We start from the raw sequence: 138,101 nt of genomic DNA, 5'->3' as shown, positions 1-138,101 counted from the left end.
AAAACCGGCTCCTAAGGGAGATGACGATGGACGAATATGTCCCTTTTCCAAGGACTCCTTTATATATTCTCGCATAGCAGCATGTTCAGGCACAGACAGATTAAATAAACGACCCTTTGGGTATTTACTACCCGGGATTAAATCTATGGCACAATCGCACTCTCGGTGCGGAGGTAGTGAACCAAGCTTGGATTCTTCAAAGACGTCACGATAGTCAGACAGGAACTCAGGAATTTCAGAGGGAATAGATGATGAAATGGAAACCACAGGTACATCCCCATGAGCCCCCTTACATCCCCAGCTCAACACAGACATAGCTCTCCAGTCGAGGACTGGGTTGTGAGATTGCAGCCAAGGCAATCCCAGCACCAAATCATCATGTAGATTATACAGCACCAGAAAGCGAATAATCTCCTGGTGACCCGGATTAATACGCATAGTTACTTGTGTCCAGTATTGTGGTTTATTATTAGCCAATGGGGTGGAGTCAATCCCCTTCAGAGGAATAGGAGTCTCCAAAGGCTCTAAATCATACCCACAGCGTTTGGCAAAGGACCAATCCATAAGACTCAAAGCGGCGCCAGAGTCGATATAGGCGTCCGTAGTAATAGATGACAAAGAGCAAATCAGGGTCACAGACAAAATAAATTTAGACTGTAAAGTGCCAATGGGAACGGATTTATCAAGCTTTTTAGTACGCTTAGAGCATGCTGATATAACATGAGTAGAATCACCACAATAGAAACACAACCCATTTTTCCGTCTAAAATTCTGCCGCTCGCTTCGGGACAGAATTCTATCACACTGCATACTCTCTGGCGATTTCTCAGTGGACACCGCCAGATGGTGCACTGGTTTGCGCTCCCGCAAACGCCTATCGATCTGAATAGCCATTGTCATGGACTCATTCAGACCCGCAGGCACAGGGAACCCCACCATAACATCCTTAATGGCATCAGAGAGACCCTCTCTGAAAGTCGCCGCCAGGGCGCACTCATTCCACTGAGTAAGCACAGACCATTTACGGAATCTTTGGCAGTAAATTTCCGCTTCATCTTGCCCCTGAGATAGGGACATCAAAGTTTTTTCTGCCTGAAGCTCCAAATGAGGTTCGTCATAAAGCAACCCCAAGGCCAGAAAAAACGCATCCACATTGAGCAACGCAGGATCCCCTGGTGTCAATGAAAAAGCCCAGTCTTGAGGGTCGCCCCGGAGCAAGGAAATCACAATCCTGACCTGCTGTGCAGGGTCTCCGGCAGAGCGAGATTTCAGGGACAAAAATAATTTGCAATTATTTCGAAAATTCTGAAACCCAGATCTATTCCCCGAGAAAAATTGCGGCAAAGGAATTCTCGGCTCAGATACAGGTGCATGACAAACAAAATCTTGCAAATTTTGTACCTTCGTGGCGAGATTATTCAAACCTGCAGTTACACTCTGAAGATTACAAACAGGTGGACACAGAGCCATTCAAAGGAGAGAAAAAAAAAAAAAAAAAAAAAAAATTTCAGCAGACTACTTATTTCTCTCCTTTCTCAGCCAAGGATTTTAACCCTTTAGTGGGCCGGTCAAACTGTCATGATCTCAATGGCAAGAGATCATAGCATAAGCATATATAGGAACTAGCTCTTGGAAGATGGAACTGAGCTGACCATGAACTAAACCTAACACACAACTAGCAGTGGCCGGGTAGCATGCCTACGTTGATTCTAGATGCCCAGCACCAGCCGGAGGACTAAATAATGCTAGCAGAGGAAAATATTAGTCCTAGCTCACCTCTAGAGAAATACCCCGAAAGGAGACAGAGGCCCCCCACATGTATTGGCGGTGAATTAAGATGAAATAACAAACGTAGGATGAAAATAGGTTTAGCAAATTTGAGGTCCACTTACTACATAGCAGAAGACAGAAAGGACACTTTCATGGTCAGCTGAAAACCCTATCAAAACACCATCCAGAAATTACTTTAAAACTCTGGCATTAACTCATAACACCAGAGTGGCAATTCCTGTTCACAAGAGCTTTCCAGACACAGTAACGAAACTACAGCTGTGAACTGGAACCAAAATGCAAAAACAAACATGGACAAAAGTCCAACTTATCTAGTAGTTGTCTAGGAGCAGGAACAAGCACAGAGAGGCTTCTGATAACATTGTTGACCGGCAAGCAACTAACAGAGCAGCAAGGTTATATAGCGACTCCCACATCTTGATGGGAACAGGTGAACAGAGAAGATGAAGACACCAGTTCAATTCCACCAGTAGCCACCGGGGGAGCCCAGAATCCAAATTCACAACACATTATACAGTATGGAGCATCATGTGTGGCCATTATACAGTATGGAGCATTATGTGTGGCCATTATACAGTATGGAGCATCATGTGTGGCCATTATACAGTATGGAGCATCATGTGTGGCCATTATACAGTATGGAGCATCATGAGTGGCCATTATACAGTATGGAGCATCATGTGTGGCCATTATATAGTATGGAGCATCATGTGTGGCCATTATATAGTATGGAGCATCATGTGTGGTCATTATACAGTATGGAGCATCATGTGTGGCCATTATACAGTATGGAGCATCATGTGTGGCCATTATACAGTATGGAGCATCATGAGTGGCCATTATACAGTATGGAGCATCATGTGTGGCCATTATATAGTATGGAGCATCATGTGTGGCCATTATACAGTATGGAGCATCATGTGTGGTCATTATACAGTATGGAGCATCATGTGTGGTCATTATACAGTATGGAGCATCATGTGTGGTCATTATACAGTATGGAGCATCATGTGCGGCCATTATACAGTATGGAGCATCATGTGTGGCCATTATACAGTATGGAGCATCATGTGTGGTCATTATACAGTATGGAGCATCATGTGCGGCCATTATACAGTATGGAGCATCATGTGTGGCCATTATACAGTATGGAGCACTGTGTGGCCATATTTTTTTGTTTAGAATTATTCTTTATGAAACAGTGTGATCAGCAGTGCTAAATGGGTGTGGTTGGGACGTGGATATGGGTGTGGCTATTTATGAATGGGTGTGGTCAGAGGCGTGGCCTAAAATTTGCAGCAGCGCGCTTCGCGCGCCGCAAACTTTGTCCCTCTTTCCCATCTTCAAAAGTTGGTAGGTATGTTAAAAGTAGTAGGGGCGCAACAAAATAGTTTCGCCTAGGGCGCCGTAATCTCTCGGGCTGGCCCTAGGTATAAATAATACCATATAGTGCACATATAGTACTACTGTACCAGAGGGAATAATAATACCGCCATATAGTGCACACATACTACTACTGTACCAGAGGGAATGAATAATACCATATAGTGCACACCTGACGCTGCCATATTGCCCATACAGACCCCACTCTCCCTCCCGCCACCTCACAGCGCAGGCTCCGGGCTCCGGCACACACAGGGTTAAGTTCCCCACGTTCATTAACACGCGGGGAGAAAGTGTGAGAACATTGCGCGGAGCGGCGGGAGGACACACCCGGAGCGCGGAGAGGGGGGACTACTGCTCCCAGCATCCACCCACCGCCGAGGAGGAGGACCGGAGCCGCACACCGAGAGCACGAGCGCAGCATCACCTCCTCCGCCAGACACAAGGCAGGAAGGCGGCGGAGGAGCGGGCGGAGGAGACGGACACCAGCCGCACATGTGAGGAGGAGAGGGCGCAGCGTCTGCAGGTGAGAGCGGAGCCCCCCACTGTACAGCGGCCACCGGGACCCCGGAGCTCTGCTCATCCGGGGCCGCCTGCTGCATGGAGAGATGTGTGTGTGTGTGTGTGTGTGTATAGGGGCAGTGATGTGTATATAGGGGCAGTTTATAGCAGTGATGTGTATATAGGGGCAGTTTATAGCAGTGACATGTGTATATAGGGGCAGTTTATAGCAGTGATGTGTATATAGGGGCAGTTTATAGCAGTGATGTGTGTATATAGGGGCAGTTTATAGCAGTGATGTGTGTATATAGGGGCAGTTTATAGCAGTGATGTGTATATAGGGGCAGTTTATAGCAGTGATGTGTATATAGGGGCAGTGACGTGAGTGTGTGTATATATAGGGGCAGTATATAATAGAGATATATGTGTATATAAGGGCAGTATTATAGTAGTTATATTCTTGTACATAGGGAGCAGTATTATAGTAGTTATATTCTTGTACATAGGGGCAGTATTATAGTAGTTATATTCTTGTACATAGGGGGCAGTATTATAGTAGTTATATTCTTGTACATAGGGGGCAGTATTATAGTAGTTATATTCTTGTACATAGGGGCAGTATTATAGTAGTTATATTCTTGTACATAGGGGCAGTATTATAGTAGTTATGTTCTTGTACATAGGGGCAGTATTATAGTAGTTATACTCTTGTACATAGGGGCAGTATTATAGTAGTTATATTCTTGTACATAGGGGCAGTATTATAGTAGTTATATTCTTGTACATAGGAGCAGTATTATAGTAGTTATATTCTTGTACATAGGAGCGGTATTATAGTTGTTATATTCTTGTACATAGGGGCGGTATTATAGTACTTATATTCTTGTACATAGGAGCGGTATTATAGTAGTTATGTTCTTGAACATAGGGGCAGTATTATAGTAGTTATACTCTTGTACATAGGGGCAGTATTATAGTAGTTATATTCTTGTATATAGGAGCAGTATTATAGTAGTTATATTCTTGTACATAGGAGCAGTATTATAGTAGTTATGTTCTTGTACATAGGGGCAGTATTATAGTAGTTATATTCTTGTACATAGGGGCAGTATTATAGTAGTTATACTCTTGTACATAGGGGCAGTATTATAGTAGTTATGTTCTTGTACATAGGGGCAGTATTATAGTAGTTATAGTCTTGTACATAGGAGCAGTATTATAGTAGTTATATTCCTATATATAGGAGGCAGTATTATAGTAGTTATATTCTTGTACATAGGGGCAGTATTATAGTAGTTATATTCTTGTACATAGGAGCAGTATTATAGTAGTTATATTCTTGTACATAGGAGCAGTATTATAGTAGTTATATTCTTGTACATAGGAGCAGTATTATAGTTGTTATATTCTTGTACATAGGGGCGGTATTATAGTACTTATATTCTTGTACATAGGAGCGGTATTATAGTAGTTATGTTCTTGAACATAGGGGCAGTATTATAGTAGTTATACTCTTGTACATAGGGGCAGTATTATAGTAGTTATATTCTTGTACATAGGAGCAGTATTAGGCTACGTTCACATTCGCGTTCTGCGCCGCAGCGTCGGGCGCTGCAGTGTCGCCACATGCGCCATGCACCCCTATATTTAACATGGGGGCGCATGGACATGCGTTGCACTTGCGTTTTGTGATGCATGCGTCACTGTGGTGCATGCCTCGGCGCAGAGGACGCAGCAAGTTGCAGTTTTTTCTGCACCTAAAACCATGCAAAAATGGACGCATGCGTCACAAAACTCTGCGTTGTGCATGCGTTTACATTTGCGTTGTGCGTTGCGTCGCCGACACTGCGGCGCACAACGCAAATGTGATCTTAGCCTTATAGTAGTTATGTTCTTGTACATAGGGGCAGTATTATAGTAGTTATATTCTTGTACATTGGAGCAGTATTATAGTAGTTATATTCCTGTACATAGGAGCAGTATTATAGTAGTTATACTCTTGTACATAGGGGCAGTATTATAGTAGTTATATTCTTGTACATAGGAGCAGTATTATGGTAGTTATATTCTTGTACATAGGAGCAGTATTATAGTAGTTATATTCTTGTACATAGGAGCAGTATTATGGTAGTTATATTCTTGTACATAGGAGCAGTATTATAGTAGTTATATTCTTGTACATAGGGGCAGTATTATAGTAGTTATATTCTTGTACATAGGGGGCAGTATTATAGTAGTTATACTCTTGTACATAGGAGCAGTATTATAGTAGTTATATTCTTGTACATATGAGCAGTATTATAGTAGTTATATTCTTGTACATAGGGGCAGTATTATAGTAGTTATATTCTTGTACATAGGGGCAGTATTATAGTAGTTATATTCTTGTACATAGGGGGCAGTATTATAGTAGTTATGTTCTTGTACATAGGGGCAGTATTATAGTAGTTATGTTCTTGTACATAGGTGGCAGTATTATAGTAGTTATACTCTTGTACATAGGGGCAGTATTATAGTAGTTATATTCTTGTACATAGGAGCAGTATTATGGTAGTTATATTCTTGTACATAGGAGCAGTATTATAGTAGTTATATTCTTGTACATAGGGGCAGTTTTATAGTAGTTATATTCTTGTACATAGGGGCAGTATTATAATAGTTATATTCTTGTACATAGGGGGCAGTATTATAGTAGTTATGTTCTTGTACATAGGGGCAGTATTATAGTAGTTATATTCTTGTACATAGGAGCAGTATTATAGTAGTCATATCCCTGTACATAGGGGCAGTATTATAGTAGTTATATTATTGTACATAGGGGGCAGTATTATAGTAGTTATATTCTTGTACATAGGAGCAGTATTACAGTAGTTATATTCTTGTACATAGGAGCAGTATTATAGTAGTTATATTCTGGTATGTAGGGGCAGTATTATGGGGTTGTGTTCCCGTGCTTCTGATTGGTGATTTACACCGTTACATACCGTATTATTCTTTAGCTTTCTTGTGTTGTATGACGGATCTCCTACATTTCTATCTCGCACGTCTTTGCTCCCCCGGGTTCAGAATGCAGCAGGGATTTATAAGGGGACATGTATTTGCGGCGCCTTCACACTTTTCCGGTATTACTGTCAGCCTTGTTGTGTTTTATGTAGGTCAAACTCTTTGGAATTGTGAGATTGATATTTGCTAATTGGCCGTCAGATCTGGTTGTGTCGGAGCAGCTGTGACGCCGATATTCTCCTCCCCACTGAAATAATGTCGAAGTTTCCTTTCATCCACTATTAACACCGGATCAGATTGTTGCCGGATTATCAGACATTCTGGATTATCTAATAATGCGCATGTCCAATATTCAGAGTTTTGTTGAATGTTTGTTCTTTCTGGTCCTTTTTCGTTGGCACTGTATGACCGTGACACTGCGCAGTGACCTTGTTCTTAAGCCCCATTCACACGTCCGTGTAACACGGTTTGTTCTCGTACCACAATGTACGGACCGGCCGCGGGTCTCCTGACGTGACGGGCCTCATATATGACCCTTGGCCAGCCCTTGCATCGGGGTCCGGATACAGTTTGGGGCGTGAGGCGTTACTCTGTAAAATGCCTTTATTGGCACCATATGTTTAGTAAATAAAACTACCATATTGTGCATATATAATAGTACCATACACTTTGCTCATACAATGCTTTTGAATAGTGCTATACAACTAGTGCAGAAAACTGCCTTAATGTGCCCACATAATAGTAACAAACGCCCAGCCATACAGTGCTATATGCTGAACACATATAACTGCTATAATGTGCCTACATAATATTAACACACTAAGGATATACATATGCCTACGTAACAGTACAGTATAGTGAGCAAATAAAACTGCTATACAGTGCCTACATTGTAGCACCATACTCTGAGCGCATAAAATTGCCTACATGATGTTATCATACACTGCACAAATATAACTACTATTCAGTGTCTGTAAAATAGTACAAAATAGTGAGCAAATAAAACTGCTATACAGTGCCTACATTATGGCACCATATTCTGAGCGCATAAAATTGCCGTACAGTTCCTACATAATGGTATCATACACTACACAAATATAGCTACTATTCAGTGTCTATATAATAGTACAATATAGTGAGCAAATAAAACTGCCATACAGTGCCTTTATAACACTGTGCACATTACGGTAGCATGCAGTAATTGCCATATAATTCTCATGTAGAAGGGCCGTAAAATGATCGGGGTCCAGATTATAATCTATCGCACGGAATCATAATCACGTTCATCCAATATTGAGTCAACACATGAGTCACCCGCTGCCGGGACCTCATTGATTTGGTTTATCTGATGTCACCGATCCGTCATTACATGAGACGAGAGCATGGAGCAGACTAGACGGTACCACATGGGATTAGATACTCGGCTTGGCAAGCTGTATCGTGCAGGAATGGATTAGATGCACAGCTCGCTCAGCAGGCAGTATAACACATAAGATTAGATAGACAGTATCACACACTGACTTAGATGCAGTGACCTCCTGTACGGATATATTTGCTTGCTCGGATACCCAGGGACATAGTGTAATTTTTCTCTGTTTTGTAGATACTTCTCGGAGGTGACAGGCGGCGGTGACGTCAGGATGCTGGTGAAGGAGTACCGAATCTGCATGCCTCTCACCACAGACGAGGTGAGCCCCCCGGAACATGTAATGAGTGGTGACGTAACAGGGCGTCTGCACACATGCCCCCTGTCTCGAATTTGCAGGACTTTCCCAATTTCTGCCACATTAGTGGTGTCCCGACATGTAGCACATCGCGGCACCTCCAGTAAATTCCACGCCTCCCACAGAGGACGACTGTCAGCTCTTGGGATCAGTGGGGGTTCCTGACGTCAGTTATAGAATATAATAGTATACCACCATATCATGCCAAATAATATTACCACAAAGTGATTTACCATACCTCTCTCTGCTCCAGAGGGGTGAGTTCTTGGGATGAGGCCAGAAAGAAGCCCTGGGCAATTGCCTAATTTGCCGCTCCTAAAACTAGCATTGGCTAGTCAGTAAATCATACCGCCATATGGATGTTCTGTAATACAGGCAGCATTTAATACTGATATATTATACTGAGCCTAAAGAATACTGCCATGTACTGAGTGTGCAATGCCACCATGTACTGGACGTCATACCGTCATGGGTGCTTTGTAATACAGGCAGCACTTAATACTGATATATTGTACTGTGCCTAAAGCATGCCGCCATGTACTGGATGCATAATGCCGCCACATACTGGACGCGTAATACCGCCATGTACTGGACGCATAATGTCGCCATGTACTGGACGTCATACGGTCATATGGGTGCTTTGTAATACAGGCAGCACTTAATACTGATATATTGTACTGTGCCTAAAGTATGCCGCCATGTACTGGATGCATAATGCCGCCACATACTGGACGCTTAATACCGTCATATGGATGCTCTGTAATACAGGCAGCGCTTAATACTGATATATTGTACTGTGCCTAAAGGATGCCGCTGTGTACTAAACATGTAATGCCGCCATGTACTGGACGCACAATGCCGCTATACAGTGCTTCTATAACATGGTATAGATTTTGTTTTCAGTGGTCTGACTGCCCTTTTGAAAGTTATATCGGCAGCCATATTGACTGTCGCCCATCTTTTCCAAAAAGGGATCTAACTTACAATTGGACAGACGAGGGTCCGATACCCCCTATATACCCGCAGGACGCCATATTCAGTCGCTGTCTCTGCACCTCAGTTAACCCTTCAGTAGATGTGTGCTCCAGCTGGGATGGAGTTAATTTGTTTTTCATGGGGCGGGGGTAGATAGACACGACTCAAGGTATGACGTGCAGGTTGGCGACAACATGACAGTTCCCGTGTGTTACCGTAGTAACGCTGACAGACCTGCATTGTCTAAGTGGGAATTACCATTAGCAGGTGAATTATTCCGGGAGGAGAGCGGCGGCGGTGGCGGTGTATGGCGGTGTACGGCGGGGGAGGGCAGGGTCGGGGGGACCTATAGCCTTTACATAAAGAAAACCCATAAAATGGCGTTCTAATATGGCGCTCCGAGTCCTCTGACTGCACAGCCGGAAGGTTTCGCCAAATTTCATCATTTTCTAAATTTCGGGTCATTCTGAAAAAGGTGAACCAGGAAGTCAGGATAATAATTTTGGCACTTAAAGGGCAGGAGACCCCCAAACTGAACAAGCGGGGGGCTTGTCGCCACTAAATTAAAGTACATACGGACAACTTGTAGCTTTTACGTTTATTGAAGAGAACAGTGAATGTGATGCTGTTGCCCGTAGCAACCAGGCATGGCCACTTATGTAAAATGAAAGTGAAACTGCCCGGTTGCTATGGGCCCTAAGGCCTGCAGGGAGCAGTTGTCTATAGCAACCAATCAGATTCCGTCTTACATTTTCCCAGGGCCATTTACAAAATGGAAACTGAATTCTAATTGGCTGCTTAGGGCCAGTGCTGTGCCCATTAGATATTATCTGCCATACTTTTTGTGAACAGGCCTCATATTTTGATTTAAGATTTTTTTTCCTCGTTTTTATACCTAGTATTCACATACCATACAATACTGAAGCACCGCACCTATCTGATATACTATATGTATAAATTTCTCTGCTTCCTGTCAGTGAATGAGAAAACGCTTGTTTTCAATCGCCGCCGTGGTCATTTCCAATCCATCACGCACTGTAACGAGCACTGCAGCTGTGCCTCAGCAGCTTCCATTCACTGACAGCAAGAGACCTTCACACTAACTATAATGGTGCTGCTCGCCGATGCGTCCCGTCCTGTGTAATCTTCTCGCCCCGTCGCAGAGTTTCCATCCTCGTCTTATCGCTTCCTAGTAAATCAATGTCCCCCCTCGTAGAGCTCCGCAAACATTTACCCAGAGCCATCGCCATCCTCCAGCTAGGAAACATCACGGACTTCACCTGTTCATTATTTTCCCTTCATTCACTACTACTCTCATTATCCAGACATGGAACTGCCCGATCGGGGTCCAAAGGGACTTCAGAGGGGGCATCGTTCAGAAATCTAAGCTGATTCCCAGTCAGAGAATCCTGAGAGACTGCCAGTTTTCTGCCGTCGCCATACGTGGGATTAGTGTCCCTTTAAGAGTCCCATAATAGCAGTTATGGTCACACAGGGGCTGATATGGCGGCACTTAGTCGCCCCCACTCCCCGGTCGGGGAGGCAGCAGATGGCCATTCATGGTGTCAATTAGTCACTTCTTGATTTTTCTCCTGTCACCACTGTAATAACTAATTAACATTCTCCGGCTAATTGAGAATGTTGGAGGCGCACATTGTTTGCAGCGGACGCCCAAAAGCCGCAGCATATTGACTGCCATCTGGCATCGCTATCGCCTCAGCGGTTCCCCTATTAAGGCTCATTATTCCTCCAGCCCCCGATGAATTGTCCTCGATCGGACCGCGCCTTTTATTCTGTAAGATCGGAGCCGCCATCAGCAGCGGCCTCCAGTATCTCGTCCTGCCAACCGGATGCCCAGGTCCATTCAGTGCTGGATGCGGGGAATTATCAAGAGTGAGGCGGAAATGTACCCACAAGTACCACATGCATGCAGGAATATATATATATATATATATATATATATATATATATATATATATATATATATATATATATATATATATATATATTATACTGCCACATACACAAACTAAAGAATATTCAGCGGATGAAATAAGTATTGAGCACGTCACCAATTTTCTAACTAAATATATTTGTCAAGGAGCTATTGACATGAAATTCTCACTAGATGTCGGTAACGATCCATCCAATCCACACAGGCGAAGAAATCATCCATAGATGTCTATAAGTTAAGTTATGTGTAATAACGAGAAATGACACAGGAAAAAAGCATTGAACACATTAAGAAAGAGAGGTGCAAAAATCCCTGAAAAGTCCTGACACCAGCTGAAATCTATCTGTAATTAAAAAAGAAATCCTGCCACTTTGTGACAAATAATATCAGCTGGTTCAACTGACAACAAGGCGTCTCATCACCAAGATGCTGCACAAGAAACCTCTCATGATGGGTAAAACTAGTGAGCTGTCTCAAGACCTGTGCAACCTTGTTGTTGCAAAACATACTGAAGGCATTGGTAAGAGAAGAATTTCTAAACTACTGTAGGTTCCAGTAAACACTGCTGGGTCTATAATCCGGAAGTGGATTTCACCATAAACCGGTCACGACTAGATGTTTCCCGCAAGATTTCAGGCAGAGGAGTGAAAAAAATTATTAGAAGAATTGTCCCAAAGTCAAGGACCACTTGTGGAGAGCTACAGAAAGACCTGGAATCAGCAGGTACCTTTGTTTCAAAGAAAACTATAAGCAATGAACTCTGCCTCCATGGCCTGTATGCACACTTGCCACGAACCTCCATGGCCTGTATGCACACTTGCCATGCACCTCCATGGCCTGTACTCACACTTGCCACACACCTCCATGGCCTGTACTCATACTTACCATGCACCTCCATGGCCTGTATGCACACTTGCCACGCACCTCCATGGCCTGTATGCACACTTGCCACACACCTCCATGGCCTGTACGCACACTTGCCACGCACCTCCATGGCCTGTATGCACACTTGCCACGCACCTCCATGGCCTGTACGCACACTTGCCACGCACCTCCATGGCCTGTACGCACACTTGCCACGCACCTCCATGGCCTGTACGCACACTTGCCACGCACCTCCATGGCCTGTACGCACACTTGCCACGCACCTCCATGGCCTGTACGCACACTTGCCACGCACCTCCATGGCCTGTACGCACACTTGCCACGCACCTCCATGGCCTGTACGCACACTTGCCACGCACCTCCATGGCCTGTACGCACACTTGCCACGCACCTCCATGGCCTGTACGCACACTTGCCACGCACCTCCATGGCCTGTACGCACACTTGCCACGCACCTCCATGGCCTGTACGCACACTTGCCACGCACCTCCATGGCCTGTACGCACACTTGCCACGCACCTCCATGGCCTGTACGCAGGCTCACCATGCAACCTCTATAGCTTGTAAGCATGCTTACTACGCAAGTCTCCATTGCTTTACATAAAGCATGTTCAAGTGCGTTTACAGCCTGTTTAACAACATTTAGACAAACCTGTTAAATACTGGGAGAATATAGTCTGGTCAGATGAAGCCAAAATTGAACTCTTTGGATGCCATAGTACGCACCATGTTTGGAGGTGAAAAGGCACTACACATCACCCCAAAACACCATACCAACAGTGAGGTAGGTTTGGAGGTGGGAACATCATGGTGTGTGGGCTGTTTTTCAGCATACGGCACTGGCAAACTTCATATAATTGAAGGAAGGATGAATGGACAAATGTACCGAGACATTCTTGGATGAAAATCTGCTGCCATCTACCTGGATGATGAAGATGAAACGAGGGTGGACATTTCAGCAAGAGAATGATCAAAACAGACAGCCAAGGAAACTCTCAGTTGATTTCAAAGAAAGAAAATAAATCTACCAGAATGGACGAGCTGATCACCGATCCTGAATCCAAGAGAAAATGTATGGCAGGAACTAAAGCTCAGAGTTCCTAGAAGGAGCCCATGGGACCCTCAGGATGTGAACAGTGTTTGTGTGGAGGAATGAGCCAAAATCGCACCTGAGCAATGCCTGCTACTAGTTTCTCCATACAGGAGACGTCCTGAAGCTTCATCACCAGCAAAGGCTTTTGTACCAAGTATTAAGTAAATTTCAGTAAGCGTGTCAATACTTTTTCCCAGTGTTATTTCTCAGTGTTACATATAATTTATGGATGATTTCTTCTGCCTGTGTGGATTGGTTGGGTTGTTTCCAACATCTGGTGAGAATGTCATATCAATAGCATCTTCAGATTTACTTAGAAAATTGGTGATGCGTTCATTACTTATTTCACCCACTGTATATGCACAAATACCACAGAAACACATAATCTATAAATACTCCATACAAACACGCATACATGTGTATACACAAATACTAACATTATACACCAAGATATACATCCATGTGTACTGTATATATGACGCACAGGCGCTTTATTACACAGGGTAAGAGGATCTTTGTTTGTGCCCTTGATTTGCTGCCATCTACATTGGTCGTGGTGTTAACGTGTGCACCCGGCGGCGCCCCTGACACTCACGCTACATTGTTACGCGGTGACAGAGACTACCAGGAGCGTCCGGGGTCACGGTGACATGAAGTGAAGGGGGTCTGCTATTTATATTAATGCATCTCCTCCATAGTGCGCCCCCCTATTTCTTCTTGGATGCACTTACACCCCATGTCCATGTGATTGGCGGCACAGTTACTCCCCCCCCACCCTTTATTCTCCATAGGGGATGGAGCTATCGTGATACTACGTATATAATAGACCCCTCCAGTACACACTGTATATACGCTCTTCATACACACACTGTACATATATACTGTATATAATAGACCCCTCCAGTACACACTGTATATACGCTCTTCATACACACTGTACGTATATACTGTGTATAATAGACCCCTCCAGTGCACACTGTATATACGCTCTTCATACACACAATGTACGTATATACTGTATATAATAGACCCCTCCAGTGCACACTGTATATACGCTCTTCATACACACACTGTACGTATATACTGTATATAATAGACCCATCCAGTGCACACTGTATATACGCTCTTCATACACACTGTACGTATATACTGTGTATAATAGACCCCTCCAGTGCACACTGTATATACGCTCTTCATACACACAATGTACGTATATACTGTATATAATAGACCCCTCCAGTGCACACTGTATATACGCTCTTCATACGCACACTGTACGTATATACTGTATATAATAGACCCCTCCAGTGCACACTGTATATACGCTCTTCATACACACACTGTACGTATATACTGTATATAATAGACCCCTCCAGTGCACACTGTATATACGCTCTTCATACGCACACTGTACGTATATACTGTATATAATAGACCCCTCCAGTGCACACTGTATATACGCTCTTCATACACACACTGTACGTATATACTGTAGATAATAGACCCCCCCAGTGCACACTGTATATACGCTCTTCATACACACACTGTACGTATATACTGTATATAATAGACCCCTCCAGTGCACACTGTATATACGCTCTTCATACACACTGTACGTATATACTGTATATAATAGACCCCTCCAGTGCACACTGTATATACGCTCTTCATACACACACTGTACGTATATACTGTATATAATAGACCCCTCCAGTGCACACTGTATATACGCTCTTCATACACACTGTACGTATATACTGTATATAATAGACCCCTCCAGTGCACACTGTATATACGCTCCTCATACACACACTGTACGTATATACTGTATATAATAGACCCCTCCAGTGCACACTGTATATACGCTCTTCATACACACTGTACGTATATACTGTATATAATAGACCCCTCCAGTGCACACTGTATATACGCTCTTCATACACACACTGTACGTATATACTGTAGATAATAGACCCCCCCAGTGCACACTGTATATACGCTCTTCATACACACACTGTACGTATATACTGTATATAATAGACCCCTCCAGTGCACACTGTATATACGCTCTTCATACACACTGTACGTATATACTGTATATAATAGACCCCTCCAGTGCACACTGTATATACGCTCTTCATACACACACTGTACGTATATACTGTAGATAATAGACCCCCCCAGTGCACACTGTATATACGCTCTTCATACACACACTGTACGTATATACTGTATATAATAGACCCCTCCAGTGCACACTGTATATACGCTCTTCATACACACTGTACGTATATACTGTGTATAATAGACCCCTCCAGTGCACACTGTATATACGCTCTTCATACACACTGTACGTATATACTGTATATAATAGACCCCTCCAGTGCACACTGTATATACGCTCTTCATACACACACTGTACGTATATACTGTATATAATAGACCCCTCCAGTGCACTGTATATACGCTCTTCATACACACACACACTGTACGTATATACTGTATATAATAGACCCCTCCAGTGCACACTGTATATACGCTCTTCATACGCACACTGTACGTATATACTGTATATAATAGACCTCTCCAGTGCACACTGTATATACGCTCTTCATACACACTGTACGTATATACTGTATATAATAGACCTCTCCAGTGCACACTGTATATACGCTCTTCATACACACACACACTGTACGTATATACTGTATATAATAGACCCCTCCAGTGCACACTGTATATACGCTCTTCATACACACACTGTACGTATATACTGTATATAATAGACCCCTCCAGTGCACACTGTATATACGCTCTTCATACACACTGTACGTATATACTGTGTATAATAGACCCCTCCAGTGCACACTGTATATACGCTCTTCATACACACTGTACGTATATACTGTATATAATAGACCCCTCCAGTGCACACTGTATATACGCTCTTCATACACACACTGTACGTATATACTGTATATAATAGACCCCTCCAGTGCACTGTATATACGCTCTTCATACACACACACACTGTACGTATATACTGTATATAATAGACCCCTCCAGTGCACACTGTATATACGCTCTTCATACGCACACTGTACGTATATACTGTATATAATAGACCTCTCCAGTGCACACTGTATATACGCTCTTCATACACACTGTACGTATATACTGTATATAATAGACCTCTCCAGTGCACACTGTATATACGCTCTTCATACACACACACACTGTACGTATATACTGTATATAATAGACCCCTCCAGTGCACACTGTATATACGCTCTTCATACACACACTGTACGTATATACTGTATATAATAGACCCCTCCAGTGCACACTGTATATACGCTCTTCATACACACACTGTACGTATATACTGTATATAATAGACCCCTCCAGTGCACACTGTATATACGCTCTTCATACACACTGTACGTATATACTGTAGATAATAGACCCCTCCAGTGCACACTGTATATACGCTCTTCATACACACAATGTACGTATATACTGTATATAATAGACCCCCCCAGTGCACACTGTATATACGCTCTTCATACACACACTGTACGTATATACTGTAGATAATAGACCCCTCCAGTGCACACTGTATATACGCTCTTCATACACACTGTACGTATATACTGTATATAATAGACCCCCCCAGTGCACACTGTATATACGCTCTTCATACGCACACTGTACATATATACTGTATATAATAGACCCCTCCAGTGCACACTGTATATACGCTCTTCATACACACTGTACGTATATACTGTGTATAATAGACCCCTCCAGTGCACACTGTATATACGCTCTTCATACACACTGTACGTATATACTGTATATAATAGACCCCTCCAGTGCACTGTATATACGCTCTTCATACACACTGTACGTATATACTGTATATAATAGACCCCTCCAGTGCACACTGTATATACGCTCTTCATACACACTGTACGTATATACTGTGTATAATAGACCCCTCCAGTGCACACTGTATATACGCTCTTCATACACACTGTACGTATATACTGTATATAATAGACCCCTCCAGTGCACTGTATATACGCTCTTCATACACACTGTACGTATATACTGTATATAATAGACCCCTCCAGTGCACACTGTATATACGCTCTTCATACACACACTGTACGTATATACTGTATATAATAGACCCCTCCAGTGCACACTGTATATACGCTCTTCATACACACACTGTACGTATATACTGTATATAATAGACCCCCCCAGTGCACACTGTATATACGCTCTTCATACACACACTGTACGTATATACTGTATATAATAGACCTCTCCAGTGCACACTGTATATACGCTCTTCATACACACTGTACTTATATACTGTATATAATAGACCCCTCCAGTGCACACTGTATATACGCTCTTCATACACACACTGTACGTATATACTGTAGATAATAGACCCCTCCAGTGCACACTGTATATACGCTCTTCATACACACACTGTACGTATATACTGTATATAATAGACCTCTCCAGTGCACACTGTATATACGCTCTTCATACACACACTGTACGTATATACTGTATATAATAGACCCCTCCAGTGCACACTGTATATACGCTCTTCACACATGCACACATTCTCATACAGACGCTATATAATCGGCCATTGTGGCATCTGGTGAAGCCGTGTGACCCCGGTGCCATGACGGCGGCCATATTGTTTGTCCTCCCGCTCTGCCAGACCAGAATCAATGAAGGAAGGGTTTGATAGAAATCTGCGGCGGTTCCTCGGTGGGACGTGTGCTGTACACTGGGGGGTCCCTGAGTTTTATTTACACTATATACCGGGGGACTACGAGGCGTGTCGGGGGGAGGCCACTGGCACTGAGATGCGGGTGAGGAGCCATCTCTGCCCGCTGTAAATCCGGGCAACTTGCTTTTTAAGTAGGAGGAGAAGTGTGAGGAGAGCGGAGCAGCGAGAAGAACACAGGAGACGCCGGACCAGAACACATCCTGAAGACGATGGAACGTTTATGGGGTTACCACGGCAACCGGGACCGCTGCCGCAGATCGCCCAATCTGGGCTGTGATACAAGCTGTTTAATAGTCAAAATCTCCGTGTTGTCAATGACTACAACCTCCATCAGAGATCAGCTCCAAAGGAGCAGTCATACGGCAGCCTCGAGCCAAGGTACGGGGTATCCAACAGGACAGGCTTAGATACAGCAGCACCGCACACAGTACTACACATGACTAGCTTAGATACACAGGCTTACCAGACCGTATCACCTTGGAGAGGCTAAGATACAATGGTGAAAAGCTGCTTGTCACAGTGGGATTAGATACAGCAGCTCATCAGACAGTGTCACACAGGAGAGGATTAGATACACAGCTCAGCAGACAGTATCACACAGGAGAGGATTAGATACACAGCTCAGCAGTCAGTATCACACAGGAGAGGATTAGATACACGGCTCAGCAGTCAGTATCACACAGGAGAGGATTAGATACACAGCTCAGCAGACGGTATCACACAGGATAGGATTAGATACACGGCTCAGTGTCAGTATCACACAGGAGAGGATTAGATACACGGCTCAGCAGTCAGTATCACACAGGAGAGGATTAGATACACGGCTCAGTGTCAGTATCACACAGGAGAGGATTAGATACACGGCTCAGCAGTCAGTATCACACAGGAGAGGATTAGATACACGGCTCAGTGTCAGTATCACACAGGAGAGGATTAGATACACGGCTCAGCAGTCAGTATCACACAGGAGAGGATTAGATACACAGCTCAGCAGACGGTATCACACAGGATAGGATTAGATACACGGCTCAGTGTCAGTATCACACAGGAGATGATTAGATACACGGCTCAGCAGACAGTATCACACAGGAGAGGATTAGATACACAGCTCAGCAGACAGTATCACACAGGAGAGGATTAGATACACGGCTCAGCAGTCAGTATCACACAGGAGAGGGTTAGATACACGGCTCAGCAGTCAGTATCACACAGGAGAGGATTAGATACACGGCTCAGCAGTCAGTATCACACAGGAGAGGATTAGATACACGGCTCAGCAGATAGTATCACACAGGAGAGGATTAGATACACGGCTCAGCAGTCAGTATCACACAGGAGAGGATTAGATACACGGCTCAGCAGACAGTATCACACAGGATAGGATTAGATACACGGCTCAGCAGTCAGTATCACACAGGAGAGGATTAGATACACAGCTCAGCAGACGGTATCACACAGGATAGGATTAGATACACGGCTCAGTGTCAGTATCACACAGGAGATGATTAGATACACGGCTCAGCAGACAGTATCACACAGGAGAGGATTAGATACACGGCTCAGCAGACAGTATCACACAGGATAGGATTAGATACACGGCTCAGTGTCAGTATCACACAGGAGATGATTAGATACACGGCTCAGTGTCGGTATCACACAGGAGAGGATTAGATACACGGCTCAGTGTCGGTATCACACAGGAGAGGATTAGATACACGGCTCAGTGGTGGCTCCCACTTTCTCGGCCTTATCTTTGCAGCATATAACAGAGGCCTCCATGCCGACTTCCTGTATCTCTTGTTGCTCTGGAAACTGTGGCGTCACGGAATCTTCCATGTTGGTTTTTGGTTGTCGCCCTTTCCCGTCCCCGGGTCACAGACAGCGATGGGGTCTACGTGACGGAGAGGAAATGGCGCAGGAAGTTTACTGTACTGTGATTGTAGAGAGAGAAAGTATCACACACGAGAGGATTAGATACACGGCATTCCGGCATCACACATAATGAAAGGATTAGATACACGGCCAATACTGCATCACACATAATGAGAGGATTAGATACACGGGAGTATGGTACCACACATAATGAGAGGATTAGATACACGGCAGTATGGCATCACACATAATGAGAGGATTAGATACACAGTAGTGTGGTACCACACATAATGAGAGGATTAGATACACGGCAGTATGGTACCACACATGGGAAATCTGCTGGGGTAGCCCCCATAAGCTGCGATGTCGGACATGTTGGTTATTGCTCGGCTTCCCGGGATCTTGGATGGATTCTCCCTCTTGCCTTTATAGTTTTGTCCTTTTTCTCGGGCGTGTCGTGCTGTATCACAGCAGAGCTGTCGTCACACTGGAGTCCGTCAGCAGCTGAGTGACGGTGTGTAAATAATATCGCTTTATTCTCTCCTTATTTTGCGCTTTCCATGGTCCCTGATGAGCGGGGATGGCGACACACCATGATCCTCCCCTTCAGCCAAAATAGTGACGCTCCGCCATCGTAGGCTTCAAAGTAAAACGCCGCGTCTTTGTGAAAATATTTGTTGACAATATAAGAAAAGGTAATCTTTACATTCCTGCTGGAAACCGTCAGCAAGCTGCTGTTGATGGATCTTATTTAGAAATTAATTGTAAAAAGGGGTAACAATAATTCTATAATATCAAAGGTTTGGTGACAGATTAGAAAGACATTGTCGCTTCCTTAATAGCTCCATACCTGTCCATTGGTTGCACTACCTGAAAACTGTTAACGAGTTGCTGTTAATGGATCTCTTTAGAAACTAATTGTAAATTTGGGTAAAAAACAAGTTTATAACATAATCTGTTTTGTACAAGATTAAAAAAATAATCATAGCTGCCTTCTTCCAAAAAAAACAGTGCAACACCTGCCTATTGGTTGTGCTTCGTGGAAACTGTTAACAAGTTGCTGTTGATGGATCTTATTTAGAAATTAATACTAAAGAGGGATAACACTGCATATTGTAATAATTAAAAAAAAAGTGGGTTTTTTTTTACAAGATTTTACAACAAACAAACATGGTTGCTTCTTCCATAAACAGCACTTGAAAACTGTTAATAAGTTGCCGTTGATGGATCCTTTTTTTTTTTTTTTTCTTTTTTAAATGATTGTGAAAAGGGGTAACAATAAGTTTATAATAGAACAGTGTATGTACAGCATTAGGAAAGTATGGCTGCCTTGTTCCAAGCTGCTTGTGATATTTGGAAACTGTTACCAAGTTGCTGTTGACGGATCTTTGTTTTTTAGAAATCGTGTGAGAGTAGGATTATAATGTCCCGGGGGGCAGAAGACCATTGAATGGCGACGTCCACGGTCCAATGAGCCCTTTTGCCATGACGTCGCTGTAGCTGACGGCCGCGGGTTGCAGACTGCCGCTTTCAGGCGTATGATCCGCATCACAGGAAAACCTCTCAGGAAGTCTCCCCTCGAAGCAGGTCACCGCCTGCATCCTGTCACCACAGTCCCGCGAGTCGACCCCGGTGTGACCACCCTGGGCCCAATCTGCACGGCGTCCTTAATAACTCCGCAGGGCTGAGTACACCCTGCAGGGGATGATGGGGCAGCTTATGGCAGCCTGTATTCTGCTTATGAGCCTTAAAGGGGTTAACAATACAGTTGCTCTCCAGAGATGGACTGCTGCCCTCACAGGAGTCTTGGCCTCCCCTCTGTGCTGGCGACATGGTGCAGAATACAGGCTGCCATAAACAGCGCCAATTTTACGCGAGGTTCCTTTAAGAAATTCTCAACTATGTTCTGTATCAGAAGATCCGAAGTGAGGTCTGGAGGGCGTACGGGGCGAGGAGGTGGTGTCGCTACGGCAACAGGGGGTGACGGACGCTTTCTCCAGCGCTAATCGTGTGAGCCGCGTTTTTTTTATGCCATGCCCCCTTACTGGGAGGGAAGGAGGGTCCTTGGCACGGGGCGAGCGGGTCACTATTAACGCAGGCGCGACGTCACTGGATGACGTGGGCACGGGGCTGCTTAACCCCGTGTGTGGACTACGGCTGTGACTTCCCTGCAGGGGTTAATTACTTCAGCTTACAGCCATTCTTCCAGGCTTTCCTCTGTCCTGGTAACTGAAGGGTTAATCAGATCCTCGCGGAATAAACTATTAAACATCCGTCCGCCCCCCCCTGGACGGGACTAATATAGATGACTGCAGCGGTGGCGTGTGCACAACCGGTTACCCAGCCGTACTGTGCCTTTAAGAGCAGTATATAAGTACAGTCCATATGGCGGTAATGCGGTATATAAGTACAGTCTATATGGCGGTAATGCGGTATATAAGTACAGTCTATATGGCAGTAATGCGGTATATAAGTACAGTCTATATGGTGGAAATGCGGTATAGAAGTGCAGTCTATATGGCGGTAATGCGGTATATAAGTACAGTCTATATGGCGGTAATGCGGTATAGAAGTGCAGTCTATATGGCGGTAATGCGGTATATAAGTACAGTCTATATGGCGGTAATGCGGTATATAAGTACAGTCTATATGGTGGAAATGTGGTATAGAAGTGCAGTCTATATGGCGGTAATGCGGTATATAAGTACAGTCTATATGGCGGTAATGCGGTATATAAGTACAGTCTATATGGCGGTAATGCGGTATATAAGTACAGTCTATATGGCAGTAATGCGGTATATAAGTACAGTCTATATGGTGGAAATGCGGTATAGAAGTGCAGTCTATATGGCAGTAATGCAGGTTACATTTCTTAGGCTCAGTGATTGGACACTCCTTGGTGCTCTCAGTGATCGTACTCTCCTTGGTGCGCTCAGTGATCGTACACTCTTTGGTGCGCTCAGTGATCGTACACTCCTTGGTGCGCTCAGTGATCGTACTCTCCTTGGTGCGCTCAGTGATTGTACACTCCTTGGTGCGCTCAGTGTTTGTACACTCCTTGGTGCGCTCAGTGTTTGTACTCTCCTTGGTGCGCTCAGTGATCGGACTCTCCTTGGTGCTCTCAGTGATCGGACACTCCTTGGTGCGCTCAGTGATCGTACTCTCCTTGGTGCGCTCAGTGATCGTACACTCTTTGGTGCGCTCAGTGATCGTACACTCCTTGGTGCGCTCAGTGATCGTACTCTCCTTGGTGCGCTCAGTGTTTGTACACTCCTTGGTGCGCTCAGTGTTTGTACACTCCTTGGTGCGCTCAGTGTTTGTACACTCCTTGGTGCGCTCAGTGATCGGACACTCCTTGGTGCGCTCAGTGATCGGACACTCCTTGGTGCGCTCAGTGATCGTACACTCTTTGGTGCGCTCAGTGATCGGACACTCTTTGGTGCGCTCAGTGATCGTACACTCCTTGGTGCGCTCAGTGATCGTACTCTCCTTGGTGCGCTCAGTGATTGTACACTCCTTGGTGCTCTCAGTGATCGGACACTCCTTGGTGCGCTCAGTGATCGTACTCTCCTTGGTGCGCTCAGTGATCGTACACTCCTTGGTGCGCTCAGTGATCGTACTCTCCTTGGTGCGCTCAGTGATTGTACACTCCTTGGTGCGCTCAGTGTTTGTACACTCCTTGGTGCGCTCAGTGTTTGGACACTCCTTGGTGCGCTCAGTGATCGGACACTCCTTGGTGCGCTCAGTGATTGGACACTCCTTGGTGCGCTCAGTGATCGTACACTCTTTGGTGCGCTCAGTGATCGTACACTCCTTGGTGCGCTCAGTGATCGGACACTCCTTGGTGCGCTCAGTGATCGGACACTCCTTGGTGCGCTCAGTGATCGGACACTCCTTGTGCGCTCAGTGATCGTACTCTCCTTGGTGCTCTCAGTGATCGTACTCTCCTTGGTGCGCTCAGTGATCGTACACTCTTTGGTGCGCTCAGTGATCGTACACTCCTTGGTGCGCTCAGTGATCGTACTCTCCTTGGTGCGCTCAGTGATTGTACACTCCTTGGTGCTCTCAGTGATCGGACACTCCTTGGTGCGCTCAGTGATCGTACTCTCCTTGGTGCGCTCAGTGATCGTACACTCCTTGGTGCGCTCAGTGATCGTACACTCCTTGGTGCGCTCAGTGATCGTACACTCCTTGGTGCGCTCAGTGATCGTACACTCCTTGGTGTGCTCAGTGATCGTACTCTCCTTGGTGCGCTCAGTGATCGTACTCTCCTTGGTGCGCTCACTGATTGTACACTCCTTGGTGCGCTCAGTGATCGTACACTCCTTGGTGCGCTCAGTGATTGGACGCTCCTTGGTGCGCTCAGTGATCGTACACTCCTTGGTGCGCTCAGTGATCGTACACTCCTGGTGCGCTCAGTGATCGTACACTCCTTGGTGCGCTCAGTGATCGGACACTCCTTGGTGCGCTTAGTGATCGTACACTCCTTGGTGCGCTCATTGATCGTACACTCCTTGGTGCGCTCATTGATCGTACACTCCTTGGTGCGCTCATTGATCGTACACTCCTTGGTGCGCTCATTGATCGTACACTCCTTGGTGCGCTCAGTGATCGTACACTCCTTGGTGCGCTCAGTGATCGTACACTCCTTGGTGCGCTCAGTGATCGTACACTCCTTGGTGCGCTCAGTGATTGTACACTCCTTGGTGCGCTCAGTGATCGGACTCTCCTTGGTGCGCTCAGTGATCGGACTCTCCTTGGTGCGCTCAGTGACTGTACACTGCTTGGTGCGCTCAGTGATTGTACATTCCTTGGTGCGCTCAGTGATCGTACACTCCTTGGTGCGCTCAGTGATTGTACACTCCTTGGTGCGCTCAGTGATCGGACTCTCCTTGGTGCTCTCAGTGATCGGACACTCCTTGGTGCGCTCAGTGATTGTACACTCCTGGTGCGCTCAGTGATCGTACTCTCCTTGGTGCTCTCAGTGATCGTACTCTCCTTGGTGCGCTCAGTGATCGTACACTCTTTGGTGCGCTCAGTGATCGTACACTCCTTGGTGCGCTCAGTGATCGTACTCTCCTTGGTGCGCTCAGTGATTGTACACTCCTTGGTGCTCTCAGTGATCGGACACTCCTTGGTGCGCTCAGTGATCGTACTCTCCTTGGTGCGCTCAGTGATCGTACACTCCTTGGTGCGCTCAGTGATCGTACACTCCTTGGTGCGCTCAGTGACTGTACACTCCTTGGTGCGCTCAGTGACTGTACACTCCTTGGTGCGCTCAGTGACTGTACACTCCTTGGTGCGCTCAGTGACTGTACACTCCTTGGTGCGCTCAGTGACTGTACACTCCTTGGTGCGCTCAGTGACTGTACACTCCTTGGTGCGCTCAGTGACTGTACACTCCTTGGTGCGCTCAGTGACTGTACACTCCTTGGTGCGCTCAGTGACTGTACACTCCTTGGTGCGCTCAGTGACTGTACACTCCTTGGTGCGCTCAGTGACTGTACACTCCTTGGTGCGCTCAGTGACTGTACACTCCTTGGTGCGCTCAGTGACTGTACACTCCTTGGTGCGCTCAGTGACTGTACACTCCTTGGTGCGCTCAGTGACTGTACACTCCTTGGTGCGCTCAGTGACTGTACACTCCTTGGTGCGCTCAGTGACTGTACACTCCTTGGTGCGCTCAGTGACTGTACACTCCTTGGTGCGCTCAGTGATCGTACACTCCTTGGTGCGCTCAGTGATCGTACACTCCTTGGTGCGCTCAGTGATCGTACACTCCTTGGTGGGCTCAGTGATCGTACACTCCTTGGTGCGCTCAGTGATCGTACACTCCTTGGTGCGCTCAGTGATCGTACACTCCTTGGTGCGCTCAGTGATCGTACACTCCTTGGTGCGCTCAGTGATCGTACACTCCTTGGTGCGCTCAGTGATCGTACACTCCTTGGTGCGCTCAGTGATCGTACACTCCTTGGTGCGCTCAGTGACTGTACACTCCTTGGTGCGCTCAGTGATCGTACACTCCTTGGTGCGCTCAGTGACTGTACACTGCTTGGTGCGCTCATTGATGGTACTCTCCTTGGTGCGCTCAGTGATCGGACACTCCTTGGTGCGCTCAGTGACTGTACACTGCTTGGTGCGCTCATTGATGGTACTCTCCTTGGTGCGCTCAGTGACTGTACACTCCTTTGTGCGCTCATTGATGGTACACTCCTTGGTGCGCTCAGTGATCGTACACTCCTTGGTGCGCTCAGTGACTGTACACTCCTTGGTGCGCTCAGTGACTGTACACTCCTTGGTGCGCTCAGTGACTGTACACTCCTTGGTGCGCTCAGTGATCGGACACTTCTTGGTGCGCTCAGTGACTGTACACTGCTTGGTGCGCTCATTGATGGTACTCTCCTTGGTGCGCTCAGTGATCGGACACTCCTTGGTGCGCTCAGTGATCGGACACTCCTTGGTGCGCTCAGTGATCGGACACTCCTTGGTGCGCTCAGTGATCGGACACTCCTTGGTGCGCTCAGTGATCGGACACTCCTTGGTGCGCTCAGTGATCGGACACTCCTTGGTGCGCTCAGTGATCGGACACTCCTTGGTGCGCTCAGTGACTGTACACTCCTTTGTGCGCTCATTGATGGTTGTATTCTTGGGATTGTAGATAACTATCAGGTAGATGACCCCATGATCTGTGACATTTTAACCCTCTCCCTCCCTCCCTCTTACAGTACAGGATCGGACAGCTGTACACCATCAGTAAGCACAGCCACCAGGAGAGCGACAGAGGCGAGGGCGTGGAGGTGATGGAGAACCGGGCACACCATGACCCTGTCTACGGTGATGGGCAGTACACAGAGAAGCGGGTGCACCTGTCCAGGTGAGGGGCGTCCTGACTTATCTCCCGCGTTGTTATATCAGAGCATCGCTCAGGCCGCCGTACGGCAAAGTATATTTCAGTCCATGTAGGAGGAGAAGTTACCTACTTCCTGTCACATCAATATCCCAGCCTTCATAGCCATGTGGGTGGAGCCTATGGACTAACTGACCCAAGTATGTGATAACCAATATGTCTGACAGGAAATGTTTGTCAGACAGCTACTTCCTGTGCTGCTGAGCTCGCAGCAGGCGGCTCATGAGCCGTATAAATATTGTCGCGCCGTCAGACGTTGTAATTATGGGAGCGCGGTAACGTCGCAGCGAGGCGACCATCTGAGAAGATGTAATTACTGCCATAACTCCAGAGCTCGGGGTGAAGGCTCCTTGGCAGACGCCGAGGATCATTCGGGCCTCGTCTCCAGCTGGTGATGGAAAGTTCCGGAAACGGTCCTGTAGTGACACCAGTCATCCGGGGGGTATGGAGATGACTCACGAGGAGTCCAGAGCCGCACAATAAAGTGTCATGTGAGGACGGAGCAGATGGGGTCGCGGGGGACGGTGCCGGCCGGGGGGCTGCTGGTATATGATCATGCTCGCCACCGCACTCACAGTATTTTCGGCATTTTCCTGTGGATTGTCAGCGGCGTGGTCACCATGTCCTGCAGGCATCTCAGCATAATGGTGTTCAGCACCTTGGACAGAAACCGCAGCCGCCTCCTGCAATCATCAGAGGACCTGGAGCCCCCTAATGGGGCGCAAATATAGTGGGCGCAGGGGTCGTACCTGGTCCTGACGCCCAAAGGGGTCCAAACAGTCCCTATGGCCCATATGAGACCAGTACTATTAAAGATCCGTGATATCTGGGGGTCCGGTAGATTTTGCTTTAGGGCCCACGAACTTTAGTTTCGGCCTCTAACATAAGGGTTAATGGCCCTTTAAGGGACTGAGAACGTTATGCGCAGCCAAACTATACCGCACTTTGTGTTTCCATAACAACGGCATATTCTGCGCGAGGGGTTAAACTTGGCTTGTTACCGTCTCCTATACCCACCTATGAAATCTCACGATTCCCACGCCCCCCGGTCACGATGCGAGCGGCACGGGGTCAATGATAAACATGGCGGCCGGGGCGTGCGGTGCGCGGGGAATATATATATATGTGATTCTAATCTGTGGTGCCTGCCCCTTTAAATGGACTCTTCGCAGGCGAGAAGCGATGGCCGTACAGTGGCTTTTTTTCCGTTTTTGTGAATTTTTAATGGGTTTGCAGCTGGAAATAGCCGCAGTTATTATAATACGGGGACACTGGGGGGGACGGGTGCCGCGGCCTCAGCGCTCCCGGGGGGCTCAGTCGCTGCCTGGACGATTGATATCCAGGTAGAAGTATCACACCTGCCATCCACCCGGGGAATTGTCACAGGCGGGAGGTGAAGTGTGGGGGAGGGGCGCTGGCAGCATCGGACCACTATTTATAGCATCCGCCATCTCGCGCGGATCTATTTATAGAAACACTAAGTGGGTCCCTGATGACAGGCCGCGTCGTATTGCCGGCCCCCTCCCTCCGCTGCTTCATTCACAACCTTCATCGGGGTCCTAATGAATAAGGAGGGTGGGATTTTATTGCCTGACATTGATTTTTCTCCAGGGCGTCCGGATCACAGAGAGTATAGACGATGATCGATTCTCGCAGTCCCCATTGATGGCGCGGAGGGAGGGGGTCCGCGCTCAGGATTAATTACATTTGATCTGCATGAATGTAATCGATAGATGGCGGGAATGGGGGCGCGCGGGACGTGCGGGGAGTCACACGCTGCACTTTAAATATCCAGCTCTAAATGGACTGATATAAAAATACACACACACATCCATTCATGTGCCCCCAGCCGCCCTATTGTTGCCCCTTCATCCAGAAGAGCATTTTTGTGATCCGGTCTGACACTGATCTTGGGGGGGAGGCCAGGCTCTCAGAAAAGGGTCTTCTAAAAGCTGTTCCCACAAAGCTGAAGCTACCATTGTCCACAATGTCTTGTGCGCCCCCTTGATAACAGCCCCTCATAGCATTATCCTCCTCCACCATCTGTACAGGGGGCACAATGCCGTCAGGGGGTAACGTCCTCCTGGAATCACCAAACCCAGACTCCTCCGTCAGACGCAGATAGAGAAGTGTGATCCGTCACTGCACAGAACACGTCTCCTCCAGAGTCCAGTGGTGGCGGCTTTACACCACTCCATCCGATGCTCGGCATTGTGCTTGGTGATGTACGGCTGCATGCAGCTGCTCGGCATAAAGCTCCTGGTGGGGGCGCTGTCTTTGTGCTGATGTTATACCAGAGGAAGTCTGGACTCTGCAGTTATGGAGTCAGCAGAGAGGTGGTAACTTTTGCCATCTGCTCATCAGCAGTCGGCCCCCCTTTCTGTAACATTATGGGGTCTCCACTTTGTGACTGAGTTGCTGCGGTTCATTCTATTTCTCAATAATATCAGTCACAGGTGATGGAATATTCAGGAGGATGAAATGTCATGGATGGACTTGTTTCCTCGGTGGCTCCTATTACAGGACCGCGCTGGGATCAGGGAGCTCTGCCCCACTGGCCGATCTGTCACATGGTAGTAAAGGCTGACAGTATTTTGGGGGGCCCGAAGTTATACACCAGGGGGAGTGAGGGGCCGGATGTTATACACCGGGGGGGTAGAGGGGACAGATGTCATACACCGAGAGGGGGGAAGGGCCGGAAGTTGTACATCGGGGTTGAGTGGCCAGATGTTACACACCAGGGGGGTAGAGGGGCCGGATGTTATACCCCACGGGGTGGAGGGGCCAGATGTTATACACCAGGGGGTGGAGGGGCCAGATGTTACACACCAGGGGGGTGGAGGGGCCAGATGTTATACCCCAGGGGGTGGAGGGGCCGGATGTTATACCCCAGGGGGTGGAGGGGCCAGATGTTACACACCAGGGGGTGGAGGGGCCGGATGTTATACACCAGGGGGGTAGAGGGGCCAGATGTCATACACCAGGGGGTCGAGGGGCTGGATGTCATACATTGGGAGGGTGGGGGGGTGGAGGGCAGGATGGTATACACTGGGGGTTGAGGGGCCTAATGTCATAATCCGAGGGGGTGGGGGTGGAAGGGCCGGAAGTCATACATCGGGTGTAGGGGACGGATGTCATACACCAGGGGGTGGAGGGCCAGGATGTTATACACCGGGGAGGGTGGAGGGGCCAGATGTTATACATGGGGGGGGGGGGGGGGGTGGAGGGGCAGGATGTTATACATCGGGAGGGGTGGAGGGGCAGGATGTTATACATTGGGGGGTGGAGGGGCAGGATGTTATACATGGGGGGGGTGGAGGGGCAGGATGTTATACATCGGGGGGGTGGAGGGGCAGGATTATACATCGGGGGGTGGAGGGGCAGGATGTTATACATCGGGAGGGGTGGAGGGGCAGGATGTTATACATTGGGGGGGTGGAGGGGCCACATGTTATACATTGGGGGGGTGGAGGGGCAGGATGTTATACATCAGGGGTTGAGGGGGCAGATGTTATACACCGTGGGGGGGATCGAGGGTCCGGATGTTATACACCTGGCAGAGAGGGGTATTTCTGGTGTATAGGTACGGTCACCTGTGGGCATTGTACCTAGATGGGGCATAACGACTCCCCTGCCTCATAAGACACCATAGGGGTGCTCCCAATACAGATTATGGCCCTGTAGCTTAATTTTAGGCTTCTGCCCCATTAAGTGTCCATTGTTATGTGACATTGCCCTGTTGCCTTTATACAGGACAGGTTCGGTCTCTCTTTTTTCCATGACGGATTCTTTTACAGTGGGGCAAAAAAGTATTTAGTCAGTCAGCAATAGTGCAAGTTCCACCACTTAAAAAGGTGAGAGGCGTCTGTAATTTACATCATAGGTAGACCTCAACTATGGGAGACAAACTGAGAAAAAAAAATCCAGAAAATCACATTGTCTGTTTTTTTATCATTTTATTTGCATATTATGGTGGAAAATAAGTATTTGGTCAGAAACAAAATTTCATCTCAATACTTTGTAATATATCCTTTGTTGGCAATGACATTTTCTGTAAGTCTTCACAAGGTTGCCACACACTGTTGTTGGTATGTTGGCCCATTCCTCCATGCAGATCTCCTCTAGAGCAGTGATGTTTTTGGCTTTTCGCTTGGCAACACGGACTTTCAACTCCCTCCAAAGGTTTTCTATAGGGTTGAGATCTGGAGACGGGCTAGGCCACTCCAGGACCTTGAAATACTTCTTACGAAGCCACTCCTTCGTTGCCCTGGCGGTGTGCTTTGGATCATTGTCATGTTGAAAGACCCAGCCACGTTTCAACTTCAATGCCCTTGCTGATGGAAGGAGGTTTGCACTCAAAATCTCACGATACATGGCCCCATTCATTCTTTCATGTACCCGGATCAGTCGTCCTGTCTCCTTTGCAGAGAAACAGCCCCAAAGCATGATGTTTCCACCACCCTGCTTTACAGTAGGTATGGTGTTTGATGGATGCAACTCAGTATTCTTTTTCCTCCAAACACGACAAGTTGTGTTTCTACCAAACAGTTCCAGTTTGGTTTCATCAGACCATAGGACATTCTCCCAAAACTCCTCTGGATCATCCAAATGCTCTCTAGCAAACTTCAGACGGGCCCGGACATGTACTGGCTTAAGCAGTGGGACACGTCTGGCACTGCAGGATCTGAGTCCATGGTGGCGTAGTGTGTTACTTATGGTAGGCCTTGTTACATTGGTCCCAGCTCTCTGCAGTTCATTCACTAGGTCCCCCCGCGTGGTTCTGGGATTTTTGCTCACCGTTCTTGTGATCATTCTGACCCCACGGGGTGGGATTTTGCGTGGAGCCCCAGATCGAGGGAGATTATCAGTGGTCTTGAATGTCTTCCATTTTCTAATTATTGCTCCCACTGTTGATTTCTTCACTCCAAGCTGGTTGGCTATTGCAGATTCAGTCTTCCCAGCCTGGTGCAGGGCTACAATTTTGTTTCTGGTGTCCTTTGACAGCTCTTTGGTCTTCACCATAGTGGAGTTTGGAGTCAGACTGTTTGAGGGTGTGCACAGGTGTCTTTTTATACTGATAACAAGTTTAAACAGGTGCCATTACTACAGGTAATGAGGGGAGGAAAGAGGAGACTCTTAACCCCTTAATGACCACCAATACGTCTTTTAACTGACCTGAGATATAAGAGAATAGCCTCCCCATACAGGGGACAATCCAGCATCTGCCAGCTGTCCACTATAGCTGACAACTTGCTGTATCAGCCATGATCAGTGTTTGCACTATCCAAATCTGTTTAACCCCTTAGATGCTGCTGTCAGTAGTGACTACATCATTATAAATGGTTAACAGAGTGTGGGGGCTTCCTCTTTATCCCAATTGGTGCCCTCAGATCATGATTATGTGGTCCTGATGTTTGCCATGTCATTTCATGACCAAATAGCAGCCTTACAGTCTGACGGCTGTAGTAATCTGTTCACAAGTTAGAGACATTTAGGTGGTAAAAATAGACATTTTCATTTCTGTCATACCACTTTGCATTAATTCCTGTAAAGCACCTGAATGGTTAACAAACTACCTGACTGCAGTTTTCAATATGTCAGGGGGGCTGTTTTTAAAATGGTATCACTTTTGGGGGTTTTCTAATATATAGGACCCCTAAAGTCACTTCAAACATGGATAGGTCCTTAAAAAAAGAAATTGTGTAAATTTCCTTGAAAATATGAAAAATTGCTGCTACATTTTTAAACCTCATAAAATGCTAACAAAACAAAATAACATTTTACAAATGGTGCTGATATAAAGCCGACACGTGGGAAATGTTATCTATTAATGGTTCGCTGTGGTGTGAACATCTGGATTAAAGAGATAATCATTCAAATTTAGAAAAGTGCAAATTTTTTAACATTTTACTAACATTTTTGATACTTTTTATAAATAAACACAAAACATATTGACCTAGATTTACCATTATCATAAAGTATAATGTGTCATGAAAAAACAGTCTCAAAATCACTGGGATTTGTTGAAGCGTTGCAGAGTTATTACCACATAAAGTGACACTGGTCAGATTTCAAAAATTTGGCTCCGTCACTAAGGGGTTAAAGAAGAAGTTACAGGTCTGTGAGAGCCAGAAATCTTGATTGTTTGTTTCTGACCAAATACTTATTTTCCACCATAATATGCAAATAAAATGATAAAAAAACAGACAATGTGATTTTCTTGATTTTTTTTTCTCAGTTTGTCTCCCATAGTTGAGGTCTACCTATGATGTAAATTACAGACGCCTCTCATCTTTTTAAGTGGTGGAACTTGCACTATTGCTGACTGACTAAATACTTTTTTGCCCCACTGTAGCTTCTCCCTAGCAACACACTACACCTAGTCACAGACATTACCGGTATTCAGTTGCTAAGCACTTTTTAACAACCAATCAGATTTCAGTTCTCATATTTCAGAAGCACTTTGGTAAATGAAAGCAGAGCTCTGATTGGTTGTCTTGGTCTCCCGCTTGCGTTGATTGTGGTGTTGTGTCTTCACCGTCTTCACTCCTTTCTTGCAGCAAGTTACCCAGCTGGGCGCGCGCCGTCGTCCCTCGGATGTTCTACGTGTGTGAAAAAGCCTGGAACTACTACCCCTACACAGTGACAGGTACCTCCGCCATCACACCGCATTGGGAACCAATCAGAACTCGGCTTTCATTTCTAAACTGTCATTGCAAAACCTGAAACCTGCTTTTTGATTGGCTGCTACAGATAACATGGCCGCCATTTTGTGTATGTTCTCTGGGGACATGGAATGGTGGTCTCTGGTAGTAATGGTGGTCTCTGGGGAGGGGGTGTTGTACAGAAAATATTGATAACCACCTAACGTTTTTTGTTTGTTTTTTTTTACATATATTTTCCTCTCCAATCAACGAACCGTATTAACCCCTCGTCATCCCGCTCGCCAACAGAGTATACGGTAAGCGTGTGGCGGATATCCGGGTTCCCAGCATGCATTGCTCTCTGGTATTGGGAAAGCACAGGAATTTTTCCTTGCAGCTTCGGCTGTGACTGGAGGACGATTTACCTCTGTTCTCTCTCCCTTTTTCCAGTGCTCGTTCCTTCCGAAATTCTCCATCCACATCGAGACCAGATATTCGGATGACTGCGGCGATAACGACAGTGTACGTGGTTGGGACGGACCCCTCACACCCTTTCCTCGTCCCCCCCAAGCACCGATCTCCGGGAATCATCATCTTCATGTTTTGTTTTTTTTTTGTTCCTTTCAGATCTTTAACGCAGACGTAGCGGACGAGGCGCACGAGGTGACGCACTTGGACGTCGCGTATGATGACATCCCGGAGCGATATTACAAGAGCACCGAGGTGATCCAAACATGCTGGGAATAGTAGTTCTCATACAGTTCCTTAAAGGGACAGGCAGCAATACACTTGTGCTTGGGGATACCTTACATTTTTCATGTTCTTCCCCTTTAAGCACAATCTTAAACATTGAATTTAGTGCCTCCTGGTGGCCATCAGTGGTATTACAGATTTTTTGTGTTTGGGGGTGGGGGTGTTGGTTGTGGTCTTTCCGCCCTTTGTTCACGCTTGTTACCAGTTTATGACACTGCGCCATCGATTGTACAATGTGTTGTATCGGGTATAGGCGCCCCCTTCTCCGGTGCAGCCCCCCGTGTCAGACGCCGCGCTCCCTCCTGCATAATGTGACTGCTCAGAGATAATCTCGCCCAGATCTCCTCCGTCTTCAGCAGCAGAATGTTCTTCTCTTCTGCTTCCATATGTTTCCAAAGAACATTGCCGGGAGCCAGGGAACACGACCAAGATGTCCCCGAACTGCGCGGAGCAAAGCGAGACTCCCCCTCTGTATAACTCATATATATCATCTCCAGTATACGAATCCCGCGTATATATAATCCCCTCTATACGACTCCCCTGTATATATAATCCCCTCTATACGACTCCCCTGTATATATAATCCCCTCTATACGACTCCCCTGTATATATAATCCCCTCTATACGACTCCCCTGTATATATAATCCCCTCTATACGACTCCCCTGTATATATAATCCCCTCTATACGACGCCCGCGTATATATAATCCCCTCTATACAACACCCCCGTATATATAATCCCCTCTATACAACACCCCCGTATATATAATCCCCTCTATACGGCTCCCCCGTATATATAATCTCTATACCACTCCCCCGTATATATAATCCCCTCTATACCACTCCCCCGTATATATAATCCCCTCTATACGACTCCCCTGTATATATAATCCCCTCTATACGACTCCCCTGTATATATAATCCCCTCTATACGACTCCCGCGTATATATAATCCCCTCTATACAACACCCGCGTATATATAATCCCCTCTATACAACACCCCCGTATATATAATCCCCTCTATACAACACCCCCGTATATATAATCCCCTCTATACGGCTCCCCCGTATATATAATCTCCTCTATACCACTCCCCCGTATATATAATCCCCTCTATACCACTCCCCTGTATATATAATCCCCTCTATACGACTCCCCCGTATATATAATCCCCTCTATACGACTCCCCCGTATATATAATCCCCACTATACGACTCCCCCGTATATATAATCCTCTGTATTAGACGCATACTTTACAGCTTCAGGACCCTGGTGCAAAATCTGCAGTAGTGCCGCCATCTGTGTCAGTGCTGGAGTCCTATGTACTTACATCCACGTCACCCCGATGTCACCCTGACCCCAGTCATCTCCTCTTTTGTAGGATCTCAGGCATTTCGTCTCCGGTAAGACGGGGCGCGGGCCTCTGAAGGAGGGATGGAGGTGTCACGCGCAGCCCATTATGTGCTCCTATAAACTCGTCAATGTCAAGTTCGAGGTGTGGGGTCTCCAGACACGAGTGGAGCAGTTTGTGCACAAGGTGCGTGATGGAGAGAAACGTGACCCGGGCGTATGATGTGAGGAGGAGCCAGAAGTGTGCACCATGGTGTATACATATATATACACTGCCTACACAGTATTATAGTAGTTATATTCTTCTACATAGGAGCAGTATTATAGTAGTTATATTCTTGTACATAGGGGCAGTATTATAGTAGTTATATTCTTGTACATAGGAGCAGTATTATAGTAGTTATATTCTTCTACATAGGAGCAGTATTATAGTAGTTATATTCTTGTACATAGGGAGCAGTATTATAGTAGTTATATTCTTGTACATAGGAGCAGTATTATAGTAGTTATATTCATGTACATAGGGGCAGTATTATAGTAGTTATATTCTCGTACATAGGGGCAGTATTATAGTAGTTATATTCTTGTACATAGTTGCAGTATTATAGTAGTTATATTCATGTACATAGGAGCAGTATTATAGTAGTTATATTCTTGTATATAAGGGCAGTATTATAGTAGTTATATTCTTGTATATAAGGGCAGTATTATAGTAGTTATATTCTTGTACATAGGGGCAGTATTATAGTAGTTATATTCTTGTACATAGGAACAGTATTATAGTAGTTATATTCTTGTACATAGGGGCAGTATTATAGTAGTTATATTCCTGTACATAGGAGCAGTATTATAGTAGTTATATTCTTGTACATAGGGGCAGTGTTATAGTAGTTATATTCTTGTACATAGGAGCAGTATTATAGTAGTTATATTCTTGTACATAGGAGCAGTATTATAGTAGTTATATTCTTGTATATAGGGGCAGTATTATAGTAGTTATATTCTTGTACATAGGAGCAGTATTATAGTAGTTATATTCTTGTACATAGGAGCAGTATTATAGTAGTTATATTCTTGTACATAGGAGCAGTATTATAGTAGTTATATTCTTGTATATAGGGGCAGTATTATAGTAGTTATATTCTTGTACATAGGAGCAGTATTATAGTAGTTATATTCTTGTACATAGGAGCAGTATTATAGTAGTTATATTCTTGTATATAGGGGCAGTATTATAGTAGTTATATTCTTGTACATAGGAGCAGTATTATAGTAGTTATATTCTTGTACATAGGAGCAGTATTATAGTAGTTATATTCTTGTATATAGGGGCAGTATTATAGTAGTTATATTCTTGTACATAGGAGCAGTATTATAGTAGTTATATTCTTGTACATACGAGCAGTATTATAGTAGTTATATTCTTGTACATAGGAGCAGTATTATAGTAGTTATATTCTTGTACATAGGGGACAGTATTATAGTAGTTATATTCTTGTACATAGGAGCAGTATTATAGTAGTTATATTCTTGTACATAGGGGCAGTATTATAGTAGTTATATTCTTGTATATAAGGGCAGTATTATAGTAGTTATATTCTTGTATATAGGAGCACTATTATAGTAGATATATTCTTGTACATAGGGGCAGTATTATAGTAGTTATATTCTTGTACATAGGAGGCAGTATTATAGTAGTTATATTCTTGTACATAGGGGCAGTATTATAGTAGTTATATTCTTGTACATAGGAACAGTATTATAGTAGTTATATTCTTGTACATAGGGGCAGTATTATAGTAGTTATATTCTTGTACATAGGGGCAGTATTATAGTAGTTATATTCTTGTACATAGGAGCAGTATTATAGTAGTTATATTCTTGTACATACGAGCAGTATTATAGTAGTTATATTCTTGTACATAGGGGCAGTATTATAGTAGTTATATTCTTGTACATAGGAGCAGTATTATAGTAGTTATATTCTTGTACATACGAGCAGTATTATAGTAGTTATATTCTTGTACATAGGGGCAGTATTATAGTAGTTATATTCTTGTACATAGGAGCAGTATTATAGTAGTTATATTCTTGTATATAGGGGCAGTATTATAGTTGTTATATTCTTGTACATAGGAGCAGTATTATAGTAGTTATATTCTTGTATATAGGGGCAGTATTATAGTTGTTATATTCTTGTACATAGGAGCAGTATTATAGTAGTTATATTCTTGTACATAGGAGCAGTATTATAGTAGTTATATTCTTGTATATAGGGGCAGTATTATAGTTGTTATATTCTTGTACATAGGAGCAGTATTATAGTAGTTATATTCTTGTACATAGGAGCAGTATTATAGTAGTTATATTCTTGTACATAGGAGCAGTATTATAGTAGTTATATTCTTGTACATACGAGCAGTATTATAGTAGTTATATTCTTGTACATAGGGGCAGTATTATAGTAGTTATATTCTTGTACATAGGAGTAGTATTATAGTAGTTATATTCTTGTACATAGGGGGCAGTATTATAGTAGTTATATTCTTGTACACAGGGGCAGTATTATAGTAGTTATATTCTTGTACACAGGGGCAGTATTATAGTAGTTATATTCTTGTACATAGGGGCAGTATTATAGTAGTTATATTCTTGTACATAGGGGGCAGTATTATAGTAGTTATATTCTTGTACATAGGAGCAGTATTATAGTAGTTATATTCTTGTACATAGGAGTAGTATTATAGTAGTTATATTCTTGTACATAGGGGGCAGTATTATAGTAGTTATATTCTTGTACACAGGAGCAGTATTATAGTAGTTATATTCTTGTACACAGGGGCAGTATTATAGTAGTTATATTCTTGTACATAGGGGCAGTATTATAGTAGTTATATTCTTGTACATAGGGGGCAGTATTATAGTAGTTATATTCTTGTACATAGGAGCAGTATTATAGTAGTTATATTCTTGTACATAGGGGCAGGATTATAGTAGTTATATTCTTGTACATAGGGGCAGTATTATAGTAGTTATATTCTTGTACATAGGGGCAGTATTATAGTAGTTATATTCTTGTACATAGGGGCAGTATTATAGTAGTTATATTCTTGTACATAGGGGCAGTATTATAGTAGTTATATTCCTGTACATAGGAGCAGTATTATAGTAGTTATATTATTGTACATAGAAGCAGTATTATAGTAGTTATATTCTTGTATATAGGAGCAGTATTATAGTAGTTATATTCTTGTACATAGGAGCAGTATTATAGTAGCTATATTCTTGTACATAGGGGGCAGTATTATAGTAGCTATATTCTTGTACATAGGGGCAGTATTATAGTAGTTATATTCTTGTACATAGGGGCAGTATTATAGTAGTTATATTCTTGTATATAGGAGCAGTATTATAGTAGTTATATTCTTGTACATAGGGGCAGTGTTATAGTAGTTATATTCTTGTACATAGGAGTAGTATTATACTAGTTATATTCTTGTACATAGGGGCAGTATTATAGTAGTTATATTCCTGTACATAGGGGCAGTAATATAGTAGTTATATTCTTGTACATAGGAGGCAGTATTATAGTAGTTATATTCTTGTACATAGGGGCAGTAATATAGTAGTTATATTCTTGTACATAGGGGCAGTATTATAGTAGTTATATTCTTGTACATAGGGGCAGTAATATAGTAGTTATATTCTTGTACACAGGGGCAGTATTATAGTAGTTATATTCTTGTACATAGGAGCAGTATTATAGTAGTTATATTCTTGTACTTAGGGGCAGTATTATAGTAGTTATATTCTTGTACATAGGGGCAGTATTATAGTAGTTATATTTTTGTACATAGGGGCAGTATTATGTTCTCTCTCGCGGATTTTGATTTTCCCTACTGTCTCATCAGGTGATTCGGGATCTGCTGATTGTGGGGCATCGTCAGGCCTTTGCCTGGGTGGACGAGTGGTACGGTAGGTGATCTTTTTCTTCTCTTGTCAGTTTTGTCTATCACTATTGCGACCGCTTTCTCCCGTCCTCAGTGATTATTTCGGGGGCGCTAGTAATGGCAGCTAATCAGAAGGTAACTTCTTGAAAATACATTAATGTATATGAGATGGAATCTGATCGTTTCCTGTTATTCCCGCTTCTAATATTCTGATTTTCGGACTCTTTTTACACGACCGTCTGATGTATAATTTGTAGCTGTCCTAGAATGACGTGGTGCCGACGCTCACGGTGAAATCTTCCGCTTAGAGCCGATCTGGTTTCCATCTTCTGTAATATTGTTCGGAGGCGATGCAGCGACTGTAAGCTCTTGGGACCGTCCTGTTAATATGTGAACCATGGCTCTTATTTTTGTAACGCGATTTCCATTTCCTCGGGGCGACAGCCGAGAGATTCCCACTAAAATCTGTATGAGAACGATACGGCGAGCGCTCGGCCTAATCTAACATAACCTAATATAAGGATACAGATCACACGAGCGGCACAATATTCACAGCTAAATACAATCCTGGCGCCGACGTCACAGCCAAAATATGGTGAAATGGACCCTGGGGTAACGTTAGGATGGAGCACAAACATTCACGGGGCTCTAGGCCAGTGGCCACATCTGTAGTCTTTGGTTGCTGAACCTTTGATTTGCCGGCGTCCCTGGTGCATCTTCTGATGTTGGGACGGGTTTAGTCATCAGGGGTTTTGCGGGTCCTGTATTCCCTGACTACCGACGGGGTCAGGGTCTTTCTGTTTCCTATTAACCCTCCCTAAAAATAATTGTTTCCTAGGAATGACTATGGCGGAAGTTCGGGAATATGAGAAGGAGACCCAGGCGGCCACAAATGAGAAAATAGGCCCAGTGGCCCCGACCATCACTATCACTCCAGAGAGCCATTGTCCAGCCATTCGCAGCGCCCCGGCCACCCCGATCACCGGCGATCCTCCAGAATTCCTCACCCTGCCCAAGGATAGGCCACGCAAGACCTCGGCGCCAGATACCCTCACCCTTCCAGAACTCAGAGAGCGAGCCAACGGCCCATCCAGCAACCACCTGTCCCCGCCGAGCGCCGACAGCTGAAACCGACGCACCACCTCCATTGCTGCTCCCCCACAATAGGGATCACCCAGGCTCTAGACATGGAAAAAGCCAGAAAAATGATTTTTCCAGATACCTGAAGAAGACAACCCTGTAAGACGGAGAGGACGTAATGGCGATCCTCCTTGGTGTTGGCTTCTCCAAACCTTTTGTGATGGGAACATTAAGCCATGATGAAGTATCTCGTCTGAGTCTAGAGTCAGAAGATGGAGTGTGTGACGAGCGCCATGTTGCGTCCTGTCAGTCCGGATTTGTATAGACTTTTACTCTGCCCCATGGGAACACGGCAGCCAGTCCCAGCCTACATTCCCGGCTCCTGGTACTCCCTACCGCCCCATCTCCTCGGACTCCCTACCGCCCCATCTCCTCGGACTCCCTAAAGCTCCGGCTCCTCGTACTCCCTACCGCCTCAGCTCCTCAGACTCCCTACCGTCTCTGCTCCTCGGACTCCCTACCGTCTCTGCTCCTCGGACTCCCTACCGCCTCGGCTCCTCGTACTCCCTACCTCCCCGGCTCCTCGTACTCCCTACCTCCCTGGCTCCTCGTACTACCTACCGCCCCGTCTCCTCGTACTCCCTACGGCCCCGTCTCCTCGTACTCCCTACGGCCCCGTCTCCTCGTACTCCCTACGGCCCCGTCTCTTCGGACTCCCTATGGCCCCGGCTCCTCGGACTCCCTACCGCCCCGTCTCCTCGGACTCCCTACCGCCCCGTCTCTTCTACTCCCTACCGCCCCGTCTCCTCGTACTCCCTACCGCCTCAGCTCCTGATACTCCCTACCTCCCCGGCTCCTCATACTCCCTACCCCCCACCCCCCCGGCTCCTCGGACTCCCTACTGCCTCGTCTCCTCATACTCCCTACAGCCCCGTCTGCTCGGACTCCCTACCACCCCGGCTCCTCGGACTCCCTACCGACTCAGCTCCTCGGACTCCCTACCGCCCCAGCTCCTCTACTCCCTACCGCCCCGGCTCCTGGTACTCCCTACCGTCCCGACTCCTCGGACTCCCTACCACCCCGGCTCCTCGTACTCCCTACCGCCCCATCTCCTCGTACTCCCTACCGCCCCGTCTCCTCGTACTCCCTACCGCCCCGTCTCCTCGTACTCCCTACCGCCCCGTCTCCTCGTACTGCCTACCGCCCCGTCTCCTCGTACTCCCTACCGCCCCGTCTCCTCGTACTCCCTACCGCCCCGTCTCCTCGTACTCCCTACCGCCTCGTCTCCTCGTACTCCCTACCGCCCCGTCTCCTCGAACTCCCTACCACCCCGGCTCCTCGTACTCCTCTCCCCGCTCTGACATTGGACTAGCGAAATGTATAAATCATCACTGAATGTAATGGCTCCCGGTAGAGGATCCACGGTTCTACCCTCCACCACGGGCCATTCATCAGCTCCGCCATCGATTTCCCTCTGACAATCATTGATCGGCTCCTTGTCTTTATTTTTGTGCTGTAGTGATATAAGCTAGAACTGATCTATGATTGAGCCACATTTTTTTTTATTTTCGCTTTTATTTATTTTATTTTATTTTTTATTTTGTCCTAAGAATGCGACCATAGTCTCTGAAGGTCGGCATGCCGCCATTGTTCTTATTGATGACTTACTTATAAGTTATCGATTGTAAATTACGAAACTGCTCAGTAGGGGCCGAGCTGAGGATTCCGCCGCCTCCCGGGAAGGGGACGGGTCGTAATTTGCCGCACCTTCCTGGAGTCAGTTCTCCACTCTCGTGTAAATAAAGCCTAATTATTACATAATGAAACGTCTGGGCCTTTTTAATAGACTCCGCGTTGTAATTCCTTACCGGTATCAAGGGCTCGGACGTCCGACCCGGAGCTAAACCCAATGCAGCTCTCACTTCTCCCCACTATGTGCTCGTTCACCTGGATCCAGCCTCCTGTCACCGGCAAGAAAAAAGGAATCTGCATAATTTACAACTCGCAGAAGTGAGACGTCTGTGTCATTAACATAGCATCCATGTCAGCGAGCGGGCGGTGATGGCTGCCGGCCAGACGCATGTCAGACGCTTCCTGACAAACATGGGATCCGACCCGGCGTCATCAGTTACCGAGCCCCGAGGAAAATCAGAGGGAACATTCTTCACACTCACAATTATGTTTGTGACAACATCTGTTGTTAACCCAAATAATTATTTAACTTCTATGTCTATAAAGATATCATATATATCACTACTATATACCGCCCCTATGTACAAGAATATAACTACTATAATACTGCCCCTATGTACAAGAATATAACTACTATAATACTGCTCCTATGTACAAGAATATGACTACTATAATACTGCCCCTATGTACAAGAATATGACTACTATAATACTGCCCCTATGTACAAGAATATAACTACTATAATACTGCTCCTATATACAAGAATATAACTACTATAATACCGCCCCTATGTACAAGAATATAACTACTATAATACTGCCCCTATGTACAAGAATATAACTACTATAATACTGCTCCTATGTACAAGAATATGACTACTATAATACTGCCCCTATGTACAGGAATATAACTACTATAATACTGCCCCTATGTACAAGAATATAACTACTATAATACTGCTCCTATATACAAGAATATAACTACTATAATACTGCCCCCTATGTACAAGAATATAACTACTATAATACTGCTCCTATGTACAAGAATATAACTACTATAATACTGCTCCTATATACAAGAATATAACTACTATAATACTGCCCCTATGTACAAGAATATAACTACTATAATACTGCCCCTATGTACAAGAATATAACTACTATAATACTGCCACCTATGTACAAGAATATAACTACTATAATACTGCTCCTATGTACAAGAATATAACTACTATAATACTGCTCCTATCTACAAGAATATAACTACTATAATACTGCTCCCATGTACAAGAATATAACTACTATAATACTGCCCCCTATGTACAAGAATATAACTACTATAATACTGCTCCTATGTACAAGAATATAACTACTATAATACTGCCCCTATGTACAAGAATATAACTACTATAATACTGCCCCTATGTACAAGAATATAACTACTATAATACTGCTCCTATGTACAAGAATATAACTACTATAATACTGCCCCTATGTACAAGATGATAACTACTATAATACTGCTCCTATGTACAAGATGATAACTACTATAATACTGCTCCCTATGTACAAGAATATAACTACTATAATACTGCTCCTATGTACAAGAATATAACTACTATAATACTGCCCCTATGTACAAGAATATAACTACTATAATACTGCCCCTATGTACAAGAATATAACTACTATAATACTGCCCCTATGTACAAGAATATAACTACTATAATACTGCTCCTATGTACAAGAATATAACTACTATAATACTGCCCCTATGTACAAGAATATAACTACTATAATACTGCCCCTATGTACAAGAATATAACTACTATAATACTGCTCCTATGTACAAGAATATAACTACTATAATACTGCCCCTATGTACAAGATGATAACTACTATAATACTGCCCCTATGTACAAGAATATAACTACTATAATACTGCTCCTATGTACAGGAATATAACTACTATAATACTGCTCCTATGTACAGGAATATAACTACTATAATACTGCCCCTATGTACAAGAATATAACTACTATAATACTGCCCCTATGTATAAGAATATAACTACTATAATACTGCCCCCCCATGTACAAGAATATAACTACTATAATACTGCCCCCCCATGTACAAGAATATAACTACTATAATACTGCTCCCTATGTACAAGAATATAATTACTATAATACTGCCCCTATGTGCAAGAATATAACTACTATAATACTGCCCCTATGTACAAGAATATAACTACTATAATACTGCTCCTATATACAAGAATATAACTACTATAATACTGCCCCCTATGTACAAGAATATAACTACTATAATACTGCTCATAGTATCAAAAAAGTTGCTGTGACATAGGCTATGTATGACATGGATGAAAGGTCCTATTTTACATGGCAGCGCTGGTTTATATACCATATAGCGAAATGGAGCGTCTAACCGCTTCTGCGCTTGCTCAAACATATGCATAACCGCAGAAGAATGTTTCCACCAAAAAAATGGCGGATTTCGGCGCTACTGCGCATGCGCCGACTTCAACCAATGGCCTGTAATATAGTATAGGGGATATGATGTAATAGACATGCGCAGTAGATGTCTAAGAACGCCGACAGGCATAATGGTGTCCTCCATTAGAAACAGGATTCATCAGCGGTAAGAACAATGCGGTCTTCACATTTATAATAGCACAATATGCACAGATGCACTTTATTAGGTATATTGCAATATAAGTATGTAATTGAACACGAATGGCATGTATTAAGGATGATTAATACCATATATATATATGCACATACAACGCTGTATCCACTGCTTGAGAAAAGCTCAGTAGAGCTGAAACGTCGCACTGGCACTGATATGTGGGTCTGAATAAACCCTGCATTTTTTGGAAATAATGGAGTGCTGCCTTCTTCTTTTTTTGATACTATGAGAAGTGGACGACCGGTGGACAGGTTGCCTGGAGGCTTTGCACCCGTAGATAAGTAATACTGTTGTGCTGTTCCTTTTTTTATGAACATACTATAATACTGCTCCTATGTACAAGAATATAACTACTATAATACTGCCTCTATGTACAAGAATATAACTACTATAATACTGCTCCCTATGTACAAGAATATAACTACTATAATACTGCTCCTATGTACAAGAATATAACTACTATAATACTGCTCCTATGTACAAGAATATAACTACTATAATACTGCTCCTATGTACAAGAATATAACTACTATAATACTGCTCCTATGTACAAGAATATAACTACTATAATACTGCCCCTATGTACAAGAATATAACTACTATAATACTGCTCCCTATGTACAAGAATATAACTACTATAATACTGCCCCTATGTACAAGAATATAACTACTATAATACTGCCCCTATGTACAAGAATATAACTACTATAATACTGCCCCCTATATACAAGAATATAACTACTATAATACTGCCTCTATGTACAAGAATATAACTACTATAATACTGCTCCTATGTACAAGAACATAACTACTATAATACTGCCCCTATGTACAAGAATATAACTACTATTATACTGCCCCTATGTACAAGAATATAACTACTATAATACTGCCCCTATGTACAAGAATATAACTACTATAATACTGCCCCTATGTACAAGAATATGACTACTATAATACTGCCCCTGTGTACAAGAATATGACTACTATAATACTGCCCCTATGTACAAGAATATGACTACTATAATACTGCTCCTATGTACAAGAATATAACTACTATAATACTGCTCCTACGTACAAGAATATAACTACTATAATACTGCTCCTATGTACAATGTACAAGAATATAACTACTATAATACTGCTCCTATGTACAAGAATATAACTACTATAATACTGCCCCTATGTACAAGAATATAACTACTATAATACTGCTCCTATGTACAAGAATATAACTACTATAATACTGCTCCTATGTACAAGAATATAACTACTATAATACTGCCTCCTATGTACAAGAATATAACTACTATAATACTGCTCCTACGTACAAGAATATAACTACTATAATACTGCTCCTATGTACAAGAATATAACTACTATAATACTGCCTCCTATGTACAAGAATATGACTACTATAATACTGCCCCTATGTACAAGAATATGACTACTATAATACTGCTCCTATGTACAAGAATATAACTACTATAATACTGCTCCTACGTACAAGAATATAACTACTATAATACTGCCTCCTATGTACAAGAATATAACTACTATAATACTGCTCCTACGTACAAGAATATGACTACTATAATACTGCCCCTATGTACAAGAATATGACTACTATAATACTGCTCCTATGTACAAGAATATAACTACTATAATACTGCCCCTATGTACAAGAATATAACTACTATAATACTGCTCCTATGTACAAGAATATAACTACTATAATACTGCTCCTATGTACAAGAATATAACTACTATAATACTGCCTCCTATGTACAAGAATATAACTACTATAATACTGCTCCTACGTACAAGAATATAACTACTATAATACTGCTCCTATGTACAAGAATATAACTACTATAATACTGCCTCCTATGTACAAGAATATGACTACTATAATACTGCCCCTATGTACAAGAATATGACTACTATAATACTGCTCCTATGTACAAGAATATAACTACTATAATACTGCTCCTACGTACAAGAATATAACTACTATAATACTGCTCCTATGTACAATGTACAAGAATATAACTACTATAATACTGCTCCTATGTACAAGAATATAACTACTATAATACTGCCCCTATGTACAAGAATATAACTACTATAATACTGCTCCTATGTACAAGAATATAACTACTATAATACTGCTCCTATGTACAAGAATATAACTACTATAATACTGCCCCTATGTACAAGAATATAACTACTATAATACTGCTCCTATGTACAAGAATATAACTACTATAATACTGCTCCTATGTACAAGAATATAACTACTATAATACTGCCCCTATGTACAAGAATATGACTACTATAATACTGCCCCTATGTACAAGAATATAACTACTATAATACTGCCCCTATGTACAAGAATATAACTACTATAATACTGCCCCTATGTACAAGAATATAACTACTATAATACTGCTCCTATGTACAAGAATATGACTACTATAATACTGCTCCTATGTATAAGAATATAACTACTATAATACTGCTCCTATGTACAAGAATATAACTACTATAATACTGCTCCTATGTACAGGAATATAACTACTATAATACTGCTCCTATGTACAAGAATATAACTACTATAATACTGCTCCTATGTACAAGAATATAACTACTATAATACTGCTCCTATGTACAAGAATATAACTACTATAATACTGCCCCTATGTACAAGAATATGACTACTATAATACTGCCCCCCCTATGTACAAGAATATAACTACTATAATACTGCTCCTATGTACAAGAATATAACTACTATAATACTGCTCCTATGTACAAGAATATGACTACTATAATACTGCTCCTATGTATAAGAATATAACTACTATAATACTGCTCCTATGTACAAGAATATAACTACTATAATACTGCTCCTATGTACAGGAATATAACTACTATAATACTGCTCCTATGTACAAGAATATAACTACTATAATACTGCCCCTATGTACAAGAATATAACTACTATAATACTGCTCCTATGTACAAGAATATAACTACTATAATACTGCTCCTATGTACAAGAATATAACTACTATAATACTGCCCCTATGTACAAGAATATAACTACTATAATACTGCTCCTATGTACAAGAATATAACTACTATAATACTGCTCCTATGTACAAGAATATAACTACTATAATACTGCCCCTATGTACAAGAATATAACTACTATAATACTGCTCCTATGTACAAGAATATAACTACTATAATACTGCTCCTATGTACAAGAATATAACTACTATAATACTGCTCCTATGTACAAGAATATAACTACTATAATACTGCTCCTATGTACAAGAATATAACTACTATAATACTGCTCCTATGTACAAGAATATAACTACTATAATACTGCCCCTATGTACAAGAATATAACTACTATAATACTGCCCCTATGTACAAGAATATAACTACTATAATACTGCTTCTATGTAAGAATATAACTACTATAATACTGCTTCTATGTAAGAATATAACTACTATAATACTGCTTCTATGTAAGAATATAACTACTATAATACTGCTTGACTACTAGTCAGATCCAGCATAGTAAAGTAAGTGACTTAGTCGCCAGAGAGCGGTGTGGACACGGTGCTGATTGCGGTGAATATTCCGGATGTGCCGCCAGTACTGATGTTACTGATGACGTCACCGCTCTCATCTCTGCGCTGATGGAATGAATCCTAGTACCTGACTCCATCTAGTGGTCATTTCTGGAACCTCATGAAATCCAAGACATATTGTGAAGATATTATATTATTATTTATTATTATTATATAATATAATGTTACAGACACGATGTTGTGTAATTTATTGGAACAAATATTAGTGTCCAGGAACATTAGGTTAGGGGTCGTCACTACGGGGAAGGTGGGCCACATGATAGTTCCCTGGGATGGGCACAGACAGTTTGGGGCCATTGTGCCCTTAGTGGGGTCCGGGATGCTGAGCTATGAGGGGCGGTTTGTGTCTCTCCCTAAGTCAGTCCAAGTCCAGCTCTCCCATGCCGGTACCAGAACTAAACCACGTTGCCCCCTTGAACAGCAGGTAGCAGGCGTTGCTGCTCACGGGGGGCTTGTTGGGGTCCGACTGAACCTGCTCCGGCTTCTGGGAAGTGAATGGAAACGGGCCGGAATCCAGAATCCGGGCATCCAGCTCCGCCAGAAACTGCAGGGAATACTTCAGCTCCTGCTCGCTGCAAGGGAAGGAGACGGAGGTTGTCAGGGCATGCTGGGAGTTGTAGTGCTAGCGGCTGCGGGGGAGACGGCAGCACTTACTTGTACATGGTGAACAGTGTGGGGATGTTGTAGTCGCGCAGGAGCAGCAGAGTTGGGAGCCAGCCCTCGGCCAGACCCTGCGAGGCGTGGAATCCTGCCAATAGAGTTAAGAGGGGTAACCGAGTCGTCCACCTTCGGGGAGGATTTTGATTTTTGTTTTTTTACATAAATACATATACTTGGGGATAAAAAAAATGTTGTAATTGGGTTTCATTAAAAAAAAAAATGACGCTATGTGCCTTCTTTAGCAGAATGAGTTAACTGAGAATCCAACAGTGAGCTCTTTAGTAAAGTCTGGGAGGAAAGATTGAAAAAGTGACCTGGCTTGAGAAAGGGCAGTGGTTAGTGGAGGGTATGCCCAAAAACTGTCCCAAAGGGGCCAAAAAGATGAGGTGGTGGAAGGGGTACAGCCTGTACATGACACTATTGTGAGAAGCCAGAGAGTATTTTCTAAACATTTTGGGGTACTGAGGTTTCGCCCTTCTAGGCTGCTTCATGGGCACACAGTGAATTCAGGTTGTATCCATGGCAACCACAGAATTCAGAGTTTATCATTTCAAACTGCTACTAACTGACGTTTGACTGTTAGGTTGCCACGGGCAACAGTAATATTTCTTTGTAACATTTGATGGATGTGTTGTTGCTCATAGCAACCAGTCCAGTACAATCTGATTGGCTCCTGCTGTTTTTTTTTCGGGACCCAATATCCTAAAATGAATGTGGGAGATATCATCCCGCCGGAGACCCCCGAGTGTGAGATTCCTGGTCTCTTATATATAGCGCTGACAGCTCGCTGGTAATCTCTTGGAGATTAGTGGAGATTTTAGATGTGACGGAGCCGCGTCACAATAACTGGGCACTGCCATTACATCACACCAGTCGAGAGGACACATGAGGTCTGGTGTGAAAACTGAGGAACTTGGCTAAGAGATCATTGTGAGGCAGATACAAAGCGACAAATCCCCTGCATATACAGGAACACTAACGCGGTCATACCTGCAACCACCACTAGGGGGGATAGGACTCAATGATCACAATATACAGTGAGCTCCCCTTAGTGGTGGCTGCAGGCAGGTGAAGGTTTGGCTTGTGACCCCACTATAGTCGTGTCCTGGGGAAAAATGGGCTGTGTAGAGACCCTACATGATTGGCAGATCTCTGCCATGAACATAGCTTTGATGGAGAGGGAATGGTTCTCATTATAGAGACCAAGCTAAGGTACAGTATATGTTATGCACATGTGTCTTGGTATTAAGACACTTAGTGCTTCTCTGTCCTATTTACCTGTTTCTGGTCTCCTGTCCACCTGCGGCTTCCAGGACCTTTGCTACCTGTTCCCAGTCTCCTGCCACATGTGGCTTCCAGGACATCTTCTATCCAACTGCGAGGTCCACGACCTTGGCAACCTACTCCCGGTCTCCTGTCTGCCTGCGGCTTCCAGGAAGTCTCCTGTCCACCTGTGGCTTCCAGGACCTCGGCTACCTATTCCCAGTCTCCTGACCATCTATGGATTCCAGGACATTTCCTTTCCACCTGCAGCTTCCAGGACTTGGCTACCTATTCCCAGTCTCCTCTCTGCCTGCGGCTTCCAAGATGTCTCCTGTTCACCTGCGGCTTCCAGGACATCTCCTTTCCACCTGCTGCTTCAAGAACCTTGGCTACCTATTCCCAGTCTCCTGTCCACCTGCAACTTCCAGGACATCTCCTGTCTACCTGCGACTTCCAGGACCTCGGCAACCTGTTCCTGGTCTCCTGTCCACCTGCGGTTTCCAGGATTTCGGCTAACTACTCTCCATCTCCTGCCTGCGTGCAGCTTCCAGGAAGTCTCCTGTCCAACTGCGGCTTCCAGGACCTCAGCTACCTATTCCCAGTCTCCTGTCCCCCTGCGGCTTCTAGGATGTCTCCTGTCCACTTGCGGCTTTCAGGACGTATCCTGTCCACCTGCGGCTTCCAGGACCTCGGCAACCTGTTCCTGGTCTCCTGCTCACATGCGGTTTCCAGGATTTCGGCTAACTACTCTCAAATCTCCTGCCTGCATATTCCAGGACATCTCCTTTCCACCTGCTGCTTCAAAAACCTTGGCTACCTATTCCCATTCTCTTGTCCACCTGCGACTTCCAGGACATCTCCTGTCTACCTGCGACTTCCAGGACCTCGGCAACCTGTTCCTGGTCTCCTGCCCACCTGCGGTTTCCAGGATTTCGGCTAACTACTCTCCATCTCCTGCCTGCGTGCAGCTTCCAGGAAGTCTCCTGTCCAACTGCGGCTTCCAGGACCTCAGCTACATATTCCCAGTCTCCTGTCCCCCTGCGGCTTCTAGGATGTCTCCTGTCCACTTGTGGCTTTCAGGACGTATCCTGTCCACCTGCGGCTTCCAGGACCTTAGCTCCTTATTCCCAGTCTCCTGCCCATCTTTGTGTGAGCAAAGTGACGGGTTCTCTTTAAGCAGCCCCTATGATTTTGTGCTGGATTTCTTTCACATATCTACTCTTGAGCTCTCCTCAGCTGTCCCCGGATGTCTCGTTTATGCAAACCGCAAAGCCATCCAGGATTTTTGTGGCTGCCCGCCCGGATGAGGCTACCGTTCCTGGCAGGCAGAGGCTGGATCAAGAAGCTGTACTTAAGCTTCACAGCTACAGGTCTACAAGGACTGTAAATTCGTAGGATTCTCTACAGTCCGAGCTCAGGCTGGTAACCTGGCACCTCCTTGTGATGTTAGCCCTGCAAGGGTCCCGATGATTCCTGTTTGAACTTATGGCTCACACATATGAGTTCTTCAGAATACCAAGTATGGCAAACGAAAAAAATAGCTTTGTTTGTGAGGGATCGAGTATCGAGGTGGCAGATGGCCAACGCCTGATGTCACACATACCTGGATGGAATCCCACCACCAGATCGGGCCTGGCCGCTCTTGCATTTTCCACCAGTGTTTCCCAGAAGACGTGATATAAGCTCTTGTACCCGCTCACGTACACTTTACCCCGTGGTCCATATGCTGTCAGTGGAGGCCTCATCACTGGACCCTCCACCACTTCTGGCCCAATCATGACGACTTCCAGACCCTGGTTTCTGGGAAACATCTTAGCGAGCTCATCGTAGTCTGTTGCTCTGATATTTAAGGTTTCTATGTGAGAAGCCCCCACTATGTGGACAGTGACCGGCCCACTGTAAGGGTCAATACAGAAGGTATTAATAGCAAAACCTATTGTCACTGGCCTGGTGAAGAAATCTGTGGTCAAGCGTTTGACGGAGTCCCGGAGTTCCCTGGTTTCTGGCTTTGGCTTTCCTGCATTGGACCATAAGATTCCCATATAGCGTCCAGCCATAATGGCGTCCAGTTTTTCCTCCAAATTTTCTTGCATTGCAAACCAGTCATCCCAAGACTTTATATTCGTGAAGCATTTAGTCCAAGGAGAAGTGGGAAAAGGGATGTCACCTGTGGGAAATGTACAGTAGTTGTCAGTGGTATCCAGCATTAAGGCTAGGTTGTCATAAGGACATTGTAGACCGGTGGTTTCCATCCCGAAGACCATGTTATAGCAAAAACCATGTAGACCCGAGGTCTCCAACCTTACAGTAAGACCATGTTATAACGAGGACATTGTAGATCAGAAGTCTCCATACTGAAGACAATTTTGTCACGAGGACATCATAAAGCGGTGGTCTCCATCTTGAAGACTATGCTATAATAAGGGCATTGTAAACTGGTGGTCTCCATCCTAAAAGCTATATTGTAATAAGGGCATTGTAAACTAGTGCTCTCCATCCTGAAGACTATGCTATAATAAGGGCATTGTAAACCGGTGGTCTCCATCCTGAAGACTATGCTATAATAAGGGCATTGTAAACCGGTGGTCTCCATCCTGAAGACTATGCTATAATAAAGGCATTGTAAACCGGTGGTCTCCATCCTGAAGACTATGTTGTAATAAGGGCATTGTAAACCGGTGGTCTCCATCCTGAAGACTATGTTGTAATAAAGGCATTGTAAACCAGTGCTCTCCATCCTGAAGACTATGCTATAACAAGGGCATTGAAAACCGGTGGTCTCCATCCTGAAGACTATGCCATTAAAAGGACATTGTAGATCAACGGTCACCAATCTGTAGCATCTCAGCAAGTGGCCAAATAAAATATACTGAGAGTAGCACTGACCGAAATGCTGGGCAGCCACAAGATGGAGAAAACTAGACTACAAGTTCCCCTTGACAACATAGTCTTCATGCTGGAGACCACTAGTCTACAATGTCCTCATGACAACAAAGTTTTCAGGATGTGGACCATTGGTCTACGATGTCCTAATGACTAGTCTTCTCGTTGTGGACCATTGGTCTACGATGTCCTAATGACTACATAGTCTTCAGGTTGTGACCATTGGTCTACGATGTCCTAATGACTACATAGTCTTCAGGTTGTGGACCATTGGTCTACGACAGTGTTTCCCAAACTCCAGTCCTCCCGGACCCCAACAGGTCATGATTTCAGGATTTCCTTAGTATTGTACAGGTGATGGAAGTATCAGGAATTCTCCAACTTGTGCAGCCTATGGAAATCCTAAAAATATGACCTGTTGAGGGCCGCGAGAACTGGAGTTTGGGAAATACTGGTCTACAATGTCCTAATGACTACATAGTCTTCAGGTTGTGGACCATTGGTCTACAATGTCCTAATCACTACATAGTCTTCAGGCTGGAGACCACTGGTCGATGAGGTCCTTGTGACAACATAGTCTTCAGGCTGGAGACCACTGGTCAATGAGGTCTTTGTGATAACATATTCTTCCGATTGTGGATAACTGACCTCCAACATGCTTGTGACAACATGTAGGACAATAAATCTAGTTCAAAAGTACAAAAAGCACTTTGTTCTGAACTTTCATTCTTTGATTACCTGTAAATATCAGCCACTCCACGAGCCTGTCGATGGCGGCCACCTTCAGCTTCCTGCAGAACTTCTTATGTATCGGCCAGTTTTCCCTCTGACACTCTGAAGAACAGTAGTAAACGTTCTGGCACCTAGGAGGAGGCAAATAATAAGCGGTTTCTGGAAAGTAGATTTTATGGGTTCTTCAGATGCTTCCGAGATATTCCAGGTGGCCAAGATTTTGAGTGTGAAGACTTCTCCATCATGGGATATGTGTGATCAGACGATGGATGTGGATCTGTTTAGATGGTCTTCATGGACCAGTGTGACACCTTGTGTATATGTGCCTAAGGTGGTCATCGCTACTGGAAGTCCTGTTTTTGTGTCAGGGTCTACTGATTAAGGTGTGACTGGAGCTGTTCTGGTGGAGCGGAGATAAAAGTTACCTACCTCTTACAGCGTCTCATGGTTCGTGGATCGGGAAGTCGAGACGGCAGCTTCTTGCACTGCGCACAGAACTTGTAGGTATCTTCCATCTTCTGAAACATCTCGGCATACGTCCGAATGCCAAAGTTTATGGCGAGACTGTTGCCCTCAACAGCAGACCTGGCCAGAGGAAAAAGGAGAGATGACCTCTAACAGCCAGGAGAGGAAATGCTTGCGCTAGACGTGACCATAAAGACGGCGGCGGGTGGGAGACGGAGGACGCATTGGCACCTGTACTCATTCACGCTCTTCATGTTCAGCTTCTGCAGGATGACGTTGGACAGACCCGGGACGTTGCTGTCCATGGCCATGAACCCAATGGAGTCGGTGTAGTAGCTGCTGGCTGCCACAGAGGGCGCCACACTCTTCTTGGAGGATTTCGTCTTAAATGAGACTTTCTTCTGAGACATCTTGACCAAGTGATGGACGACTGTCAGGAAGAAAGAAGAAGCTGACGAATTCCCTACACAGAGCAACTAGACCTAGAGATTATAAGGACACCTTCCTCTTATATGCAGATTATCAGGACAGCTAACTATTATACAGAGATTATAAGGACATCTGACTATTATACAGGGATTATAAGGACACCCACCTCTTATACAGAGATTATAAAGGCACTTACCTCTTATATAGAGATTATAAAGATACCCACCTCTTATACATAGATTATTTTGGCATTCACCTCATATACAGAGATTATAAATGCACCCGCCTCTTATACAGAGATTATAAGGGCACCCACCTCCTATACAGAGATTATAAGGACACCTTCCTCTTATATACAGAGATTATCAGGACAGCTAACTATTATACAGGGATTATAAGGACACCCACCTCTTATACAGAGATTAAAAGGGCACCCACCTCTTATATAGAGACTATAAGGGCACCCACCTCTTATACATAGATTATAAGTGTATCCACCTCTTATGTGCAGACAATACCAGTATCTACCTCCTCCATATTGTTCATACCCCCCCTTCCCCACCTGATCCTAGAGTTGGATTCTTGCGATGTGATTGGCTGCAGCCCCAGACACACGGGCTGTCATTGATCAGCCGACACTCATCACTGTCACTCAGCCGCCACCGGACACGTCTGTCTATAATTAACCGCTTCCCGCACAGTCCAGGAATCCCCAGAGGAGGTGACAGACGGGATCGGAGACTCTAATATAGGGGTCACCCCCGAGAGCGACCTTTATACTTCTGTCTCATTGTCACCTTCATCCCAGCACAACTCACTAATCCTAAAATATACAAGGCGGCCCCCACTGCTAATACACAGTAACCCAGGACGGCACCTGTCAGACAGTCTCCTAATGTGCAGAAATCAGAGCAGGAATCCTCCCAATACACAGATACAGGAACATAGATCTCCTCCTAATACACAGATACAGGAACATAGATCTCCTCCTAATACACAGATACAGGAACATAGATCTCCTAATACACAGATACAGGGACACCGATCTCCTCCTAATACACAGATACAGGGACACCGATCTCCTCCTAATACACAGATACAGGAACATACATCTCCTCCTAATACACAGATACAGGAACATACATCTCCTCCTAATACACAGATACAGGAACATAGATCTCCTCCTAATACACAGATACAGGAACATAGATCTCCTCCTAATACACAGATACAGGAACATAGATCTCCTCCTAATACACAGATACAGGAACATACATCTCCTCCTAATACACAGATACAGGAACATAGATCTCCTCCTAATACACAGATACAGGAACATAGATCTCCTCCTAATACACAGATACAGGAACATAGATCTCCTCCTAATACACAGATACAGGAACATAGATCTCCTCCTAATACACAGATACAGGGACACCGATCTCCTCCTGATACACAGATACAGGGACACTGATCTCCTCCTGATACACAGATACAGGGACACCGATCTCCTCCTAATACACAGATACAGGAACATAGATCTCCTCCTAATACACAGATACAGGAACATAGATCTCCTCCTAATACACAGATACAGGAACATAGATCTCCTCCCAATACACAGATACAGGAACATAGATCTCCTCCCAATACACAGATACAGGGACACCGATCTCCTCCTAATACACAGATACAGGGACACCGATCTCCTCCTAATACACAGATACAGGGACACCGATCTCCTCCTAATACACAGATACAGGGACACCGATCTCCTCCTAATACACAGATACAGGGACACCGATCTCCTCCTAATACACAGATACAGGGACACCGATCTCCTCCTGATACACAGATACAGGGACACCGATCTCCTCCTAATACACAGATACAGGGACACCGATCTCCTCCTAATACACAGATACAGGAACATAGATCTCCTCCTAATACACAGATACAGGGACACAGATCTCCTAATACACAGATACAGGGACACCGATCTCCTCCTAATACACAGATACAGGGACACCGATCTCCTCCTAATACACAGATACAGGAACATAGATCTCCTCCTAATACACAGATACCGGGACACCGAACTCCTCCTAATACACAGATACAGGGACACCGATCTCCTCCTAATACACAGATACAGGGACACCGATCTCCTCCTAATACACAGATACCGGGACACCGATCTCCTCCTAATACACAGATACAGGGACACCGATCTCCTCCTGATACACAGATACAGGAACATAGATCTCCTCCTAATACACAGATACAGGGACACCGATCTCCTCCTAATACACAGATACAGGGATACCGATCTCCTCCTAATACACAGATACAGGGACACCGATCTCCTCCTAATACACAGATACAGGGACACCGATCTCCTCCTAATACACAGATACAGGGACACCGATCTCCTCCTAATACACAGATACAGGGACACCGATCTCCTCCTAATACACAGATACAGGGACACCGATCTCCTCCTAATACACAGATACAGGGACATCGATCTCCTCCTAATACACAGATACAGGGACACCGATCTCCTCCTAATACACAGATACAGGGACACCGATCTCCTCCTAATACACAGATACAGGGACACCGATCTCCTAATACACAGATACAGGGACACCGATCTCCTCCTAATACACAGATACAGGAACATAGATCTCCTCCTAATACACAGATACAGGGACACAGATCTCCTAATACACAGATACAGGGACACCGATCTCCTCCTAATACACAGATACAGGGACACCGATCTCCTCCTAATACACAGATACAGGAACATAGATCTCCTCCTAATACACAGATACCGGGACACCGAACTCCTCCTAATACACAGATACAGGGACACCGATCTCCTCCTAATACACAGATACAGGGACACCGATCTCCTCCTAATACACAGATACCGGGACACCGATCTCCTCCTAATACACAGATACAGGGACACCGATCTCCTCCTGATACACAGATACAGGAACATAGATCTCCTCCTAATACACAGATACAGGGACACCGATCTCCTCCTAATACACAGATACAGGGATACCGATCTCCTCCTAATACACAGATACAGGGACACCGATCTCCTCCTAATACACAGATACAGGGACACCGATCTCCTCCTAATACACAGATACAGGGACACCGATCTCCTCCTAATACACAGATACAGGGACACCGATCTCCTCCTAATACACAGATACAGGGACACCGATCTCCTCCTAATACACAGATACAGGGACATCGATCTCCTCCTAATACACAGATACAGGGACACCGATCTCCTCCTAATACACAGATACAGGGACACCGATCTCCTCCTAATACACAGATACAGGGACACCGATCTCCTAATACACAGATACAGGGACACTGATCTCCTCCTAATACACAGATACAGGGACACCGATCTCCTCCTAATACACAGATACAGGGACACCGATCTCCTAATACACAGATACAGGAACACTGATCTCCTCCTAATACACAGATACAGGGACACCGATCTCCTCCTAATACACAGATACAGGGACACCGATCTCCTAATACACAGATACCGGGACACCGATCTCCTCCTAATACACAGATTCAGGGACACCGATCTCCTCCCAATACACAGATACAGGGACACCGATCTCCTCCTAATACACAGATACAGGGACACCGATCTCCTAATACACAGATACAGGGACACCGATCTCCTCCTAATACACAGATACAGGGACACCGATCTCCTAATACACAGATACAGGGACACCGATCTCCTCCTAATACACAGATACAGGGACACCGATCTCCTCCTAATGCACAGATACAGGGACACCGATCTCCTCCTAATACACAGATACAGGGACACCGATCTCCTCCTAATACACAGATACAGGGACACCGATCTCCTCCTAATACACAGATACAGGGACACCGATCTCCTCCTAATACACAGATACAGGGACACCGATCTCCTCCTAATATACAGGGACACCGATCTCCTCCTAATACACAGATACAGGGACACTGATCTCCTCCTAATACACAGATACAGGGACATCGATCTCCTCCTAATACACAGATACAGGGACACCGATCTCCTCCTAATACACAGATACAGGGACACCGATCTCCTCCTAATACACAGATACAGGGACACCGATCTCCTCCTAATACACAGATACAGGGACACCGATCTCCTAATACACAGATACAGGGACACTGATCTCCTCCTAATACACAGATACAGGGACACCGATCTCCTCCTAATACACAGATACAGGGACACCGATCTCCTCCTAATACACAGATACAGGGACACCGATCTCCTAATACACAGATACCGGGACACCGATCTCCTCCTAATACACAGATTCAGGGACACCGATCTCCTCCCAATACACAGATACAGGGACACCGATCTCCTCCTAATACACAGATACAGGGACACCGATCTCCTAATACACAGATACAGGGACACCGATCTCCTAATACACAGATACAGGGACACCGATCTCCTCCTAATACACAGATACAGGGACACCGATCTCCTCCTAATACACAGATACAGGGACACCGATCTCCTCCTAATACACAGATACAGGGACACCGATCTCCTCCTAATACACAGATACAGGGACACCGATCTCCTCCTAATACACAGATACAGGGACACTGATCTCCTCCTAATACACAAATACAGGGACACCGATCTCCTCCTAATACACAGATACAGGGACACCGATCTCCTCCTAATACACAGATACAGGGACACCGATCTCCTCCTAATACACAGATACAGGGACACCGATCTCCTAATACACAGATACAGGGACACTGATCTCCTCCTAATACACAAATACAGGGACACCGATCTCCTCCTAATACACAGATACAGGGACACCGATCTCCTCCTAATACACAGATACAGGGACACTGATCTCCTCCTAATACACAAATACAGGGACACCGATCTCCTCCTAATACACAGATACAGGGACACCGATCTCCTCCTAATACACAGATACAGGGACACCGATCTCCTCCTAATACACAGATACAGGGACACCGATCTCCTCCTAATACACAGATACAGGGACACCGATCTCCTAATACACAGATACAGGGACACCGATCTCCTAATACACAGATACAGGGACATAGATCTCCTCCTAATACACAGATACAGGGACACCGATCTCCTCCTAATACACAGATACAGGGACACCGATCTCCTCCTAATACACAGATACAGGGACACTGATTACCTCCTTGTACTTAGATCCTGGGACACTGGGGGTCCGCACTAGCCTCTTTATAGTGACACATATGCCATTAGCTTGTTTCTATTGAGAATATTGGGGTCTCAGGTAACAAGCCTCTGACAGCAGTGATAACGGGGTGGGCTGCTCTGCGGACCCCCGTCATCCAGTCCTCGGGTTTCCTGGCGTTTATGTGCGTGTGACATCTCCATTTCATGGGCTAAATATATGTTTACATTCTGGCTCCATATTTAGGATCTGATCACAGACGATGAGGTCACCGGACCCCCACATAGGTGGTCTCTGGCTCTCCACAGTCCTGAATGCCCGGGATGGGGGGCTCCCAGCTGCTGCCCCTTATGTACAAGGGTGCAGGGATCTATAGAATCACTGACTAATCCCGGGGTAACGGCAGGAGCCTCCTAATTCACAGTGTGATAGGATTTCTGCTTTCTGTCAGTGAATGGGAACATTGTCAGCCATTGCCCCTCAGAGGCCGGAGCCCCTCAGACAGAAACAGAGAAAGACTGAGCGAGAGTGACAGAATGAGGGGAAGAAGGAAGGAAAGCGAGAGAAAGAAAGAGAAAGAAGAAAGAGAGAAAGAATGATGGAAAGAATGAAAGAGTCATAGATTAGACTCTGGTGGAGTGACAGAGGCTCATTCACTGCTCTGTACATGGCCGGCACCGAGGAAATACAAGGCTGCACTTATTTACATGGGAATTCTGCCGTTCTTCATTGTACTTTACAGTCCAGGGGCCCAAACTCTGTGATTATACCCACAAGTCTGGGTGATGCTGCTTTATCCCCCTTTTATCTGGTATTATAGACACAGAGAGAGATAGAGAGATAGATAATAGATAGATGATAGAGAGATAGATAGATAATAGATAGAAGATAGATAATAGAGAGATAATAGATAGATAGATAATAAATAGATAATAGATAATAGATAGAAGATAGATAATAGAGAGATAATAGATAATAGATAGATAATAGATAGATAATAGATAGATAGATGATAGATAGATAATAGATGGATCCTCGTTTGTGTCCCGCTCCCGGCTCTCGGGGTTACCTTCTCTCCGGTGGTCTGCTGAGTCTGATAGGGGTCTTGGGCTGGGGGTGCGGAGTCTCCAGTGATCTGCCCATCTCCCCCCATCCCGCACATCAGATCCTTCACAGCTGCCAACATATCTTCTGACCTGTCTCTCTATAAATATGTCATGTCTGCACACAGGTTGATAAATGTTAACCCTTCATTCACCTCCTACTATACCGGAATCCCCAGGACTCAGCGGCTTCACCCCGACATCAGCTCTACAATCCGACAATGTAGGAAATGCGGCATCTCACAATCAGCAGCCGAGAGAACCAGGAACCAGCCGGGTGTATCCAGAGTATCCAATCATCCAGCATCTGAGCACACGCTCATCTACTGTACCACGCTGAGATACCCAGCTCAGACACAGTATCACACAGGATAGGATTAGATACACGGCTCAGCAGTCAGTATCACACAGGAGAAGATTAGATACACAGCTCAGCAGTCAGTATCACACAGGAGAGGATTAGATACACGGCTCAGCAGACAGTATCACACAGGGGAGGATTAGATACACAGCTCAGCAGTCAGTATCACACAGGATAGGATTAGATACACGGCTCAGCAGTCAGTATCACACAGGAGAGGATTAGATACACGGCTCAGCAGTCAGTATCACACAGGAGAGGATTAGATACACAGCTCAGCAGCCAGTATCACACAGGAGAGGATTAGATACACGGCTCAGCAGTCAGTATCACACAGGAGAGGATTAGATACACAGCTCAGCAGTCAGTATCACACAGGAGAGGATTAGATACACGGCTCAGCAGACAGTATCACACAGGGGAGGATTAGATACACGGCTCAGCAGACAGTATCACACAGGAGAGGATTAGATACACGGCTCAGCAGTCAGTATCACACAGGATAGGATTAGATACACGGCTCAGCAGTCAGTATCACACAGGATAATATTAAATACACAACTCAGCAGTCAGTATCACACAGGATAGGATTAGATACACAGCTCAGCAGTCAGTATCACACAGGATAGGATTAGATACACGACTCAGCAGACAGTATCACACAGGAGAGGATTAGATACACAGCTCAGCAGTCAGTATCACACAGGATAGGATTAGATACACGGCTCAGCAGTCAGTATCACACAGGAGAGGATTAGAAACACGGCTCAGCAGTCAGTATCACACAGGAGAGGATTAGATACACGGCTCAGCAGACAGTATCACACAGGAGAGGATTAGATACACGGCTCAGCAGTCAGTATCACACAGGATAGGATTAGATACACGGCTCAGCAGTCAGTATCACACAGGATAAGATTAGATACACAACTCAGCAGTCAGTATCACACAGGATAGGATTAGATACACAGCTCAGCAGTCAGTATCACACAGGATAGGATTAGATACACGACTCAGCAGACAGTATCACACAGGATAGGATTAGATACACAGCTCAGCAGTCAGTATCACACAGGAGAGGATTAGATACACAGCTCAGCAGTCAGTATCACACAGGATAAGATTAGATACACAACTCAGCAGTCAGTATCACACAGGATAGGATTAGATACACGGCTCAGCAGTCAGTATCACACAGGATAGGATTAGATACACGGCTCAGCAGACAGTATCACACAGGGGAGGATTAGATACACAGCTCAGCAGTCAGTATCACACAGGATAGGATTAGATACACGGCTCAGCAGTCAGTATCACACAGGAGAGGATTAGATACACGGCTCAGCAGACAGTATCACACAGGGGAGGATTAGATACACGGCTCAGCAGTCAGTATCACACAGGATAGGATTAGATACACGGCTCAGCAGACAGTATCACACAGCATAGGATTAGATACACGGCTCAGCAGTCAGTATCACACAGGATAGGATTAGATACACGGCTCAGCAGACAGTATCACACAGGATAAGATTAGATACACAGCTCAGCAGTCAGTATCACACAGGATAGGATTAGATACACGGCTCAGCAGTCAGTATCACACAGGATAAGATTAGATACACGGCTCAGCAGTCAGTATCACACAGGATAGGATTAGATACACGGCTCCGCAGTCAGTATCACACAGGATAGGATTAGATACACGGCTCAGCAGACAGTATCACACAGGGGAGGATTAGATACACGGCTCAGCAGTCAGTATCACACAGGATAGGATTAGATACACGGCTCAGCAGACAGTATCACACAGGATAGGATTAGATACACGGCTCAGCAGTCAGTATCACACAGGATAGGATTAGATACACGGCTCAGCAGACAGTATCACACAGGATAAGATTAGATACACAGCTCAGCAGTCAGTATCACACAGGATAGGATTAGATACACGGCTCAGCAGACAGTATCACACAGGAGAGGATTAGAAACACGGCTCAGCAGTCAGTATCACACAGGAGAGGATTAGATACACGGCTCAGCAGACAGTATCACAGAGGAGAGGATTAGATACACGGCTCAGCAGTCAGTATCACACAGGAGAGGATTAGATACACGGCTCAGCAGACAGTATCACACAGGATAGGATTAGATACACGGCTCAGCAGACAGTATCACACAGGATAGGATTAGATACACGGCTCAGCAGTCAGTATCACACAGGATAGGATTAGATACACGGCTCAGCAGTCAGTATCACACAGGATAGGATTAGATACACGGCTCAGCAGACAGTATAACACAGGATAGGATTAGATACACGGCTCAGCAGACAGTATCACACAGGAGAGGATTAGATACACGGCTCAGCAGACAGTATCACACAGGATAGGATTAGATACACGGCTCAGCAGACAGTATCACACAGGATAGGATTAGATACAGCTCAGCAGTCAGTATCACACAGGATAGGATTAGATACAGGGCTCAGCAGACAGTATCACACAGGATAGGATTAGATACCCAGCTCAGCAGTCAGTATCACACAGGAGAGGATTAGATAAACAGCTCAGCAGTCAGTATCACACAGGATAGGATTAGATACACAGCTCAGCAGTCAGTATCACACAGGATAGGATTAGATACACGACTCAGCAGACAGTATCACACAGGATAGGATTAGATACACAGCTCAGCAGTCAGTATCACACAGGAGAGGATTAGATACACAGCTCAGCAGTCAGTATCACACAGGATAAGATTAGATACACAACTCAGCAGTCAGTATCACACAGGATAGGATTAGATACACGGCTCAGCAGTCAGTATCACACAGGATAGGATTAGATACACGGCTCAGCAGACAGTATCACACAGGGGAGGATTAGATACACAGCTCAGCAGTCAGTATCACACAGGATAGGATTAGATACACGGCTCAGCAGTCAGTATCACACAGGAGAGGATTAGATACACGGCTCAGCAGTCAGTATCACACAGGAGAGGATTAGATACAGCTCAGCAGACAGTATCACACAGGATAGGATTAGATACACGGCTCAGCAGTCAGTATCACACAGGATAGGATTAGATACACAGCTCAGCAGACAGTATCACACAGGATAGGATTAGATACACGGCTCAGCAGTCAGTATCACACAGGAGAGGATTAGATACACAGCTCAGCAGTCAGTATCACACAGGATAAGATTAGATACACAGCTCAGCAGTCAGTATCACACAGGAGAGGATTAGATACACGGCTCAGCAGTCAGTATCACACAGGATAAGATTAGATACACGGCTCAGCAGTCAGTATCACACAGGATAGGATTAGATACACGGCTCCGCAGTCAGTATCACACAGGATAGGATTAGATACACGGCTCAGCAGACAGTATCACACAGGGGAGGATTAGATACACGGCTCAGCAGTCAGTATCACACAGGATAGGATTAGATACACGGCTCAGCAGACAGTATCACACAGGATAGGATTAGATACACGGCTCAGCAGTCAGTATCACACAGGATAGGATTAGATACACGGCTCAGCAGACAGTATCACACAGGATAAGATTAGATACACAGCTCAGCAGTCAGTATCACACAGGATAGGATTAGATACACGGCTCAGCAGACAGTATCACACAGGAGAGGATTAGAAACACGGCTCAGCAGTCAGTATCACACAGGAGAGGATTAGATACACGGCTCAGCAGACAGTATCACAGAGGAGAGGATTAGATACACGGCTCAGCAGTCAGTATCACACAGGAGAGGATTAGATACACGGCTCAGCAGACAGTATCACACAGGATAGGATTAGATACACGGCTCAGCAGACAGTATCACACAGGAGAGGATTAGATACACGGCTCAGCAGTCAGTATCACACAGGATAGGATTAGATACACGGCTCAGCAGTCAGTATCACACAGGATAGGATTAGATACACGGCTCAGCAGACAGTATAACACAGGATAGGATTAGATACACGGCTCAGCAGACAGTATCACACAGGAGAGGATTAGATACACGGCTCAGCAGACAGTATCACACAGGATAGGATTAGATACACGGCTCAGCAGACAGTATCACACAGGATAGGATTAGATACAGCTCAGCAGTCAGTATCACACAGGATAGGATTAGATACAGGGCTCAGCAGACAGTATCACACAGGATAGGATTAGATACCCAGCTCAGCAGTCAGTATCACACAGGAGAGGATTAGATAAACAGCTCAGCAGTCAGTATCACACAGGATAGGATTAGATACACGGCTCAGCAGTCAGTATCACACAGGAGAGGATTAGATACACAGCTCAGCAGTCAGTATCACACAGGATAGGATTAGATACAGGGCTCAGCAGACAGTATCACACAGGATAGGATTAGATACACGACTCAGCAGTCAGTATCACACAGGATAGGATTAGATACACAGCTCAGCAGACAGTATCACACAGGATAGGATTAGATACACGGATCAGCAGACAGTATTACACAGGATAGGATTGGATACACGGCTCAGCAGTCAGTATCACACAGGAGAGGATTAGATACACAGCTCAGCAGACAGTATCACACAGGAGAGGATTAGATACACGGCTCAGCAGACAGTATCACACAGGATAGGATTGGATACACGGCTCAGCAGTCAGTATCACACAGGATAGGATTAGATACACAGCTCAGCAGACAGTATCACACAGGATAGGATTAGATACACGGATCAGCAGACAGTATTACACAGGATAGGATTGGATACACGGCTCAGCAGTCAGTATCACACAGGAGAGGATTAGATACACAGCTCAGCAGACAGTATCACACAGGATAGGATTAGATACACGGCTCAGCAGACAGTATCACACAGGATAGGATTGGATACACGGCTCAGCAGTCAGTATCACACAGGATAGGATTAGATACACAGCTCAGCAGACAGTATCACACAGGATAGGATTAGATACACGGATCAGCAGACAGTATTACACAGGATAGGATTAGATACACGGCTCAGCAGTCAGTATCACACAAGAGAGGATTAGATACACGGCTCAGCAGACAGTATCACACAAGAGAGGATTAGATACACGGCTCAGCAGACAGTATCACACAGGAGAGGATTAGATACACGGCTCAGCAGTCAGTATCACACAGGATAGGATTAGATACACGGCTCAGCAGACAGTATCACACAGGATAGGATTGGATACACGGCTCAGCAGTCAGTATCACACAGGATACGATTAGATACACGGCTCAGCAGACAGTATCACACAGGATAGGATTAGATACACAGCTCAGCAGACAGTATCACACAGGATAGGATTAGATACACGGATCAGCAGACAGTATTACACAGGATAGGATTGGATACACGGCTCAGCAGTCAGTATCACACAGGAGAGGATTAGATACACAGCTCAGCAGACAGTATCACACAGGATAGGATTGGATACACGGCTCAGCAGTCAGTATCACACAGGATAGGATTAGATACACGGCTCAGCAGACAGTATCACACAGGATAGGATTAGATACACGGCTCAGCAGACAGTATCACACAGGATAGGATTAGATACACGGCTCAGCAGACAGTATCACACAGGATAAGATTAGATACACGGCTCAGCAGGCAGTATCACACAGGATAGGATTAGATACACGGCTCAGCAGACAGTATCACACAGGATAGGATTAGATACACGGCTCAGCAGACAGTATCACACAGGATAGGATTAGATACACGGCTCAGCAGACAGTATCACACAGGATAGGATTAGATGCACGGCTCAGCAGACAGTATCACACAGGAGAAGATTAGATACAGCAGCAGATTATTAGAAGTACAGGGATTTTTCCTGATTTCTCCATCTCGCTGACATTTTTGCTCGGTTTTATTCTGCATTTCTCGCTATTTTCTTGCATTTCTCCGGGTTGTTTTCTTCGTGACACTGATCAGATCTCGAATTCTTCGCTTTTTTCCTTCACATTTTTCTGGAAAACAAGAAATAATAATAATATAGTGTTGCCATTAACCCCTCGGGGGCCGGCGGCGGTGGTCTCAGCGCTTTCTTTAGCTGCAGACATGGGATCTGTCCTCGCCTCCTCGTTACACCTGGTTTCCGCTATATTTAGCCTCCATATTGGCGCTCGGCGGCGGCTGACAGGAGGGTGCGATGGATTTAGGAACATTTTGATGAGAAAATCAATGAGGCGTTTGGTGAGGCAGCAGCGGACGGGAGGCGGTGATATGGGGAGATCATGCACCAGAAAACGGCGCCATTGGGTGCTGCTGATCTCATGGACAGTGAGCGCTCGCTAATCCGAAATCTGATAATCCGGAAGCAGCCAGAAAGCCCACCCTATACACTGTTACCTACTCACGGACGGCGTGACCCCATAACAAAGCAGCAAAAGCAATGAGAGTCTGTGCTGCCTCATCAATGTTCCAGTGAGACCCCATTATTATCAGAGACCCCATTATTATCATACTGCCCCCATTATTATCATACTGCCCCCATTATTATCAGAGACCCCCATTATTATCAGAGGCCCCATTATTATCATACTGCCCCCATTATTATCATACTGCCCCCATTATTATCAGAGACCCCCATTATTATCAGAGGCCCCATTATTATCAGAGACCCCCATTATTATCAGAGGCCCCATTATTATCAGAGACCCCCATTATTATCAGAGACCCCATTATTATCAGAGACCCCCATTATTATCAGAGACCCCATTATTATCAGAGACCCCCATTATTATCAGAGACCCCATTATTATCAGAGAGCCCCCATTATTATCAGAGACCCCATTATTATCAGAGAGCCCATTATTATCAGAGACCCCATTATTATCAGAGAGCCCATTATTATCAGAGACCCCATTATTATCAGAGACCCCATTATTATCAGAGAGCCCATTATTATCAGAGACCCCATTATTATCAGAGAGCCCATTATTATCAGAGACCCCATTATTATCAGAGACCCCATTATTATCAGAGGCCCCATTATTATCAGAGAGCCCATTATTATCAGAGACCCCATTATTATCAGAGAGCCCCATTATTATCAGAGAGCCCATTATTATCAGAGCCCGCATTATTATCAGAGAGCCCATTATTATCAGAGGCCCCATTATTATCAGAGACCCCCATTATTATCAGAGACCCCCATTATTATCAGAGACCCCATTATTATCAGAGACCCCCATTATTATCAGAGACCCCATTATTATCAGAGAGCCCCCATTATTATCAGAGACCCCATTATTATCAGAGAGCCCATTATTATCAGAGACCCCATTATTATCAGAGAGCCCATTATTATCAGAGACCCCATTATTATCAGAGACCCCATTATTATCAGAGAGCCCCATTATTATCAGAGAGCCCATTATTATCAGAGACCCCATTATTATCAGAGAGCCCATTATTATCAGAGACCCCATTATTATCAGAGACCCCATTATTATCAGAGGCCCCATTATTATCAGAGAGCCCATTATTATCAGAGACCCCATTATTATCAGAGAGCCCCATTATTATCAGAGAGCCCATTATTATCAGAGCCCCCATTATTATCAGAGAGCCCATTATTATCAGAGGCCCCATTATTATCAGAGACCCCCATTATTATCAGAGACCCCCATTATTATCAGAGACCCCATTATTATCAGAGACCCCCATTATTATCAGAGACCCCATTATTATCAGAGAGCCCCCATTATTATCAGAGACCCCATTATTATCAGAGAGCCCATTATTATCAGAGACCCCATTATTATCAGAGAGCCCATTATTATCAGAGACCCCATTATTATCAGAGAGCCCCATTATTATCAGAGAGCCCATTATTATCAGAGACCCCATTATTATCAGAGAGCCCATTATTATCAGAGACCCCATTATTATCAGAGACCCCATTATTATCAGAGGCCCCATTATTATCAGAGAGCCCATTATTATCAGAGACCCCATTATTATCAGAGAGCCCCATTATTATCAGAGAGCCCATTATTATCAGAGCCCCCATTATTATCAGAGAGCCCATTATTATCAGAGGCCCCATTATTATCAGAGACCCCCATTATTATCAGAGACCCCATTATTATCAGAGACCCCCATTATTATCAGAGACCCCATTATTATCAGAGACCCCATTATTATCAGAGAGCCCATTATTATCAGAGACCCCATTATTATCAGAGAGCCCATTATTATCAGAGACCCCATTATTATCAGAGACCCCATTATTATCAGAGAGCCCCATTATTATCAGAGAGCCCATTATTATCAGAGACCCCATTATTATCAGAGAGCCCATTATTATCAGAGACCCCATTATTATCAGAGACCCCATTATTATCAGAGACCCCATTATTATCAGAGAGCCCCATTATTATCAGAGAGCCCATTATTATCAGAGACCCCCATTATTATCAGAGGCCCCATTATTATCAGAGACCCCCATTATTATCAGAGACCCCATTATTATCAGAGACCCCCATTATTATCAGTGACCCCCATTATAATCAGACTGCCTCATTATTATCAGAGACCCCATTATTATCAGAGACCCCCATTATTATCAGAGACCCCATTATTATCAGAGACCCCATTATTATCAGAGAGCCCCATTATTATCAGAGACCCCCATTATTATCAGAGGCCCCATTATTATCAGAGACCCCCATTATTATCAGAGACCCCATTATTATCAGAGACCCCCATTATTATCAGAGGCCCATATGATCAGAAAGACCACACCTGAGTGTAACCCCAGACTAGACTACAAGCCCCAGAACGCTCCACCCTGAGCCCCGATGAGAAGGCATTATGGGAAATGTAGTTTTACGTGGAGCGGCTCCTGCTGGCTGAAAAGAAATAGCCGGTCACCTAGCAACGAGCTGTGCGACCCCGAAGGATCCTGGGAGAGGGAAACTCGTTACTAGGAGACCGGGAACGCTGAACTGTAGAGAGACGGTGATCTACGGGGAGAAGTCTCATAGCAGAGAGTACGGAGAATCTACGGAGACCGGGAGGAGAGATCAGGAGCGGTGTGTACAGTAACGTACGTCAGCATAACTGCTGTAATGTGGGGGAGGGGATGAGACAGACAGTATTATACCCCAGAGCTGCACTCACTATTCTGCTGGTGCAGTCACTGTGTACATACATTACATTACTGATCCTGAGTTACATCCTGTATTATACTCCAGAGCTGCGCTCACTATTCTGCTGGTGCAGTCACTGTGTACATACATTACATTACTGATCCTGAGTTACATCCTGTATTATACCCCAGAGCTGCACTCACTATTCTGCTGGTGCAGTCACTGTGTACATACATTACATTACTGATCCTGAGTTACCTCCTGTATTATACCCCAGAGCTGCACTCACTATTCTGCTGGTGCAGTCACTGTGTACATACATTACATTACTGATCCTGAGTTACATCCTGTATTATACCCCAGAGCTGCACTCACTATTCTGCTGGTGCAGTCACTGTGTACATACATTACATTACTGATCCTGAGTTACATCCTGTATTATACCCCAGAGCTGCACTCACTATTCTGCTGGTGCAGTCACTGTGTACATACATTACATTACTGATCCTGAGTTACCTCCTGTATTATACCCCAGAGCTGCACTCACTATTCTGCTGGTGCAGTCACTGTGTACATACATTACTGATCCTGAGTTACATCATGTGTTATACCCCAGAGCTGCACTCACTATTCTGCTAGTGCAGTCACTATGTACATACATTACATTACTGATCCTGAGTTACATCCTGTATTATACTCCAGAGCTGCACTCACTATTCTGCTGGTGCAGTCACTGTGTACATACATTACATTACTGATCCTGAGTTACCTCCTGTATTATACCCCAGAGCTGCACTCACTATTCTGCTGGTGCAGTCACTGTGTACATACATTACATTACTGATCCTGAGTTATATCCTGTATTATACCCCAGAGCTGCACTCACTATTCTGCTGGTGCAGTCACTGTGTACATACATTACATTACTGATCCTGAGTTACCTCCTGTATTATACCCCAGAGCTGCACTCACTATTCTGCTGGTGTAGTCACTGTGTACATACATTACATTACTGATCCTGAGTTACCTCCTGTATTATACCCCAGAGCTGCACTCACTATTCTCTGGTGCAGTCACTGTGTACATACATTACATTACTGATCCTGAGTTACCTCCTGTATTATACCCCAGAGCTGCACTCACTATTCTGCTGGTGCAGTCACTGTGTACATACATTACATTACTGATCCTGAGTTACCTCCTGTATTATACCCCAGAGCTGCACTCACTATTCTGCTGGTGCAGTCACTGTGTACATACATTACATTACTGATCCTGAGTTACCTCCTGTATTATACCCCAGAGCTGCACTCACTATTCTGCTGGTGCAGTCACTGTGTACATACATTACATTACTGATCCTGAGTTACCTCCTGTATTATACCCCAGAGCTGCACTCACTATTCTGCTGGTGTAGTCACTGTGTACATACATTACATTACTGATCCTGAGTTACCTCCTGTATTATACCCCAGAGCTGCACTCACTATTCTCTGGTGCAGTCACTGTGTACATACATTACATTACTGATCCTGAGTTACATCCTGTATTATACCCCAGAGCTGCACTCACTATTCTCTGGTGCAGTCACTGTGTACATACATTACATTACTGATCCTGAGTTACCTCCTGTATTATACCCCAGAGCTGCACTCACTATTCTGCTGGTGCAGTCACTGTGTACATACATTACATTACTGATCCTGAGTTACCTCCTGTATTATACCCCAGAGCTGCACTCACTATTCTGCTGGTGCAGTCACTGTGTACATACATTACATTACTGATCCTGAGTTACCTCCTGTATTATACCCCAGAGCTGCACTCACTATTCTGCTGGTGCAGTGTACCTACATTACATTTGTGCAGTGATTATTGTGGTTCTTTGCTGCCATCTAGTGGTGTTCGTGCACAGGACAGATAAGGAGGCACTGATAGTTTGGGAGTGCAGCTCTCAGCACACCTCCCGCGCCCCCCGCTGTGCTGTCATACTATGACAGTATTATAGCCGTTCCTTATTAGGGGGTTCTAGGGTCTATAATAGGGGATTAGTGATTCCCTGACATTAGTGGGTTTCTAGTTTTGTAACATCAGGATGTGTCCTCGCCGCTGTATCCTCCCTTATCTCATCGTCTGTTTCCCCGTATCTCCTCTCCCTTGTATCCCACGTATCTCCTCGCCCGTTTCCCCTTATTTCCTCGCCCCTGTATTCCCCGCATATCTCCTCTCCCCTGTATCCCCTCGTATCTCCTCGCCCCTGTAACCCCCCCTTATCTCCTCGCCCCTGTTCCCCATATGTCCTCGCCCCTGTAACCCCCCCTTATCTCCTCGCCCCTGTTCCCCATATCTCCTCGCCCCTGTACCCCCCCGTATCTCCTCGCCCCTGTATCCCCCCATATCCCCTCGTATCTTCTTGCCACTTTTCCCCGTATCTTCTCGCCCCTGTACCTTCCGTATCTCCTCGTCCCTATTCCCTGTATCTCCTCGCACCTGTATGCCCCATATCTCCCCTCCCCTGTATCCCCTCGTATCTCCTCTCCTCTGTATCCCCCCCGTATCTTCTCGCCCCTGTATCCCCTCGTATCTCCTCACCCCTGTTCCCCCTTAGCTCCCCTCGTCTGTATCCCGTGTATCTCCTCGCCCCTGTATCCTCCGTATCTCCTCCTCCCTGTTCCCCCGTATCTCCTCACCCCTGTTCCCCCATATCTCCTCTCCCCTGTATCCCCTCATATCTTCTCACCCCTGTATCTCCCGTATCTTCTCGCCCCTGTATCTCCCGTATCTCCTCGCCCCTGTATCTCATATCTCCTCGCCCCTGTTCCCCCGTATCTCCTCTCCTCAGTATCTCCCCGTATCTCCTCTCCCCTGTTCCCCCGTATCTCCTCTCCTCTCTATCCCCCGTATCTCCTCGCCCGTTCCCCCGCATCTCCTCGCCCCTGTTCCCCCGTATCTCCTCGCCCCTGTTCCCCCGTATCTCCTTGCCCCTCGTCACATTACACCAGGACGCACTCTTCCTCGCCAGGTGACACCTGTTGATAAGTCGGTGGTGACACTGGTAATGGGGCTCACATCCCTACTCTCATGCCTCTTATCTCTCCTCAGACCCGTAGCTATGGAGATGGCGTTGGAAGATGTGAAGCCTCGGCCCCCCGCCCCGGTGCACATCACCGTTCTCCGAGCACATGATCTGGTAACACCTCGTATGCCGCACCTCGCCTGATCAGCGCCGGTCACCTGTTAACGCTTCACTGCGCCGGCAGATTCATATCTCACCCCTGAGATCATGGCCTCCTGGGGCCGAGAGCGCGAGACGCGGGGATGGTGGGCTTTACTGTAACATGCTGAGGACGCGGGGTGTCCGGGTCACATGGGATAACATGTGCCCCCCCACCACCAGCTTCTCCTGTCAGGGGCATGGGGGGGGGTGGCCACCAGTCATTAGGGCCAAGTCTGGTTATAACATTTAGAGGGGCTTTTGGTGGTTTGAGGGTTTATTCATTTTCATTCAGGGTGGTCTGCAGTACAGAAAAGGTTAATGAAAATATCCCTGGTGGTCCATAATTCACAAAGCGTTAGTAGTTATATCCCTGGAGGTCCAGGGTGCAGAAAGGGTTAATGAAAGTATTCCTGGTGAATCAGGGTTAAGAAACAGTTGACATTAATATCTGTGGTCAAGGTGGTGGTCTAGGGTGCACATCCCTGGTGGTCTAGGGTTACCAAGGGGTTAATGGTAATATACCTGTTGTATAGGGTATAAAAAGGGTTATTGGTAATAGCCAGGGTGGTCTAGGGTTAAAAAAAGGGTTAATGGTAATATCCCTGGTTGGCTAGAGTGCAGAAAGGGTTAATGGTAATATCATTGGTGGTCTACAGTACATATCCCTGGTGATCTAGGGTTCAGATAGGTTTAATGTTAATTTTCCTGGTGGTCTTGTGTTTTCAAAGGGTTAATAGTAGAAGTGGCAATAGCGATCCCCCCCAGTCATCTTAGGTAGTGAAGGTGTTAAGGTGACATCTCTGGCCGTGTCTAGTAGTTAAGGTGTTAATAATAATGTCCCTAGTGGTCTAGGGGGCACAAGGGTTTACTTGTTATGGTGCCTCTTGCAGTTTTCAAAACCTTTACCCGGCTGAAGAGTGTAATAGTGATGTCCCTGGTGGTCCAGACTATTGAAAGGGTTAATAGTAATGACCCTGGTGATGTTTGATGCAAAGGGGTTAATAGTATCTTTCATTGTAATCTGCGGTCATTAAGGTGTTAATGACTTTGTCCCTGGTGGTCTGGAGTAGTGAATGATAATATCCCTCATGGTCTGGAGTAGTGAAGGGGTTACTGGTATTGAAAGGGTCAACAGACCACCAGGGAGATTATCAATAACCCCTTCACTACCCCGGACCACCAGGGAAAGTATCAGTAACCCCTTCACTACCCCAGACCACCAGGGAAAGTATCAGTTACCCCTTCACTACCCCAGACCACCAGGGAAAGTATCAGTTACCCCTTCACTACCCCAGACCACCAGGGAAAGTATCAGTTACCCCTTCACTACCCCAGACCACCAGGGAGATTATCAGTAACCCCTTCACTACTCCAGACCACCAGAGAAAGTATCAGTAACCCTTTCATTACCCCAGAACACTAGGGAAAGTGTCAGTTACCCCTTCACTACCCCAGACCACCAGGGAGATTATCAGTAACCCCTTCACTACTCCAGACCACCAGGGAGATTAGATTATCAGTAACCCCTTCACTACCCCAGACCACCAGGAATATTATCAGTAACCCCTTCACAACTCCAGACCACCAGAGAAAGTATCAGTAACCCTTTCATTACCCCAGACCACCAGGGAAAGTGTCAGTTACCCCGTCACTACCCCAGACCACCAGGGAAAGTGTCAGTTACCCCTTCACTACCTCAGACCACCAAGGAAAGTATCAGTTACCCCGTCACTACCCCAGACCACCAGAGAGATTATCAGTAACCCCTTCACTACTCCAGACCACCAGGGAGATTATCAGTAACCCCTTCACTACTCCAGACCACCAGGGAGATTATCAGTAAGACCATCACTACCCCAGACCACCAGGGAGATTATCAGTAAGACCATCACTACCCCAGACCACCAGGGAGATTATCAGTAACCCCTTCACTACTCCAGACCACCAGGGAGATTATCAGTAACCCCTTCACTACTCCAGACCACCAGGGAGATTATCAGTAACACCATCATTATTCCAGACCACCAGGGAGATTATCAGTAACCTCTTCACTACCCCAGACCACCAGGGATGTTAGCCTTAACCCTTTATTGTGTATAATTATAAGAAGGGGCGGTGTTCTGCCCCCCATCCCGTGTGCCGTGCTTTGCCCTGAGTGTGGTCTCTCTGGCACAGAGAGGAGTGAAGGCGGACGCCCCGGTCACCTATGTGAGGTCGGAGTTTAGTAACGCCCTCCTGGGAGACTCCCCCAAGCTGGAATCAGCCCCCAGTAAACCCACCGAGTACAACTTCACTACCAGCTTGGACATCGGCGGTGACAGTCCTCACAGCCTGGACGACGTGGCGCACAAACCCGTCTTATGTAAGTGTCCTGTGCCCGGCGGACCCCCGGTGCTATACATGGCAGAGACGCCCCTGAGTGGCAGCCCCCGGTATTGCAGGCTGCGCACACAACACTCCCTGACCGCTCGTTGTCTCTAGTGACCGTCATCGAGATCTTACCCAAGGAGAAGAAGCAGAAGGAGGAGAAGACGAGCGTCTTGGGGCAAAGCGCGGTGGACCTGCTGCCCTTACTGCGAGGTGAGGGGCGTCTGACTTTTTGGGGTATCCCTTTAAGCACACCTCTCCTGGCCCGTAGACCTGCTTAGTGTTTGAGGTCCACCCTCTCCCCCCAAGGTGCCCGATGCCCTTCCACATTGAGGGTCTCTGTCTTAATGATTTTCCCGAGGACGGGGCTGGCCGATGTGCAGACCCTCAGGACTCTTGGCGGAGGGATTTAGCGGGTGATGGAGATTTGAACGCCCCCCCCCCCCGGAGACGTTTTATAGGCTCGGGGTATCTGGAGGAGACTCCTTAATGGCGGGCACTACAGGTCTCAGCCTTCCTCTAGTGACCCCGCCACACTCCTCTCCCTGGCGGCCTTTATCAGGGTTGTCACCTGCAGAGCCGGTGTGGAAGTGAGACACGTCCGAGCGCCGCCCCTTTAATCATTTTCCTTATTTCTTGTTTTTAGGCGAATGTAACTTTACGGTGACTGTCCCCCTGCACCCGGTCCAGGGGTCTCCTCTGGAAACTGCCCACCCAGATGCCAAGGTAATCATTTACCGGGAGGATGAGCTTTGGGAGCTTCTGCTCCTCTGCTTGCTGTCAGGAAACTGGGATTTTCTTGTTTCCATTCGGATCTGACCCAATCCTTCTCACAGCTGCTGTGCTGTTACTGTGTCACACGTCAGTATAAATGCTGTGCCTATACGCCGTACGAATCCCAATATGGCCTCCGAGGTCAAAGGAGTGTCCATGCTATTGGGCCAGTGCGTGTGGGTGTAGCATAGTTGGCCACATGTGCCACGTGACCCCATTGGCACAGATCAGGGGTAACTGCTGGGAAATACCAGTGTGAACGCGCCCTATTATGAAGAATGTCAGTGCTGGTGAGGGAAGAGAGGCTGCACACACAGCGCAACACCACTGAGCAGCAGCACAAGCGTCACCTGGTGGTGAAAGAGTGGTCAGACGGGCCGAGTCAGAAACAGTCAAGACAAGAAGTACCAGAGGTCACAGCAATACACATGGTCAAATACAAGCCAGAAGTCAGAGCCAGACGGGAGCAAAAATAACAGACGAGAGACAGTCAAACAGGTCAGAGGACAAGCCGGGTCACATACCAAGAGGTCCAAGTACAGGGAGCGAACACTAAGGCAAGCAGGGAGGCAGGAAAGGGAAGTCACGAGAACAGAGTAAATGGACAAAACACGGTATCAAGGGGTCAGCTGCTCTAGCTGACATTGGTCTGCAGGTACAGCAGACTGAAATAACCCCACCAAACCCAAAACGAGGCAGAGAAGGTTAACCCCCGCATGACCAGACCGGGGAGAGGATAACATGAAACAAACCCCCGGCCTGGATCATGACAGTCTGCTCCTGGATGTTGGCCAGAAAGTTCCCATTCACTGACAGCAACCAGATGGTTACTGGGCTCAGAGCCACCTTCACGCCTTGTCCGCATTTCTCTACATCTCAGCCCAGCCTGGAGGTGGCAGTGTCGGTCCCGGCGCCCTTACTCACTGAGTCACAGATAAGTCAGGGGAACCTGCTCCGAGTGACCATGGAGGCCGCGTACTGTGTCCCCGAGTCCTGGGCCCTCAGTGGGCCGCAGTATAACTACGTGGCCAGTCTTCAGATCCCGTCGGTGGGAGAGGTACAGTGGGCCGGGGGGGGTTATGTGGCCCCCGATGTGTGAGTGTGGCCGCTGCGGATGATCCAATACTGATCCTGCCCCGTCCGTCCTCCAGGGAGACGCCACTCTCATCTTCTCCAGTGGCGTCCTGAAAGGCGGCGGGGAGAGCGAGCCGGTCTCCAGACGGAAGCGGTGGCCCATGAGCGGCATCTCGGCCCCCGGAGCCCAGCATATCCCAGAATCCTTCATCCTCACAGGGGCCTACGAGGAGGAGGATGGAGAAATAAACCGGAAAGAGGTGAGGGCCTTATCCAATATATGGGAGCAGATGGGCCGCACTATTGGATGCTGACCGCCATGGTTTACTGCAGGACAGGGAGTTCCGCACCGAAGCCGAGACCCACAAAAAGAGGGTGACGTGGGACATGGAGCGACGCTGCTGCCTCGATCAGTCCGCCGTGACCAGGTGACCAGAAGCTTCTTATATCACAGGTTCTGGGTGTGCAACCGCCGTATTATGTGTCAGGTACCGCCTGCGGATCAGTATGTTCCTCCTTATTCACAGCTTACAGAAGCGGATAGCCGAGTGCCGATACTGGCCGGTGGAGATAATGAGAGCGCAGTATTCCCCAGCCGGCAAATCTAAGCCAGGAAAAGTAAGTGGCAGGTGCAGCAATTATATAGCTACACAAGTAGCCACCACTAGGGGGAGCTCCCTGTATACAGAGATACATGATAAGATCCTGTCTGCAGCCACCACTAGGGGGAGCTCCCTGTATACAGAGATACATGATAAGATTCTGTCTGCAGTCACCACTAGGGGGAGCTCCCTGTATACAGAGATACATGATAAGATCCTGTCTGCAGTCACCACTAGGGGGAGCTCCCTGTATACAGAGATACATGATAAGATCGTGTCTGCAGCCACCACTAGGGGAGCTCCCTGTATACAGAGATACATGATAAGATTCTGACTGCAGCCATCACTAGGGGGAGCTCCCTGTATACAGAGATACATGATAAGATCCTGTCTGCAGCCACCACTAGGGGGAGCTCCCTGTATACAGAGATACATGATAAGATCCTGTCTGCAGCCACCACTAGGGGGAGCTCCCTGTATACAGAGATAGAGGATAAGATTCTGTCTGCAGCCTCCACTAGGGGGAGCTCCCTGTATACAGAGATAGAGGATAAGATTCTGTCTGCAGGCTCCACTAGGGGGAGCTCCCTGTATACAGAGATACATGATAAGATCCTGTCTGCAGCCACCACTAGGGGAGCTCCCTGTATACAGAGATAGAGGATAAGATTCTGTCTGCAGCCATCACTAGGGGGAGCTCCCTGTATACAGAGATACATGATAAGATCCTGCCTGCAGCCACCACTAGGGGGGGCTCCCTGTATACAGAGATACATGATAAGATCCTGTCTGCAGCCACCACTAGGGGGAGCTCCCTATATACAGAGATACAGGATAAGATTCTGTCTGCAACCACCACTAGGGGGAGCTCCCTGTATACAGAGATACATAAGATTCTTTCTGCAGCCACCACTAGGGGGAGCTCCCTGTATACAGAGATCCATGATAGGATTCTGTCTGTAGCCACCACTAGGGGGAGCTCCCTGTATAGAGATACATAAGATCTTGTCTGCAGGAACCACTAGGGGGAGCTCACTGTATAGAGATACATGATAAGATCCTGTCTGCAGTCACCACTAGGGGGAGCTCCCTGTATACAGAGATACATGATAAGATCCTGTCTGCAGCCACCACTAGGGGGAGCTCCCTGTATACAGAGATACATGATAAGATTCTGTCTGCAGCCACCACTAGGGGGAGCTCCCTGTATACAGAGATACATGATAAGATTCTGTCTGCAGCCACCACTAGGGGGAGCTCCCTGTATACAGAGATACATGATGAGATCCTGTCTGCAGCCACCACTAGGGGGAGCTCCCTGTATACAGAGATACATGATAAGATCCTGTCTGCAGCCACCACTAGGGGGAGCTCCCTGTATACAGAGATACATGATAAGATCCTGTCTGCCGTCACCACTAGGGGGAGCTCCCTGTATACAGAGATACATGATAAGATCCTGTCTGCAGCCACCACTAGGGGGAGCTCCCTGTATACAGAGATACATGATAAGATCCTGTCTGCAGTCACCACTAGGGGGAGCTCCCTGTATACAGAGATACATGATAAGATCCTGTCTGCAGTCACCACTAGGGGGAGCTCCCTGTATACAGAGATACATGATAAGATCCTGTCTGCCGTCACCACTAGGGGGAGCTCCCTGTATACAGAGATACATTATAAGATTCTGTCTGCAGGAACCACTAGGGGGAGCTCACTGTATAGAGATACATGATAAGATCCTGTCTGCAGCCACCACTAGGGGGAGCTCCCTGTATACAGAGATACATGATAAGACTCTGTCTGCAGCCACCACTAGGGGGGAGCTCCCTGTATACAGAGATACATGATAAGATCCTGTCTGCAGGAACCACTAGGGGGAGCTCCCTGTATACAGAGATACATGATAATATCCTGTCTGCAGTCACCACTAGGGGGAGCTCCCTGTATACAGAGATACATTATAAGATTCTGTCTGCAGCCACCACTAGGGGGAGCTCACTGTATACAGAGATACATGATAAGATCCTGTCTGCAGTCACCACTAGGGGGAGCTCCCTGTATACAGAGATACATGATAAGATCCTGTCTGCAGCCACCACTAGGGGGAGCTCCCTGTATACAGAGATACATGATAAGATCCTGTCTGCAGCCACCACTAGGGGGAGCTCCCTGTATACAGAGATACATGATAAGACTCTGTCTGCAGCCACCACTAGGGGGAGCTCCCTGTATACAGAGATACATGATAAGATCCTGTCTGCAGCCACCACTAGGGGGAGCTCCCTGTATACAGAGATACATGATAAGATCCTGTCTGCAGCCACCACTAGGGGGAGCTCCCTGTATACAGAGATACATGATAAGATCCTGCCTGCAGCCACCACTAGGGGGAGCTCACTGTATACAGAGATACATGATAAGATCCTGTCTGCAGCCACCACTAGGGGGAGCTCCCTGTATACAGAGATACATGATAAGATCCTGTCTGCAGTCACCACTAGGGGGAGCTACCTGTATACAGAGATACATGATAAGATTCTGTCTGCAGACACCACTAGGGGGAGCTCCCTGTATACAGAGATACATAAGATTCTGGGAGAAGCCGTGTAGTCAGAGTTTGGTTGTGAACACCAGGACCTGAAGCTTTTTTCTGTTCTAGCAGCAGCACGGCGACGAGGAAGCGGTGGTCTCATTCCATGGAGTGGCGTATATAAACATGGTCCCCCTGTTGTACCCAGGAGTCAGACGTCTTCGTGGCGCCTACAGGGTTTTGGCCTATCAGGACGCAGAGGTGCTAGAGAAGGTAGGATGGGCAATGCCCAGTATATACCCACATAGCGCCATCATACTGCCATGCTGGACACAATAGGTTTGGAGTTTCTTAAAGGGATTCTCCAGATTCATGTATAGAAAATAGTATTATGTACTGATCGTTCGGTGACTTTGGTCCCATTTTTTGTAAAGCATTCTTGATAAAGGGCGTGCGATAGACCACCACATCTATTCTCAGCCGACCTCTGCCTACAGTTGGCCCCACTGTGTTTCAGATGATCACCATGTCTGCTTGCCTTCATGACTGGGAGCCTTAAAGGTTTTTTTTACCATTTTCATACAAGGACAGTGTCAGATAGATCTTGTAAATACGAGCAATTTTGTAATTTACTCCTGAGTAAAATTTTCAGCCGTTCTTGAGATATTAACACTTTCTTCACACAATAGCGGTGGTCGGTCTCCACGGCAACGAACTGTAAAGAAAAGAAAAACGCTAATATCTCAAAAACGGCTGTGAATTTTAACAAGCCGTAAATTACAAAAGTACTTAATTTCATGAGCACTATCCGACAACATCCATGTATGAAGACCAGAAATACCCCTTTAATTGAGTCAATCCAGAGATTGTGCAGATTGCATGCTTCCCACAGCTGAGTGTTTGTTACAATTGTATCCATTCTGATCCAATCGAATAGCAGCGGTGCTGCAGTACCGAGAACGGCCATTACTTGTTATATGGAGATAATATTTTGAAGCATATGTGACTCTGTTCTTGATCCGAGACCCCCGATAACGTTTCCAGACGTCTCTGAGTCCCGCCTACACCTGACGTTCCTGCTGCCTCACTGATGGTCTCTGTCTCTTCTTCCTGTAGACGAAGCGTGACCACAGCGTCCTTCGTGACGTCGCCCGTCAGAACAGCCTGATGAGTAGACTGGCAGCCGTCCCGCTGGGCGTCAACTCTCCGCATGTGAAACCCACCCCCAGCCGCCTGGGCAAAGAGGAGAAGGGCGCCAAGGAGAAAGAAGGGAGCCGGCGGGTGAGGCCGTCACCCACCTGTATGTCAGGGACATCTGTGGCCATTTCCGCAGAGCATCCAATCGGATTCCTGCAATATTTTACCAGAGCTGGGAAGTCATTGGGTTCAGGATCTCCGTTTGCTGTCAGTGAATAGCGGCCGATATTCGGGTTTACACCTTCCGACTGCAAACCAGACCTGATTTTGTCCAACCGGCACAAGTGGGACCGAGACTGTAGACAAGACGGTTCCCATTCACTGACAGCAAACAGGGATCTATGTATTAGTAGGGAACAATAGGAGCAAATGGCCGATCCATTGTTACACCCTGTATTATACTCCAGAGCTGCACTCACTATTCTGCTGGTGCAGTCACTGTGCACATACATTATTGATCCTGAGTTACACCCTGTATTATACTGCAGAGCTGCACTCACTATTCTGCTGGTGCAGTCACTGTGTACATACATTACATTACTGATCCTGAGTTACATCCTGTATTATACCCCAGAGCTGCACTCACTATTCTGCTGGTGCAGTCACTGTGTACATACATTACATTACTGATCCTGAGTTACATCCTGTATTATACTCCAGAGCTGCACTCACTATTCTGCTGGTGCAGTCACTGTGTACATACATTACATTACTGATCCTGAGTTACCTCCTGTATTATACCCCAGAGCTGCACTCACTATTCTGCTGGTGCAGTCACTGTGTACATACATTACATTACTGATCCTGAGTTACATCCTGTATTATACCCCAGAGCTGCACTCACTATTCTGCTGGTGCAGTCACTGTGTACATACATTACATTACTGATCCTGAGTTACCTCCTGTATTATACCCCAGAGCTGCACTCACTATTCTGCTGGTGCAGTCACTGTGTACATACATTACATTACTGATCCTGAGTTACCTCCTGTATTATACCCCAGAGCTGCACTCACTATTCTGCTGGTGCAGTCACTGTGTACATACATTACATTACTGATCCTGAGTTACCTCCTGTATTATACCACAGAGCTGCACTCACTATTCTGCTGGTGCAGTCACTGTGTACATACATTACATTACTGATCCTGAGTTACATCCTGTATTATACCCCAGAGCTGCGCTCACTATTCTGCTGGTGCAGTCACTGTGTACATACATTACATTACTGATCCTGAGTTACATCCTGTATTATACCCCAGAGCTGCACTCACTATTCTGCTGGTGCAGTCACTGTGTACATACATTACTGATCCTGAGTTACCTCCTGTATTATACCACAGAGCTGCACTCACTATTCTGCTGGTGCAGTCACTGTGTACATACATTACTGATCCTGAGTTACATCCTGTATTATACTCCAGAGCTGCACTCACTATTCTGCTGGTGCAGTCACTGTGTACATACATTACATTACTGATCCTGAGTTACATCCTGTATTATACTCCAGAGCTGCACTCACTATTCTGCTGGTGCAGTCACTGTGTACATACATTACATTACTGATCCTGAGTTACACCCTGTATTATACCCCAGAGCTGCGCTCACTATTCTGCTGGTGCAGTCACTGTGCACATACATTACATTACTGATCCTGAGTTACATCCTGTATTATACCCCAGAGCTGCGCTCACTATTCTGCTGGTGCAGTCACTGTGCACATACATTACATTACTGATCCTGAGTTACATCCTGTATTATACTCCAGAGCTGCACTCACTATTCTGCTGGTGCAGTCACTGTGTACATACATTACATTACTGATCCTGAGTTACACCCTGTATTATACCCCAGAGCTGCGCTCACTATTCTGCTGGTGCAGTCACTGTGTACATACATTACATTACTGATCCTGAGTTACACCCTGTATTATACCCCAGAGCTGCGCTCACTATTCTGCTGGTGCAGTCACTGTGTACATACATTACATTACTGATCCTGAGTTACCTCCTATATTATACCCCAGAGCTGCACTCACTATTCTGCTGGTGCAGTCACTGTGTACATACATTACATTACTGATCCTGAGTTACATCCTGTATTATACTCCAGAGCTGCGCTCACTATTCTGCTGGTGCAGTCACTGTGTACATACATTACATTACTGATCCTGAGTTACATCCTGTATTATACTCCAGAGCTGCACTCACTATTCTGCTGGTGCAGTCACTGTGTACATACATTACATTACTGATCCTGAGTTACCTCCTGTATTATACCCCAGAGCTGCACTCACTATTCTGCTGGTGCAGTCACTGTGTACATACATTACATTACTGATCCTGAGTTACCTCCTGTATTATACTCCAGAGCTGCACTCACTATTCTGCTGGTGCAGTCACTGTGTACATACATTACATTACTGATCCTGTGTTACATCCTGTATTATACCCCAGAGCTGCACTCACTATTCTGCTGGTGCAGTCACTGTGTACATACATTACATTACTGATCCTGTGTTACATCCTGTATTATACTACAGAGCTGCACTCACTATTCTGCTGGTGCAGTCACTGTGTACATACATTACATTACTGATCCTGAGTTACCTCCTGTATTATACCCCAGAGCTGCACTCACTATTCTGCTGGTGCAGTCACTGTGTACACACATTACATTACTGATCCTGAGTTACCTCCTGTATTATACCACAGAGCTGCACTCACTATTCTGCTGGTGCAGTCACTGTGTACATACATTACATTACTGATCCTGAGTTACCTCCTGTATTATACCACAGAGCTGCACTCACTATTCTGCTGGTGCAGTCACTGTGTACATACATTACATTACTGATCCTGAGTTACATCCTGTATTATACTCCAGAGCTGCACTCACTATTCTGCTGGTGCAGTTACTGTGTACATACATTACATTACTGATCCTGAGTTACATCCTGTATTATACTCCAGAGCTGCACTCACTATTCTGCTGGTGCAGTCACTGTGTACATACATTACATTACTGATCCTGAATTACACCCTGTATTATACCCCAGAGCTGCACTCACTATTCTGCTGGTGCAGCCACTGTGTACATACATTACATTACTGATCCTGAGTTACATCCTGTATTATACCCCAGAGGTGCACTCACTATTCTGCTGGTGCAGTCACTGTGTACATACATTACATTACTGATCCTGAGTTACATCCTGTATTATACCCCAGAGCTGCACTCACTATTCTGCTGGTGCAGTCACTGTGTACATACATTACATTACTGATCCTGAGTTACCTCCTGTATTATACCCCAGAGCTGCACTCACTATTCTGCTGGTGCAGTCACTGTGTACATACATTACATTACTGATCCTGAGTTACATCCTGTATTATACTCCAGAGCTGCACTCACTATTCTGCTGGTGCAGTCACTGTGTACATACATTACATTACTGATCCTGAGTTACATCCTGTATTATACCCAGAGCTGCACTCACTATTCTGCTGGTGCAGTCACTGTGTACATACATTACATTACTGATCCTGAGTTACCTCCTGTATTATACTCCAGAGCTGCACTCACTATTCTGCTGGTGCAGTCACTGTGTACATACATTACATTACTGATCCTGAGTTACCTCCTGTATTATTCTCCAGAGCTGCACTCACTATTCTGCTGGTGCAGTCACTGTGTACATACATTACATTACTGATCCTGAGTTACCTCCTGTATTATACCCCAGAGCTGCACTCACTATTCTGCTGGTGCAGTCACTGTGTACATACATTACATTACTGATCCTGAGTTACCTCCTGTATTATACTCCAGAGCTGCACTCACTATTCTGCTGCTTATCTCTTTTTCCTGCAGATGTCCGCTGTGATGAGGTCGTCGGAGGCGGCAGACATGGACCCGGCGGTCGTACATCAGACAGGTCCAGCTAACATAGAAGGACAGGTAGATAATATTTATCTGGAATCTTGTGACCCCGCCGCCCCCTGTACATCTTGCAGCCCCGGTGGTCGGGGGCCGTTCCTGCAGTGTGGCCCCTCTGGGTATAACGAGCAGATCCCCAGGTAATGAGCCATCATTGCCTCTCAGTAATTTCTGACTCGCACTGCCCTCTAGTGGCCATGTGAGATAATGCACCTTGTGGTCACATAGTAAATACCTTATGTGGGGCTTTCGGTTCCATAACTGGGGTCTCCCTACAACCTTGGAAGCCTGAATGGCAAGGGATCATGGGAAGTGCAGTCCGGTGGTGAATTCAGCGAGGGAGTAACTAACGTCTCCTACTGGTGTTCATTTACTGACTGTAAAATGGCTTCTGTCGGTCACTGCTCCTCTCCTCAGCAATATGTGGATTCGGGAACGTACCTGGTCCTGGAGCTGACGCTGGAGAAAGCGCTCGTCCCCAAACGCAAGGCTGAAGAGGTGGCCTTAAGGTGAGTGACTGATGAGAGTGCAGCTCTGGAGTATAATACAGGACGTAACTCAGGATCAGTAATGTAATGTATGTACACAGTGACTGCACCAGCAGAATAGTGAGTGCAGCTCTGGAGTATAATACAGGATGTAACTCAGGATCAGTAATGTAATGTATGTACACAGTGACTGCACCAGCAGAATAGTGAGTGCAGCTCTGGGGTATAATACAGGATGTAACTCAGGATCAGTAATGTAATGTATGTACACAGTGACTGCACCAGCAGAATAGTGAGTGCAGCTCTGGGGTATAATACAGGATGTAACTCAGGATCAGTAATGTATGTACACAGTGACTGCACCAGCAGAATAGTGAGTGCAGCTCTGGGGTATAATACAGGATGTAACTCAGGATCAGTAATGTAATGTATGTACACAGTGACTGCACCAGCAGAATAGTGAGTGCAGCTCTGGGGTATAATACAGGATGTAACTCAGGATCAGTAATGTAATGTATGTACACAGTGACTGCACCAGCAGAATAGTGAGTGCAGCTCTGGGGTATAATACAGGATGTAACTCAGGATCAGTAATGTAATGTATGTACACAGTGACTGCACCAGCAGAATAGTGAGTGCAGCTCTGGAGTATAATACAGGACGTAACTCAGGATCAGTAATGTAATGTATGTACACAGTGACTGCACCAGCAGAATAGTGAGTGCAGCTCTGGGGTATAATACAGGATGTAACTCAGGATCAGTAATGTAATGTATGTACACAGTGACTGCACCAGCAGAATAGTGAGTGCAGCTCTGGGGTATAATACAGGATGTAACTCAGGATCAGTAATGTAATGTATGTACACAGTGACTGCACCAGCAGAATAGTGAGTGCAGCTCTGGAGTATAATACAGGCAGTAACTCAGGATCAGTAATGTAATGTATGTACACAGTGACTGCACCAGCAGAATAGTGAGTGCAGCTCTGGGGTATAATACAGGATGTAACTCAGGATCAGTAATGTAATGTATGTACACAGTGACTGCACCAGCAGAATAGTGAGTGCAGCTCTGGGGTATAATACAGGATGTAACTCAGGATCAGTAATGTAATGTATGTACACAGTGACTGCACCAGCAGAATAGTGAGTGCAGCTCTGGGGTATAATACAGGATGTAACTCAGGATCAGTAATGTAATGTATGTACACAGTGACTGCACCAGCAGAATAGTGAGTGCAGCTCTGGGGTATAATACAGGATGTAACTCAGGATCAGTAATGTAATGTATGTACACAGTGACTGCACCAGCAGAATAGTGAGTGCAGCTCTGGAGTATAATACAGGACGTAACTCAGGATCAGTAATGTAATGTATGTACACAGTGACTGCACCAGCAGAATAGTGAGTGCAGCTCTGGGGTATAATACAGGATGTAACTCAGGATCAGTAATGTAATGTATGTACACAGTGACTGCACCAGCAGAATAGTGAGTGCAGCTCTGGAGTATAATACAGGCAGTAACTCAGGATCAGTAATGTAATGTATGTACACAGTGACTGCACCAGCAGAATAGTGAGTGCAGCTCTGGGGTATAATACAGGATGTAACTCAGGATCAGTAATGTAATGTATGTACACAATGACTGCACCAGCAGAATAGTGAGTGCAGCTCTGGGGTATAATACAGGATGTAACTCAGGATCAGTAATGTAATGTATGTACACAGTGACTGCACCAGCAGAATAGTGAGTGCAGCTCTGGGGTATAATACAGGATGTAACTCAGGATCAGTAATGTAATGTATGTACACAGTGACTGCACCAGCAGAATAGTGAGTGCAGCTCTGGGGTATAATACAGGAGGTAACTCAGGATCAGTAATGTAATGTATGTACACAGTGACTGCACCAGCAGAATAGTGAGTGCAGCTCTGGAGTATAATACAGGATGTAACTCAGGATCAGTAATGTAATGTATGTACACAGTGACTGCACCAGCAGAATAGTGAGTGCAGCTCTGGGGTATAATGCAGGATGTAACTCAGGATCAGTAATGTAATGTATGTACACAGTGACTGCACCAGCAGAATAGTGAGTGCAGCTCTGGGGTATAATACAGGATGTAACTCAGGATCAGTAATGTAATGTATGTATACAGTGACTCAACCAGCAGAATAGTGAGTGCAGCTCTGGAGTATAATACAGGATGTAACTCAGGATCAGTAATGTATGTACACAGTGACTGCACCAGCAGAATAGTGAGTGCAGCTCTGGGGTATAATACAGGATGTAACTCAGGATCAGTAATGTAATGTATGTACACAGTGACTGCACCAGCAGAATAGTGAGTGCAGCTCTGGAGTATAATACAGGATGTAACTCAGGATCAGTAATGTATGTACACAGTGACTGCACCAGCAGAATAGTGAGTGCAGCTCTGGAGTATAATACAGGATGTAACTCAGGATCAGTAATGTAATGTATGTACACAGTGACTGCATCAGCAGAATAGTGATTGCAGCTCTGGGGTATAATACAGGAGGTAACTCAGGATCAGTAATGTAATGTATGTACACAGTGACTGCATCAGCAGAATAGTGAGTGCAGCTCTGGGGTATATTACAGGATGTAACTCAGGATCAGTAATGTAATGTATGTACACAGTGACTGCACCAGCAGAATAGTGAGTGCAGCTCTGGAGTATAATACAGGATGTAACTCTGGATCAGTAATGTAATGTATGTAATCTATAATACTTCATTGTGTGGCTCTCACCGTCCCCTGATAGCCATGCTGAGAGTTGTAGTGCCGCAGGTTGGAGATCTCTGATATTTGTGTCTCGGTGAATTCTCCATCTTTGCAGAGTGAAGGAGCTCGTCCCTGTCCGGCCTCAGCTTGATCGCCGCACCGCCGGGGCACAGAAGGTGGGCACTCGTCTGTCAGGTCCGGCCCTCTGTCCTCTTACCCGCGGTCAAATTAATGATCCATTCGTGTCCGTCTTCTCCTCAGGCGGTCGCAGATTTCCACAGCCAGGTCACCAGTATAACCAGCGCCATCTTGGAGGAGTACTGCCAGCTGTTTGGGCAGCAGGAGACCAGTGACGTCGATGTGGATCCACAAGTGCTGGAGGAGCAGAAGTGTCAGCTGAACTATGAGCTAAACTGCTCCGGAAAATACTTTGCCTTTAAGGAACAGCTGAAGGTATCACTACTCCTGCTCCTTGCACGTTCGTCTTAGTATGTCAGTGGAGCAGATCTGTCTTCTCCCATCCGCGGCCGTGGTCCCTTAAGCTATAGAATGTCAGATCTGTGTTCCCCCTGATGGAGCCCATGGTGTCCTGGCTGTAGAGTGTCTCCTTTACGGAAGTATTGAAATCCCTTGTTACACCCACATCTGTGGTTCAGGTCATCACCCACAGGTCACGGGCGAAGTGTGATGAGATTGATTAAATACTCAAACAATGAGAGTGAATCTGCACAGTTCGTCCACTGTTTGCAGGTCAACAAACTGCATGGCCCGGTACAATGGGTAATCAACATATTAACAAACATCGATTGTTAAATGACCCTGCGTCCCTGTCCTCCAAAGATAGCAGCACAATAACCTCTCATAGGAGCTGATATAAGAGGTAAACAGCGGCCATTTATTAATTCACAAACCTCAATTTCAAGAGTCAACATTCAGACTCATATGAACAACAGTCTATGTTTCTTGAGCCACTGAATGAAAACACAAATTATTGTCAACGTTCAGACAATGGCCTATGTGTCTCAGGCTGCTGAAAATAGACATCTGACATAATTAAGAACAAATGCTGTGTCGTCACAGTGAGTAGAAAAGGAAGAGATAGGAAACACTTAATACAGAAATGCACAGTCCCTCCCCGGATGTGATCTGCATCAGAACAGGACGTAGTTACGCAATTACGTCTGGTCACAGTCACCTCATCGCTGCTGCCAATCACAGTCCTCAGCGGTCAAGTGACTTAAGACCCGGATGTTATCTTTTTTCCTGGTGACTACCACCAGACCTGAGCCATGAGGGGGTTAGAGCAGGTGAGATTACTTCTTTCTATTATGTTTTTATCATCCATTCTATGTTTTTTTATGGTCAGACTATCACTTTAAGTCATAAAGTGACAACGACATTAAAAAAAAAAAAAATTTGTGGCATTCCAGCTTCTATTCTACCCTGAGTTTCGCCTGTTGTCTTCTTCATAGGACAAGGTGGGTGTGGTTACAGGTCACATGATTATGCAAGACCCCCTATAAGTCGACCATTCTAATTACATCCTACAAATCACCATACATTAATAGAACATTAAAACAGCTGTAAAAGTAACATGTATTAATGTAAAAACCTGCCCCAGAAGAAGCCGACAGGCGAAACCCAGAGTCGGCTAGCAGTGGATGATCCGCCTGTCTGACATGTTTGTGTCTTTGTGCAGCACTCGGTGGTGAAGATCGTAAGAGAGAAGTACCTGAAGACCACCGCCTTCGAGGACCGCGACCAGCTGCAGACCTTCCTCAGCGAGCTGTACATCTACCTGGTGGATCAGATGCACCTCGCCCTTAACAAGGTACCTAAGATCCGGGAAGACCGGCGAGTTCAGAGGTGGACATTTAACCCCTTCACGTACAGGAGTCTGCAGACGCTGGAGGTGTCACACAGCCAGCTCCTGCCTTGTAATAGCAGTTGGTAACCCCTGAAATGCCGCCATCAGTCTCTGACAGCGGCATTTAAGGCGCACAGATTTGGAGATCACGGGGGAGGTGCGGGATGCCGATCAGTTGCGATATTCCAGTAATGACAGCCTGTGTCCGCGCTCTATAGGACAGCATGGTTTAAAAAAATAAAAAAAAGTCTTTAAAAAAATATATATAATTTTTTTTCACAATATTTTAAAAAGTTTTAAATATTTAGAAAGGCTTTGAAAACTTTTTTTGAAAGTTTTTAAAACTTTTTGAAAGTTTTTAATTTTTTTAAAGCTTTTCAAACTATTCAGGAAAATATTTAAAAATAGTTTTAAAAAGTTTTCAAATATTTTAAAATGTTTTTCTTCAAATCTAAAAATAAATTTAGAAAAGGTTTTAAAAATATATATAATTTTTTTTCAAAATATTTTAAAAAGTTTTAAATATTTAGAAAGGCTTTGAAAACTTTTTTTAAAGTTTTAAAACTTTTTGAAAGTTTTTAATTTTTTTATAAAGTTTTTTAAAATATTTAGAAAATATTTAAAAATAGTTTTAAAAAGTTTACAAATACTTTAAAATGTTTTTTTTGCAAATATAAAAATAAATTTAGAAAAGGTTTTAAAAAATATAATTTTTTTTTTCCAAAATATTCTTAAAAGTTTTAAATATTTGGAAAGGCTTTGAAAACATTTTTTTTTTTAAGTTTTTAAAACTTTTTGAAAGTTTTAAAAATATTTTAAAGTTTTTTAAACTATTTAGAAAATATTTAAAAATAGTTTAAGAAAGTTTACAAATTGTTTAAAATGTTTTTTTTTTTCAATCTAAAAATAAAGTTAGAAAAAAGTTTTATAAAAAAGGTTTTAAAAAATATTAAAGGGTTTAAAGAGAAAAAAAAATCCTATCTCCCCCTCCCCTTTTTTTAATATAATTTTTGTTTGTTGTTTTGGCTGGAGGCAGCGATGGAAGATTTTTAATTAACATTTAAGATTCTCTGGGTGAATGAGACACAGTGGTCTGAGGAGCCTTGTAATGATCCCTGGGGGTCCGTCTTCCCTGCAGACCCTGCTGGATGACAGTGAGAAGGCACCACCGGCCCCCATGACCGACACCCAACAACTGCTGCGATTCGCCAAGGAGGCCGAGATGACGGAGGATTACCACCAAGCCGAAATGTACTACCAGGAGGTGAGGGCGGCCATCACCCCGCCAAAGGGCGAGGCCCCTCCATACAAGTCCTGATGATGGACATTGTGTGCAGGAGGATTCTTGTGCAGCGCTGGTCGGGGGTCTGCATATTTTGGCACCGTGCCCCCATAGGGCAGCTTTTGTTGCAGGGAGTTTCTTGTCTGCATCTTGGCCCCATGCGGCAGCCGCTGTACGAGACCCCCCAGTATCCACCAGGAACCGTCGGCTCGGGGTCTTACCTGCGATGTAATCACTAGTGGGGGCCCTGCCAGTGTGTGGTGGCCATCACCGCCGTCTCATCTCCCTGTGTCCCCCTTTAGCGGCTGGCTCGGGACCGTCAGCGCGTCGACCACTGGTTGGATTACGGCTGTTTCAAGCTATTGCTCGGTGACCACATCAAAGCGCAGGAATGTTTCCACGAGGCCCTGGCCGCAAACCGCGAGCATCTACACAGGTGCGTAACACTCAGAGCTGCACTCATAGTGTGGACTGTAGGGGCACACATCTATGGAGGGGGCACATGTATAGGAGGGGGCACACACCTATGGAGGGGGCACACATATAGGAGGGAGCACGTATAGGAGGGGGCACGTATAGGAGGGGGCACACGCATAGGAAGGGGCACACGCATAGGAAGGGGCACACGCAGAGGAAGGGGCACACGCAGAGGAAGGGGCACACGCAGAGGAAGGGGCACACACATAGGAAGGGGCACACACATAGGAAGGGGCACACGCATAGGAAGGGGCACACACATAGGAAGGGCCACACACATAGGAGGGGGCACACACATAGGAAGGGGCACACACATAGGAGGGGGCACACATATTTGGTTGTGCGGTGGGCACCGGTAGTAATGGCGTTCCTTGCTGTCTGCAGTCTGCTCCTGTGCGGTGTCGTCGCTGTTATTCTGGACAATAATGAGGGCGCAGAGTTGTTCTTTGAAGACGCGACATGTGTGGCCCCCGGCAGCGCCCTGGCCTGGACTATGCTGGGTGAGTCAGAGCCCCTCAACGTGCCTGTAGCACCTGTCGTGCTGGCAGGATGACCGCATGGTGTGGTATAGCGGCCGCTCACCCGTCTCCTCCGTCCGCCCTCCAGGCCTGTTCTACGAGATCCAGGGAAATGACATCAGGATGGAGATGGCCTTCTCCGAGGCCGGGAAGCTCCACCAGGCGGCACTGACTGCGGACCAGTCTGATGCTGGAGGATCGGAGTGCAGAGAGGCCGGTGCCGGCGGTAAGAGAAGGCCTGAAATCCTCTGTGCTGCTGGGGAAGTCCTCACCCCCAGACCGGACACCTCGTGATATATCGCTCTCGTCTACAGGGGGGACCGAGGTCCCGGACAGGACGGTGCCCCCATCTCCGCGTCGACGGCCCGGCTCTGGAGAACGTTCCACGAGCAGCCGCTCCTCAGGGAAGAAGACCCCGGGCCCTTCATCCGTGGTCTCCAAAAGCAAAGCTGGAACTCACAGAGGTGGGAGTGGTGAGTAATCCGGGGGTCCGGTGACTGCGGGTCTGGACTGACCAGGTCTGGAACGCTTCTCATTACAGGGGTGAAGCACAGCAGCCCCCACAAGCCCTCGCCCCCGGCCAGCAGCATCTACATGGAGGCCGCCAAGTTCCTGGCGCAGGTCAATGCCCCTCAGGTCTGTATGATAAGGGGGGGCTGTGATTTCAGCCGCAAATGTCGAGGACCCTCCATAATCTCCCGTCTATGTAGTTTGTCCAGCGGGCGCTGTCACACGAGCTCCTGAGCCTGGACGGGGGTCCCAGCTGCCAGTACCACCTGATGTGCGCCCAGGTGCACCTGCTCCGGAAAGAGTTTGATGCGGCCCACGAGAACCTGCGGGAGGCGGCACAGGTAGACCACCAGGTGAGAAGGACCCCCTATATCATGGGGCTATAGAGGAGGAGCGGATGACGTGTCCCCCAGAAATCATATCTCCCCCCATTCCAGAACCCTGATGTGTGGGCTCTCACCGGCCACGTGCAGTACACGAGCGGCAGGAAGGGGGAGGCGCGACAGAGTTACGAGCACGCGCTCAGCCTGGTGGACGACGCCTCCGACACGCACCCGGTCTACCTCCGCCTGGGATCCATCTACCTGCAGGAGGGCGAGGTAAGAGCCGAACACAGCTGTGTGTACTGGTCCTTTGTAGTCAGGTGTGTGCTGTGACCGACCACAGCTGTGTGTACTGGTCCTGTGTAGTCAGGTGTGTACTGCGCCAAACAGTGACCCGACCACAGCTGTGTGTACTGGTCCTGTGTCGTCAGGTGTGTATTGGGCGCTGACCACAGCTGTGTGTACTGGTCCTGTGTAGTCAGGTGTGTACTGCACCCAACAGTGACCGACCACAGCTGTGTGTACTGGTCCTGTGTCGTCATGTGTGTACTGCGCCCAACAATGACCGACCACAGCTGTGTGTACTGGTCCTGTGTAGTCAGGTGTGTACTGCGCCCAACAGTGACCGACCACAGCTGTGTGTACTGGTCCTGTGTAGGGTTGAGCGACCTTTAGATTTTTAGGGTCGAGTCGGGTTTTGTGAAACCCGACTGTCTTAAAAGTCGAGTGAAAAGTCGGGTTTCGGCCGAAACACGAAACCCAGTGAAGATATTGTTATTTTTTATTTTTATTTTTTTATTTATTTTTTTTTCTCTCTCTCTCTCTCCCTCTCTCTCCCTCTCTCCCCCCCTCCGTCCCAGAACAGAAAATTTAGATTTGCACATTCCAAATCGCTACTGCGCACAAGCGATAACATGACGATAGGCGTTCACTCCCCTAACACCTATGTCATCACTCTGCCCACGCTCATTCATTGGCTGAAAAAATGGCGCTAATCGCGTCATACGAAACGCGACTTTGGCGCCAAGATCGCGTACCGCATGGCCGACCCCCACAGGGATCGGGTCGGGTTTCATGAGACGCCGACTTTGCCAAAAGTCGGCGACTTTTGAAAATGAACGACCCGTTTCGCTCAACCCTAGTCCTGTGTAGTCAGGTGTGTACTGCGCCCAACAGTGACCGACCACAGCTGTGTGTACTGGTCCTGTGTAGTCAGGAGTGACTCCTCAGTGATCTGTATAATCTTTCATTTTAACGTTTCTTATATTTCAGTTTGAGAAGGCGAAGACCACCTACCTCCTGGCCTGCAGACGCTCGCCCACCTGCCTCACCTGGCTGGGTGTCGGTGTCGCTTGTTACAGGGTGAGGCTTTACCACGACATATGGCCACAGTCACTGATTGGAAACAGTCAGAGGCCGGTCAGTGACTGCAAGCAGAGATCCTGGCAGTGCTGTGGCCGTACGCCTCATCCTGGTCATTACCTTCACAGCTGGAGGAGCTGCAGGAGGCGGAGGACGCCCTCTCTGAGGCCAATGCCCTAAACAACAGCAACGCGGAGGTGTGGGGCTACCTGACCCTCGTCTGCCTGAAGGTGAGAGGCAACGTGGGGTTAAGGGAGGACTCCAGCCAGAGGGTGGGGAAGGGATCAGTAATGTGTGGGGATTATGTTAGGTCTGTGGAGAGACCCCCAATACTCAGATGGGGGGCTGTGACCTGAACATGCAGACAATTCTCTCATTGATTTCTGGCTTCTCGTAGACGGGACGACAACTGGAGGCCGAGCAGGCATACAAGTACACGAGGAAGGTGAGTGCCCGGGTACAGCGCCACCATCTATGGAGGTGATAGGCGGCCCACCTGGGGGAAATGATGCCCCCAATCTGGAAACGTAAACATGGGCATCACAGAGTGTACCAGCGTCCGCCTCATACAAGCGCACACCTCCCCTCCTCTAGTACTGAGCACTGCTCCTGGGCCTGTGCTGGGGGTGGGCAGTGTGGCCTGTGCGGGGATGGGCAGTGTGGGGATGGGCAGTGCGGGGATGGGCAGTGCGGGGATGGGCAGTGTGGGGATGGGCAGCGTGGGCCTGTGCGGGGATGGGCAGCATGAGCATGTGTGGGGATGGGCAGCGTGGGCCTGTGCGGGGGTGGGCAGCGTGGGCCTGTGCGGGGGTGGGCAGCGTGGGCCTGTGCGGGGCTGGGCAGCGTGGGCCTGTGCGGGGGTGGGCAGCGTGGGCCTGTGCGGGGGTGGGCAGCGTGGGCCTGTGCGGGGGTGGGCAGCGTGGGCCTGTGCGGGGGTGGGCAGCGTGGGCCTGTGCGGGGGTGGGCAGTGCGGGGGTGGGCAGCGTGGGCCTGTGCGGGGGTGGGCAGCGTGGGCCTGTGCGGGGGTGGGCAGTGCGGGGATGGGCAGCGTGGGTCTGTGCGGGGGTGGGCAGCGTGGGCCTGTGCGGGGGTGGGCAGCGTGGGCCTGTGCGGGGGTGGGCAGTGCGGGGGTGGGCAGCGTGGGCCTGTGCGGGGGTGGGCAGCGTGGGCCTGTGCGGGGGTGGGCAGTGCGGGGATGGGCAGCGTGGGCCTGTGCGGGGGTGGGCAGCGTGGGCCTGTGCGGGGGTGGGCAGCGTGGGCCTGTGCGGGGGTGGGCAGCGTGGGCCTGTGCGGGGGTGGGCAGTGCGGGGGTGGGCAGCGTGGGCCGGCAGCGGTCAGACATGGCTGTTTACATCGGACTCTGAATCCTCTTCTGTCTCCTACAGTTACATGTCCAGGACCAGACACTGATGACCGAGATCCAGCAGCTCCAGGAGGAGGTCGGCTTCGGAGACCCGTCCTTCTGATGACCGCGCTAATGCAGGGAACACTGGGGGCTGCACCTGCCGATGACACCTGAGACCCCTGGAGGAGGGAATATTGGGGTCTGGACCAGTTGAGATCATCAGAGCCGGGAATATTGGGGACGGGGCTGTACTGTTTGTATGAATAAAGCTGATTAGTCATGAAATAAAACTTTCCTGTTTTTCTTTAAAATGAGCCTGCAGTGTAAAGCACGGAGGTTATAGGGGCATTACTAGGGAGCAGCCTGAGGACGGGGTGATGCTCGGCTGTGTCATCTTACAAGGAGGCACGTGACTATAGAGTGAAGCACGTGTTCCACGGTAGAGACGTGAGCGGTTGCTTGGCAACAGCAGACGCCGCCAGTGACGCCATCAGCCTGCGCCCGGTCTCCAGGGGGCGGGGCGATGCTCTGGAGCCGTCGTTAGGGCAGCGCGATGACGTCACTACTGTGTAGACAGTTGGCCGCGGCGGGAGGATTAAGCTGCAGCCTGAAGCCATGTCTGGAGGTGCGGGGTCCCGGGGGTCATGTCTCACTCTCAGGGGTCCCGGGGGTCGTGTCCCGCGCTCAGGGGTTCCGGGGGTCGTGTCCCACACTCAGGGGTCCTGGGGGTCGGATTCTGCACTCGGGTCCCGGGGGTCAGATTCTGCACTCAGGGGTCCCGGGGGTCGGATTCTGCACTCAGGGGTCCCGGGGGTCAGATTCTGCACTCAGGGGTCCCGGGGGTCGGATTCTGCACTCAGGGGTCCCGGGGGTCGGATTCTGCACTCAGGGGTCCCGGGGGTCGGATTCTGCGCTCAGGGGTCCTGGGGGTCGGATTCTGCGCTCAGGGGTCCTGGGGGTCGGATTCTGCACTCAGGGGTCCTGGGGGTCGGATTCTGCACTCAGGGGTCTGGGGGTCGGATTCTGCACTCAGGGGTCCCGGGGGTCGGATTCTGCACTCAGGGGTCCCGGGGGTCGGATTCTGCACTCAGGGGTCCCGGGGGTCGGATTCTGCACTCAGGGGTCCCGGGGTCGGATTCTGCACTCAGGGTTCCTGGGGGTCGGATTCTGCACTCAGGGGTCCTGGGGGTCGTGTCCCGCGCTCAGGGGTCCTGGGGGTCGGATTCTGCACTCAGGGGTCTGGGGGGTGCTTGTGTGTAATATAGAGGTCACATATAATGTGGGGGGCACTGCTGATGTGTCTGTGGGGGGCGTTGTGTATATTGGGGTCTCACTTGTCCTCGTTTCCCCCCGCACAGTTTGGCAGCACCCGTATGTGAACGTTTTCAAGCACGTGCAGCTGGACGAGTGGAAGCGTTCGAGCCGGGAGGGCGATGTCACCGCTGTCATGGTAACCGCCTCCATGTTATTTTCCAAGCTGTTCTAGTATTGGAGGGACGTATGTCGGGGGCCGCCGCACATCGCCATGGACCACGCGCCCCTCATTAATCAGCACGTTTGCAGCTGTTCCTTCCTATGGCCTCCTTCACCCCATCATCTTCTTCCTGCCGCAGGACAGAGGCCTGAAGTGCACCGTGTACAAGATCCGGGGGGCCGTCCCCGCAGGCAACTACATCCAGCTCCCCAAGACCAGTTCCCAGAGTCTGGGGCTGAGCGGCCGCCACCTCTACCTGCTGTTCAGACCGATCCCCGGGAAGCATTTTGTGGTGCACGTAGACGTGAGCGCCGAGGTGAGACGGGAGCGGGCAGGGGTCATCCAGAGGGATCTGGGAAAGCTGGGTTACATCCGCTGTCACCTGATTCTGGGAAAGCTGGGTTACAGTGCCTTGCGAAAGTATTCAGCCCCCTGGAACTTTTCAACCTTTTCCCACATATCATGCTTCAAACATAAAGATACCAAATGTAAATTATTGGTGAAGAATCAGCAACAAGTGGAACACAATTGTGAAGCTGAACGAAATTGATTGGTAATTTTAAATTTTTGTGGAAATTCAAAAACTGAAAAGTGGGGCGTGCAATATTATTCGGCCCCTGTAACTTAATACTTTGTTGCGGCCCCTTTTGCTGCGATTACAAGTCTCTTGGGGTTTGTCTCTATCAGTTTTGTACATGGAGAGACTGAAATTCTCGCCCATTCTTCCTTGGCAAACAGCTCGAGCTCAGTGAGGTTGGATGGAGATCGTTTGTGAACAGCAGTTTTCAGCTCTTTCCACAGATTCTCGATTGGATTGAGGTCTGGACTGTGACTTGGCCATTCTAACACCTGGATACGTTTATTTGTGAACCATTCCATTGTGGATTTTGCTTTATGTTTGGGATCATTGTCTTGTTGGAAAACAAATCTCTGTCCCAGTCTCAGGTCTTTTGTAGACTCCAACAGGTTTTCTTCAAGAATGGTCCTGTATTTGGCTCCATCCATCTTCCCATCAATTTTAACCATCTTCCCTGTCCCTGCTGAAGAAAAGCAGGCCCAAACCATGATGCTGCCACCACCATGTTTGACAGTGGGGATGGTGTGTTCAGGGGGATGAGCTGTGTTGCCTTTACGCCAAACATATCATTTGGCATTGTTGCCAAAAAGTTCGATTTTGGTTTCACCTGACCAGAGCACCTTCTTCCACATGTTTGGTGTCTCCAGGTGGCTTGTTGTTTATGGATATCTCTGACAAATGGCTTTCTTCTTGCCACTCTTCCATAAAGGCCAGATTTGTGCAGTGTACGACTGATTGTTGTCCTATGGACAGACTGTCCCACCTCGGCTGTAGATCTCTGCAGTTCATCCAGAGTGATCATGGGCCTCTTGGCTGCATCTCTAATCAGTCTTCTCCTTGTTTGAGATGAAAGTTTAGAGGGACGGCTGGATCTTGGTAGATTCGCAGTGGTATGATGCTCCTTCCATTTCAATATGATCGCTTGCACAGTGCTCCTTGGGATGTTTAAAGTTTTGGAAATCATTTTGTATCCAAATCCGGCTTTAGACTTCTCCACAACAGTATCATGGACCTGCCTGTTGTGTTCCTTGGTCTTCATGATGCTCTCTGTGCTTCACACAGAACCCTGAGACTATCACAGAGCAGGTGCATTTATACGGAGACTTGATTACACACAGGTGGATTATATTTATCATCATTAGGCATTTAGGACAACATTGGATCATTCAGAGATCCACAATGAACTTCTGCACTGAAAGTAAAGGGGCCGAATAATATTGCACGCCCCACTTTTCAGTTTTTGAATTTCCACGAAAATGTATAATAACCAATAAATTTCGTTCAACTTCACAATTGTGTTCCACTTGTTGTTGATTCTTCACCAAAAATTTACATTTGGGATCTTTATGTTTGAAGCATGATATGTGGGAAAAGGTTGAAAAGTTCCAGGGGGCCGAATACTTTCGCAACGCACTGTACATCCATTATACCTGATCCTGGGAAAGCTGGGTGACATTCGCTACCCCTGATTCTGGGAAAGCTGGGTTACATCCTTGTGAATGGCGCTCGTCACGTCTTTCTCTTCCAGGACGGTCAGACCATTCGGATCTCCTTCTCCAACCTCTTTAAGGAGTTTAAGTCGACCACCACGTGGCTGCAGTTCCCGTTTGTGTGCGGAGCAGTGAAGGGCTCGGTGTATGACAGCACCGCGCAGGGCGCCCGCCACGGTGAGCGCAGAGGTCCTGTGTGACCATGAACGCTCCTGATCGGTGGGCATCATCCTCCTCTCGCATCTCCCCTCCAGGTCTGGTGGGTCCGGCCCCCTCAGGCTCCCGGTGGACCTGCCTTTTGCTGGACCTGCGCTCTATCCTGTCCATGTACTTGAGTCGCAGGTACAGCCACCTGAGGACCGTGAAGCTCTGCTCCAACTTGCTGGTGAAGAACCTGGTGACCAGCGATCTGGTGTTCAACCCCGGTAAGACGTGTCAGGGCTTATGGCTCTGGGAGGAAAAAACAGAACATGGGGTTAAAGGGGATGTCCACTTTGTACCCACATCTGGGCATCAACTGTTGCCCCGGGGTTACATGATGCCCCTTTAAATGAAAGGGCATCAGGGTAATAAAGGGGCGCTAGTGGTTCTCACATTGTACCAACATGGCAGCTTAAAGGGTCACTCCATTCCTGCTCTCCCTCCAGAGGTGACCTATCACGAGGCGCGGCAGTCCAAGGCTTTACAGAATGGTTTCGCCCCGATGCCCCGCGAGATGGCGTTTCCGGTTCCTAAAGGAGAGAAATGGCAGGACCTGTACGACTTCATAAGGTGAGTCCACGCCGCTCCTACAGCCACGAGATTCACCTTTCAGATACATTTGGGCTCCATCACCTCCCGGCTGTGAAGTGAGACCTCGTGCTGAAATAGCCGGGAGGGCACTAGAGAAGAAGCTTCTGCTGTACAGAGATGTGCACTGTGCCACCATGTGTCTGTGGAGGTAACGGGACAACGATCACCGAGCCTCTGACGACATCTGACAGGTTATAGGTTCCTGCTGAGCGCCGGCTGCCGATCATCACATTGTAAGAAGGAAATTACTGTTCTTCCAGATTTCCTTCTGATGCTTCCAAGTTACCCTACGATTCCATTCAGAAGGGAGAGACGCCGTCCCCCACCCCAGGTAAGAAACCCCTGTGATTACCCACAGTGCTCCTCATGTGACGTTACACCCTGTATAATACTCCAGAGCTGCACTCCCTATTCTGCTGGTGCAGTCACTGTGTACATACATTACATTACTGATCCTGAGTTACATCCTGTATTATACCCCAGAGCTGCACTCACTATTCTGCTGGTGCAGTCACTGTGTACATACATTACTGATCCTGAGTTACATCCTGTATTATACCCCAGAGCTGCACTCACTATTCTGCTGGTGCAGTCACTGTGTACATACATTACTGATCCTGAGTTACATCCTGTATTATACCCCAGAGCTGCACTCACTATTCTGCTGGTGCAGTCACTGTGTACATACATTACTGATCCTGAGTTACATCCTGTATTATACTCCAGAGCTGCACTCACTATTCTGCTGGTGCAGTCACTGTGTACATACATTACATTACTGATCCTGAGTTACATCCTGTATTATACCCCAGAGCTGCACTCACTATTCTGCTGATGACTGTATATCATACTGGTGTCTTGTCTTACAGGGGCCCCTCCGATCCGCAGTCCTGCTCGGCAGCGCCCCCGCTCTGTCACCCTCAGTAAACCAGTGCAGGACAGAGTCTCCCTCATCCAGCAGATCACGACCCCCAGACCGGTGCGTCCTTCCTCCATGTCTCCGCGCTCGCTGACTCGCGCTTGTTCTCACTCTCCTCGTCCTCTGCCCCTCAGCTTCCTCGCTTCGCCCCCGTACAAGTGGAGTCCATTCCCGAGCGCCACCTGTCTGTACACGGGAGACCGCGGGAAGAGACCGAGGGGGGGAGCAGCGCCGGCGAGGAGGACGATGGCGGGATCCATGTGTACGCGTCCAGAGGACAGAACCTCACCGTCCACAGACACCCGGACACCGAGAAGGCGAGTCAGGGGTCATCCATCACCTCATGCTGCCCGCCCTGTCTCGCAGGGGCCCCTGGCTGGCGTGGTGCAGGGGCCCCTGGCTGGCGTGGTGCGGGGGCCCCTGGCTGGCGTGGTGCGGGGGCCCCTGGCTGGCGTGGTGCGGGGGCCCCTGGCTGGCGGGGGGCTCTGTCATACTTGGGGTGGGCTCCGCCGGTTGCAGCCATTTAACCCTTTTTCCTCTCACAGGTCGCGCACATCACATCCCACAGACCAGCGCCGTTATCTGCAGACCCCGGGGGCCGGGTGAGGACTACAGAGCGCAGGCCGCAGCGGGGGGCGATGGGGCCACATTTCACTAACGCCCCATTTACCTTTTGTTTTATCTTCCAGAAGCTTCTACCTGATCCGATCCTGAAACTGAAGAAAATCATCGGCTTCGGAGGCTGCACAGAGCGATGTGTGAGTGACATAGTACTACTACTCCCAGCATCCCCTGTAGTGTCCTGATATCACTGCTACTCCCAGCGTCCCCTGTAGTGTCCTGATAGTACTACTACTCCCAGCGTCCCCTGTAGTGTCCTGATAGTACTACTACTCCCAGTGTCCCCTGTAGTGTCCTGATAGCACTACTACTCCCAGCATCCCCTGTAGTGTCCTGATAGCACTACTACTCCCAGCATCCCCTGTAGTGTCCTGATAGCACTACTACTCCCAGCGTCCCCTGTAGTGTTCTGATAGTACTACTACTCCCAGCGTCCCCTGTAGTGTCCTGATAGTACTACTACTCCCAGCATCCCCTGTAGTGTCCTGATAACACTACTACTCCCAGCATCCCCTGTAGTGTCCTGATAGCACTACTACTCCCAGCGTCCCCTGTAGTGTCCTGATAGTACTACTACTCCCAGCGTCCCCTGTAGTGTCCTGATAGTACTACTACTCCCAGCGTCCCCTGTAGTGTCCTGATAGTACTACTACTCCCAGCGTCCCCTGTAGTGTCCTGATAGTACTACTACTCCCAGCATCCCCTGTAGTGTCCTGATAGTACTACTACTCCCAGCGTCCCCTGTAGTGTCCTGATAGTACTACTACTCCCAGTGTCCCCTGTAGTGTCCTGATAGCACTACTACTCCCAGCATCCCCTGTAGTGTCCTGATAGCACTACTACTCCCAGCATCCCCTGTAGTGTCCTGATAGCACTACTACTCCCAGCATCCCCTGTAGTGTCCTGATAGCACTACTACTCCCAGCATCCCCTGTAGTGTCCTGATAACACTACTACTCCCAGCGTCCCCTGTAGTGTCCTGATAGTACCACTACTCCCAGCATCCCCTGTAGTGTCCTGATAGCACTACTACTCCCAGCATCCCCTGTAGTGTCCTGATAGCACTACTACTCCCAGCATCCCCTGTAGTGTCCTGATAGCACTACTACTCCCAGCATCCCCTGTAGTGTCCTGATAGCACTACTACTCCCAGCGTCCCCTGTAGTGTCCTGATAGTACCACTACTCCCAGCATCCCCTGTAGTGTCCTGATAGCACTACTACTCCCAGCATCCCCTGTAGTGTCCTGATAGCACTACTACTCCCAGCATCCCCTGTAGTGTCCTGATAACACTACTACTCCCAGCATCCCCTGTAGTGTCCTGATAGTACTACTACTCCCAGCATCCCCTGTAGTGTCCTGATAGTACCACTACTCCCAGCGTCCCCTGTAGTGTCCTGATAGTACCACTACTCCCAGGGCCCCCTGTAGTGTCCTGATAGTACCACTACTCCCAGCGTCCCCTGTAGTGTCCTGATAGCACCGCTACTCCCATCCTCCTGTGTTGCAGGCCCTGTGGACCGGCTGTGGCGGCTCGGTGGTCTTTCCCTGTCACGCTGTTATCGTGGTGCTGGATGTGCGGAGCGGAGATCAGCGCTTCTTCCTGGGTCACACTGACAAGGTAAAGGCCGGAACAACCTGCGACTGCCGCTGGTATGTGCCGCTGGTATGTGCCGCTGTTGTGTGCCGCTGTTGTGTGCCGCTGTTGTGTGCCGCTGTTGTGTGCCGCTGTTGTGTGCCGCTGTTGTGTGCCGCTGTTGTGTGCCGCTGGTGTGTGCCGCTGGTGTGTGCCGCTGGTGTGTGCCGCTGGTGTGTGCCGCTGTTCTGTGCCGCTGATCGCCGCCTCCATCACCGCCTCCTCTTCCTGCAGGTGTCGGCCCTGGCGTTTAATGGCAGCTGTTCCTTCTTGGCCTCCGCACAAACGGGCAGCCTGAGCATGGTGCGGCTCTGGGACTTCGAGAGGGGCGGCTGCATCTCCATGTTCAGGACCCACGTCCACTCCGTGTCCTCCCTCAGGTCAGTGCTGCACAGGGGAACTCTGCCCCCAGCAGGGCCAAGCGGGTACTGCACTCACCCTGTGATATCATGTCTCCTCCAGCTTCTCACACAGCGGAGCCGGACTGTGCGGAGTCGGGAAAGACGGACACGGGAAGAACGTGAGTAATGTAATGTGACTGCACCAGCAGAATAGTGAGCGCAGCTCTGGGGTATAATACAGGATGTAACTCAGGATCAGTAATGTAATGTGTGTACACAGTGACTGCACCAGCAGAATAGTGAGTGCAGCTCTGGAGTATAATACAGGATGTAACTCAGGATCAGTAATGTAATGTATGTACACAGTGACTGCACCAGCAGTATAGTGAGTGCAGCTCTGAGGTATAATACAGGAGGTAACTCAGGATCAGTAATGTAATGTATGTACACAGTGACTGCACCAGCAGAATAATGAGTGCAGCTCTGGGGTATAATACAGGAGGTAACTCAGGATCAGTAATGTAATGTATGTACACTGTGACTGAACCAGCAGAATAGTGAGTGCAGCTCTGGGGTATAATACAGGAGGTAACTCAGGATCAGTAATGTAATGTATGTACACAGTGACTGCACCAGCAGAATAGTGAGTGCAGCTCTGGGGTATAATACAGGATGTACCCCAGGATCCGTAATGTAATGTATGTACACAGTGACTGCACCAGCAGAATAGTGAGTGCAGCTCTGGAGTATAATACAGGAGGTAACTCAGGATCAGTAATGTAATGTATGTACACAGTGACTGCACCAGCAGAATAGTGAGTGCAGCTCTGGAGTATAATACAGGATGTAACTCAGGACCAGTAATGTAATGTATATACACAGTGACTGCACCAGCAGAATAGTGAGTGCAGCTCTGGGGTATAATACAGGGTGTAACTCAGGATCAGTAATGTAATGTATGTACACAGTGACTGCACCAGCAGAATAGTGAGTGCAGCTCTGGAGTATAATACAGGAGGTAACTCAGGATCAGTAATGTAATGTATGTACACAGTGACTGCACCAGCAGTATAGTGAGTGCAGCTCTGGGGTATAATACAGGAGGTAACTCAGGATCAGTAATGTAATGTATGTACACAGTGACTGCACCAGCAGAATAGTGAGTGCAGCTCTGGAGTATAATACAGGATATAGCTCAGGATCAGTAATGTAATGTATGTACACAGTGACTGCACCAGCAGAATAGTGAGTGCAGCTCTGGGGTATAATACAGGATATAACTCAGGATCAGTAATGTAATGTATGTACACAGTGACTGCACCAGCAGAATAGTGAGTGCAGCTCTGGGGTATAATACAGGATGTAACTCAGGATCAGTAATGTAATGTATGTACACTGTGACTGCACCAGCAGAATAGTGAGTGCAGCTCTGGGGTATAATACAGGATGTAACTCAGGATCAGTAATGTAATGTATGTACACTGTGACTGAACCAGCAGAATAGTGAGTGCAGCTCTGGGGTATAATGCAGGATGTAACTCAGGATCAGTAATGTATGTACACAGTGACTGCACCAGCAGAATAGTGAGTGCAGCTCTGGAGTATAATACAGGAGGTAACTCAGGATCAGTAATGTAATGTATGTACACAGTGACTGCACCAGCAGAATAGTGAGTGCAGCTCTGGAGTATAATACAGGATATAGCTCAGGATCAGTAATGTAATGTATGTACACAGTGACTGCACCAGCAGAATAGTGAGTGCAGCTCTGGGGTATAATACAGGATATAGCTCAGGATCAGTAATGTAATATACACTCACCGGCCACTTTATTAGGTACACCATGCTAGTAACGGGTTGGACCCCCTTTTGCCTTCAGAACTGCCTCAATTCTTCGTGGCATAGATTCAACAAGGTGCTGGAAGCATTCCTCAGAGATTTTGGTCCATATTGACATGATGGCATCACACAGTTGCCGCAGATTTGTCGGCTGCACATCCCAAAGATGCTCCATACAAGGCAGGATGGATCCATGCTTTCATGTTGTTTACGCCAAATTCTGACCCTACCATCCGAATGTCGCAGCAGAAATCGAGACTCATCAGACCAAGCAACGTTTTTCCAATCTTCTACTGTCCAATTTCGATGAGCTTGTACAAATTGTAGCCTCAGTTTCCTGTTCTTAGCTGAAAGGAGTGGTACCCGGTGTGGTCTTCTGCTGCTGTAGCCCATCTGCCTCAAAGTTCGACGCACTGTGCGTTCAGAGATGCTCTTAGGCCTACCTTGGTTGTAACGGGTGGCGATTTGAGTCACTGTTGCCTTTCTATCAGCTCGAACCAGTCTGCCCATTCTCCTCTGACCTCTGGCATCAACAAGGCATTTCCGCCCACAGAACTGCCGCTCACTGGATTTTTTTTCTTTTTCGGACCATTCTCTGTAAACCCTAGAGATGGTTGTGCGTGAAAATCCCAGTAGATCAGCAGTTTCTGAAATACTCAGACCAGCCCTTCTGGCACCAACAACCATGCCACGTTCAAAGGCACTCAAATCACCTTTCTTCCCCATACTGATGCTCGGTTTGAACTGCAGGAGATTGTCTTGACCATGTCTACATGCCTAAATGCACTGAGTTGCCGCCATGTGATTGGCTGATTAGAAATTAAGTGTTAACAAGAAGTTGGACAGGTGTACCTAATAAAGTGGCCAGTGAGTGTATGTACACAGTGACTGCACCAGCAGAATAGTGAGTGCAGCTCTGGGGTATAACATGAGGTGTGTGCAGACGGTTCCTCTGAGGGTCTGTACGATGTGTCCGGTGTCGCTCCCCCTCAGATGGTGGTGGTGTGGGACACGTCTCGGGCCGGCCGTGGTGGGGAGGTTGTCGTCCTGGCGAAGGCTCACACAGATGTGGATATACAGACTATGAAGGTCGCCTTCTTTGATGACACCAGGTACTTTGTGTTTCGGCCATGTTGTATTGTTGGGGTGATGCGGCCCCTCGGTGATGGTTTGGGGTCAGTTAGAGCTCGGCTTTCCTCCGTCATTGCCTTGTGTCCTCTCTGTCCCCAGGATGGTTTCCTGTGGTCGGGGCAATGTCCGGTTATGGCGGCTACGTAACGGCGCTCTGCGCTCCTGCCCGGTGAATCTGGCCGAGTACCACAACCTGGAGTTCACAGACCTGGCGTTCGAGGTTGGGCACAGTCCGGAGAGAGAAGTTGACGAGCGGACGCTGTAAGTTGGGGTCAGTGAGGGATCGTGGCGGCAGGATGCCGGCGCTCGTCCGTTACCTCTGTGCTGTCACCCGCAGGTATGTCTGCAGCCGCAGCGGGCACATCCTGGAGATCGACTACAAGAGCGTGGTGCTGCGTCATGTCCGCCGCCTACAGCTGCCTCCGACACCACACGGGGAGCGGCGGGAGAAGATGACCTTCAGCTCAGGTAAGACCGCCACATAGTGCGGCCGCCGCCATACTGTTCACTATTATCATAGAGGTCCTTGGTATTCGGGGATCGGCTCCGCTCCCTGACGGGGTCTCTCCCACCACAGGTCCTGGCGTGGCAATAAACAGCCTTTGTGTCTCTGCCACCTACTGCGCCACCGGCTCGGAGGACGGCTCCCTGCGCCTGTGGCCCTTAGACTTCTCTGGGGTCTTCCTAGAGGCGGGTGAGTTTAGGTGAATCCGGTCTCTATAGGGGTCACATATCGGATGTATACTGACACGTCTGCCCTGCAGAGCACGAGGGTCCGCTGAGCTCTGTGTCCATCAGCCCCGATGGTCTGCGTGTCCTGTCCGCTACTAGAAGTGGAGAAGTCGGGGTCCTGGACGTTCCCTCGCGGGGTTACCAGACGCTCATGCGCTCTCACACCGACGCTCTGCTCGCCTTCTCCACGTGTCACGGCCAGATCGCCACGGTGTCCGAGGACCGCACCATCCGGATCTGGGACGTGGCTTCCCTCCAGCAGGTAGCGGCCCCCCGTGCCTCAGTCTCGGCTCTGTACGGGATGCGCTGACACGGCTCCGCTCTGTACGGGACACGGCTCCGCTCTGTACGGGATGCGCTGACGTGGCTCCGCTCTGTACAGGATGCTCTGACGCGGCTCTGCTCTGTACGGGATACGCTGACGTGGCTCCCCTCTGTACATGATGCTCTGACGCGGCTCCGCTCTGTACGGGACGCGCTGACGTGGCTCCCCTCTGTACAGGATGCTCTGACGCGGCTCTGCTCTGTACTGGATGCTCTGACGCGGCTCTGCTCTGTACGGGATGCGCTGACGCGGCTCCGCTCTGTACGGGACATGCTGATGTGGCTCCGCTCTGTACAGGATGCGCTGACGCGGCTCCGCTCTGCCGTGTTTTGAGACGCGGCTCCGCTCTGTACGGGACACGGCTCCGCTCTGCTGTGTTTTGGGACACGCTGATGCGGCTCCGCTCTGTACGGGACGCGCTGACGCGGCTCTGCTGTGTTTTGTGATGCGTTGACGCCACTCTACTCTGTACAGGAAGCGCTGACGTGGCTCCGCTCTGCTGTGTTTTGGTGCGCGGCTCTGCCGTGTTTTGGGACGCGCTGACGCTGCTCCGCTCTGTACGTGATGCACTGACGCAGCTCCGCTCTGTACTGGATGCACTGACGCGGCTCTGCTCTGTACGTGATGCACTGACGCGGCTCTGCTCTGTACGGGATGCACTGACGCGGTTCTGCTCTGTACGGGATGCACTGACGCTGCTCCGCTCTGTACGTGATGCACTGACGCAGCTCCGCTCTGTACTGGATGCTCTGACGCGGCTCTGCTCTGTACGTGATGCACTGACGTGGCTCTGCTCTGTACGTGATGCACTGACGCGGCTCTGCTCTGTACGGGATGCACTGACGCGGCTCTGCTCTGTACGTGATGCACTGACGCGGCTCTGCTCTGTACGGGACACGGCTCTGCTCTGTACGTGATGCACTGACGCGGCTCTGCTCTGTACGGGATGCACTGACGCGGCTCTGCTCTGTACTGGATGCACTGACGCGGCTCTGCTCTGTACTGGATGCACTGACGCGGCTCTGCTCTGTACGTGATGCACTGACGCGGCTCTGCTCTGTACGCGATGCACTGACGCGGCTCTGCTCTGTACGCGATGCACTGACGCGGCTCTGCTCTGTACGTGATGCACTGACGCGGCTCCGCTCTGTACGTGATGCACTGACGCGGCTCCCCTCTGTACTGGATGCTCTGACGCGGCTCTGCTCTGTACGTGATGCACTGACGCGGCTCTGCTGTGTTTTGGTGCGCGGCTCTGCTGTGTTTTGGGACGCGCTGACGCTGCTCCGCTCTGTACGTGATGCACTGACGCAGCTCCGCTCTGTACTGGATGCACTGACGCGGCTCTGCTCTGTACGTGATGCACTGACGCGGCTCTGCTCTGTACGGGATGCACTGACGCGGTTCTGCTCTGTACTGGATGCACTGACGCGGCTCTGCTCTGTACGGGATGCACTGACGCGGCTCTGCTCTGTACGTGATGCACTGACGCAGCTCCGCTCTGTACGTGATGCACTGACGCAGCTCCGCTCTGTACTGGATGCTCTGACGCGGCTCTGCTCTGTACGTGATGCACTGACGTGGCTCTGCTCTGTACGTGATGCACTGACGCGGCTCTGCTCTGTACGGGATGCACTGACGCGGCTCTGCTCTGTACGGGATGCACTGACGCGGCTCTGCTCTGTACGTGATGCACTGACGCGGCTCTGCTCTGTACGGGACACGGCTCTGCTCTGTACGTGATGCACTGACGCGGCTCTGCTCTGTACGGGATGCACTGACGCGGCTCTGCTCTGTACTGGATGCACTGACGCGGCTCTACTCTGTACGTGATGCACTGACGCGGCTCTGCTCTGTACGCGATGCACTGACGCGGCTCTGCTCTGTACGGGATGCACTGACGCGGCTCTGCTCTGTACGGGATGCACTGACGCGGCTCTGCTCTGTACGGGATGCACTGACGCGGTTCTGCTCTGTACGGGATGCACTGACGCAGCTCCGCTCTGTACTGGATGCTCTGACGCGGCTCTGCTCTGTACGTGATGCACTGACGTGGCTCTGCTCTGTACGTGATGCACTGACGCGGCTCTGCTCTGTACGGGATGCACTGACGCGGCTCTGCTCTGTACGGGATGCACTGACGCGGCTCTGCTCTGTACGTGATGCACTGACGCGGCTCTGCTCTGTACGGGACACGGCTCTGCTCTGTACGTGATGCACTGACGCGGCTCTGCTCTGTACGGGATGCACTGACGCGGCTCTGCTCTGTACTGGATGCACTGACGCGGCTCTGCTCTGTACGTGATGCACTGACGCGGCTCTGCTCTGTACGCGATGCACTGACGCGGCTCTGCTCTGTACGGGATGCACTGACGCGGCTCTGCTCTGTACGTGATGCACTGACGCGGCTCCGCTCTGTACGTGATGCACTGACGCGGCTCTGCTCTGTACTGGATGCACTGACGCGGCTCCCCTCTGTACTGGATGCTCTGACGCGGCTCTGCTCTGTACGTGATGCACTGACGCGGCTCTGCTCTGTACTGGATGCACTGACGCGGCTCCCCTCTGTACTGGATGCTCTGACGCGGCTCTGCTCTGTACGTGATGCACTGACGCGGCTCTGCTGTGTTTTGGTGCGCGGCTCTGCTGTGTTTTAGGACGCGCTGACGCCTCACCACTTGCTCTAATCTTTGCAGCTGTACGACTTCACGGCCGGTGAGGAGACTCCATGCACGGTGGCCTTCCACCCCGTCCGGCCGGCCCTGGCCTGCGGCTTCAGCAGCGGGGTGGTCCGGTATTTTGATGTGGCAGCGACGGCTCTGCAGGCAGAACACAGGTGAGCACCGGGGGCCGCGCATCAGCCTGTGCCCGGCCTCCACCTCTCTGACTCGTCTTCTCCCAGCAGGCAGCACCGCGGAGCCATCACCGGCCTCCTCTTCTCCCCGGACGGAGGGCTGATGTACAGCTGCGGGTCGCTGGGGTCGCTCGCCCTGTACAGCGTCGGGCACAGAGAGCAGCACGTCGTGCGGGTGCTCGGTCAGTGGATTCTGATCCCGGGATCTGTTCTTAGTGGATCCCTCTCATACAGCTGATGGCCTTGTTACAGTGTGTCAGCGGAGGTGCTGAGAATGGTGCAGGTGGGCCGCCTCTCATATTGTACCTGGTAACCCCCCAGGTAACGTGGTGTGTAAGACCCCGGAGCGGGGGCCGCAGGCTTTGTCCCTCAGCAGAGATGGCCGTCTCTTGGCCTTTGTCGGACCCTCAGAATACACGGTGACCGTCATGGATGGCCGCTCGTTAGATGAGGTAACTCGCCAGGAAAGACCTTATTCCCCCATACTGTCCCTGATCACCTGGTTGTCCAGACTGACTACCCCTTTAAATAGCGCTGCTCTTGCACTTAATGCTGCTGTTTTCCAGCTCCTGCGGGTTGACGTCAGTATCCTGGACCTGGACAGCACCACCCTGGACAGCGCTCGGGGTCTCACCTTCAGCCCCCTCCGTCCTTACCGCCTCCTGGTGTCCACCTCTGGAAATAAGATCCTGTGGCTGGACCCCGCGACTGGTCGGCTGAGCAGAGAGGTGACCCCGGGGTCCTGCCTGCGCCGTCCATGGGGGGCCGCTGCCGACCACATCTCACGCGTCTGCTCCCCCCAGGTCACACATGTGCACAAGGAATGCTGCTCCTCGCTGGCAGTGAGTGCGGATGACCGCTACCTGGTGACGGCCGGGGACCGGGTGGTGAAGGTGTGGGACCACCGGCTGGCAGGAACCTCGCGCCCGCAGGTAACGCTGCGATGCCAGGACGCCATGTTGTGTCGCCCGCTCTGTCTTCACCACGTCTCGCTCCTCCAGGTTTTCATCGGACACTCCGAACCCATCCAGCAAGCGGCGTTCTCCCCGGATCAGCGGCACGTGATCACTGCCGGAGACGCCATCTTTATTTGGAGCTTTGAGGCGGCTCCTGACCCCGCGGACACCGACCCCGCGGACACCAGGTGGAGTATCGTACGGAGCGCCGCGCTCTGCCTCTATTCACCGACTGCTAGCTGACACTGATGTAAAGCTCTGCTATCTGCAGCTCTGAAGGGGGTCTGCCCGCTGTTCGCCAGTCTACCATCAGGGGGCGCCTGCCCCTCACCCTCCATTCCAGCACAGGTAAGTGGGGCTCGTATGGTTTAAAGGGACGGTACAATCCCTTTAAAATATAATAGCCCTTTAAATGTTGTCACCCAGCAGATGGTGGTGATCAGAGGAGAGACTCCACGTTTGTCTCCAGTTGGATGCCACGGGTGACGGCGCCACGTCCGTGTATCTCCTCTCCTCCCCGCCTGGATATCAGCCCCGTGCAGGGCGCACAGCACACAGGTGAGGGGTCCCGCGCTCGCTCGTGGCCGCCCCCGGATAATGATGGTTATCGCTAACCTGTGGCTCTTCTGGGCAGAGTCGGACGATGGGAGTGATGATCTGGGGGAGTCGAAGGTAGAAGAGGTTGAAACCCAAGATCCGGGGGAAAGTGACGGTCAGTCGTCTCTGATCATCATAGAAAACCGTCCGACCCGGAGCCGAGGGGGCACCGACCAAGGTACGACACTAGTGACGGGGGTCTGCAGCCCGCGGCTGTCTGGGCATGCTGGGAGCTGTAGTGCTCTGAGGAACGCAGCCCTTTGTTTCGTAGATCTGCTCCCGGACCCCCCACGTCCTGACGTCTACTCGCACTTCTCCCCTCGCTTCAAAAGTTCCTGCCCCGCCAAGGTGAGACTGCGCCGGCGAGAACCGAGGGGCCAAGTCCCCGTGTGGAGGCGTCGGGGGGGCTCCTTGCTGACTTTCCTGTCCTCTTGGTTTCTAGGCGGCGTGCCATCCTCCGGCCGGGCAGGAGAGGTTGGTGCTCAGAGCCGCCATCGGGTACAACGGTAATGGCCGCGGGAACGTGATGTGGAACCCGGATACAGGTAGGACGTGGGCCCGGCGTCCAGGGTGGCAGAAGCCCCCACTATTCCTCCGAGTGTAGGGGCTCCCGGGGTTGTAAAGCACCAAGGTTTATTCTTGATGTCAGTGAATGGAAAAACTGCAGCGATCTAACTGCGCACAGCTGGGGGGTCGTTACAGTTGTATCCAGTCTATGGCCCAAATCGGCTCTTCAATGTCTGCTGCTGATATGATTAACTCAGAGGATGCAACTGTAACAAACCCTCAGCTGTATCGGTCTCCGAATGTGAACATCACGGTTTCCGCTCATGGCAGCAAATGAGTGATTGCAGCCCCCGATCTCCCCCCGTGCAGGGTTCTTCGCTTACACTTCTGGCTGCGTCATCGTGGTGGAAGATCTGCATTCTGGATCCCAGCGTCACTGGCTCGGACACGGCGAGGAGATCTCCACCCTGGCGCTGAGCCACGACGCAACGGTGAGTGGTCTCAGACTCTTCCTGTGAGGCTGACCCCCCCCCCCCCCTCCAATGCTGCTGTCGCCTCCCCTTCTCCTCTTTGCCAACGCCTCCCCCTCGTCCTCCGCGCCTCGCTGTTGCCTCCCCCTCGTCCTCCGCGCCTCGCTGTTGCCTCCCCCTCGTCCTCCGCGCCTCGCTGTTGCCTCCCCCTCGTCCTCCGCGCCTCGCTGTTGCCTCCCCCTTCTCCTCCGCGCCTCGCTGTTGCCTCCCCCTTCTCCTCCGCGCCTCGCTGTTGCCTCCCCCTTCTCCTCCGCGCCTCGCTGTTGCCTCCCCCTTCTCCTCCGCGCCTCGCTGTTGCCTCCCCCTCGTCCTCCGCGCCTCGCTGTTGCCTCCCACTTCTCTTCCGCGCCTCGCTGTTGCCTCCCCCTTCTCCGCGCCTCGCTGTTGCCTCCCCCTTCTCCGCGCCTCGCTGTTGCCTCCCCCTTCTCCTCCGCGCCTCGCTGTTGCCTCCCCCTTCTCCTCCGCGCCTCGCTGTTGCCTCCCCCTTCTCCGCACCTCGCTGTTGCCTCCCCCTTCTCCTCCGCACCTCGCTGTTGCCTCCCCTTTTCTCCGCGCCTTGCTATTGCGTCCCCCTCATCCTCCGTGCCTCGCTGTTGCCTCCCCCTTCTCCTCCGCACCTCGCTGTTGCCTCCCCCTTTCTCCGCGCCTCGCTGTTGCCTCCCCCTTCTCCGCGCCTCGCTATTGCGTCCCCCTTCTCCTCCGCGCCTCGCTCTTGCCTCCCCCTTCTCCGCGCCTTGCTCTTGCCTCCCCCTTCTCCGCGCCTCGCCGACGCCTCGTCCTCCGCCTTTTGCCACCTCACCTTCTTCCTCCTCCGCACAGATCTTGGCCTCCTCCTCCGGATCTGGGGACGGTTCTTCTCTCTGTCAGATCAGAGTCTGGGACTCTCCGGGAGGATCGTGTCTCCGAGTCCTGACGCTTCACCGCACCGAGGTCCAGGCCATGAGCTTCTCCAGGGACGACCGTCTGCTCCTCACTGTGGGTAAGAGGGATGCGAGATCGCTGAGGGTCACACCGCCTGGTTTGTCGGGGGGTCTGACCCCAATGATCGGCCATCAATGTCGCGGACAACCCCTTTAAGCCATGCGCTGTCTCCTGTGATGCAGGTGACTTCAGAGATGGGAGCCTGGCGCTGTGGAGCACCCGGACCTATGAGATGCTGGCTCGCAGCACGCTGTCCCACCCCGTGCACGCCGCCGCCTTTAACCCATTGCACGCTGACACCTTTGCTTGTGTCGGCAGCAGGACTGTGAACTTCTGGCGGGTGGAGGAGAACGGGACATCGAGTCAGATGAAGGTAACGCCCAATATGCTCCATCGTCAGCAGCAGCAAGTCCCAGGGGTCCTACCAGCCTCATCGGAGAGCTGAGGACCCCATAAATCCCAGATGGCTGAGCATACAGCGTAAACCCGTCCCTGAGCGGAGGAGGAGTACGGGAAGGAGTCCTGTCCTGTCCTCAGCGTGGTCCCTTCTGTTCCAGGTGTACAGCGCGGCCGTCCCGGACGAGGTGGGCACCGCAGAGCTGACCTCGCTGACCTACAACCCTACCTCCCTGCTGTACACCGGCTGCAGCACCGGGCAGGTGTGTGTGTGGGACGCTCAGACACACCGCTGCTTCATGACCTGGGAGGCCGATCAGGGGGAGATAGGTGAGAGCCCACTCTTCCCGCCATGGACGCCGTGTGCATCTGTTACCGTGGGCTCATTCCTGCGCTCTGCCCCACAGGCGTCCTGCTGTGCAGGGGGAACCGGCTGCTGACCGGCAGCAACACCCGCAGGATCCGGCTCTGGTCTGTGGCCGCCGTGCAGGAGCTCCGGGAGAAGGGCTCCGGTGCCAGGTACGAGCCGGGCGTCACCGTGCCAGTCTGGGGACAGCGCTGGGGTATATGTAGCCGACATCTCGCTCTCTCTGTAGCTCGTCCTCCGTCCTCATGGAACAAGAGATGACTCTGGATGGCGCCATTGTCAGCGCCACATTTGATGAGTCCTTGGAGATGGGGATCGTGGGCACCACGGCCGGCACCGTGTGGTACATCAACTGGGAGGAGAGCACCAGCATCCGCCTCATCAGTGGCCACAGAAACAAGGTAGGACGCGGGAGGATTCCCGGAGAGCGGGATGGCGGAGGCTGGGACTCCATGTCTTGTGATCCCGCAGGTGACGGGCGCGGTGGTGGGTCCGGGGGAGACGCACTGCGCCACGTGCGGGGAGGATGGCAGCGTGCGCGTCTGGTCACTACACAGCTGCGAGCTGCTCCTGCAATTCCAAGTCCTCAACCAGGTAATGGCGGACCCCCACCACCCTATACATAGGGGGCTTTACCGCAGCTCCCTGACCCCGGTGGTCTCCCGCAGAGCTGTCTGTGCCTGGACTGGAGCCGCCAGCCGTTGTCCGGGCAGAGGATAGCGGCCGGGTACAGCGACGGCACCATCCGCTTCTTCAGTGTGACGAAGACTGAGATGGAGATGAAGATCCACCCCCACCCGTGTGCCGTGACCGCCCTCGCCTTCTCCCTCACCGGTCAGTGATTGAGCCGAGCTCCCGGGGTCCTGTGCAGACGCGACGACCGCGTGCGGTGACCACATCTTCTCATCATCACAGGTGACGTTCTGGTGTCCGGCGGGAAGGACGGTCTGATGGCGGTGAGCAGCCCGCGGACAGGGATGACCATCCGCGTGCTGAGCGATCACAAGGGGTCACCGATCAGCACCGTCCAGTTCTCCCCCAGGAAGGTAACACGCTGGAGAGCCATGATCATCCCCCCTCCGATCGTTGTCACCCCACTTCCTCCGTTCGTCACCCCCCCTTCCTCCGTTCGTCACCCCCCCTTCCTCCGTTCGTCACACCTCCTCCTCCGTTCGTCACCCCCCCTTCCTCCGTTCGTCACCCCCCCTCCTCTGTTCGTCAACCCCCCTCCTCCGATCGTCACCCCCCCTCCTCCGTTCGTCACCCCCCCTTCCTCCGTTCGTCACCCCCCCTTCCTCCGTTCGTCACCCCCCCTCCTCCGTTCGTCACCCCCCCTTCCTCCGTTCGTCACACCCCCTCCTCCGTTCGTCACGCCCCCTTCCTCCGTTCGTCACCCCCCCTCCTCTGTTCGTCAACCCCCCTCCTCCGATCGTCACCCCCCCTCCTCCGATCGTCACCCCCCCTTCCTCCGTTCGTCACCCCCCCTTCCTCCGTTCGTCACCCCCCCTTCCTCCGTTCGTCACCCCCCCTTCCTCCGTTCGTCACCCCCCCTTCCTCCGTTCGTCACCCCCCCTTCCTCCGTTCGTCACCCCCCCCTTCCTCCGTTCGTCACCCCCCCCTTCCTCCGTTGGTCACCCCCCCTCGTCCGTTGGTCACCCCCCCCTCGTCCGTTGGTCACCCCCCCTCCTCCGTTGGTCACCCCCCCTCGTCCGTTGGTCACCCCCCCTTCCTCCGTTGGTCACCCCCCCTCCTCCGTTGGTCACCCCCCCTCCTCCGTTGGTCACCCCCCCTCCTCCGTTCGTCCCCCCACTTCCTCCGACCATCTCCCCCCTCTTACGTCTTTGACCCTTCTTCCCAAAGCCTGAAGAGCTCGGCCTTGACGGTGGAGAGTTCTGGTTGGCTGCCAGTTTAGATCGGCGCGTGAGCATCTGGGCCTCTGATTGGGCGAAGGATAAGTGCGAGCTCATGGATTGGTTGAGCTTCCCGGCACCGGACAGTGAGAAGGTGAGCAGCGGTGCCCGAGAGCGGCACTGATACGTGGCGTTATCTCTGGAGCTGCATGCGCAGTACCGCTGCTGTCCTGTGAGCACTGAAGATGCAGCGCCGCCTGCTGGTGAGGTGTAATACGTGTACAATGGATTCCTAAGTCTCCCAGAATGCTTTGCACTGCCGGTCCGTTTATTTGGAGAATTCGGTGAATGCAGCTCTGGCTGTGACTAGAGTATAAGGTGCAGTGGAGCTCCGGGTGACTGCTTTGTCTTTCTCTGCAGGACGCAGACTCGCCAGTTCCCACCCTTGCCGCTTTCTGTCCATGGCAGCCTGGTACAGTAGTGTATACGGGGTTCGGGATGGAGAAGGAGGCGCTGTTCTACAGCCTGGCCCAGAAACAGGTACTGACCTCGAGCCCTCCAGATCCCGCCGGCACTGTATGGGCGCGCGTCCTGTCCCCGCCCCGGCACTCTGGGCGTGCGTCCTGTCCCCGCCCCGGCACTCTGGGCGCGCGTCCTGTCCCCGCCCCGGCACTCTATGGGCGTGCGTCCTGTCCCCGCCCCGGCACTCTGTGGGCGCGCGTCCTGTCCCCGCCCCGGCACTCTGTGGGCGCGCGTCCTGTCCCTGCCCCGGCACTCTGTGGGCGCGCGTCCTGTCCCTGCCCCGGCACTCTGTGGGCGCGCGTCCTGTCCCTGCCCCGGCACTCTGTGGGCGCGCGTCCTGTCTCTGCCCCGGCACTCTGTGGGCGCGCGTCCTGTCTCTGCCCCGGCACTCTGTGGGCGCGCGTCCTGTCTCTGCTCCGGCTCTCTGGGCGCGCGTCCTGTCCCCGCCCCGGCACTCTGTGGGCACGCGTCCTGTCCCCGCCGGCCCTGGGTGTGACTTTTCTCCCCATCTTTCCTGCAGGTTCTGCTCCGGATCCCTCTGTCCCATTTTGCTACGTCTCTGTCCATGTCGCCGGCGGCGTCGCTCCTGGTCACCGGCAGCAGCGGTAAGTCCGGGAGAGAAAGATCTCTGCTTGCTGTCAGTGAAGGGAACTGTTCATAGGTCGTACTTCCTCACAGCTGAGGGTTTGCTACAGTGTGATGCAGTCTAGACAATGCCCTGTGATTTGCTGCTCCCTGCACCGATACATTGGAACAAACAGGACAGCAGGGACATTTGTGCTGCGGAACAGACTGGATACAACTGTAACAAACCCTCAGCTGTGAGACTAACTGGATCTGAGCCGCTTTTCCGCCTCTGGATGTTCTCAGTCACCGATGGCAACCGGAGGAATAGGAAACGGTGAGAAATTGGGTTATGTAACGGTGTGGTGTCTGCTCTCAGAGCGTCTCCTGCGCGTCATCGACTCCTCGGCCGGCACGCGGCAGGACTTCTCCGCTCACGACGACGGCGTCCATCTGTGCCGGGTGTCTCCGTCCGGGAACCTTCTCCTCACCGCGTCCTACAACCAGGTGCTGGTCTGGGCCGTCCAGAGCTCCTGAGGGGCGAGAAGCCGCCATCGCCCCGTGTCATGTGACCATCGCCGCAGCTTCGGAAGGGACTTGTGTATAGTTTGTAAAATAGAAACTTCTTCCCGATGTTTTCTCTTTTTCCGCCAGGAATCCTCTGCGTTCATATAAAGTTTATTAATGTTTCTGTCATTTTAGATTTTTGTAAACTTCTTGTTGTTTTGAAGATTTTATGTTTTTTACACATTGGAACTTTTTTTATTTATCACTAAAGAAATGTCTCCATAAACTAAAAGCTCCCCAGTACCTTAGTCCGACCACCGCTGCAGAGCTCGCGGCGTTGTCACCCAGCTGTCCGAGGCTCCTGCATGGCCGATCAGTAGAGAAGAGCAGGTGGCCGCTCCTGCCAGACATACTGGGGGTTACACAGACCCCATATTACTGTCATACTATTGTCTGCAGTGATCTGAGCGGCTCTCACCCCGGCGTCTGTCCAGGAAAATGTCCGATGGTCCAGTCTGTAGAAGGTGAAATAAGCGATCAGATACTGACACGACAGCCGCAGGGTAATGCCGCTCCTGACTGCCCTCCAACTGCAGGCGGCACCGGTCATTACCGCCCATCTCCTGCAGGCGGCACCGGTCATTACCGCCCATCTCCTGCAGGCGGCGGCACCGGTCATTACCGCCCATCTCCTGCAGGTGGCGGCACCGGTCATTACCGCCCATCTCCTGCAGGTGGCAGCACCGGTCATTACCGCCCATCTCCTGCAGGCGGCACTGGTCATTACCGCCCATCTCCTGCAGGCGGCACCGGTCATTACCGCCCATCTCCTGCAGGCGACGACATCAGTCATTACCGCCCATCTCCTGCCGGCGGCAGCACCGATCATTACCGCCCATCTCCTGCAGGCGGCACTGGTCATTACCGCCCATCTCCTGCAGGCGGCACCGGTCATTACCTCCCATCTCCTGCAGGCGGCTCCGGTCATTACCGCCCATCTCCTGCAGGTGGCGGCTCCGGTCATTACCTCCCATCTCCTGCAGGTGGCGGCTCCGGTCATTACCTCCCATCTCCTGCAGGCGGCTCCGGTCATTATCTCCCATCTCCTGCAGGCGGCTCCGGTCATTACCTCCCATCTCCTGCAGGCGGCTCCGGTCGTTACCTCCCATCTCCTGCAGGCGGCTCCGGTCGTTACCTCCCATCTCCTGCAGGTGGCGGCACCGGTCGTTACCTCCCATCTGCAGGCGGCACCAGTCCTTACCGCCCATCTCCTGCAGGCGGCTCCGGTCATTACCGCCCATCTCCTGCAGGCGGCTCCGGTCATTACCTCCCATCTCCTGCAGGCGGCTCCGGTCATTACCTCCCATCTCCTGCAGGCAGCACCGGTCCTTACCTCCCATCTCCTGCAGGCGGCACCGGTCATTACCTCCCATCTCCTGCAGGCAGCAACGGTCATTACCTCCCATCTCCTGCAGGCGGCTCTGGTCATTACCGCCCATCTCCTGCAGGCGGCTCCGGTCATTACCTCCCATCTCCTGCAGGCAGCACCGGTCGTTACCTCCCATCTCCTGCAGGCGGCTCCGGTCGTTACCTCCCATCTCCTGCAGGCGGCTCCGGTCGTTACCTCCCATCTCCTGCAGGTGGCGGCACCGGTCGTTACCTCCCATCTGCAGGCGGCACCAGTCATTACCGCCCATCTCCTGCAGGCGGCTCCGGTCATTACCGCCCATCTCCTGCAGGCGGCTCCGGTCATTACCTCCCATCTCCTGCAGGCAGCACCAGTCCTTACCTCCCATCTCCTGCAGGCGGCACCGGTCATTACCTCCCATCTCCTGCAGGCGGCTCCGGTCATTACCTCCCATCTCCTGCAGGCAGCACCGGTCATTACCTCCCATCTCCTGCAGGCGGCTCTGGTCATTACCTCCCATCTCCTGCAGGCAGCACCGGTCATTACCTCCCATCTCCTGCAGGCGGCTCCGGTCATTACCGCCCATCTCCTGCAGGCGGCAGCATCGGTCATTACCGCCCATCTCCTGCAGGCGGCTCCGGTCATTACCTCCCATCTCCTGCAGGCAGCACCGGTCATTACCTCCCATCTCCTGCAGGCAGCACCGGTCATTACCTCCCATCTCCTGCAGGCGGCTCCGGTCATTACCGCCCATCTCCTGCAGGCGGCAGCATCGGTCATTACCGCCCATCTCCTGCAGGCGGCTCCGGTCATTACCTCCCATCTCCTGCAGGCAGCACCGGTCATTACCTCCCATCTCCTGCAGGCAGCACCGGTCATTACCTCCCATCTCCTGCAGGCGGCTCCGGTCATTACCGCCCATCTCCTGCAGGCGGCAGCATCGGTCATTACCGCCCATCTCCTGCAGGCGGCTCCGGTCGTTACCTCCCATCTCCTGCAGGCGGCTCCGGTCGTTACCGCCCATCTGCAGGCGGCTCCGGTCATTACCGCCCATCTCCTGCAGGCGGCTCCGGTCATTACCGCCCATCTCCTGCAGGCGGCTCCGGTCATTACCGCCCATCTCCTGCAGGCGGCTCCGGTCATTACCTCCCATCTCCTGCAGGCGGCACCGATCCTTACCTCCCATCTCCTGCAGGCGGCAGCACCGGTCGTTACCGCCCATCTCCTGCAGGCGGCTCCGGTCATTACCTCCCATCTCCTGCAGGCGGCTCCGGTCATTACCGCCCATCTCCTGCAGGCGGCTCCGGTCATTACCTCCCATCTCCTGCAGGCGGCTCCGGTCATTACCACCCATCTCCTGCAGGCGGCACCGGTCATCACCTCCCATCTCCTGCAGGCGGCATCGGTCATTACCTCCCATCTCCTGCAGGTGGCAGCACCGGTCATTACCGCCCATCTCTTGCAGGCGGCTCCGGTCATTACCTCCCATCTCCTGCAGGCGGCTCCGGTCATTACCTCCCATCTCCTGCAGGCGGCTCCGGTCATTACCGCCCATCTCCTGCAGGCGGCTCCGGTCATTACCGCCCATCTCCTGCAGGCGGCTCCGGTCATTACCTTCTATCTCCTGCAGGCGGCTCCGGTCATTACCGCCCATCTCCTGCAGGCGGCTCCGGTCATTACCTCCCATCTCCTGCAGGTGGCTCCGGTCATTACCGCCCATCTCCTGCTGGTGGTGGCACCAGTCATTACCTCCCATCTCCTGCAGGCGGCTCCGGTCATTACCGCCCATCTCCTGCTGGTGGCGGCACCGGTCATTACCGCCTATCTCCTGCAGGCGGCTCCGGTCATTACCGCCCATCTCCTGCAGGCGGCACCGGTCATTACCTCCCATCTCCTGCAGGCGGCTCCGGTCATTACCTCCCATCTCCTGCAGGCGGCACCGGTCATTACCTCCCATCTCCTGCAGGCGGCACCGGTCATTACCGCCCATCTCCTGCAGGCAGTGGCACCGGTCATTACCTCCCATCTCCTGCAGGCGGCTCCGGTCATTACCTCCCATCTCCTGCAGGCGGCACCGGTCATTACCGCCCGTCTCCTGCAGGCAGCAGCACCGGTCGTTACCTGCCATCTCCTGCAGGCGGCATCGGTCATTACCGCCCATCTCCTGCAGGTGGCGGCACCAGTCATTACCTCCCATCTCCTGCAGGCGGCTCCGGTCATTACCGCCCATCTCCTGCAGGCGGCGGCACCGGTCATTACCTCCCATCTCCTGCAGGCGGCTCCGGTCATTACCTCCCATCTGCAGGCGGCTCCGGTCATTACCACCCATCTCCTGCAGGCGGCGGCACCGGTCATTACCTCCCATCTCCTGCAGGCAGCTCCGGTCATTACCTCCCATCTCCTGCAGGCGGCTCCGGTCATTACCGCCCATCTCCTGCTGGTGCCGGCACCGGTCATTACCTCCCATCTCCTGCAGGCGGCACCGGTCATTACCGCCCATCTCCTGCAGGCGGCTCCGGTCATTACCGCCCATCTCCTGCAGGCGGCGGCACCGGTCATTACCTCCCATCTCCTGCAGGCGGCTCCGGTCATTACCTCCCATCTCCTGCAGGCGGCTCCGGTCATTACCGCCCATCTCCTGCTGGTGGCGGCACCAGTCATTACCTCCCATCTCCTGCAGGCGGCTCCGGTCATTACCGCCCATCTCCTGCTGGTGGCGGCACCGGTCATTACCGCCCATCTCCTGCAGGCGGCTCCGGTCATTACCGCCCATCTCCTGCAGGTGGCGACATCAGTCATTACCGCCCATCTCCTGCAGGCGGCTCCGGTCATTACCGCCCATCTCCTGCAGGTGGCTCCGGTCATTACCTCCCATCTCCTGCAGGCGGCTCCGGTCATTACCGCCCATCTCCTGCAGGTGGCGGCTCCGGTCATTACCTCCCATCTCCTGCAGGTGGCGGCTCCGGTCATTACCTCCCATCTCCTGCAGGCGGCTCCGGTCATTATCTCCCATCTCCTGCAGGCGGCTCCGGTCATTACCTCCCATCTCCTGCAGGCGGCTCCGGTCGTTACCTCCCATCTCCTGCAGGCGGCTCCGGTCGTTACCTCCCATCTCCTGCAGGTGGCGGCACCGGTCGTTACCTCCCATCTGCAGGCGGCACCAGTCCTTACCGCCCATCTCCTGCAGGCGGCTCCGGTCATTACCGCCCATCTCCTGCAGGCGGCTCCGGTCATTACCTCCCATCTCCTGCAGGCGGCTCCGGTCATTACCTCCCATCTCCTGCAGGCAGCACCGGTCCTTACCTCCCATCTCCTGCAGGCGGCACCGGTCATTACCTCCCATCTCCTGCAGGCAGCAACGGTCATTACCTCCCATCTCCTGCAGGCGGCTCTGGTCATTACCGCCCATCTCCTGCAGGCGGCTCCGGTCATTACCTCCCATCTCCTGCAGGCAGCACCGGTCGTTACCTCCCATCTCCTGCAGGCGGCTCCGGTCGTTACCTCCCATCTCCTGCAGGCGGCTCCGGTCGTTACCTCCCATCTCCTGCAGGTGGCGGCACCGGTCGTTACCTCCCATCTGCAGGCGGCACCAGTCATTACCGCCCATCTCCTGCAGGCGGCTCCGGTCATTACCGCCCATCTCCTGCAGGCGGCTCCGGTCATTACCTCCCATCTCCTGCAGGCAGCACCAGTCCTTACCTCCCATCTCCTGCAGGCGGCACCGGTCATTACCTCCCATCTCCTGCAGGCGGCTCCGGTCATTACCTCCCATCTCCTGCAGGCAGCACCGGTCATTACCTCCCATCTCCTGCAGGCGGCTCTGGTCATTACCTCCCATCTCCTGCAGGCAGCACCGGTCATTACCTCCCATCTCCTGCAGGCGGCTCCGGTCATTACCGCCCATCTCCTGCAGGCGGCAGCATCGGTCATTACCGCCCATCTCCTGCAGGCGGCTCCGGTCATTACCTCCCATCTCCTGCAGGCAGCACCGGTCATTACCTCCCATCTCCTGCAGGCAGCACCGGTCATTACCTCCCATCTCCTGCAGGCGGCTCCGGTCATTACCGCCCATCTCCTGCAGGCGGCAGCATCGGTCATTACCGCCCATCTCCTGCAGGCGGCTCCGGTCATTACCTCCCATCTCCTGCAGGCAGCACCGGTCATTACCTCCCATCTCCTGCAGGCAGCACCGGTCATTACCTCCCATCTCCTGCAGGCGGCTCCGGTCATTACCGCCCATCTCCTGCAGGCGGCAGCATCGGTCATTACCGCCCATCTCCTGCAGGCGGCTCCGGTCGTTACCTCCCATCTCCTGCAGGCGGCTCCGGTCGTTACCGCCCATCTGCAGGCGGCTCCGGTCATTACTGCCCATCTCCTGCAGGCGGCTCCGGTCATTACCGCCCATCTCCTGCAGGCGGCTCCGGTCATTACCGCCCATCTCCTGCAGGCGGCTCCGGTCATTACCTCCCATCTCCTGCAGGCGGCACCGATCCTTACCTCCCATCTCCTGCAGGCGGCAGCACCGGTCGTTACCGCCCATCTCCTGCAGGCGGCTCCGGTCATTACCTCCCATCTCCTGCAGGCGGCTCCGGTCATTACCGCCCATCTCCTGCAGGCGGCTCCGGTCATTGCCTCCCATCTCCTGCAGGCGGCTCCGGTCATTACCACCCATCTCCTGCAGGCGGCACCGGTCATCACCTCCCATCTCCTGCAGGCGGCATCGGTCATTACCTCCCATCTCCTGCAGGCAGCACCGGTCATTACCTCCCATCTCCTGCAGGCGGCTCCGGTCATTACCTCCCATCTCCTGCAGGCAGCACCGGTCATTACCTCCCATCTCCTGCAGGCGGCTCCGGTCATTACCGCCCATCTCCTGCAGGCGGCAGCATCGGTCATTACCGCCCATCTCCTGCAGGCGGCTCCGGTCATTACCTCCCATCTCCTGCAGGCAGCACCGGTCATTACCTCCCATCTCCTGCAGGCAGCACCGGTCATTACCTCCCATCTCCTGCAGGCGGCTCCGGTCATTACCGCCCATCTCCTGCAGGCGGCAGCATCGGTCATTACCGCCCATCTCCTGCAGGCGGCTCCGGTCGTTACCTCCCATCTCCTGCAGGCGGCTCCGGTCGTTACCGCCCATCTGCAGGCGGCTCCGGTCATTACCGCCCATCTCCTGCAGGCGGCTCCGGTCATTACCGCCCATCTCCTGCAGGCGGCTCCGGTCATTACCGCCCATCTCCTGCAGGCGGCTCCGGTCATTACCTCCCATCTCCTGCAGGCGGCACCGATCCTTACCTCCCATCTCCTGCAGGCGGCAGCACCGGTCGTTACCGCCCATCTCCTGCAGGCGGCTCCGGTCATTACCTCCCATCTCCTGCAGGCGGCTCCGGTCATTACCGCCCATCTCCTGCAGGCGGCTCCGGTCATTACCTCCCATCTCCTGCAGGCGGCTCCGGTCATTACCACCCATCTCCTGCAGGCGGCACCGGTCATCACCTCCCATCTCCTGCAGGCGGCATCGGTCATTACCTCCCATCTCCTGCAGGTGGCAGCACCGGTCATTACCGCCCATCTCTTGCAGGCGGCTCCGGTCATTACCTCCCATCTCCTGCAGGCGGCTCCGGTCATTACCTCCCATCTCCTGCAGGCGGCTCCGGTCATTACCGCCCATCTCCTGCAGGCGGCTCCGGTCATTACCGCCCATCTCCTGCAGGCGGCTCCGGTCATTACCTTCTATCTCCTGCAGGCGGCTCCGGTCATTACCGCCCATCTCCTGCAGGCGGCTCCGGTCATTACCTCCCATCTCCTGCAGGTGGCTCCGGTCATTACCGCCCATCTCCTGCTGGTGGTGGCACCAGTCATTACCTCCCATCTCCTGCAGGCGGCTCCGGTCATTACCGCCCATCTCCTGCTGGTGGCGGCACCGGTCATTACCGCCTATCTCCTGCAGGCGGCTCCGGTCATTACCGCCCATCTCCTGCAGGCGGCTCCGGTCATTACCGCCCATCTCCTGCAGGCGGCACCGGTCATTACCTCCCATCTCCTGCAGGCGGCTCCGGTCATTACCTCCCATCTCCTGCAGGCGGCACCGGTCATTACCTCCCATCTCCTGCAGGCGGCACCGGTCATTACCGCCCATCTCCTGCAGGCAGTGGCACCGGTCATTACCTCCCATCTCCTGCAGGCGGCTCCGGTCATTACCTCCCATCTCCTGCAGGCGGCACCGGTCATTACCGCCCGTCTCCTGCAGGCAGCAGCACCGGTCGTTACCTGCCATCTCCTGCAGGCGGCATCGGTCATTACCGCCCATCTCCTGCAGGTGGCGGCACCAGTCATTACCTCCCATCTCCTGCAGGCGGCTCCGGTCATTACCGCCCATCTCCTGCAGGCGGCGGCACCGGTCATTACCTCCCATCTCCTGCAGGCGGCTCCGGTCATTACCTCCCATCTGCAGGCGGCTCCGGTCATTACCACCCATCTCCTGCAGGCGGCGGCACCGGTCATTACCTCCCATCTCCTGCAGGCAGCTCCGGTCATTACCTCCCATCTCCTGCAGGCGGCTCCGGTCATTACCGCCCATCTCCTGCTGGTGCCGGCACCGGTCATTACCTCCCATCTCCTGCAGGCGGCACCGGTCATTACCGCCCATCTCCTGCAGGCGGCTCCGGTCATTACCGCCCATCTCCTGCAGGCGGCGGCACCGGTCATTACCTCCCATCTCCTGCAGGCGGCTCCGGTCATTACCTCCCATCTCCTGCAGGCGGCTCCGGTCATTACCGCCCATCTCCTGCTGGTGGCGGCACCAGTCATTACCTCCCATCTCCTGCAGGCGGCTCCGGTCATTACCGCCCATCTCCTGCTGGTGGCGGCACTGGTCATTACCGCCCATCTCCTGCAGGCGGCTCCGGTCATTACCGCCCATCTCCTGCAGGTGGCGACATCAGTCATTACCGCCCATCTCCTGCAGGCGGCTCCGGTCATTACCGCCCATCTCCTGCTGGTGGCGGCACCAGTCATTACCTCCCATCTCCTGCAGGCGGCTCCGGTCATTACCGCCCATCTCCTGCTGGTGGCGGCACCGGTCATTACCGCCCATCTCCTGCAGGCGGCTCCGGTCATTACCGCCCATCTCCTGCTGGTGGCGGCACCAGTCATTACCTCCCATCTCCTGCAGGCGGCTCCGGTCATTACCGCCCATCTCCTGCTGGTGGCGGCACTGGTCATTACCGCCCATCTCCTGCAGGCGGCACCGGTCATTACCGCCCATCTCCTGCAGGCGACGACATCAGTCATTACCGCCCATCTCCTGCCGGCGGCAGCACCTGTCATTACCGCCCATCTCCTGCAGGCGGCACTGGTCATTACCGCCCATCTCCTGCAGGTGGCACCGGTCATTACCGCCCATCTCCTGCTGGTGGCGGCACCGGTCATTACCGCCCATCTCCTGCAGGCGGCTCCGGTCATTACCGCCCATCTCCTGCAGGCGGCTCCGGTCATTACCTCCCATCTCCTGCAGGCGGCTCCGGTCATTACCTCCCATCTCCTGCAGGTGGCGGCTCCGGTCATTACCGCCCATCTCCTGCAGGCGGCTCCGGTCATTACCTCCCATCTCCTGCAGGCGGCTCCGGTCGTTACCTCCCATCTCCTGCAGGCGGCTCCGGTCGTTACCTCCCATCTCCTGCAGGTGGCGGCACCGGTCGTTACCTCCCATCTGCAGGCGGCACCAGTCCTTACCGCCCATCTCCTGCAGGCGGCTCCGGTCATTACCGCCCATCTCCTGCAGGCGGCTCCGGTCATTACCTCCCATCTCCTGCAGGCGGCTCCGGTCATTACCTCCCATCTCCTGCAGGCAGCACCGGTCCTTACCTCCCATCTCCTGCAGGCGGCACCGGTCATTACCTCCCATCTCCTGCAGGCAGCAACGGTCATTACCTCCCATCTCCTGCAGGCGGCTCTGGTCATTACCGCCCATCTCCTGCAGGCGGCTCCGGTCATTACCTCCCATCTCCTGCAGGCAGCACCGGTCGTTACCTCCCATCTCCTGCAGGCGGCTCCGGTCGTTACCTCCCATCTCCTGCAGGCGGCTCCGGTCGTTACCTCCCATCTCCTGCAGGTGGCGGCACCGGTCGTTACCTCCCATCTGCAGGCGGCACCAGTCATTACCGCCCATCTCCTGCAGGCGGCTCCGGTCATTACCGCCCATCTCCTGCAGGCGGCTCCGGTCATTACCTCCCATCTCCTGCAGGCAGCACCAGTCCTTACCTCCCATCTCCTGCAGGCGGCACCGGTCATTACCTCCCATCTCCTGCAGGCGGCTCCGGTCATTACCTCCCATCTCCTGCAGGCAGCACCGGTCATTACCTCCCATCTCCTGCAGGCGGCTCTGGTCATTACCTCCCATCTCCTGCAGGCAGCACCGGTCATTACCTCCCATCTCCTGCAGGCGGCTCCGGTCATTACCGCCCATCTCCTGCAGGCGGCAGCATCGGTCATTACCGCCCATCTCCTGCAGGCGGCTCCGGTCATTACCTCCCATCTCCTGCAGGCAGCACCGGTCATTACCTCCCATCTCCTGCAGGCAGCACCGGTCATTACCTCCCATCTCCTGCAGGCGGCTCCGGTCATTACCGCCCATCTCCTGCAGGCGGCAGCATCGGTCATTACCGCCCATCTCCTGCAGGCGGCTCCGGTCATTACCTCCCATCTCCTGCAGGCAGCACCGGTCATTACCTCCCATCTCCTGCAGGCAGCACCGGTCATTACCTCCCATCTCCTGCAGGCGGCTCCGGTCATTACCGCCCATCTCCTGCAGGCGGCAGCATCGGTCATTACCGCCCATCTCCTGCAGGCGGCTCCGGTCGTTACCTCCCATCTCCTGCAGGCGGCTCCGGTCGTTACCGCCCATCTGCAGGCGGCTCCGGTCATTACCGCCCATCTCCTGCAGGCGGCTCCGGTCATTACCGCCCATCTCCTGCAGGCGGCTCCGGTCATTACCGCCCATCTCCTGCAGGCGGCTCCGGTCATTACCTCCCATCTCCTGCAGGCGGCACCGATCCTTACCTCCCATCTCCTGCAGGCGGCAGCACCGGTCGTTACCGCCCATCTCCTGCAGGCGGCTCCGGTCATTACCTCCCATCTCCTGCAGGCGGCTCCGGTCATTACCGCCCATCTCCTGCAGGCGGCTCCGGTCATTACCTCCCATCTCCTGCAGGCGGCTCCGGTCATTACCACCCATCTCCTGCAGGCGGCACCGGTCATCACCTCCCATCTCCTGCAGGCGGCATCGGTCATTACCTCCCATCTCCTGCAGGTGGCAGCACCGGTCATTACCGCCCATCTCTTGCAGGCGGCTCCGGTCATTACCTCCCATCTCCTGCAGGCGGCTCCGGTCATTACCTCCCATCTCCTGCAGGCGGCTCCGGTCATTACCGCCCATCTCCTGCAGGCGGCTCCGGTCATTACCGCCCATCTCCTGCAGGCGGCTCCGGTCATTACCTTCTATCTCCTGCAGGCGGCTCCGGTCATTACCGCCCATCTCCTGCAGGCGGCTCCGGTCATTACCTCCCATCTCCTGCAGGTGGCTCCGGTCATTACCGCCCATCTCCTGCTGGTGGTGGCACCAGTCATTACCTCCCATCTCCTGCAGGCGGCTCCGGTCATTACCGCCCATCTCCTGCTGGTGGCGGCACCGGTCATTACCGCCTATCTCCTGCAGGCGGCTCCGGTCATTACCGCCCATCTCCTGCAGGCGGCACCGGTCATTACCTCCCATCTCCTGCAGGCGGCTCCGGTCATTACCTCCCATCTCCTGCAGGCGGCACCGGTCATTACCTCCCATCTCCTGCAGGCGGCACCGGTCATTACCGCCCATCTCCTGCAGGCAGTGGCACCGGTCATTACCTCCCATCTCCTGCAGGCGGCTCCGGTCATTACCTCCCATCTCCTGCAGGCGGCACCGGTCATTACCGCCCGTCTCCTGCAGGCAGCAGCACCGGTCGTTACCTGCCATCTCCTGCAGGCGGCATCGGTCATTACCGCCCATCTCCTGCAGGTGGCGGCACCAGTCATTACCTCCCATCTCCTGCAGGCGGCTCCGGTCATTACCGCCCATCTCCTGCAGGCGGCGGCACCGGTCATTACCTCCCATCTCCTGCAGGCGGCTCCGGTCATTACCTCCCATCTGCAGGCGGCTCCGGTCATTACCACCCATCTCCTGCAGGCGGCGGCACCGGTCATTACCTCCCATCTCCTGCAGGCAGCTCCGGTCATTACCTCCCATCTCCTGCAGGCGGCTCCGGTCATTACCGCCCATCTCCTGCTGGTGCCGGCACCGGTCATTACCTCCCATCTCCTGCAGGCGGCACCGGTCATTACCGCCCATCTCCTGCAGGCGGCTCCGGTCATTACCGCCCATCTCCTGCAGGCGGCGGCACCGGTCATTACCTCCCATCTCCTGCAGGCGGCTCCGGTCATTACCTCCCATCTCCTGCAGGCGGCTCCGGTCATTACCGCCCATCTCCTGCTGGTGGCGGCACCAGTCATTACCTCCCATCTCCTGCAGGCGGCTCCGGTCATTACCGCCCATCTCCTGCTGGTGGCGGCACCGGTCATTACCGCCCATCTCCTGCAGGCGGCTCCGGTCATTACCGCCCATCTCCTGCAGGTGGCGACATCAGTCATTACCGCCCATCTCCTGCAGGCGGCTCCGGTCATTACCGCCCATCTCCTGCAGGTGGCTCCGGTCATTACCTCCCATCTCCTGCAGGCGGCTCCGGTCATTACCGCCCATCTCCTGCAGGTGGCGGCTCCGGTCATTACCTCCCATCTCCTGCAGGTGGCGGCTCCGGTCATTACCTCCCATCTCCTGCAGGCGGCTCCGGTCATTATCTCCCATCTCCTGCAGGCGGCTCCGGTCATTACCTCCCATCTCCTGCAGGCGGCTCCGGTCGTTACCTCCCATCTCCTGCAGGCGGCTCCGGTCGTTACCTCCCATCTCCTGCAGGTGGCGGCACCGGTCGTTACCTCCCATCTGCAGGCGGCACCAGTCCTTACCGCCCATCTCCTGCAGGCGGCTCCGGTCATTACCGCCCATCTCCTGCAGGCGGCTCCGGTCATTACCTCCCATCTCCTGCAGGCGGCTCCGGTCATTACCTCCCATCTCCTGCAGGCAGCACCGGTCCTTACCTCCCATCTCCTGCAGGCGGCACCGGTCATTACCTCCCATCTCCTGCAGGCAGCAACGGTCATTACCTCCCATCTCCTGCAGGCGGCTCTGGTCATTACCGCCCATCTCCTGCAGGCGGCTCCGGTCATTACCTCCCATCTCCTGCAGGCAGCACCGGTCGTTACCTCCCATCTCCTGCAGGCGGCTCCGGTCGTTACCTCCCATCTCCTGCAGGCGGCTCCGGTCGTTACCTCCCATCTCCTGCAGGTGGCGGCACCGGTCGTTACCTCCCATCTGCAGGCGGCACCAGTCATTACCGCCCATCTCCTGCAGGCGGCTCCGGTCATTACCGCCCATCTCCTGCAGGCGGCTCCGGTCATTACCTCCCATCTCCTGCAGGCAGCACCAGTCCTTACCTCCCATCTCCTGCAGGCGGCACCGGTCATTACCTCCCATCTCCTGCAGGCGGCTCCGGTCATTACCTCCCATCTCCTGCAGGCAGCACCGGTCATTACCTCCCATCTCCTGCAGGCGGCTCTGGTCATTACCTCCCATCTCCTGCAGGCAGCACCGGTCATTACCTCCCATCTCCTGCAGGCGGCTCCGGTCATTACCGCCCATCTCCTGCAGGCGGCAGCATCGGTCATTACCGCCCATCTCCTGCAGGCGGCTCCGGTCATTACCTCCCATCTCCTGCAGGCAGCACCGGTCATTACCTCCCATCTCCTGCAGGCAGCACCGGTCATTACCTCCCATCTCCTGCAGGCGGCTCCGGTCATTACCGCCCATCTCCTGCAGGCGGCAGCATCGGTCATTACCGCCCATCTCCTGCAGGCGGCTCCGGTCATTACCTCCCATCTCCTGCAGGCAGCACCGGTCATTACCTCCCATCTCCTGCAGGCAGCACCGGTCATTACCTCCCATCTCTTGCAGGCGGCTCCGGTCATTACCGCCCATCTCCTGCAGGCGGCAGCATCGGTCATTACCGCCCATCTCCTGCAGGCGGCTCCGGTCGTTACCTCCCATCTCCTGCAGGCGGCTCCGGTCGTTACCGCCCATCTGCAGGCGGCTCCGGTCATTACCGCCCATCTCCTGCAGGCGGCTCCGGTCATTACCGCCCATCTCCTGCAGGCGGCTCCGGTCATTACCGCCCATCTCCTGCAGGCGGCTCCGGTCATTACCTCCCATCTCCTGCAGGCGGCACCGATCCTTACCTCCCATCTCCTGCAGGCGGCAGCACCGGTCGTTACCGCCCATCTCCTGCAGGCGGCTCCGGTCATTACCTCCCATCTCCTGCAGGCGGCTCCGGTCATTACCGCCCATCTCCTGCAGGCGGCTCCGGTCATTGCCTCCCATCTCCTGCAGGCGGCTCCGGTCATTACCACCCATCTCCTGCAGGCGGCACCGGTCATCACCTCCCATCTCCTGCAGGCGGCATCGGTCATTACCTCCCATCTCCTGCAGGCAGCACCGGTCATTACCTCCCATCTCCTGCAGGCGGCTCCGGTCATTACCTCCCATCTCCTGCAGGCAGCACCGGTCATTACCTCCCATCTCCTGCAGGCGGCTCCGGTCATTACCGCCCATCTCCTGCAGGCGGCAGCATCGGTCATTACCGCCCATCTCCTGCAGGCGGCTCCGGTCATTACCTCCCATCTCCTGCAGGCAGCACCGGTCATTACCTCCCATCTCCTGCAGGCAGCACCGGTCATTACCTCCCATCTCCTGCAGGCGGCTCCGGTCATTACCGCCCATCTCCTGCAGGCGGCAGCATCGGTCATTACCGCCCATCTCCTGCAGGCGGCTCCGGTCGTTACCTCCCATCTCCTGCAGGCGGCTCCGGTCGTTACCGCCCATCTGCAGGCGGCTCCGGTCATTACCGCCCATCTCCTGCAGGCGGCTCCGGTCATTACCGCCCATCTCCTGCAGGCGGCTCCGGTCATTACCGCCCATCTCCTGCAGGCGGCTCCGGTCATTACCTCCCATCTCCTGCAGGCGGCACCGATCCTTACCTCCCATCTCCTGCAGGCGGCAGCACCGGTCGTTACCGCCCATCTCCTGCAGGCGGCTCCGGTCATTACCTCCCATCTCCTGCAGGCGGCTCCGGTCATTACCGCCCATCTCCTGCAGGCGGCTCCGGTCATTACCTCCCATCTCCTGCAGGCGGCTCCGGTCATTACCACCCATCTCCTGCAGGCGGCACCGGTCATCACCTCCCATCTCCTGCAGGCGGCATCGGTCATTACCTCCCATCTCCTGCAGGTGGCAGCACCGGTCATTACCGCCCATCTCTTGCAGGCGGCTCCGGTCATTACCTCCCATCTCCTGCAGGCGGCTCCGGTCATTACCTCCCATCTCCTGCAGGCGGCTCCGGTCATTACCGCCCATCTCCTGCAGGCGGCTCCGGTCATTACCGCCCATCTCCTGCAGGCGGCTCCGGTCATTACCTTCTATCTCCTGCAGGCGGCTCCGGTCATTACCGCCCATCTCCTGCAGGCGGCTCCGGTCATTACCTCCCATCTCCTGCAGGTGGCTCCGGTCATTACCGCCCATCTCCTGCTGGTGGTGGCACCAGTCATTACCTCCCATCTCCTGCAGGCGGCTCCGGTCATTACCGCCCATCTCCTGCTGGTGGCGGCACCGGTCATTACCGCCTATCTCCTGCAGGCGGCTCCGGTCATTACCGCCCATCTCCTGCAGGCGGCTCCGGTCATTACCGCCCATCTCCTGCAGGCGGCACCGGTCATTACCTCCCATCTCCTGCAGGCGGCTCCGGTCATTACCTCCCATCTCCTGCAGGCGGCACCGGTCATTACCTCCCATCTCCTGCAGGCGGCACCGGTCATTACCGCCCATCTCCTGCAGGCAGTGGCACCGGTCATTACCTCCCATCTCCTGCAGGCGGCTCCGGTCATTACCTCCCATCTCCTGCAGGCGGCACCGGTCATTACCGCCCGTCTCCTGCAGGCAGCAGCACCGGTCGTTACCTGCCATCTCCTGCAGGCGGCATCGGTCATTACCGCCCATCTCCTGCAGGTGGCGGCACCAGTCATTACCTCCCATCTCCTGCAGGCGGCTCCGGTCATTACCGCCCATCTCCTGCAGGCGGCGGCACCGGTCATTACCTCCCATCTCCTGCAGGCGGCTCCGGTCATTACCTCCCATCTGCAGGCGGCTCCGGTCATTACCACCCATCTCCTGCAGGCGGCGGCACCGGTCATTACCTCCCATCTCCTGCAGGCAGCTCCGGTCATTACCTCCCATCTCCTGCAGGCGGCTCCGGTCATTACCGCCCATCTCCTGCTGGTGCCGGCACCGGTCATTACCTCCCATCTCCTGCAGGCGGCACCGGTCATTACCGCCCATCTCCTGCAGGCGGCTCCGGTCATTACCGCCCATCTCCTGCAGGCGGCGGCACCGGTCATTACCTCCCATCTCCTGCAGGCGGCTCCGGTCATTACCTCCCATCTCCTGCAGGCGGCTCCGGTCATTACCGCCCATCTCCTGCTGGTGGCGGCACCAGTCATTACCTCCCATCTCCTGCAGGCGGCTCCGGTCATTACCGCCCATCTCCTGCTGGTGGCGGCACTGGTCATTACCGCCCATCTCCTGCAGGCGGCTCCGGTCATTACCGCCCATCTCCTGCAGGTGGCGACATCAGTCATTACCGCCCATCTCCTGCAGGCGGCTCCGGTCATTACCGCCCATCTCCTGCTGGTGGCGGCACCAGTCATTACCTCCCATCTCCTGCAGGCGGCTCCGGTCATTACCGCCCATCTCCTGCTGGTGGCGGCACCGGTCATTACCGCCCATCTCCTGCAGGCGGCTCCGGTCATTACCGCCCATCTCCTGCTGGTGGCGGCACCAGTCATTACCTCCCATCTCCTGCAGGCGGCTCCGGTCATTACCGCCCATCTCCTGCTGGTGGCGGCACTGGTCATTACCGCCCATCTCCTGCAGGCGGCACCGGTCATTACCGCCCATCTCCTGCAGGCGACGACATCAGTCATTACCGCCCATCTCCTGCCGGCGGCAGCACCTGTCATTACCGCCCATCTCCTGCAGGCGGCACTGGTCATTACCGCCCATCTCCTGCAGGTGGCACCGGTCATTACCGCCCATCTCCTGCAGGCGGCTCCGGTCATTACCTCCCATCTCCTGCAGGCGGCTCCGGTCATTACCTCCCATCTCCTGCAGGTGGCGGCTCCGGTCATTACCGCCCATCTCCTGCAGGCGGCTCCGGTCATTACCGCCCATCTCCTGCAGGTGGCACCGGTCATTACCGCCCATCTCCTGCGGTGGCGGCACCGGTCATTACCGCCCATCTCCTGCAGGCGGCTTCGGTCATTACCTCCCATCTCCTGCAGGTGGCGGCTCCGGTCATTACCGCCCATCTCCTGCAGGCGGCTCCGGTCATAACCGCCCATCTCCTGCAGGTGGCACCGGTCATTACCGCCCATCTCCTGCAGGCGGCTCCGGTCATTACCTCCCATCTCCTGCAGGCGGCTCCGGTCATTACCTCCCATCTCCTGCAGGTGGCGGCTCCGGTCATTACCTCCCATCTCCTGCAGGCGGCTACGGTCATTACCGCCCATCTCCTGCAGGCGGCACCGGTCATTACCGCCCATCTCCTGCAGGCGGCGGCACCGGTCATTACCGCCCATCTCCTGCAGGTGGCGGCACCGGTCATTACCGCCCATCTCCTGCAGGTGGCAGCACCGGTCATTACCGCCCATCTCCTGCAGGCGGCACCGGTCATTACCGCCCATCTCCTGCAGGCGGCAGCACCGGTCATTACCGCCCATCTCCTGCAGGTGGCGGCACCGGTCATTACCGCCCATCTCCTGCAGGTGGCAGCACTGGTCATTACCGCCCATCTCCTGCAGGCGGCACTGGTCATTACCGCCCATCTCCTGCAGGCGGCACCGGTCATTACCGCCCATCTCCTGCAGGCGACGACATCAGTCATTACCGCCCATCTCCTGCCGGCGGCAGCACCGATCATTACCGCCCATCTCCTGCAGGCGGCACTGGTCATTACCGCCCATCTCCTGCAGGCGGCACCGGTCATTACCGCCCATCTCCTGCAGGTGGCTCCGGTCATTACCTCCCATCTCCTGCAGGCGGCTCCGGTCATTACCGCCCATCTCCTGCAGGTGGCGGCTCCGGTCATTACCTCCCATCTCCTGCAGGTGGCGGCTCCGGTCATTACCTCCCATCTCCTGCAGGCGGCTCCGGTCATTATCTCCCATCTCCTGCAGGCGGCTCCGGTCATTACCTCCCATCTCCTGCAGGCGGCTCCGGTCGTTACCTCCCATCTCCTGCAGGCGGCTCCGGTCGTTACCTCCCATCTCCTGCAGGTGGCGGCACCGGTCG

The 138,101-nt window shown here is 50.2% G+C and overlaps 4 protein-coding genes across 15 annotated transcripts; 3 read left to right on the top strand and 1 right to left on the bottom strand.

The window, feature by feature from the left end:
- Positions 1-3,444: 3,444 nt before the first annotated feature.
- On the top strand, positions 3,445-41,126 carry LOC143785406 (cytoplasmic phosphatidylinositol transfer protein 1-like). The gene is made up of 10 exons (XM_077274220.1): positions 3,445-3,700; positions 8,282-8,366; positions 26,729-26,877; positions 33,471-33,559; positions 33,864-33,871; positions 34,005-34,076; positions 34,182-34,277; positions 35,689-35,844; positions 39,569-39,632; positions 40,446-41,126. Exons 2-10 carry the CDS (start codon positions 8,319-8,321, stop codon positions 40,733-40,735), a joined length of 972 nt encoding a protein of 323 aa, XP_077130335.1. The 5' UTR covers positions 3,445-3,700; positions 8,282-8,318; the 3' UTR covers positions 40,736-41,126.
- A 7,798-nt stretch (positions 41,127-48,924) lies between these two features.
- MSS51 (MSS51 mitochondrial translational activator) lies at positions 48,925-62,036 on the bottom strand. 3 transcript variants are annotated; one of them, XM_077274217.1, is made up of 7 exons: positions 61,737-62,036; positions 54,990-55,188; positions 54,723-54,878; positions 54,300-54,424; positions 52,282-52,845; positions 49,410-49,503; positions 48,925-49,327 (listed from the first exon to the last, which is right to left on the bottom strand). In XM_077274217.1, exons 2-7 carry the CDS (start codon positions 55,166-55,168, stop codon positions 49,114-49,116), a joined length of 1,332 nt encoding a protein of 443 aa, XP_077130332.1. In that variant the 5' UTR covers positions 55,169-55,188; positions 61,737-62,036; the 3' UTR covers positions 48,925-49,113. The 3 variants fall into 3 exon arrangements, with proteins under 3 accessions (XP_077130332.1, XP_077130333.1, XP_077130334.1); XM_077274218.1 differs by lacking the exon at positions 61,737-62,036 and adding an exon at positions 61,548-61,692; XM_077274219.1 differs by lacking the exon at positions 61,737-62,036 and adding an exon at positions 60,476-60,724.
- An 8,880-nt stretch (positions 62,037-70,916) lies between these two features.
- On the top strand, positions 70,917-97,987 carry CFAP70 (cilia and flagella associated protein 70). 5 transcript variants are annotated; one of them, XM_077274211.1, is made up of 28 exons: positions 70,917-71,023; positions 74,183-74,270; positions 76,473-76,659; positions 76,779-76,877; positions 77,311-77,390; positions 78,319-78,495; positions 78,590-78,772; positions 78,846-78,940; positions 79,040-79,130; positions 81,777-81,920; positions 82,764-82,928; positions 86,718-86,804; positions 87,201-87,292; positions 90,137-90,197; positions 90,283-90,474; positions 91,721-91,852; positions 93,027-93,152; positions 93,473-93,606; positions 94,032-94,147; positions 94,254-94,391; positions 94,480-94,638; positions 94,707-94,801; positions 94,876-95,028; positions 95,113-95,274; positions 96,271-96,360; positions 96,489-96,590; positions 96,758-96,805; positions 97,746-97,987. In XM_077274211.1, exons 2-28 carry the CDS (start codon positions 74,193-74,195, stop codon positions 97,824-97,826), a joined length of 3,267 nt encoding a protein of 1,088 aa, XP_077130326.1. In that variant the 5' UTR covers positions 70,917-71,023; positions 74,183-74,192; the 3' UTR covers positions 97,827-97,987. The 5 variants fall into 5 exon arrangements, with proteins under 5 accessions (XP_077130326.1, XP_077130329.1, XP_077130328.1 ...); XM_077274214.1 differs by having other exon boundaries at positions 70,921-71,023; positions 94,480-94,629; XM_077274213.1 differs by having other exon boundaries at positions 70,927-71,023; positions 81,780-81,920.
- Positions 97,988-98,221: 234 nt separating this feature from the next.
- WDR90 (WD repeat domain 90) lies at positions 98,222-120,342 on the top strand. Of its 6 annotated transcripts, none has more exons than XM_077274209.1 (43): positions 98,222-98,330; positions 99,064-99,155; positions 99,319-99,495; positions 101,285-101,423; positions 101,501-101,671; positions 101,894-102,017; positions 102,299-102,369; positions 102,908-103,017; positions 103,092-103,274; positions 103,503-103,559; positions 103,647-103,715; positions 105,089-105,199; positions 105,449-105,594; positions 105,677-105,734; positions 108,388-108,506; positions 108,625-108,786; positions 108,863-108,993; positions 109,103-109,219; positions 109,290-109,519; positions 112,279-112,418; positions 112,488-112,618; positions 112,758-112,888; positions 113,003-113,164; positions 113,240-113,368; positions 113,438-113,580; positions 113,664-113,740; positions 113,819-113,950; positions 114,027-114,167; positions 114,261-114,337; positions 114,432-114,534; positions 114,866-114,987; positions 115,846-116,005; positions 116,130-116,320; positions 116,505-116,673; positions 116,751-116,862; positions 116,940-117,111; positions 117,182-117,304; positions 117,379-117,544; positions 117,626-117,756; positions 118,571-118,714; positions 118,981-119,100; positions 119,603-119,687; positions 120,026-120,342. In XM_077274209.1, exons 1-43 carry the CDS (start codon positions 98,321-98,323, stop codon positions 120,181-120,183), a joined length of 5,496 nt encoding a protein of 1,831 aa, XP_077130324.1. In that variant the 5' UTR covers positions 98,222-98,320; the 3' UTR covers positions 120,184-120,342. The 6 variants fall into 6 exon arrangements, with proteins under 6 accessions (XP_077130324.1, XP_077130323.1, XP_077130321.1 ...); XM_077274208.1 differs by having other exon boundaries at positions 112,485-112,618; XM_077274206.1 differs by having other exon boundaries at positions 113,003-113,368.
- Positions 120,343-138,101: the final 17,759 nt, after the last annotated feature.

Source organism: Ranitomeya variabilis, chromosome 7 (assembly GCF_051348905.1).
Source record: "Ranitomeya variabilis isolate aRanVar5 chromosome 7, aRanVar5.hap1, whole genome shotgun sequence".
Classification (NCBI taxonomy): Eukaryota; Metazoa; Chordata; class Amphibia; order Anura; family Dendrobatidae; genus Ranitomeya; species Ranitomeya variabilis.
Note: the sequence above shows the minus strand (reverse complement) of the source record. Positions and strands in the feature narration are given on the sequence as shown.

Coding starts and splice junctions, on each gene's coding strand:
- MSS51 (XM_077274217.1), bottom strand. CDS start 55,168: ATGTCTCAGAAGAAAGTCTCATTTAAGACGAAATCCTCCAAGAAGAGT. Junction 49,504..52,281: donor GGTGGTGGGATTCCATCCAG/GTATGTGTGACA, acceptor CTCTATTGGCAG/GATTCCACGCCTCGCAGGGT. Junction 49,328..49,409: donor ACACTGTTCACCATGTACAA/GTAAGTGCTGCC, acceptor CTTCCCTTGCAG/CGAGCAGGAGCTGAAGTATT.
- LOC143785406 (XM_077274220.1), top strand. CDS start 8,319: ATGCTGGTGAAGGAGTACCGAATCTGCATGCCTCTCACCACAGACGAG. Junction 35,845..39,568: donor TGGAGCAGTTTGTGCACAAG/GTGCGTGATGGA, acceptor CTGTCTCATCAG/GTGATTCGGGATCTGCTGAT. Junction 39,633..40,445: donor CTGGGTGGACGAGTGGTACG/GTAGGTGATCTT, acceptor ATTGTTTCCTAG/GAATGACTATGGCGGAAGTT.
- WDR90 (XM_077274205.1), top strand. Junction 102,370..102,907: donor GACGCCGTCCCCCACCCCAG/GTAAGAAACCCC, acceptor CTTGTCTTACAG/GGGCCCCTCCGATCCGCAGT. Junction 109,220..109,289: donor TGGGGTCTTCCTAGAGGCGG/GTGAGTTTAGGT, acceptor TCTGCCCTGCAG/AGCACGAGGGTCCGCTGAGC.
- CFAP70 (XM_077274211.1), top strand. CDS start 74,193: ATGGAGATGGCGTTGGAAGATGTGAAGCCTCGGCCCCCCGCCCCGGTG. Junction 76,660..76,778: donor GGCGCACAAACCCGTCTTAT/GTAAGTGTCCTG, acceptor CGTTGTCTCTAG/TGACCGTCATCGAGATCTTA. Junction 76,878..77,310: donor CCTGCTGCCCTTACTGCGAG/GTGAGGGGCGTC, acceptor TCTTGTTTTTAG/GCGAATGTAACTTTACGGTG.